At 39.9% G+C, this 144,179-nt stretch overlaps 1 pseudogene; it reads right to left on the minus strand.

Moving 5' to 3' along the window:
• Positions 1-19,815: 19,815 nt before the first annotated feature.
• Positions 19,816-97,891, minus strand: LOC132226561 (CREB-binding protein-like; annotated as a pseudogene).
• Positions 97,892-144,179: the final 46,288 nt, after the last annotated feature.

Raw genomic sequence — 144,179 nt, forward strand, 5'->3', positions numbered from 1 at the left:
TGGATTTGTTTAGAGTTTACCTTATATTTCTTTGACAAACGAAACTATTGGCCTCAATCACATAACCTGCAGCTCTTCCCATCTTAACAAATGGCAGCCAGAGCGGAAGATGATTATGATGTGTACTAGTATGTTTGTTTTTCTTTCCCTCCATGCCCTTCCCACTGAAATGGCTACATAGTTTTCAAAGAGAAGCATAATTTTCAAGGGAAGGTGAGTTTCCTTCTCACTAGAAAACATGTAGTTTTGTTTTTTTTTACAGAATTGAAAAAAGATGAATAATAGGGTTGTTCAGAATTAAAAATAACTGCCTTTGAAAAGAGAAAAAAAGAAGTCCATCGTAGGAAAGGGAGTTTTGACATGACAGTGCTGTCCAGGCTGCCCATGGAATTAAGGGAGCTAGAAGTATAATTACAGTTTTGATTCTCCTGGGAATAATTATGGGATTAGAGGTTCCAGGGAGGACAAAGAGACAGTGTCAATAGAGTAATAAAACTCTTTCTTTAATGCCAAGACATTGACAAATAGCTCCTACAAAAGACAAGATTTTGTTCTAAACCTTAGCATCCCTGGCCCCAGTGCCTCCTCTCTACTCACCTTCAGGTATGGCTGAGGTTCCTGCTTTCTTCCCTTTCAGACCCCTCCTTCTAAAGTGTGACCACCCTCAAGAGAACACATACTGATAATCTTAACTATCCCATAATATGATCCCCACCTTGCTTTCTGCCACCTTCATGTAATCTTTCTTCCCTTCCCTCCTCACTTTCAAATTCATAAGAGAAACTGCAGAACTGTTATACTCTGGAGCATTGGAGATCTTGCTCCCCAGCACACATAGCCTGTCTGGTTCAAATAAACTCATAGAAATTCTCTACAGGTTTGGATGTTTCTTACGTTTGCAAAGTGCTTTAGCAATGGGGTTGAGGAGTCCTGGTCAGAGGCATGGAGAAAATGAAAAGCTGTCAGGACAATAGAGCATGATTCTTAGCTTACCCATCTGGTAGGAGTCCCTAGGTAGTGCTGATGGGAGCTATTGGCACAGACCTGAAATTCTGTGTTTAAAACCAGTGGAAAGGTTAGGTCTGTAAAGTCCAAACAACTTGTATTAAACTAATTCTCCTGATGGCAGCCCTTACAGACCGTGTCTCTGTAAGTATATCCAAAAGCTAGCAAGAACTGGAGGGGATTCAATACTTGAAAAAATAAAATGATACTGGGTGAAGTCCACATATACAAGCCTCTTCTCCTGAAGGCACTTCTTCCTGTCCTCATGAGGCTTATGGAAAAATCACAGTCTTATTGACCTGAGAAATTAGAAAGCAAAGTTTGGAATGCTGGGTGGCTGGAAATTGAGACAAAATATCTCTGAAAGGAAAGAGTCAAACAGTCTAGACTTACCCTATTAGATTTCAGAACATTTTATAAAATCACAATACTCAAGATAAGGTAGAATCAGCATAAGGAAGAAATAAAGAACTAGAATAAAATAGAGTCCAGATGTAGACCCACATATATACGGTCAATAGATTTCAACTAAGGAGTAAATTAATTTAATTGGAGAAGATATTTTTCAATAAGTGTGTGGAACAACTGGAAAATAACATCAGCAAATGGAAAAAATGAATCTTGATCTCTATTTCATATTATGCACAAAAATAAATTTGAGACAAATTGTAATCTAAATGTAAATTCTAAAACTCTGAAATTTCTAGAAGAAAATACATGAGAATATATTTGTTACTTAGAAATAGGCAAAGATAGATTATTTATTAGAGACACATGGATCTTTATTTTACTCAGTGATTTATAATTCATTAAGCCAATATTGAGTTTCATGCTCAATGATCAGATTTGGCCAGAGGGAGCCCCTTAAATTGGATCCTATGTCCTTTTGATGTGTCCTCATTATTCTTTGAGCACATCTTCATTTCCTGATGCAGAAAGATGTTCCAGACTAATTTTATTCTTTCCTTCCCCATGCTTAAGAATCAGCTATTTCTCTAAGGAACTCTGGTTTCTTTTAGCTGAGAATGCTATAAATCTAGGCCTTTACTTTGACCAGATAAACAGATGTCATATTTAATTGCATGATTGTTGGGACAATGGATTTCAAAATACATTTATGGATAGCCTCTGTAGGTTGTCCACCATACTCTCAAGTTCATTTAGAATATGACCCTCTCCCTTGAAAAAACTACATTTCATTAGAGAGATAAAACCAACATATCTAAGAGAGAACTAGAATAGAAATATATTTGCTTGCTCAATGTACAGCCTCGAATTGCCATGGGATTCCATAAGAGAGGCACTGATTAACTTTTAGAATGGAGAGCAGGTATGATCAGAGCCTGGAGGGAGCACAGTATCCCCTGGGACAGTGAGTAGATTAGATTAGTGGGTGAATGATGAAGAAGGCTGGACAGGGTGATGAGGATAATTTTATTTTATCAGAAAAATGTGAGAATTACCTGTTAGACAGCCAGCTTGTCTTACCCCATCAGCCTGCCTTCTACCTAGAGTGGTTGGCTGCCCATCCATTTTTAGCAAAATGGGTTGTTTCACTAGAACACTGAGACACACTAATAAGAAAATAGTGAAACTCCCTATTTTGATTCCTTCCAAAGACAGCTTTGTGGCTCTCAGGTTAAGAACTGAGTGCCCAGAATTGGGCATTCATTTTCCTGAGGTCAATAACAGATCCCCAAATTCTCATTTTACAGTCTTTAAACATATACTACAATCAAGTTAGACATAATTTGAAAATCACTTCTCTTTCAGATCTAGGTCTGATAATGTCCCTTCATTTCTGTCATAGCCTTAGAGAATTTTCCCTGGCATCGCCAAGGAGATAGGCCACAGATGTCACAAAATCTTTTAGAGGCTTAGAGTTAAAACCGAGAGACTCAGGCTAAAAGAAGCACTACATTGGAGAGAGGACAGGGGAAATGTGGAAAGTCCTCTTATAGCTCCAGTTTCAGGAGATGTCAAAGGACTTTCTAGATTCCAGTGATTGTGTACTATTGATATGCAAATCAATAATTAATCTGTAAGTGGACCACAGGAGAATGAGCACTTACTTAATTTTGTCTGAACATTATGGTAAATGTTTTACAAGTAGTTTTTCCTTTAATCCGCATAGCAAACCTATAATGCGGGTGTTGTGATGAATTTACAAATGCAGAAACCAAGGCACATGAGATTGTCTTAGGTCAGGTTGCCCTGGAAACAGATTCCGTGATTTGTGCGCAGAAGATTTATGTGTGCCCGTGGAAGAGCGACGGGAGCACAGCCGGGCAGAGACAAAAGCTGGATTGTGATGATGAGACAGAGGCCTCAGCAAATCCTCTGTGGTGCTCTGGCACTGAGATGGCCTTTGAGAGTTGCATCTTATCAAGGGTGAAGGGGCTGGGTTTTTAAAATGTCTCATGGCCCAGTCATTGAATACCAGCTCATCCCAAGGAGGGGCAGCTCCATTTGGCTGAGATCTGTCATCAGCACATTCTCAGAAGGTAGCAGAACCAGTTCCCCAGTCTTAAAGGGGGAATCTAGATGACACATGAAATCACCCACACAGTCTACCCCCAGGATTCACTTGTTTCATATAGTAAGTTCCCCTCCTAGGGAAACAACTCCTCCAAAATTCTGATTGAACCTGTTTTATTAAGAAACTTAGAAAGGAAATGTTAGTGAGTCCAGCCCAGCTCCTTGACACCATAGCTGTCTGAAAGTCACTACTGGTACTCATCTTCTCCTTCCTGTACTACCCATTTTAGATTCCCTTCACCCATGGTTGACACTTCCGCTAGACTATGTGGCTTACCTGGCAGGGTTACCCAGGCTCTCATCCCTGAGGGTTCTGAGCCCCTGGTCATCATGCCTCTCATGCCATGGCTGCTATACTTCTCCATTTACCATCAAAATTGGGTGGGATAGTATCAAGAGAAAGCCCACGGGTTACCTGGTGCCAACCATGCTCTTTCCCACCCCATTGTGTAAAAGCAGTCCTGCTTCTTCCTTATTAATCTTTCCAATCTCATGATACTTTTCTTTACCTTCTTGTCTCTTAGCACAAAGGACTCAAAGAAATTGAGAGGTAGTTTTACTTTAAGTTAAATAAGATTCTAACCAGGTTCCCTAGTAGAAGCATTTTCTTTCTAAGAACCAAGACCTCTGGATGCCAGAACCTAAAGGTGCAGGATTAGGAAGCACAAATTGCCCAGGTAGTCCCTGGGAATGACGATAAGAAGGGCCTCTGCTGCTTCTACCCCCTGCTTCCTGGACTTATTGGAACACCACACACCACACAATGGTTGTTGCTTAAGGATGTATATTGCCTCTTGGATGATGCTCATCATTCTCATGGGATCATCTCCAAGATGTTCCATTGCTCTATCAGGCTGGCAGTTGCTGAAGCAATGTTATTCAGTATCCCATGTCAGTGGAATAAACACTATGTAAGCCCTCAATAATGGTGTTTGACAAAGTCCTGCGGGCAGAAAAGACAAACTCATACTCTGTAATAGCGCACTATGTCTGGGAGCATAAAAGGGGATTTTACCTATGCAGTGAGAGCAGCAGAAGTTGTGATAGGAGGAAAGGTAATAGGGGTGGCAGCAGGCTGAATCCCAGCAGCAGTACTTTTGAGGAGAAATCTCGAGTAGCTGCAGCAGAAGCAGGAACTATCTGGGGACAGCATCACTCAAGCCATTAGGTGGGAGATGGCAAGACCACTGCATCCAGTTGAAGGTGAAGGACTCCACAGAGAACATGTGGTCTGGAGTAGGAATTTGAGTTTCCCTGCCAGAGAAAGAGAAGGGACCCAGTCATTCCCTTCCAGTCAGAGACAAGGCTATTTTTGTTAGCATTGTTATTGTTTTTATTAGTCATGTCCCTTGATTATTCTCATCTGTGTGGGTTTTTTTTTCCAGAAACATGGGTTATACAAGGTCATATTATATTTCAAGTTTAGCCTCGATGGTATTGTTGAGAGAGCTGATGCTTAGTGTGACTTCGGACCTGGGGTGTGAATTCACAGAAACTCTTCCCCTTTTATTTGTACCTCAGTTTCCAGAGTTTGAAAAATCACACTGAAATAAATCAGATGCAATTTGGTGATGCTGAAAGGTCTGATTCTAATGCAAATATTTTCAGAAGGAACATGGGAAATGTCAAAAATTGTCAGTTCAGCAAGTATCTTTTGCTGATAATGCTCTCCACAGTAAATTTCCACTGGTTCTCTCTCTTATTGTCAGTTGAACAAAACACTTGCATGCTTTGCTGGTTTCTAACTAATGAGTTGGCTTTGCTCTTTTAAAACAGTAATATATAATAGAGAGCATCTATTGAGTCAATAAACTTTTACTCAGAACCATCTTAATGACAAACAGCACAACATCACATGAAATAAGGTTAAAGGTTCTTAAACTGAATCTTATCTCTGGTTTTGAATCTTTCCACAGGCATGCAAGAATAATAAAAGGAATCACACTATATTTTCTATGCCTGAGGAAGTACAAAGATATTTTTCTGACACTTTCTTCTTTTTGGAATTTTAAAGTAAAATGGCCAAAACGTAAGTTTTTAAAAATGGCATTTAAATGTGCAATTTCAATACTGGAAATGGAAAGGTCCACCTGCAACTATTTTTTAAAATTTAGTCATTAAATTAATTCCTGAACACTTTTATGATTTCTTTGGTGGTTATTTAAATATTTTTATAACAAACACACTGGCATCTTGTTTTGTTTAGAACATGAATAATTTGCTACCTTCTCAGATATTTGATATTTGTCAAGCAAGGTATCCTGCCTTCTCCAGTCTGCCTTTATTCCATGGGGACATGTAGGATTTTAATATCTTGTTGGATTTAATGTCATTTCACTGTCACAAGCCACCTGCTGGTTTCATATTTTGCACATCCCTTAGCTTAAGCATCAACATCAAAGCTCAGTGTTGTCATCGTCATCCTATTAGCACTCCACTCAGTCTCTTTCAGACAGATGCTCTTCTAATAATGTATACATGTCAAAACCAGCCAAATGCCACATTTTCCTTGACATGTGGGAAAGTTGGCCAAGTCATAGTATCACATCAGTTACATTGAATAGAGGTCTCATGACTGCTTCCTCTTCTCTGGTCTTCCCTTAGTTCACAAAATGTCTTCTAATCTCAAAATGTCCTGTTGACTAGCAGTCTACTTTCTAGTCTCTCTTTCATCCTTTATTCTTGTACTCACTACTACAAGAACTAACTTTCCCAAACATTTCCAACCAGAAATCTTTAATGTCCTTGAGAAAAATGTAATATTGCTGTGTTTTCAAACTATTTTGATATTGTTTGCATGATACTTTTCTGAAAGAAGACTAATTGGAACACCAGAAAAGAACAGAGGATGTTGCCTGAGCATTCCTTAGCTCAGCATATTCTAGTTCTTTCTATTCTTCAAATGAGGCAGAATCCTAGAAATTCAAGGGCATGTTCAACAGTTCATAAGCTTTCAAAAGAAAATTTAAGCCAATCTTTGATAAGGTACTTAGAAAATATCCACATAGTAGGCCCCAAACACAACAACAACAAAAACAATAAAAGAAATTGTTTACGGCCTAGAGGTTAACTCCCCTGGCCTAAGATCAGAGAAATCTCTAGTAGTGATGAAGGTGATATCTGCGAAGTTTGTGTAGGAAAATATGATGGCAAAGAACATGCCTGTCCTTACAGCCAGAATAGAAATGCCTTCCCAAGATGATGAGGGACAGGAGTACTGAGTAAGTCAGGGTCACTTCAGAGCTGAAGTATAGGTTTGATCGTAGGTCTTAGGATAAAGCCTAAAAGAAGTTGAGGGGACTCCTGCAAGGGACTGACATCTCCAAAAATGTGACCTTATTTGGAAATAGGGTCTTTGTAGATGTAATTAACTAAGATGATGTCATATTAGATAAGGTAAGCCCTAAGTCCAATGACTGGTGTTTTAAAGAAGGCCATGTGAACATCCAGAAACATAGACACACAGGAAAGAAGGTCATGTGACAACAAAGGCAGAGATTGGAGTGGTGAATCAACAAGCCAAGCAATCCAAAGATTGCCAGAAATCCCCGGAAGCTAAGAGAAGGCATGGAAGGATTCTTTCAAAGAGCTTTCAAAGAGAGCATGGTCCTGATGACACTTTGTTTTGTGACTTGTGTTTTCTTGAATTATAAAAAAATATATTTCTGTTTAAAAAAATATTTTGAAATGGTGGTAAAAAGAAAATAACATGAGATCTGCCCTCTCAACATTTTTTTAAAATATATATTTTATTGATTTTTTTACAGAGAGGAAGGGTGAGGGACAGAGAGTTCAAAACATCGATGAGAGAGAAACATTTATCAGCTGTCTCTTGCACACCCCCTACTGGGGATGTACCAGCAACCAAAGTACATGCCCTTGACCGGAATCGAACCTGGGACACTTGAGTCCACAGGCTGATGCTCTATCCACTGAGCCAAACCAGTTAGGGCTCAGCATTTTTTTTTTTTTAAAAGTTTAGAGTACAGTATTATAGCTACCAGCACAAAGTTTCCCAGCAGGTCTCTAGAAGTTTTTCATCTTGCATGAACACCAACTTCTCATTTTTGCCTTTTCTCAGCTCCTGGCACCTAACATTCTACCTTATGTTTCAATGAATCTGGATACTTTAGATACCTCATATTAGTGGAAGGATCCAGTGACTGACTTATTTCATTTAGATTTATGTCTCAGATATGGCACCTGCCTGTTGGCTCTGTGTGGGAAGGGCTCAGAAAAGGAACAATGGTCTCTGCCAGCAAAGTTTCTGTCTAGGGGGAAGCTTGACCTTCCAGCTCTCACCCTGGAGAGATGCCACACAGTTCAGTTCTTCCCCATATGCCTGCACACAGCAACCAGCAGTGGCAGGGGGTGGGAGTGGGGGAGGCCGGCCTCGATCAATTGCCTCACTGGCAGGAGGGTGAAGTAGGTGAGGGGGTGGTGCCAGGCCAAGGTGGAGTGCCAGGCGGGGCTGCAGGGCTGCAGGGCTGCAAGGCTTGGGGCGTGAACTGGAGCTGTGAGGCTGGGGTGCAAGCTGGGGTTCGATCCCTGGTGGCCACCCTGAGGGACCCCACCCATGCACAAATTTGTGCACCAGGCCTCTAGTTGATTATATTCCCCATGCTGTACTTTACATCCTCATGACCATTCTGTAACTACCAATTTGTACTTTTTAATACCATCACCTTTTTCACTCATTCCCCCAATTTCTGTCATATCTGGCAACTGTCCAAATGTTTTCTGTATGTATGAGTCTGTTCCTGTTCTGCTTGTTCATTTATTTTGTAATTTTAGATTCAATTGTTGATAGATATGTATTTATTGCCATTTTGTTATTCATTTTTTTGACCTTTTTTTTCTTTTTCTTTTTCTTCTTCTTAAAGAAGATCCTTAAACATTTCATGTTATACTGGCCTAGCAGTGATAAACTCTTTTAGCTTTTTCTTGTCTGGGAAGCTCTTTATATGTTCTTCAATTCTAAATGAGAACCTTGCTGGGTAACGTAATCTTGGTTATAGGTCATTGCTTTTCATTACTTTGAATATTTCCTGCCACTCTCTTCTGGCCTGCAAAGTTTCTGTAGAGAAATCAGCTGACTGTCATATGGGAGCTCCCTTACAGGTAACTAAGTGCTTTTCTCTTGCTGATTTTAAGATTCTCTCTTTGTCTTAACCTTTTGCATTTTCACTATGATGTGTCTTGGTGTGAGCCTTTTTATGTTCATCCTGTTTGGGATCTCTGTGCTTCCTGGACTTGTATGTCTATTTCCTTCACCAGGTTGGGGAAGTTTTCTGTCATTATTTTTTTTCAAATAGGTTTGCAATTCCTTGCTGTCTCTTTTCTCCTTCTGGCATCCCTATGATGTGAATGTTGGTATGCTTGAAGTTGTTCCAGAGATTCCTTACACTATCCCCATTTTTTTTGGATTCTTTTTTGTTGTATTGATTTGGTTTTTTGTTTGTTTGTTTGTTTGTTTCCTTATATTCTAAATCACTGTTTTGATTTTTGGCCTCATCTACTCTTCTGTTTATTCCCTGTAAATTATTCTTCATTTCAGTTAGTTTGTGACTGGTTCTTTTTTATGTTTCCATGTCCTTTTTTATGCTGTTAAAGTTCCCTCTGAGTTCATCTACTCTTCTCCTAAGTTCATTGAGCATCCTTATTGCCAGTATTTTGAACTCTGCATTTAGTAGGTGCTTTTCTCCATTTTGTTCAGTTTTTTTTGTTGTTTTTTTTTTTGGGGGGGGTGGGTGTTTTGTTCTTTTCTTTCATTTCCTTTTCTCATTTTGGCAGCCTCCCTGTGTTTGTTTCTATGTATTAGATTCTATGTCTCCCAGGCTTGGTAGTGTGACCTAATATAGTGGGTGTTCTGTAGGGTCCAGTGGCATGGCATATCCTCCCCAAGCACTCAAGGTGTGTCACTCAAGGTGTGCCCCTATGTGGGCTGTGTATACTCTCCTATTGTAGTTGAGTCTTGATTGCTATTGGCATATCAATTAGAGGAGTTGATTTACCACCAGGCTGATCAGTAGGAAGGACTGGCTGTGACCACAGACCTCCGACCGTCATGGAGGATTAGCTATGTAGGGGCCCATTCCACAGAGCAGGACTTACTTCAATGGGGTGATGCCTGCTGAGTTTGCCCCTTGAATATGTAACTTGTGGAGGTGGTTTGGTGGTACTTTGATGTGATCTGTTGCTATCCACCAGGTTTTCTGGCTCTGGAGCCTCCCAGGAGGTGCAAACCATGGTAGAGGGCAATGTTCTGCCCAGAGCCACTAGGCATGAGTTACAAAGCAATCTGCAGATGGCTGTAGCTAGTTCTGGGTCTGGGGCCACTTAGTGAGAGGTATAGGGTATACTGAGGCCAGATGCTGCTTGTTTGAGAAATTTAGGAAAATCTGAAGAAGAATGAACCAAGAAAGGCCATTTATATGGAAAATAACAGCACTTGAAACATCTTGGGTAGTCTGCAAGTTGTTGGGGCTGGGTCTCATGGAATCACCAGGGTGAGGCAAACAATATAAAGCAGGTTGATGGAGACTCTGATATAATGCCTGCCTAATTGGCTGTGTGTGGGAAGGGCTCAGAAAAGCAACAATGGGCCCTGCCAGCACTTCTATCTAGGGGGAAGCTTGACCCTCCAGCTCTCACCCTAATGCCAGACAGTTCAGTTCTTTCTCATACGCCATTGGTGTCTTTTGAGCTATTGCCCCAATGCTGGAACTCAGAGGGGATGAGTCCAAGTAAGTCTCTGTGTGGGTCCTTTCAAAGAAACTACCTGGGACTCCAGGAGGCCTCTGTCTTATTCAGCCAATATCCCCACTGGTTTTACAGTCAGAATTTATGGGAACTTCTCTTCCTAGCACTGGAACACTGGGCTGTGACACTCACAACTCAGGGGAGAGCTTTGCAATAAAGATATCCCTCCTGATTTTAATATGCCTTTGTGGGATCAGCTTATTCTGTATATCTGCCCCTTCTACGAGTCTTGATGTAACTCCTTCTTCTTTACATTCTTAGTTGTAGGACATCCATTCAGCTAGATTTCAGGTGGTTATAAATGTGGTTGCTCTGTAATTTAGTTGTAATTTTGATGTGGTTGTGGAAGGATGCGAATACCGTGTTTACCTACGCCCCCATCTTGACCAGAAGTACTCTCTTGTCTTTTATTTTTCTTTATTGATTAAGGTATTAAATATGTTTCCTAACCCCCTATTTCCCCCCCATACCCCTACTCATGCCCTCATCCCCCTGGTATCTGTGTCTATTGGTTGGGCTTATATGCATGCATATAAGTCCTATGGTTGCTGTCTCCCCTTTACCCTTGCCATACCCTACCTTTCCTCTGAGGTTTGATGGTCTGATTGATGCTTCTCTGTCTCTGGATTTGTTTTTGTTCATCAGTTTATGTTGTTCATTATATTCCACAAATGAGTGAGATCATGTGATATTTATCTTTCTCTGGCTGGCTTATTTCACTTAGCATAATGGTCGCCAGATCCATCCATGCTCTTGCAAATGGTAAGAATTCCTTCTTTTTTACATCAGTGTAGAATTCCACTGTGTAAATGTACCACAGGTTTTTAATCCACTCATCTGCTGATGGGCACCTAGGCTGTTTCCAAATCTTAGCTATGGTAAATTGTGCTGCTATAAATATAGGGGAGCATATATACTTTCTGATTGGTATTTCTAGTTTTTGGGGGGACATATTCCTAGAAATGGGATCACTGGGTCAAATGGGAGTTCCATTTTTAACTTTTTGAGGAAACTCCATACTCTTCTCCACAGTGGCTGGACAAGTCTGCATTCCCACCAGCAGTGCACGAGGGTTCCTTTTTCTCTGCATCTTTGCCAGCACTTTTCATTTGTTGATTTGTTGATGATAGCCATTCTGACAGGTGTGAGATGGTACCTCATTGCAATTTTGATTTGCATCTCTCAGATGATTAGTGACTTTGAGCATGTTTTCATATGTCTTTTGGCCTTCCCTATGTCCTCTTTCAAAAAGTATCTATTGAGGTCCATTGCCCATTTTTTGATTGGGTTGTTTATCTTCTTTTTGTTAAGTTGTATGAGTTCCCTGTAAATGTTGGAGATTAAACCCTTATTGGTGATAACTTTGGCAAATATGTTCTCCCATGCAGTGGGCTTTCCTGTTGCTTTGTTGATGGTTTCTTTTGCTGTACAGAAGCTTTTTATTTTGATGTAGTTCCATTTGTTTATTTTCTCTTTAGTTTCCACTGCACTAGGAGCTGTATTGGTGAAGATATTGCTTCGGCATATGTCTGAGATTTTGCTGCCTGTGGATTCCTCTAATATTTTTATGGTTTCCCATCTTATGTTTAAGTCCTTCATCCATTTTGAGTTTATTTTTGTGTATGGTGTAAGTTTGTGGTCTAGTTTCACTTTTTTTGCATGTATCTGTCCAATTTTACCAACACCATTTATTGAAGAGACTGTCTTGACTCCATTATTTGTTCTTGCCTCCTTTGTCAAATATTAATTGAGCATGGTGGTTTGGGTTGATTTCTGGGTTCTCTATTCTATTCCATTGGTCTATATGTCTGTTCTTGTGCCAGTACCAGGCAGTTTTGAGAACAGTAGCTTTGTAATTCATCTTGGTATTTGGTATTGAGATCCCTCCTACTTTGTTCTTCTTTCTCAGGATTGCTGCAGCTATTCGGGGTCTTTTTTTATTCCAGATGATTTTTTGGAGAGTTTGTTCTAGGTCTGTGAAATATTCTGATGGTATTTTAATGGAGAATGCATTGAATCTATAGATTTCTTTGGGTAGTATGGACATTTTAATGATGTTGATTCTACGAATCCATGAACATGGTATGTTCTCCTATCTGTTTATGTCTTCCTCTATCTTTTTTCAGTGTCCTGTAGTTTTCTGAGTTCAGGTTTTTTACCTCCTTCGCTAAGTTTATTCCTAGGTATCTTCCTTTTTTTTTTGGTGTGATGGTAAATGGGATTGTTTTTAAATCTCTCTTTCTGTAAGTTCAATATTGGTGTATAAAAATGCCATAGATTTCTTGGTGTTAATTTTGTATCCTGCTACATTGCCGAATTCATTTATTAAGTCTAATAATTTTTTGATGGAGTCTTTAGGGTTTTGTATGTACAATATCATGTCATCTGAGAATAAGGACAGTTTTACTTCTTCTTTTCCAATTTGGATACCTTTTTATTTCTTCTTTTTGTCTAATTGCTATGGCTAGCACTTCTAGTACTATGTTGAACAGGAGTGGTGAAAGTGGGCATCCTTGTCTGGTTCCTGTTCTTAGGTGAAATGGTTTTAGTTTTTGCCCATTGAGTATGATGTTGACTATAGGTTTATCATATAAGGCTTTTATTATGTTGAAGAATGGTCCCTCAATTCCCATTTTATCTGAGGGTTTTTTTTTATCAAGAAAGGGTGTTGGATTTTGTCAAATGCTTTTTCTGCATCAATTAGTATGATTATGTGATTTTTATCTCTCAATTTGTTTATGTGATGTATAGCGTTTATTGATTTGCGGATATTGTACCATCCTTGCATCCCTGGGATAAATCCTACTTGGTCGTGGTGTATGATCTTTCTAATGTACTGCTGGATCTGATTTGCTAGAATTTTGATGAGGATTTTGGCATCTATGTTCATGAGGGATATTGGCCTGTAATTCTCTTTCATTGTGTAGTCTTTATCTGGTTTTGGGATTAGGGTGATGTTGGCTTCATAGAATGAGCTTGGAAGTGTTCCTTCCTGTTGAATTTTTTTGGAATAGTCTGAGGAGGATAGGTTTTAGTTCTTCTTTGATTGTTTGGTAAAACTCCCCTGTGAATCTATCTGGCCCTGGGCTTTTTTTTGCTGGAAGCTTTTTGATGACTGCTTTAATTTCTTCCATAGTTATCAGCCTATTGAGATTTTTAGATTCTTCTTGATTGAGTTTTGGAAGGTTGTATTTTTCTAGGAATATTTCCATTTCCTCCAGGTTGTCTAGTTTGTTGGAATGTAATTGTTCATAGTATTTTTTTAAAACAATCCTTTGTATTTCTGTGGGGTCTGTTGTTATTTTGCCTCTTTAATTTCTGATTTCGTTTATTTGGGTCCTCTCTCTTTGCTTCTTGGTGAGTCTTGCTAGAGGTTCATCAATCTTGCTTACCCCTTCAAAGAACCAACTCTTGGTTTCATTGATCTTTTGTATTTTTTTTTTTTTTTGGTCTCTATAACATTTATTTCTGCTCTGATCTTTATTATCTCTTTCCTTCAGCTCATTTTGGGTTTTTCTTGTTGCTCTCTTTCTAATTCTTAAGTTGTAGAGTTAGAAGATTTATTACCATTTTTTCTTGTTTTTTGAGGTAGGATTGTAGAGCTATAAACTTCCCTCTCAGGACTGCTTTCACTGTGCCTCATAGATTTTGGACTGTTGTATTTTCATTGTCATTAGTTTTTCTGATGTTTTTAATTTTTTCTTTGATCTCTTTGGTAACACAATCATTGTTTAATAGTATGCTATTCAGCTTCCAAGTGTTTGAGTTTTTTGGATTGTTTTTATTGTAGTTTATTTCTAATATTATGCCATTGTGGTCTGAGAAGATGCTTGATATGATTTCAATCATCTTGAATTTGTAGAGAGTTTGCTTGTGACCCAATATGTTGTCTATCTTTGAAAATGTCCCATGTGCACTTGAGAAGAACGTATATTCTGTGGCTTTGGGGTGAAATGTTCTGAAGATGTCAATTAAGTCCATCAGATCTAGTGAGTCATTTAGGATTGCTGTTTTCTTTGTTGATATTTTATCTAGAGGATTTATCCAGTGATGTCAGTTGTGTATTAAAGACCCCTACTATGATTGTATTGTTGTTGATCTCTCCTTTGATATCTTCTAGGAGTTTATGTATTTGGGTACTCCTGCATTGGGCTCATATATGTTTACCAGGGTCATATCCTCTTGTTGTTTTGCTCCCTTTAGTATTATGAAGTGGCCTTTCTTATCTCTTGTTATGGCCTTTACTTTGAGGTCTATATTGTCAGATATAGGTATTGCTACCACAGCTATTTTTTCATTTCCATTTGCCTGAACATTTTTCTGTGCCTTCACTTTCAGTCTGTAAGTCCCTTGTTCTGAGGTGGATCTCTTATAGACAGCATATATATGGGTCATGTTTTCTTTTATCCATTCAGCCACTCAATGTCTTTTGATTGGGAAATTTAGTCCGTTTACATATAAAGTTATTATTGATAGGTACTTGTTTGTAGTCATTTTTATTTTTTGTGCCTGTGTTCCTTCTCCCCTTTTTATTTCTTCTTTTTAGACCAGTCCCTTTAACATTTCTTGCATTGCTGGCTTGGTGGTGATAAACTCCCTTAACTTTTTTTTTTTTTTTTTTTTTTTTTTAATCTGTGAAGCTCTTTATTTCCCCTTTATTTTTTTGTTTTTTTTTAAATTAAATCTTTATTGTTCAGATTATTACATTTGTTCCTCTTTTTCCCCCCCATATCTCCCCTCCTCCTAGTTCCCGCCCCACCCTCCGCCCTCACTCCCCACCCACTGTCCTCATCCATAGGTGCACGATTTTTGTCCAGTCTCTTCCTGAATCTCCCACACCCCTTTCCCCCCCAAGAATAGTCAGTCCATTCCCTTTCTATGTCCCTGATTCTATTATGATCACCAGTTCATTCTGTTCATCAGATTATTTATTCACTTGATTCTTAGATTCACTTGTTGATAGATGCATATTTGTTGTTCATAATTTGTATCTTTACCTTTTTCTTCCTCTTCCTCTTCTTAAAGGATACCTTTCAGCATTTCATATAATCCTGGTTTGGTGGTGATGAACTCCTTTAGCTTTTCCTTATCTGTGAAGCTCTATATCTGACCTTCAATTCTGAATGATAGCTTTGCTGGATAAAGTAATCTTGGTTGTAGGTTCTTGGTATTCATCACTTTGAATATTTCTTGCCACTCCCTTCTGGCCTGCAAAGTTTCTGTTGAGAAATCAGCTGACAGTCGTATGGGTATTCCCTTGTAGGTAACTGAGTTTCTTTCTCTGGCTGTTTTTAAGATTCTCTCTTTGTCTTTTGCTCTTGGCATTTTAATTATGATGTGTCTTGGTGTGGTCCTCTTTGGATTCCTTTTGTTTGGGGTTCTCCGCGCTCTTGGACCTGTAAGTCCATTTCTTTCACCAGGTGGGGGAAGTTTTCTGTCATTATTTCTTCAAATAGGTTTTCAATATCTTGCTCTCTCTCATCTTCTGGCACCCCTATAATTCTGATGTTGGTACGCTTGAAGCTGTCCCAGAGGCTCCTTACACTATCCTCGCATTTTTGGATTCTTTTTTCATTTTGCTTTTCCGGTTGGGTGTTTTTTGCTTCCTCGCATTTCAAATCATTGACTTGATTCTTGCGCTCCTCTGGTCTGCTGTCGGGAGTCTGTATAATATTCGTTATTTCAGTCCGTGTATGCTTAATTTTTAGTTGGTTCCCCAATATAACATCGAGGGTCTCATTAGTTTTCTTGTAGATCTCATTAAGTTTATCGGCGGCTTCTAAACAGTTCTTGAGAGACCTTAAAAGTGTGGTTCTGAACTCTATATCTTCCATTGACAATTTTGTCCTGTTTCTTTGTCTCCGCATTTTGTTATGCTTCCTTGGTGCACCCCCTAGTGGTCTTTGTTCGCAGTCTTATAGTTAAACCTTGATTGTTGTAGCTAATACCAGGGAGGGTTTGACCTCCAGGCCAAGTGGCTATGAGAATCAGCTGTGTCAGCAGTGAGAGAACTTCTGTCCTCTAGGGAGGTGCTAATCTAGCCTTTGCCTGAGGCTATCCGGCAAATGCCTCTGTGCAGGGCTTGGGTAGGGCGGGTCGCACAGGATCAACAGGGTGGGCCGGAGAGAGCAGTTATGGCGGCTCTCAGTCCTGTCCCCAGGGGCTCTGCCTCTCTGAGTCCCAGCACCCGCTGCAAAGCTGGGAGAGAAAGCTGCACTCGCTCTGACCGAAGCCAGACAGTCCCGCTTCTCCCGTTTGAGTCTGGGTCCCTAAAGACTCGCCTGTATCTGGAGCTCAGAGTCTGCGACTCCCTCCCGATTGAAAACGCCAACCGCGCCTTCTGCTGCCAGCCTGCTCCACGCACTCCGCACCTCAGAAGTTGACTTCAGCACTGCGCCTCCTCTGAGTGTCCGTATGTGTTTCTCTTTCCTCCTAGTTGTAGGACTTCCACTCAGCCAGCGTTCCTGTGGTTCTGGGTAATGTCCGTTCCGTCTTTTAGTTTCACTTTTGAAGTAGTTGTTCAAAGCAGCAAACTCCGGCGTTAACCTATGCAGCCATCTTGGTTCTCCTATTTCCCCTTTAATTTCGAATGGTATCCTTGCTGGATAGAGTATTCTTGGATTCATTTTCTTGCTTTGCATCACTTTGTAAATTTCCTTTCATTCCTTTCTGCCCTGATGTTTCTGTTGAAAAATAATTTGACAATCTAATGGGAGATCCCTTATACATAACTTTCTGTCTCTCTTTTGCAGTCTTAAGATTCTCTGTGTCCTGAACATTTTCCATTGTAATTGCAATGTGTCTACATGTGGAGCTTTTTGGGTTCATCTTGTTTGGTACTCTCTGAGCTTGTGTGATTTTTTTCTTCCCCACATCAGGGAAGTTTTCTGACATTATTTCTTCAAATAGGTTTTTTAACCCTTGTTCCTCTTCTTGTCATTCTGACACCCTATTATGCATATGTTGCTTCATTTCATTTTGTCCCAAAGTTCCCTTAGGCTCTCCTGCTATCTTTTAATTTTTTTCTCCAATTGCAGTTCAGTTTGGGTGTGTTTTGCTTCCCTGTCTTCTAATTCACTAATTCGGTCCTCCACTTCTCCTAGTCTACTGTTGAAACATTCCTGTTGTTTTTTATTGCATCTATATCACTCTTTATTTCTCTTCTTACATAAGTTGATTTTTTTCATCCATCCGGTTTATGAACTGTATGACTCTTAGTCTGAATTCTTTTTCTGACATATTGCATGCCTCCATTTCACTTGGCTGCTTTTCTGGTGATTTCTCTTTTTTTTTCCTTTGGGTTTTTTTTTTTGTCTCCCAAATTTTGCTTGATCTAGATCAGGGGTGGACAAACATTTTGACTCGAGGGCCACAGTGGGTTCTTAAACTAGACTCAGAAGAAGGAGCTGCGGCCGTGTTTCCCGACATTGCCATGTTAACACTGCTGCTGGTGAAGGAGCGAAGGGGAGAGCAAGAGAACCCTCTGCTCTTTCGGCTCCACAGGCTGGATAGAACAGCCGAACGGGCCGGATCCGGCCCGTGGGCCGTAGTTTGCCCACGGCTGATCTAGATGTTGAGTCATGCAGGGGCTGCACCTTGGGTGGCAGTGGCTCCTCGGGCAGCAGCTGCTCCTCAGGCGGTCATGGCAGTGGCTACTCCTCAGTTGGTGGTGGCTCCTCTGGTGGGCGCAGCTCGTAGCAGTGGTGGCTCCTCTGGATGTCAGGGGCAAGTTGCTCATGCAGTTGCTGTTCCTCAGACAAGGCAGGCTGCTTACGAGACTACTGTTCCTCGGATGAGGGCAGGCTGTGTGCGGTTGCTGCTTCTTGGACAGGGGTGGCCTGCTCATGTGGCTGCTGCTTCTTGGGTGGGGGTGGACAGTATGGGGCTGCCGCTCCTCAGATGTGGGCAGGCCGCTTGCGGGGCTGCTGCTCCTCAGATGGGGTCAGGCTGCGTGAGGCTGCTGCTCCTTGAACTGTGGCGGGCTGCTTGCGGGGCTACTGCTCCTCAGATGGGGGCAGGCTGCTCACACGGCTGCTGTTTGCATGGTTGTGTTGGGCTGGCCAGTGGGGAGCATGCTTCAGAACTCTCAGGAGCCCGCACCCAGGGTGGCTGGAGTCTAGATGTCCGTGGGACCTCAGCCTAGGCAGCAAGTCCCTGGTGGGGGTGGCTGTAGAGTCCTGAGTGTTATGTGAGGGCACCCTGGGTGGAAATGAGGCTGGGATCCCAGTCACAGCAGCTCTCCCCTTCAAAAAGGTTTGGCCTCTGCAGAAGATCCGGCTGCTCCAGAACTGTTTGCAATGGGAACAATGGCTGCTGGCTAGCCTGCCCCTGAAGGTCCTGCAGGATCTAACTGTGCCTCTCTCTCTCTCTCTCTCTCTCTCTCTCTCTCTCTCTCTCTCTCTCTTTCTCACACACACACACACACACACACACCCCACATGACCACACACTCCACTTTTGCTCCCTCCCTCACTCCCTCACACTCTCTCCCTCACTGCTGCCTTCTTCCTGCCTCTATAGTTGGGTCTGGAGTGTTAATGACCTGTTCATGGATGGAGTCTCCTCTCTGGGTGTCTGGTTATGTGGCTCACTCTCTATCACATTGGCCAAACAGGATAAAATTCACTTCGACAAGACACAACACAAAGGGAACAAAACACAAATGTACTCATGACACTGATAACCCCAATATAAGTGACTACCAAAGAAAATAGAATTATGGGAGAGAAAAGAGAGCATAAATGATATTGAAGAGAGAAAAAATGGTATGAGAGAAAAGGAAAAGAAGGAAAAGGAAAAAAATATATATGGGGGGAGAAAATACCAGAGAACAAACAGATAAACCAAAACATACAAACACCAAATACCTAGTAAAGACCATGGGGACAGAATCTTTTTTTTGAGAGTTTTAGAAATTTTATTTTTAATACACACTAATATATCCATTTCAGCAAGCAAGAATAGGGAGGGAGGGATATTTATGTCTCTGTGTGGGTCAGGTGTAGGTGCAGGAGGTTGTAGGAAGCTGAGTATAGAGCTGCTTTTCTCAGCCGCTTAGTTGTCTCTTGTGACACCTGAAATGGAATAACAGGAAAACAGAAGAAAACAGGAGCCTCAAGCAGGGACAACAAAAATGTACTGAACGCAGGGGAGAAACTAAGGGCAGGAGAAAGGTACAGAACATGCCTAACAGGGTTTGGCTGGCCTGGAACCCAATCTGCTGCTGGACCTGCTGCTGCTGCATGGCTGCGGGTAGCGTCAGCATCCTTGAGGCTGCTGAAACTGGGCGTGTACTGCCAGGCCTGCAGCCATGCCAGCGCTGCCTTTCTGGTGTTGCTGCAGCTGCTGCTGTTGCTCCGCAGCATCCCTCTTTACTGTGGTTCATACTCGCCACGCTGGTGTTGGGCCCCGGGTTCATGATGCTCAAGGCCTGGCCCTGGGGGTTCAGGCCTCCCATTGCTTGCTGCTGCAGAGGGACAGCAGGTCGTGGCCCGCTGGCTTGCATGGCGTTCAGTTTCTGCAGGCTGGGCTGGAGGCTGCGCTGCAGTGAAAGTTAGTGGGCTTCCCCGTAGACACTGTGGTGGCGGGCTAAGTTCTGGCCATGCTGCAGAAGCTGGCTAGTGACATGCTTACAGGCGAGGGCTGGGACTGAGTCGGAGGCTGCGGTGTCTGGGGTGTGTTAGGCTGCTGGGGTGTATGGGTGTCCAGGGTGGTGCTGAAGGAGGGGGAGGGCAGACTGCTGAGGCACTTTATGGGTGTTCATGGCGAATGAGCTACCCTTGCTGCAGGTGGTTCCCGATCAGCGGCTGGCGGAGCCGGAGCCGCAGCCAGAGCCGCTGCTGGCGGAGCCAGAACCGCTCCTGGCGGAGCCGAGCTGCTCCTGCGGAGCTTCTGTTTGATGTGGAGGCAGAAGGGAACGGGGCATGGGTTTTCTTGGCATTGTTTGGCATGGTAGCAGCAAAGGGCGATGAGCTGCTTGCACACTGGGCAGCCTCCATTGTTCTTGCGCTGGCAGCCCTTGCTGTGCCACACAACCCGCTTCATCCTCTGGCAGGCTGCCTGCGAGCAGTTGGCGTTGAGGCACTGGCAGGCGTGCACCAGAGACTGGATGCAGCGCTGGATGCTCTGGCACAGAGACTCCCCGGGGCTCCTGGGCAGCAGCTCACCCTGGTTGCCGCCCTCATCGCCCCCCTTGGCCTCTTCACCCAGGCCCAGCCCCACCTTCACCATCTTGTGGGTGTGGCCCTTCGTGTTGTAGCAGTTGATGCAAAGGTTGTAGTCGTTGCACCCAGGGCAGTGCCAGTGTGCCTCCATCCACTGCTTGCACTCACTGCAGGTGTGGACACAGGGGTCCTGGCCCTGGCTGTGCAACTCCACTGACATGGCTAAGGTAACTCACTTTCTGCCTCGCGCTGTTCCTCTTTCGCTCCTTCAGCGACCCGCGCAAATTCCCTGGAGATACTGTAGGTTCAGTTCCAGACCACCAAGATAAAGCAAACGTCACCACAGCATGAGTTGTAACCTTTTTGCTGGTGTAGGGTCTTGCCTTCAATTTGTGAAAAACCCAACGTTGTGTTGCTTTGAAGAAAGTGATCCTCCCCGGACCACTGAAGTCTTCCGAGACTGCAAAACAGCCAAGAGACGAGACCACGCAAGATGAGAGGGCACACGAAAAGAACAGCTCACGGGATGAGGAGAGTATGACGTGAGATCAGGGTCCGGGAGAGGAAAAGAGATCCCGCGAGAGAAGAGGAGTGCCCAGGAAGAGAAGTGATCACGCGAGAAGAGGTGAGCGAGGAGATCACGCGAGAAAAGATAATGAGGAAGCGCACAAGAGAAAAGAGCATGTGAGAAGAAAATCTCGTGAGAAGAGTTAAAAAGATCTCGCGAGAAGTGTCCAGCGAAAAGGGATCATGCGAGAAGAGAAGCGGGCAGGAGAAAAGAATAGCTCCCGGGCAGAGGAGAGTGTGACGGGAGATGAGGGTCCAGGAGAGGAAATCACGCGAGATAAGAGGAGCGCCCGAGAAGAGAAGCTGCGCCAAATCTTATATACAGAAAGTAAGGTTAAGGAATTGGATGAATATGGGGAGGACCTCAGTTCAGTATAAAGGAAGTAGAAAGAGGATGAGTGGATAAGAAGAAAGAGAAAAAGAAGAAAAAAATTAGTAAAAATATTTAAAAAATTATTTTAAAAAGTAGGATAAAATAAAATAAATGAGAATGATGAAAAAATAATGTGAATAGAAATAGAAAATTAAAAAAACACAAAAAAGAAAATAAAGAAAAAAGAGATAACAAAACAATAATAAAATAAAATAAATAAATAAAAAAGGACTGTCTTTAGGTCAGTCCCTGTGGGCTCTCAGGGACTATTCAGGTTTTGTTTTTGGGGGCTTTTTTGTATCCTTTGTACCACTTGGGGTGTAGTCTGGGTGTGGCTGTATTGGTTGCCTGGAGACTGCAGCAAGTGCAAAGGTCCCAAAACAGAAAGGAGCTGGTTTATCTGAGTGATGGTAACCCATCATTGTGCCTGGAGTGGAGTGATTCACTGTTATCTCCATGTGACAGGCAGGACGATCACATGGAGATACAGGCTGTAGCAGAGATCTCTCTCTGTGGTCAAGATCTGGGCCCACAGTCCTGATAAGAAGTTTGAGCTGTGGTGTGGTGGCAATGGAAAGTCTGTTGTTTATCTTAGCCCGTGTAATAAAGGTGTTTATCCAAAAAAAAAAAGAAAAAAAAAGAAAGTCTGTTGTAAGGTTTTGATTAAGGACGTGTCATGTATTGATGTTTATATAAAAATCACACTCTGGCCATTACATAAAGGATGCACTTCGTTTGTATCTCTGTGTGAGGATGTTAAAAAAATAAAGGTTAGTATTGGCAGTGTAAACAGAAAAGGAATCAATTAAAGAATCCTAGAGAGCTCACAGGAAATGTGAGAGGGACAAAGAATTAGCTTCAGAGGCTGTGCATCTAGACCATTCTTCAATGACATTACTAAACCCTCCGGTTGGAATCTGACTGGATCTCAGTGGACACAGGTCCCACAGCCTGCACTTGGATGTTAGACCCAGGACTCAAGAAAATTTACCTAGCTCTGTGCCTTAAAATAATGAAAAATGCAGATTCTGATCTGAGGCCAACCACTGATACAGTTTGGAATTTCTTTTGCTAACTAAGAAACCCAGGAGTAACATTTTTTCTTCCTTGAAAAAGATTGCTTTAATGAGTTCTTTCCAATTGCTTTCATTCTTTCCCAAAACTATCGTAGAGTCTTAATTTATAATCAATCTTAGTTTTGAAATATTTGCCATTTTTTAGATTGCCTGCTTTTTACCTGAATGACATTTAAGAGGAGAGGAAGTATATCTTTTTTCTTCGGGATTTATTCTCTTTAATGGAAATATTTATGCAAAACATTAATGTTTGATTTTAAGAAGCCTCTAAAGTGGCTATATTTCTAAAAATGCATATCTTTCAACTAATACAACTGTGCATCGTAGAAACAATGGTAAGAAGGTATTGGGTGTGTGCATCCTATACAAAAGTATACTGTACTGACTAGTTCCCCTCTCTCTCTCTCTCTCTCTCTCTCTCTCTCTCTCTCACACACACACACACACACACACACACACACACACACACACACCTAGAATTTCCTGCTTACTGGTGGTGTAGTAGAAAGACTGTAGGACTTAGAGGCTGGTTTTAATGCTCACTCTATTACCTACATACCTATACTTCCAGAATGGTTTTGAGTAGGTCTTTTCACCTTCTTACACCTCTGCTCTTTTAACCATTGCTTTCAATCTCAATAGATTGTTGAAAGGTGTGATAGATCTTGAATTTAAAAGTGCTTTTTAGGTATAATGTATTTTCCTGTTCAACTATACTTTTTGGTAGGCCTTTTCTCCTTAGCATTTCTACTGTCTATCCACAAAGGTAAAAGTCATGCCAGAGCCAGATAACTTCTGTATAGAACCACCTTTCTCACAGGTCCTGGAACTAAGTATTACAGACATTTTAATGCACATTGACTTCTTTCATCACTTAGAGGTGCCCACACTGTATTTGTTCCATAGCCTCTATTGATCATGAAACTGGTTCTTCTTGTCTGGTACGATAACAGGTTACTGATGCTCCACTCCCTTTCCCCCCATTTTTTCACACTGATGGGCTGGTGATATATCACTTATTTTAGAGGCTCAATTAGAAGCAGTCTATCAGGCTACAAAGAAACATTTACTCTATTTTTATTATGGACTGAGAGAGAGAGGGAGAGAGAGAGAGAGAGAGAGAGAGAGAGAGAGAGAGAGAGAGCCATTGATTCCATCAATTTGTTGTTCCATTCATTTATGTATTCATTGGTTGATTCTTGTATGTGCCCTGACCAGGGATTGAACCCACAACCTTGGTGTGTGGGGACAATGGTCTAACCAACTGAGCTATCTGTCCAGGGCAGAAACACTTACTCTTGAATCACATCAGAATGACAGGAGTTCCCAGGGATAACTGGTGGGAAACCAAAAAGAACAAAGCTGGAAGCCATAGCTATTTTTTGCTTTTCACTCTGAAGTTACAAAATTAGCTGGGTGGGTGAATATTTAATGTCACCACATTACCTATGTAATTTGTATTGTCTGCTTTTAATCTTCATAGCAGTTTTATAATTTTAATAACTCTTTGATTAAAAATAAATGAACTGAATACTCCAACAGAACATTCTAAATGCAGACCATTGGGCTGGAAGCCCAAGCTCAGCTGGAGAGACAAACAAAACTAAAATATTCTAAAAATATAGTTGAGATGATATCTCTCCCTTTCTTCTCAGAGATCATAGCATTTCAGTGACTAGACATCTTAAAAATACTACAGGTAGGTCTCACCCCACAAACCAAGTGAGATCCAGACCTCCCTTTATAATTTGGTATTGGGGAATGTTCCTTGAATGTACAGACTAGGATATTCCCATCTTTCTTTGGTCCTTACTCTCCCAGGGCTCATTGGCTTACAGCACTTTTTTTCTTTGCTGTTATAAGCATCCTTTTAAGATAGCTGACTCAGACACATCTCTTCTCCTGGTATCTAGTAAGTGACAAGATTAGATGCCCTTATTTGACCAAATTCATAATACATAAATGAGTATGTATAAATGAATAATGCTCTGTACCTCCTAGACAAGTTTATAAAAAAAGAAATGCTGTTGGTTTCAAACACATGTTTAATGGAATTCAAATTAGAGAGCAAAGTACAAAGTAGGAATTACATCAGATATATCAGGCAGAATTCTGAGTTCAGGCCTCTGATTGCCTCCCATGGCAGAAACACCACTTCTTTATGAAAGTCACTTTCAAGTTTCACATGGCTGACTCTGGGAGACCAGATTTCTAGCAAGTTCAAGATAAGCTGTGTACAATTCCAGTGGTTTAGGGTCATTCATCAGACATGCTTGCATGCTCATATTTGAAGCTTAGCATGGTTGCTTTTGTCTTTTCCTCTTAATAAAAAAGATTATGTTAGAAAAAAAGATTATGCTAAAATAAAAAGTCATTATGGTAGTGAACATTAGAAAATGTAGATCTCCAGCTTTGACTGAAGCAGTATTAGGTTAGTGTGCTCATTTACTGACTAATTTATTTACTTACTTACTCTTTTTTTTCAGAAGTATTTGTCAAGTCCCTACTATGTGCTTGCCATTTCTGGATACTGTGAATAACAAATATAACCTACATGTCACATGAGACTAAATTTCTTATTCTAATGTTTTCTGTAGGGTTTGCATTTGCTGGTGACTCAAACTGAAACCTGTAACTTACTCTCTCCATTACTATAACATTACTATTCACTCTGCACTAACCTGACTTTATTTTTTCAGGAAACTCTTACTGAGAAGGAGTTATGTCTCATGAACTTTCTGAAATCCACTTATTTCAATAGTAGACTATCCAAGTAGCCTTTATTAATCCTACCAGACCTGCGGCCCTGAACCTAACTGTCCCCTATACTTCGGCTCCTGAGCATTAAAGAGAAAAAACCAACATGATATAGAAAAATGTTAGTTACATGCAAACAAGTGGTTGGAATAAAATTGAACTTGGAGACATTGTAGAAAATAGGTCTACCTTTCATCTACCTTTCATCTAGCGCCAATATTCCACCTTTGTGTGGAAATTACCGAAAAATCGGTACAGCGGTCTGGTAGGGTTAAGGTAAATAAATGCTGTCTGAGAACAATAGATTATTCAACTGGGTTTATCAAAAGACTTTTGCCGGAAACCATTCATTGTCTTCACTAGCTGAGTTTAGACAGAGACCCCCCAAAAGCTAGTAACCTTTGAAGTTCTAGCAAAGGTCAGAGCTGTGCACCACCTAGTTAATCTAGATACTGATAGCTGAAGCAACCTCCCTACCTTTAATCATGTAAATTGCCTAAGGGTGATGTTATGACCTAATCTGTGTGTCATTGAAACCTCCTTAACCTAGGGCTACCCAAACAAACCACTTTACCTTCGGGCAACCCCAGACAGACCTTCTTACCCTAAGGCTACCCCGACCTCAATAAAAGATCGGAGCAGCCTGAGCTTAGGTGGAAGTCCTTCGGGACTTGCCGCCTGGTCCCCCAATATTGCAAAATTATCTCGTGTCTTTTTCTCTCATTTGTTGTGCGGCTCCTCTTTCAGATACCGAACCCTACTCCATGCAGAACGTGGAGGGAGTCATACTCGACAGACTTTATTTTTCAAAACCTCTGTTTGCCAATTCTAAAGTAGTATATCATAAACTCTGCTTACTTCTGTGTCCACATTGAAGGACCCATCTTAAACCAGAACCTTATAAATATCTTTCCTTTGTTCTCTCTTTTTCAAGATGGGACTAAGACTCTGTCAAGGTAGCGACCTACTTTATTCCACTGGGCAATAAACTTGGCTTTGCTTAACCTGTACATCATTTAGTGGTCTTGTTGGCAGTCTGCAGAGGTTACATCCTCAAGGTTATTTTGGCTTCAATTTTTTTATTTCATTGAACTTTTATATATACCCATCTATTCCATTCTCTTGTATCTGTGCTGACCAAGACATAAAATTATCTCTCTTCCTTGTTTACCAAACTCCTCAACCACCAATTACAACCTCAAAACCTTCCATTTTCAGAAAACATTTTTGTGTTGACCACAATTAAAAAATTTGGTGACATGATGGGTGCTTATAGATTAGCAATAACAACTTAGAGTTGAATAAGAAGCATTCTTGAGAGTCCTTTAACTACCCTACATCTAGACCAATGTTACTCAAAGTGTGGTCGGTTACCAGTCTACCATGAGTTAAAAGCTGAAATGGAGAGTAGGCATTTACAAACATTGATCTGTGATGATTGAAGATTTATCCCCAACATCATAAAAAGAATTGGTCATTCACCGGAGAGCCATTCTCTAGAACCTCCGGTTTTCAGTTTAGTCCCACCTCTTAAGTGCCCCAGGAAACTAAATTCTCCTCACTACCTTATGTAAGTCAACTTATTTTCCATTTCTCTGCTCTGGGTACACCTTTGACTATGTGGAGATACACTAAAGGCATTTTGCTAAACAGTGGGATTGGGATGTGTGCTCTAGTTCCCACTGTGTAACAGCCCAAAACAATTGAAAGAGGTTTTGCAATTTCAGTCATTTCTCACTTCTGCAAAAGTGCCTGTGAAGTAAAGAAAACACACCAAAAGTCCTTTTCATCTCATAGAACTATGATGGTTTTCCTAATGGGTAGAAGTTGGTACAGTCAGTGTGGTCTTTAAATAGTATTTTTTTGTCTCATTACTTCCTAAGGGATTAGATATTGTCCCTGGCCTTAAAGAGCTCATCATTTTGTGAAGCAGTAGTCATGTAACTATATCATGGCAACACTGCAAGGTAAGTGCAGAGAGAGCTCCTGAGTGTCAGAGGAGAGCTGAGGGCGGAGAACTATGTGTGCCTGGTGATTGAGGAGACCCACCACTGTATATCACTGAATGAATGTTGAGTGAATGAAACAGTGAATGAAATTCAGAGGGCAGATATGTCATAGATGCAAAATGGAATTCATGCTATTTCCTGTCTTTAGATAGTTGTAGTTCACTCTTCAGTAGCATCAATATGCAGTAGAGATAAGACTAAGAATGGAATGATGCAGGAGGTTTGTGGTTATAGAAACTAAGTAGCATTTAACTGAATTTCTAACAGATGGGGAATAATTGAATTCTTTATTATCTTTTCACAATGAGTTAGTTCATAGGTAAATCTGAAATAATCAAATGGTTTTATCTACCCTCCTGCTAAAGATTTAATATTTTCATCTAATTCAACTCTGTTATTTCCTGGCTCAATTTAATGATTAACATGACATAAAAGTAACCATTTCTTGTTTATTAAAATCCTATTTGCTACAGATTACAGATGGAATCTATTTTAAAGCCATTACTAAATAAATAGTCTGTATTAATAAACTAACATTGAACAACCATCTTATAAAACTCTAAAGATAAGTTTATTAGGGAATTTTAATTAAAAACGTTATTACCGAAGTAAACTCAGCTACTAATTTTTTCTCATTAAAAAATCTTTCAATGTTGAATGATACATCAAATAACTCAATTTGCCAGTAACAGCCTATGGCATTTCCTTCTCAATCACATGAGCAAAGAAGTGTACTTGTGACCAGAACAATCAGGAGACCTAACCATGGTGGTTCTGATAGTTCAGTACAACTATCAACATCTTCTCAATGTCCAGCTCCAGAATGACTCTTACCTAGTGTTGCATTCTGAAGCACTCATTTATGAGAGTAAGTGTAAAATGTCTGACCATAACCAGCATCTTCAAACTGTTCCCATGGAATTGGCCCTTCCCATGGGAGAAATACATGGGGGTGATGTCCAATGGCACCAATCATCACTGTTTCACATTAAGATATTAAAATAATAATTTCTAAAATGATCCATTTTACTGTAGAAAGATTAAGAATGCAGTAAGGCAAAAACAAATATATAAATAATATTACCATTCAAGATGGCCACAGTCAATATTTATTATACATCCTTTCTGATCCATCTGTCTATTACATATTGTATATGCAAATATCAAGGATGAAATGCAAATATTTAGGTATACTGTTCTTTAATATGCTTGCTTCCTTTTCTTTTAATTTTATTAAGTTATTAAGCCATTTTGTGGCTTCAAAATGTTGTATACCAGTGGTTCTCAACCTTCCTAATGCTGCGACCCTTTAATACAGTTCCTCATGTTGTGGTGACCCCCAAACATAAAATGATTTTCATTGCTACTTCATAAATGTAATTTTGCTACTGTTATGAATTGTAATATAAATATCTGATATGCAGGATGTATTTTCATTGTTACAAATTGAACATAATTAAAGCATAGTGATTAATCACAAAAACAATATGTAATTATATATGTGTTTTCTGATGGTAAGGCGACCCCTGTGAAAGGGTCGTTCGGCCCCCAAAGGGGTTGTAACCCATAGGTTGAGAACCGCTGTTGTATACTGCTGGTGAGATTAAATCAGGAAACATTGCTTGATCTAATAGTCAAAAGCCTTACTCATATTTTTCTTCCCTAGAATTAAATTGCCCTCAGGGATCAAACCACATATCACATAGAGGAGACAAAATTTATCATCATAACCTATAGTTTAATTAATATGCTTCAGCATCACAATTTTACATCCTTACACTTTATTTTATTCTGGGGTTATTTTAGTGAGAATCCTTTTGGTTTAAAAAAAACCAGAATTTTACTTGAGGATCATCAATAAAAAGATATTTTATTTTAGTAATATATATGATCTGGGACTGGACGTAGAAAACCATTGCAGTCTCAAACAGCCCTAGGATAGCTGCTTCACTCTGTGCACCTATTTCATTCTCTTCTTTTTATAAATAATCTTCCTCTACTTCCTCATAATTCCTGTTTCTGTTATGCCATATCTTTCCCCATTTTTATTAATGCTTCACAGCAGCCCTTAATCTTTCTGGCTCTAGGCTCTTAGTTTCCTGTTGTCCCCTCTCATCATTTGATGCCTGACATATCAAACCTCTGTCCAGAGTCTGTTGATTACTCACTCTTAGAGTGGCTCAGTTCTTGGTCCATTCAACTCTAACAGGATGAGGTCAAGTTTATCCGGTATAAAAGGTTAGTGTTGCTTCTCCAGAAGGACTACAGAAGGGCATTTGGTCAAGGCATGCAATCAGCATTTCTAGTGCAAATATCCTGCCAGTTGTGATAATCCCCAGAAGTAAATTTCCTGACTAAAAAAGTGTACATATTTTAAAAGTTTCTGAGGTATATTGCCAATGAATCGCTAGAAATGTGGTATTAATTTACATTCTTACCAGCAGAATTAGTGATACCTTTTCCTGTACCTTCATCAACATTGTATATTTTGCTGCCACGATTTTAAATTCAGATTTTTAAAAAAATATATAGTTTATTGATTTTTTACAGAGAGGAAGGGAGAGAGATAGAGAGTTAGAAACATCAATGAGAGAGGAACATTGATCAGCTGCCTCCTGCACATCTCCCACTGGGGATATGCCCGCAACCCAGGTACATGCCCCTGACCGGAATTGAACCTGGGACCCTTCAGTCCGCAGGCCGACGCTCTATCTGTTGAGCCAAACCGGTTTCAGCCAGATTTTTAATTTTTGAATATTTAAGAGATAAATTTGTTAGGTAGATAGCTATGAACCATAATCTAAATTTTGTTTTACCGATATCACCTACACCCTTGAAAATGGCAAAGACACATCTTGAACTCACTAAGAAATTCATTTCCCTACTTAGTAGTGTTTATGGACTATTTTATATGTTTATGGACCATCATATTTTTTCTGTGATACCTTTGGTCATATTTTTTCCTAGTAAGTTGTTTGTATTTTTCTCTTTTTTTCTGTATCTATGAGTCTGTTAAGTAATCTAATTATTTGTTAGTTAAATGTAGGCGATACTTTTTCCAATATGTTGCTTGTATTTTCCTTTCTTTATGTTATCTTTGATGAAAAAGTTCTTGATTTTAATTAGTATATTTACTAACCTTTTATCTTATAGTTTATCTGTTTAATCTCTGCATGGTTTATAGCTTGGATTGTAGTTTGATAATTGCTTTGATAGTTATGTTTAAAATGCTCGTCTCTACACAGTAATTCTACTCCTAGGTGTAGACTTCAGATAAATTTTTGGATTTGTATAACTGTTTACATAAATCTACATAAATAAATGTATATAAGTGTTCATAAATGACATTTTGAAAGCAATAAACTGGGAACAATTTAAATATTTAAGAAAAAATGAATGGATTGTTGAAAATTGTGAGTTTATCCAATGAAGGACTAGGCAGCCATGACAAAAAATAAATTGCAATTATGTTTTAGTTTCTTTTTCTTTAAAATTTTTATTGAATTTATTGGGATGACATTGGTTAATAAAGTTATATACATTTCAGGTGTACAATTTTATGATATATCATCTCTATATTGTATTGTGTGTTCACCACCCCAAGTCAAGCTCTTTCCATCACCATTTATTCCCCCTTTATGCTCTTCTACCTGCCTCCCCCTTTCCCTCTGGAAATTATCATACTATAGTCTGTGTCTATGAGGTTTTTTCTTTGCTTAATTCCTTATCCTTTTTCACCTAGCACCTTAATCCTCCTCCCCTCTGAGAGCTGTCAGTCTGTTCTCTGTATTTATGAGTCTATTTATTTTGTTTTTAAGTTTATTTTGTTCATTAGATCCCACATATAAGTGAAATCATATGTTTTTCTCTTTCTGGCTTATTTCACTTAGCATAATACTATCCAGGTCCATCCATGCTGTTGCAAATGGTAAGAGTGCCTTCTTTTTTACAGCAGCATAGTATTCCATTGCATAAATGTACCACAACTGTTTTATCCACTCATCTGCTGATGGGCACTTGGGTTGCTTCCAAATGTTGGCTATTTAAATAATGCTGCAATGAACATAGGGGTGCATATATTCTATCTGGTTCATGTTTTGGGTTTCTTTGGAAATTGAATTGCTGGGTCATAAAGCAGTTCCATTTTTAAAATTTTCAGGTAACTACATACTGTTTTCCACAGTGACTGTACCAATCTGCACAAGGGTTCCCTTTTCTCCACATCCTGACAACACTTGTTTGTTGATTTACTGACTACATCAAACTAAAAAGTTTTTGCAGAGCAGATGAAACCATCAACAAAATGAAAAGACAGCTCACCGAATAGAAGAACATATTCACCAGTGATGCATCTGATAAAGAGTTAATATCCCAAATTTATAAAGAACTTATAAAACATAACACCAAACAACAACAACAACAAACAATCCAATTGGAAATTGGCAAAGAACCTAATTCACACTCCTCCAAAGAGGACATACAGATGACCAATAGACATGAAAAGATACTCAATGTCACTAATCATTAGAAAAATTCAAATTAAAACCACAATGAGATATCACCTCATACCTGTCAGAATGACTATGATGTATTTTTTTTAATAGTTGTACAACATACTACCTCAAAACTTAATGGCTTAAAGCCAAACTTACCCATTTCAAAATAAATCTTTGGTTTGGCTGACTGCTCATCTGCTAATTTTGTCTGACCTTTCTCATGAGGCTACACACAGCTGGCAGGTCAGTATGGACTGGACCCAACTGCCATAGTTGGGACAGCTGGACCTCTCTTTGTACGTGGATTTCTTCACAGAATAGTGGTCTTGGTAGTGTTAAGAGGGTCAAAGAAGGAAATGCAAGTCATGAAAGTTTCACATCAGTTCTATCACATTCTACTGGTCAAAGTGTCACTAGACAACCCCAGATTTAAGGGGTGAAGAAATGGGCTCAGTCTCTGCATGAGAAGCATAACAGAGTGACATGATAAGTGGGAATGAACAAAAGGAGGTATGATTGATCTGAGGACATTACTTAAATTAGGTACTATAATAATCTTTGAGTATTTCTTTTATCATACCCTCCCAACCCTGTCCCAAGTCCATAATTATTAAGTACAGCTAACCCAAAATGCAAGGGATTGTTTATTTTTAATATGGAATCGCTGAGTTTTGGGAGGGTGTTTTCCAATAATTTCCTAGATCCTGACACTCTGTAAAAATCACTATAGTCTGTACTTTGTATGTGCCTAGCTTGTTTTCTAAGATCTCAATAGGCCCTGTGATGGTTAGTCTTAAGTGTTAACTTGGCTGGGCCATGGTCCCCAAGTATTTGGTCAAACATATCAAGATGTTGACGTGGAGGTGGTTTTTGATGAGATGAACATTAAGTCAGCAGGCTTTTGAGTAGATTATCCTTCATTATGTGGGTGGGCCTCATCCAACCCGACCTTCCTGGAAGAAGAGGGAGTTCTGCCAACTGAGAGCCTTTGGGCTGGAGCTGCAGCTCTTCCCTGGCTTCCTATTGGTCCAGTTTCTCTGGAGGACTAATATACGCTCCTTAGAGAAATGGTGTTCTCATTCCAGTTTAATATACTTGTCTTTATGTGTTTTGTTTTCATTCTTTCTCTGCTCCTGTTCTGATAGTTTGAATGATGCATATTTTTCCAACCGCTCCAGTTCTCCCTATTTCTCTTTGCAAATTTGATTCTGAGAGACAGTTTCCAGGCACGGGCCCATTTAATTTCCTTTTTAACCTTTGGGTCTGCAATAATTATATGGAGTTTGGGGTTTTTTTTTCTTTAAAGCATTCCCCCCAAATGTTCTATTCTTTTTATAATAAGGAATCTCCTTCCTTTTTATCTATTTATTAATAAACTGACCATTTTTATCTGCAGGAAGCTATAGTTTATATTTTCAATTCTAAATTCATCTGGAAAGAACTTCTTTTCCTGAATTTTTTTTTATATCATATAACTGTATAGGAGATATTCCTGGAATGTGGATGCAATTCTGGAGATGAAGCAGTGATTGTACGATTATGAAGAAGAAAATCAAACTCTAAGTTTGAAGTGGCAGGAAGATAGAATTAACCCGGGTCCTTAGCATTGTTGAGCCTTGAATTGCCTATCCCCAGGTTTTTAGTTATTTGGAAAAAATAAATGTTTTTGGTTAGACTATTTTACTTATCCTTTTCTCTGGAAGGCATTCTAATAAAATCTCAGTGATATAAAAGGTTCAGAATCTAGGGAAACAAATAAACAAAACAAAATCTAAACCAAACATTTCTGTGGTTTTCTTAACATTTATATTTTTTAAACCCTTTTAATTATTCACAAGGTTTAATGTCTAGTATCTTTTAAGATCTTTGTAACAGTTGTGGGAAGAAAAAAATGGTTTTTATTATCCCCAATAGACAGATGAGGAGTATAAGGGCCAGAAAATCATGTTTTTAAAAAAACACACCAAAAATACATGGTCTGTTATTATGCAGAGATCAATGATTTATTTGACTATAGCCCCTGGCACATGGTAGGTGCTCAATAAATAAATTAATTAATGGTGTATATAAAACATTTAGTTCAGAACCTGGCATATGCTATGTGTTAAATGAATGGAATTTACTAACAACAATAAAAACAACACATTAGCTTCTTGCCTTAGGATGTATAGAAACCTGTGAATTTAATTGTCTTTAGCACAGACCTAAAACCTAGCCTCTCATGTATAAGTGATACCTACAAGGACATCCTTGGCCAAGTAATAACATAAATTAATTTGTTCATTATTCTAAAGAGAGCAGTAAACAAATGCATAAAAATCAGATAAAAATTTCAAAGATTTGATTTAAGGATAGTTATTAATGAAAAATGTTTACTTAATTAATTCCCCCCCCCCCCCACCCAGGATAACTGTTTAAGAAATGATTGTCAGAATATAAAATGGAATGACTATGGCTGGCTACCTAGCCCAGTTGATGGGAGTTTTGTGCTAAAAGACAAAGATGTTGGATATGATTTTCTTGTAATAATGTCTATACTAAATAACTATTATTTATTGTGCAATTTTATGAATATTCCATACTAATTCCACAAGGCTGCTGTTGTTAAACTCTGAGTGTATGGGCTACAGGAACAGTTCCTTCCCTGAGCACGTGACCAGTGGGGTGATAAGAAAGAGGAAATTGGCTCAGTGACAATTTACCCTTGACCTTATAGAAGTAGTTCATGACCAATTCTGCTGATGATTCAGTTTTGGTATCATAGTATAGAAAAAGTAAGGCTTTTGCATTATCGTCTGGAGAAAGTATTGATCATAGAGCAGTAGATCAGGTGCAGACTCTGTCCATACACTAAAAGCATTAAGCAGGCATCACAGCAATTTCAGCCACAGAACTTGCAGTGCAAGCCTTCAGACAGGTTATTTTACTAGTTGACATTAAAAACTGTGATCCTTTTCTAACTTTGATATCAACTTTGGCTATATCTTCAGTGGTGAAGTAGGAAATGATGCACTTACTCAGTAAAACCTAACCAATAAATAGCCTAGGAAATTATAACTGCGTAGCCCTCCTTCCAGACTTTTCATTAATACTAACAACAAAGTCTTACATTTATAATGTGCTTCATGGTAGACCTTGTAACTTTTCACAAGGAGGTGTGTATCATGGGGAAAAGAAATAAATGAAATATTGCGAATGATAAAGAACTAGGCTTAATGTAGCTTTCCTCTTGATTAGCTGAGTTACTTCAAGTTTATCAGTTAAGTTCTAAATATCCTGGTCTATACAATCCTATATAATAAAAGGCTAATATGCAAATAGACCAAACAGCGGAACAACTGAGCAACTGAACAATTGGTCGCTATGATGTGCGCTGACCACCAGGGTGTGTGTGCAGAACATGGTGGTCATTGGCTGTGGCAGGATGGTGGAGCAGGTGAGCAGGGGCACCAGACCAAGGCCAGGTGCTGGTTGCTGTCATTGGGGTGAGTCTCTGGTGGTTACTGAAAATTCTGTGCTCTTGCATGCCGCTCGCACCTGCTGCTTGTGCCTGGCACTGGTCCCGATCACTTGGAGCCATCAGCAGGTACAAGTGGCGGCTGCCAGCCCTGATCACCCCTGAGGACTTCTCCACCTCCCCCTGCTCCTGAGGGGCGATTGGGACTGGGGGCCATGGTGGGAGGGGCCGGGCGGGAACATGGAGGATGGGCCGAGACCCGCCCCTGTTCCTACCACAGCCTTGTGGCCCACAGTTCCTTTCAAGGTGCACGAATTCATGCACTGAGCCCCTAGTAATAATATAAAAGTAATAAAATACTCCATTCAGCTATTAGGATGCCCAAAACAGATGTCATGTGAGCAAGCCCTTTAAAAGTGATATAAATGGGACAAATTGCTCATGCTCATCATGTTATTTTATTCTACAGCCACTTTGTAAGGCAGTTAGGGTAAAAATCATATACAAGCCTAGCGACCCTCAGCCATATAGCTATGATAAAGCCAGTCTCGTGCCCAAGGAAATAAGGACATGAAGAGTGCCACAGACATCCCCATGATACAAAAACTCTCAGTCGTCATAATGTAGACTCAGTCTCATATAATCACAGGACCATGACATGGCCAGTCAGACACAATGACATGGCATATGTTTCTCAAATTTGGCACAGCACCCCATTCACAATATTACAGACAGGACACATATACATACACTTGTCTTACAAGGGAATTGAGGTTAGGTAATTTAAATGATTCGCCTAAGGACTTCATAATCCAGGATATGAGAAAAGGCCTTCTGCTCCGAAGAATTGGGCACTTATTGCATCACCAACCTACTTTCAGAAAAGGGGGCACCATATGTCCCAATAGTAGTCACTGGTCTCATGTGAATCATTATGCCCTTTGTTGACCAGATTTTACAATGTATGGTTCTTGCTAGAGCCACTCTACTCTCACTCTAAAATACTTTGGACAGTAAAGAGTTTAATGATCTAAGAATTTCAGAGCTTAGAGAAAACTTTAAAACTCCCTCATATTAGAAAAGAATTCAGAGAAGTGAATTGACTGTCCCCATGTTGCACAGCTGGCCTATGACAGAGCTAGACAAGATCTAGGTCAGTGATGGCGAACCTTTTGAGCTCGGTGTGTCAGCATTTTGAAAAACCCTAACTTAACTCTGGTGCTGTGTCACATATAGAAATTGTTTGATATTTGCAACCATAGTAAAACAAAGACTTATATTTTTGATATTTATTTTATATATTTAAATGCCATTTAACAAAGAAAAATCAACCAAAAAAAGATTTCACGTGTCACCTCTGACACGCGTGTCATAAGTTCACCATCACTGATCTAGGTCTTGGAAGCATCATCCTGGGCTCCTTTTAGCTACTCCCTCAGTGGTGAAGTATCCTTAGAATCTCAGCTGACGAGCACAGTGAGGTGAGCCATGTCCTAGATGGGCATGACTGGGGAGGCATGCCTCTAGAGTGCCTCTGTAGCATAGGATATACATTGCATGACAGGAGTATTAGTTAGACCCTGAGGACCTGCATAAGTGTCCGTTGTGAAGTATTGGTTTGGCTTTTCTGTAATAATAAGGGAAGGATAAAAAGAGCCAAGAGGAAAAACTTTTTTGTTGCCAAGCCAATAACTCACATGGTTCGACATTTAAAAGATTAATGCAATATTTAAAAGAGAAGTTGGAGCCTTGCACGAAGTGATCTATTGGCTAAATAGGCTCCATGACATTTTGAAAAATCAAAAAGTAGTAATTGTCATAGAAGAGGTTTTTAATGGGAGCCCAGAAGGCAGCAGTCAAAGCAACACAAGAAGACAGCATGAGCAACCTCAATGCTTTTTATTTTCTTCTCCTGTGTCCTAGGACCCAAGTTCAATTTCCTAAACTCATTTCAGATTTGCGGGTTGGACCCTCTAAGAAGTGACTGCAGGTCCAACCCAGCTGAGCTGCTTAGAGCACTCACTCATCTTTACAAGAAAAGCCCGAGTTCCTGGTCAGTCTCTGACATAAAGCTGCATGCACAGTGCTATTTATCTGGGGGGAGTCGAACTGGCTACTTTTCATGCCATTAAAGAGAAAAGACAAAGGCCAGAATTGACCGAAAGGAGAAAGCAATACTTTTTCTTAGGATACAGGGTTGGGCTGGAAGGAGTTGCTTATCCTTAGGTCTGTTGCCGTTTAGTGAAGAGCATATGAGAGAAAGGTGAGCTGCGCCTCTGCCACAGGGCGACTGGGTGTACACAAAAGGCAAGCAGGAAGAACAAATGACCACTTTTGTGGATAAGGTGTTATGTATAGCATTCTAGAACTTTGAAAGGGAGCACAAATCCTGCAGTTCAGAAAATTAAGTCCCAGGGAAGAGAAAGAACTTTCCCAGATTCTGGGTGGTTGGTAGCAAATTATGAAAACAAGGTGCCCTGCCTCCCAGCCTAGGACTTTTCTGTAACTCCACCCCAAAATGTGTAAGCTACTAAGGGAAGGAACCTTGTCTTTCCTTCCTTTTTGCCCCCCCCCACTCCCCCCATTTTCTCCTTATCTTCTATTTATTCAGTATTTATTAAGAACCTACTATGTGCCGAAACCGGTTTGGCTCAGTGGATAGAGCGTCGGCCTGCGGACTGAAAGGTCCCAGGTTCGATTCCGGTCAAGGACATGTACCTGGGTTGCGGGCACATCCCCAGTAGGAGATGTGCAGGAGGCAGCTGATCGATGTTTCTCTCTCATCGATGTTTCTAACTCTCTATCTCTCTCCCTTTCTCTCTGTAAAAAATCAATAAAAAAAAAAAAAAAAAAGAACCTACTATGTGCCAGGCACTGTTCTGAGACCTATAGGCACTGTGTTTGATGCAGAGTTCCCCTTCTCCTCCTCATCTTCACATCCCTAGTGCTTAACATGTGATAACTTCCCATAAATGTTGAATAAAATGATATGGCTTATACACAAGAGTGAAGTCACTTATTCTTTTGAATTAACCAATGTAATGTTGGCCAAGTCAAATTAAATTCTACTAGACAAACAATTGGATTAAATTAAATTGCTATTTAGAATAATACAGGGAGAAACTGTTATTTGTGAAATAATTTTATATTTAGGAAAAAATGATTTACTTTTTAAAAAATTTTTGAAGATGTAATGTCACATCTTGGTAAAGTATTGATGTTTCCAATAAGGCTTAACGGGGGCATTAGCTTGTTGGTCACATTTTAACTAACTAGTGTCACAACAAGAAAGGCAGCTAGTTAACAATTTAGAAATCATCGCCATCCACAGTGACATTTAATGCTTGCTGCATTGATTCTGTAACTCCACAGCACAGAGTCTTTTAACAGGGAAGGTACTGTGTCTGCTTAACATTTCAGGACAAATGACTCATGGAGATCAATTCATAATTTGGATTAGGGAGATATTATCTCTGCCAGCACTAGCAGCCGAGGTGGATACCTTTGGATGGAAATGTCTCACTTGAAGATGTGATGTAAACCCAAGGTGTGACTGCCAGCACTATTTCCATATTTCAGATTAATATGATCTTGGCAGTTTCAGAAAAATAATGATATTTAATTCTCCCAGTTAACTAATCACTTGTATTCTCTTTACTGCCTCCCAATGCCGTCACATTCAGCTCTTTCAATTTCTGTCTTGAGTTAGATTTTTTTCCCTTCTCATCAGAGGCACATTTCTCAGTACTAATTTTAACTTTGATTTTTAAAAAAAGCCTTGTGACAGAATGAATAACTAAATTGAACCAGGTTTGGTTTAAATTATTGAGTTAAAGCAACTTAATTTTAGAAAAATAATTTGGATAACAATTGGCAAAAAGAATAGGTCAAAAAATAAATGCTCAAAGTTCTATATTTATTTCCCCCCAAATATTTATGTATTATAGTTGAGGTTTTGTTCCACTTTGTGTGTTTTTTTTACATTTTTGGATTTTAAAATTGTTTTCAAATTTTGCTAACTCTTCCCAGAAATTATGCCTACTCTGCATTATTTCCTAAAAGGTTAAAACAACCTAAATGCACAGCAATAGGAAATTGATTGAACAAAACCATGGTATATCTATCTAAAGGAATAGTATGCAGCCATGAAAAAGTATGTTTCATAAATCTATATCTTGCCCAGCTGGTGTGGTTCAGTGGTTGAGCATCAATCTATGCACCAGGAAGTCATGGTTTGCTAACCTGTCAGGGCACATGCCTGGATTGCAGGATTGATTCCCAGTATGTGGTATGTAGGAGGCAGCCGATCAATGATTCTCTCTCATCATTGATGTTTCTATCTCTCCCTCTCCCTTCCTCTGTAAAATCAATAAAAATACATTAAAAAATTAAAAATAAAAAGAAATGTATATCTTGACAAAATATTATGATGCATTGTTAGGCTTAAAAAGCAGGTTACAAAGTACTTTTTAACAGCATGATTCTATTGAGAATAACATAAAATGCAAGTATAATATATTGCTGGGGCTGACCAGCAGACCCTGAGCCATGGATGAATAGATTACTCCAACACAATGTTCGCTGTGAAAGAGAGGGCTAAGGGACTGCCTGGCTAAAGGAACCAGACAGCCTCAATCGCTTGCCTCATTAGGATTTTACTTTAACAGCAGTTTGAGATAAAGTTTATCTTAAAGATATAGTCAGCAGGGTAAGTAATCTTGGGAGGACACATGTGTTTGTAGTGTCCTTTAAGCAAGGACACCCAAAGATTAAGCATGAGGATTCCAGTAAACACCCGAGGGTTTGCACACGCACAGACTTGTTTGGAAAGGTCAAGGAATAATTAGGGGCACCACCTTTAGCACTCCCCTAAGACAGAATTCTGCTAAACAAGGTGGGTGGCCTTCAGCACACTTCCCTTTTCTCAGAATTTTCTCCTTACAAACATTCCAACCAAGTCCCATGCTTCCCCACATATTTTATATATATATATATATATATATATATATATATATATATATATATATATAGAGTAGAGAGAGAGAGAGAGAGAGAGACATAACATATAAGTTAGAAAAAGTATCTGTAAGAGATTTACTAGGGAGTTAATAAACAGGTCATCTATGAGTGGAATGATAGATATTTTTTTTTCTGCTTGTCTGTGTCTTTAATTTTTCTATTATGTAAATATAGAAATACATCTTTTATGTCTGTATTTCTGACTTTTTCTATGATTGTAATAACAAAATAAAAAATATTTAAAACATTGAAAGAAAAGTTTATACATTTTTCAACTTGAGTTTTTTTTTTAATTTCTTTTTTTCAAGCAATTTTACCTGTTTTGTTTAATTATTAGTGTTTACAAATGTGGAAATTGGTGGAAAATTATTCTTTTTTCATTAGCAGTTTATATTTTATAATTTATTTGCACTGAATAAATGGCATTAACTGGACCACAGTGACTTTACTAGTGCTGAACATTGAGTTTGCTCCCAAAATTTATTTTTATTACAAATGATTAAAAAGAGATGCAAAATAAGTGAGAATTTTGAAAACATAAAAAAAATGGGGAAATGGAAATTTCATAAGTAACACATAAAAATTTACCAGGACTTCCCCTACAATGAACCAAAAGTACCAGAAGATTCACTTTCAACTAAATAGTTGCTTTGGTCAGTTTGTTTTTGACCAATCTGTTTTTATCTCCTTCCATCTGAACAGTCGAGTTGTCCACTTATTTCATCATCTACTGAGGTTAGACTTTCATCAGGTGTGGGCCTTCTCATCTACTCATTGCACTTCTTGGCTCTATGTGAACTAGTAATTTGGAAGACTATAGCAAGTTGAGGTAGATATATAAATTCTTAGATCTCCTCATAAGCCCAAACACCAAAGAAGCGTTGTTATTGTCCATGACTGCCATAAATATTCAAAGTATGCTGGTAAAGACTGAAAGAGAGTACTTGCGGTGGACTGTAGTTTTATCTAAGAGAGGGATATTTATACTCATACACATTTAGCTATAGAACTGAGAGGAGTAAGCTTGCTACACAGACAGGGCAGAGGTCCAATAGAAAACAAACACAAATGGAACATAGGCAGGGGCAGACACAACAATTTGAGCAAATCTAATCACAGGAACCAACCATGCAGAAATAATAGAATATTTTTAGACTTAGAGCAGGAGGCATGTGAAACTAGGAAGGGTGGGCAACAATAAGGTGAACTGTTGCCCAGGAACAGGGAAAGTTCAGGGTCGTTGCTAGGCAAAAACAATTGAGGGAATCAATCAGGTGGCTTACACAGGTAGATATAGAGTAGGCTTGTAGCAAATATATACCTCTAGACTACAAGGTTTCACCGGCAACCCATTATTTGGGCCCCCTTCCAATGCCGGGAGTCTGAATCTGCCTGTAATACATTTTCCACCTTTTGCTTAAATCTTCCAGTCCTCAAGCTCAGTCTTTGGTGAGACACGGCCTTGGGAGAAGAAAACCTTGGCTCACCATTCCAGTTATCAGAACGATAGTTGTGTGGTGAACTTCACACACAGTAGCTTTGGACACGTAACTCAACATCTCTGAGTCTTTTTCTTATCAGCAATACAAAGGTAATCATAATTCCCACCTTACAGGATTGTTAAGAGAAATAAATGAGTTAGTGTAAGTCTGGTGGGCAGAATAATGACACCTAGAAATCTGTGAATATGCTGTTACATGGCTTAGGGGAATTAATGCTGAGGATAGAATTGATGTTGATAATCAGATGACCTTGAGATATAGAGATTATCCTGGGTTATCAGGATGGGCCTAATGTAATCACAAGGGACCTTAAATGGGGAAGATGAGGCAGAAGAGTCAGAGTCAGAGTCAGAGTGTTACAATATGAGAAAGATATGCCTGACCATGACTAGTTGGAAGGTGGAAGGGGACCATGAGCCAAGTGATGCAGACAGCCTCTAGGAGCTGACAAAGGCAAGAAAATGGGTTTTATCCTAGAGCCTCCAGAAGGGAAGACAGCTGAGCTGACACCTTGATTTTAGTATAGTGAGACCCAATTTAGACTTCTAACTATTAAAACTATAAGATAATAAATTTCTGTTGTTTTAAGCCACTTTGTGCTAATTTGTTACAGTAGCCATAGGAGACAAATATAGGTTTTGGTAACAGTAAGTGTACTGCTGGAACAAATTCTAAAAAAAATGTGAATATGGCGTTGGAATTGGTACATCCATATTTGTTCTGGCATTCCATTCAAGCCCTTGTTCCTGCTCCTGAAAGGAACAAGGGTTAGATGATTTTTGAAATTCTTAGCCTATTCATATTGCAAATAATGCCTAATTGGGAGATTCAATGTCAGTAAAGCAGGCTTTGGAGAGAAGACTTAAGGATGTGTCTGGACAACCTTTTGTTAGTGTCTTAGAAGGTCCAGAAAGAAGGTCAGAATATTCAATCACACAAAAGGCTCTTTGAAGAGGTTAGGATGTGACTTATGAATCCTTCAGTTACTCAGCAGGAAACAAAAATAGAGATAGGCCTATCTAGCAGAGATCTAAGGAGGACCCCCTATTCAAGGGGACACCCTAACAAGTCTTAAGAACTGTTTTATCATTCCTAGCTTTGATTAAAAGGTACAGATGGAATGAAATGATAAAAGGCTACTACACTTTCAACAATCTACAAACAAGAAATAGGCTGAAAAAATTACTACAGGTATCAAATCCAATGTATTGAAAGAATTATTTACATGACCAAGTGAGATTTATCAAAAGGTATAAAAGGTTGGTTCAACATCTAAAAATCAATTAATAGAATCCATCATATCAAGAGGCTAAAAAAAGAAAAATTACATGATTATATCAATAAAAGTAGAAATATCTTTTGGCAAAATCCAACACCCATTCATGATAAAAACGCTAGTAAGCCTATTCATATAGGCTCCCTCAACTAGATAAATAAAATATCTCCAAAAACCCACTTAACATCATACTTAATGATGAGAAACTCAAAGCTTCCCTACTAAGATTAGGTACAAAACAAGGATGTCCCTTCTTATTACTCCTTTTCAACATAATACTAAAAGTCCTTCTTACTGCAATAAGACAAAAAAAAAAGATAAAATGTATACAGGTTGATTGGAAAGAAAGAAATATGACTGCCTTTGTTTATAGATTATATGATTGTTTATGTAGAAAATTCAAAGAATCAACAAAAAACTACTGGAACTGATAAGTGATTATAACAAAGTTGCAGGACACAAGATTAATATACAAAAGTCAATTGCTTTCCTATATACCAGAAATGAATGAGATTAGTTTGAAATTAAAAGCACAATACCATTTACATTAGCACCTCCCAATATGAAATATTTATGTATAAATATAACAAAATATACACAAGATTTATATGAGGAAAAGTGCAAAATTCTGATGAATAAAATAAAAGAACTAAATAAGTGAAGATAGATTCCTATTCATGAATAAGAAGACTAAATATTCTTAAGATATCAGTTCTTCCCATTTTGCTTTATAGATCCAATGCAATTCCATTTCAAATCCTAGCAAGTAAGTTTGTGATATTAACAAACTGATTCCAGAGTCAATGTGGAAAGACAAGAGACCCAAAATAGGCAAAACACTATTAAGGAGAAGAACAAAGTTAGAGGATTGACACTACCTGACTTCAAGATTACTCTAAAGCTAAAGTAGTCAAGATAGTGTGGTATTGAAGAAATAATAAACAAAGAGATCAATGGAACAGAACAGAGAGCCCAGATATGGAGCCACATGAATATAACCAACTGATTTTGACAAAGGATGAAAGACAATACAATTGAGCAAAGATAATCTTTTCAACAAATGGTGCTGGAAAACTGGATATCCACATGTAAAAACATGAATCTAAACATAGATCTCACATTTTCACAAAAACAAACTCAAAATGGATAACAGACCTAAATGTAATATGCAAAACTATAAAACTCCTACAGAGAAAATCTGGATTAACTTGGGTATGGAAATGGCTTTTTAGAGACAATGCCAAAGGCACAATCAGTGAAGGAAATTCTTGATAAACTATACATCATCAAAATTAAAAATTTTATGGGAAAGACAATGTCAAGAGAATGAGAAGACAAGTCACAGACTGGGAGAAAACATTGCAAAAGACACAATTGATACAGGACTGGAATCCAAAATATACAAAGAACTCTTAAAACTCAACAATAAGAAAACAAACAGCTCAATTTAAAAAAATAAGCCAAAGGCCTCATCAGATACCTCAATAAAAAGGATATACAGATGGCAAATAAGCATATTAAAATATGCTCCACATCATGTTACAAAAATGCAAATTACAACAATGAGATGTGAGTACACACCTATTAGAATGATCAAAATCCAGAACACTGTCAACACCAAACATTGGTGAGGATGTAGCAACAGGATCTTTCATTCGTTGCTGGTAGAATGCAGAATGGTACAGCCACTGGAGAAGACAGTTTTGTGTTTTTTTTTCAAAACTAAACACTGTCTTACCAAGTGATCCAGCACTTGTTCACGTTGGTGTTTACCTAACTTATATCCATAAAAAACCAACATGTTTTAGATGTTTATAGCAGTTATATTTGTAATTGTGAAAACTTGGCAGCAATCAAGATGTCCTTTAGTCCGTGAATGAGTAAATAAACTGTGGTACATCCAGAAAATGAAATATTCATCACTAAAAGAGATGAGCTATCAAGCCATGAAAAGACACGGAGAAAACTTAAGTGCATATCATTATGGGAAAGAAACCAATCTGAAAAGGCTACATACTGTAGGATTCCAACTATATGGCATGTTGAACGGCAAAAACTATAGAGTAAGAGTCAGTGGTTGCCAGGAATTAGAGGTACAGAGAGATAAATAGGCAGAGCACAGAGGATTTTTAGGGGAGTAAAAATACTCTGTATGATACCATATTAATAGATACATGTCACTCTACATTTGTCCAAATCCATAGAATGTACACCTAGAGTGAACTATAATGTAGACTATAGACTTGGGTGAATATGTCAATGTAGGTTCATTAATTATAACAAATACACCACTTTGGTGAGGGATGTTAACAATGGGGGAGTCTATGTATGTGTGGGGGTCAGGGCATATATGGAAAATATATGTACCTTCCTCTCAATTTTTCTGTGACCTTAAATTGCTCTAAAAAAAGGAAGTCTTAAAAAAAAATAATTAGCTGCAAACATATGCTACCTTTCATGAAAAAGGAAGGATGACTCCTGAGATGTAGCTCTGATCCCAGGTGGTTGAATCTTGAGCCACAGAGGATTATTTACAGGCCTTGGAACCAAAGGAAGTTTGCTTGGCTGAATTTCAAAATTTGGGGGGCCTGGTGACTCCACCCCGCCCCTCTATTTTTCTTCCCTTTTAACCAGAAAGTCTGAATTGGTATTCTGTGCCTGTCCCTCCAATGTATTATGGGAGAAGATAACTTGTTTTCTTGAGTTTTACAAGATCACAGGTAGAGAGGAATTGTGCCCCTTTGTCAGGTCATGTACACACTTTACCCATACCTGATTTAATAAGTAAACTGCCTAACTCAGTTCCCGGCTCATAGCAAGTGCTCAATAAGCTTACCTGCTATTACTGCTGCTCTTGTTGTGAAATCCCACTGGACTGTAAAAGGCTCTTGGTTCAGGCTCCAATGTTTGCTCTGAGATGGAGTCGTAGAGTCATGCTATGTTCTCCCTTGGCACATCCATTGATAAATAGAACACAGATGCTGCTCTAGGTGAATTGGGCAAAGCCTTCAGCCCTTATATCTGTTTCACCCATGAATTTACCAAGTAGGAGAGGAGAGTGTGTAAGCAGAGTGATAAGCATTCTAACCACAACCTATTGAGGCTTATACCCAAAATATGCCTCAAGTTCCAGGGTAGCACTAACCCAGAGCTGAGTGACGGAGAGTATAATTGAGGACCCAGAAGAGAATTCATATCTATGGTAAGAGAAGCCTGGGCATCTAGACTAGCCTCCATACCTGTGCAAGACACTATGGGCTCTGGATGAAATGCATCGTCCTGATATAGCAGGAGAAAAAGACCTGGTTAAGGCACATCTCTTGAGACAGGCAATGGCAGCAGACAGGGAAATCAAACTAGTGTCTTGGATCATAGCAGTAGTAGCAAGTTTTGGAACAAGTAAAATTTGGCTGAATAGTTGTGAAAGCCTCTGATTTCAAGAAGGTGCACCAGATTTGAGCTTTATTAATAACGGGGAAGTCACTGAAATCAAGCCTTTGCATATGAATCAGTACCTCTTGTTGTTGTGGGATATTACGGGTGATTGGGAAGCCCAGGGAAAGCTCAGAATTCTCTGCCACTTTGGATAGAGATGTACTCTGGGGTTGTCATCTGAGATGACATTGTTTATTCTCCAAACTATAGTATAGTAAACATTACATTTCCTATATTATCATCATTCCTTAACCATTATCATCATTGTTATCCTCATTGCTTTGTGAAAAGAGCAAATTTGCATTATTTTACTGAGATGTTATTTAGTATTAATATTTAAAAATTTTTAAATACTAGTAATGATAAAATAATGTAATAGCTAGCTATATTAAATTAGACTGTTATTTATATTGCTTCATTAGGTTCCCAAGTAATATTTGATATTCCATTTTTAAAGCTATTTCTTCAAGTCTTTTCAGAAGGTCTGAGAACTCTACTATCATAATTCCTTTAATTCCCTTTTGGGTCAGAGCTTCCTAGGAGGCTATTCTTTGTTTTACACCAAATGACAGAAGGCATCAGCCACATACAGTCTATAGCACTAGAGCCTACTCCAGCTGCTTGGTACTCAAAATTACATTTCTCTCCCTTCCATCACATCAGAAAGCTTTGATATTCCCAGCAATCATTTACTTCTGGCTGCAATTCAAATGTGCCCAATGATAAAATAATGAGCTTTTCTGCCTATCTTAGCTTTTCCAACATTTTATGCCTATTTGTTTTATTGCACTATGATCTTGGGTTGGGACTAATTTTCCCAGTTTTTTTTCTCTGGCATCTATGGCATGTGTTGGAGATTCTATTTGCACAAAGAGGCCTTTGTGGGAGATTTTGTTGGCTGACTATCCATTCTCCTGCACTTGCATTGACACCCTCTCCTCCTCATATTGCTTTGAAATAGACTGATGGTGCATTGTAGACAATTAAAGGGGGCACCTTGGAGAATTAGAGGAATAAACCCAAGGCACCAGGGTGCCAGTAGATACATGCTTTGCTTCAGACAAGAGAGATGATAATAAGGGCTGGAAAATTATAACAACAGTAAAAATAAAACAACTACTCTAATATTTATTAAGTGACTCCCAAGTAGTTTATGTACATTATCTTATTTCATCCACACATTATATTGTAAATGCGTATTAGTCCAAATTCCATTCTGAAATCGAGGGGATCAGAGCCCAGGGAAGTTATGGATCTTTCCACAGTTGTCCCGTGAGCATGTTGGAGGCAGGATTCAAATCCCACCAGGCTGATCTGCAGCTTGCTCTCTTAACCGTCACACACGTGCCTCCTCCTGCTTGATAGGACTGCGTCACACCTGTTGATGATAATTCATTTTATTCATGAAGCATTTGGAGTTGCAAAAGATCAGCTGCTTTTTAGCTTCATAATTTCCAAGGAGTCCATAGGTTCAAACCAGAAGAGAGGCCTTGAGGTCTGCAGGAGTACAAAGGACTGGGGACACCAGTGCCAAGTAGTAGTGACTCCACATCAAGCAACCTGAGCCAGACCTGAGCTGGGCTTACCAAGAGTGCTAGCAAGTGGTTGTTTCTCATACTCATGGAGAGAGAAGAAATCTTGTGTTTTCCTAACTGCTCATGTTCCCTATATGGGAGAGTGACAAGCAGCTTCCAACAAGACTAAAATGGTTGCTGACTGTATTCTGGTAAGAGGATCATGATTAGATGGAAGATCCCAAACCCTTTTATAATCTGATTAAATTTATGGACACCCCCCCCCCCCAGAAATATGTATGTGTGGGTCATAGCAAGTTCACATCTGAGTCCAGGCGGTTTAGGCTACAGGGACTAAAATATAACAATCTGAGTTAGGAGTTGGGCTCACATTGAATAATAATCTAGCTGGGTCTTTGAATCTTCAGTGTTGGGTGGCAGCATTTCTTTTTTAAAAAAATATTTTAATTGATTTTTAGAGAGAAGAAGGAGAAAAAAACATTGATGTGAGAGGAAAACATCTATCCACTGCACAGCATGCCCCCCACCCAGGATTGAGCCTGCAACCTGGGTATGTGCCGTGACTGGGAATCGAACCAACAACCCTCTTGGTGCATGGGACAATGCCCAAAACACTGAGCAATACCAGCCAGGGCAGTGGCAGTATTTCTTAAGGAAGAAAGGAAGCATCATTCTTGACTTTGGACAGGTAGCACCATGACATCTGGAGTAGGAAGAATTCCAATGGTCCACCAAGATTCCTGGCACCTGATATACACACACCATTTTCCAGTTATTCCACCAAACATGAATGTAAGGACTGCTGAGGAGGGAATTTTCAGATGTAATTAAGGTCACAAAACAATGGCTGTTAAGTAGGGAGATTCTCTGGGTGGGCCTGACTTAACCACATTAGCCCTTTAAATATCTTTGAGAAGAGGAAGTCAGACTGAGGTGTGAGAAGGATTTGAGGCATCATTGCTGCTTTGGCAATAGAGGAGGCCACATGGCAAGACATGTGGGTGGTCTCTAGGAGGCAAAAACAGCCTCTGGCTGATAGGCAGCAAGGAAACAGGACCTCAGTCCTATAGCTGCAAGATGAATTCTACCAACAAGAATGAGCTTGGAGCTTTGACCGGTTTGGCTCAGTGGAAAGAGCGTAGGTCCGTGGATCATAGGGTTCCAGGTTTGATTCTGGTCAAGCGCACGTACCTTGGTTGCAGGCTCCTCCCCAGCTCCGGCCCTGGTCAGGGCTCTTGCAGAAGGCAACCAATCAATGTATTTCTCTTAAGTTGATATTTCTCTCTGTCTTTCCCTCTCTTTTCTCCCGAAAAAAAAAAAAATCAATGGAAAAAAATCCTTGGGTGAGGCTTAACAACAAAACAAAGATGAGATTTTGCCCAGCTGGCGTGGCTCAGTGATTGAGCGTCGATCTATGAACCAGGACAGGCTCGGTGATTGAGCGTAGGAGCACATGTCCAGGTTGCGGGCTTGATTCCCAGTAGGGGTCCTACAGGAAGCAGCCAATCAATGCTTATCTCTCATCATTGATGTTTCTATCTCTCCCTCTCTCTTTCTCTCTGAAATCAATAAATATATATTATAAAAAAACAAACACAAAAAGAATGAGCTCAGAAGCAGATTTTTTCCTTGGAGTCTCCATATGAGAGCTCAGCCCCAACAGCACTTTTATTTCAGCCTTGTGATACCCTGAGCAGGGGCCCTGCCATGCCCTGTAAGACTTCTTACCTGTAGAATTCTGAGCTAATAAATGGGCATTGTTTGAAGCTGCCAAGTTTGTAGTAATTTGTTACAAAGCAATAAAACATGAATACACTGTCTCCCTAGGCTGTTCATGGGAGCTCCAGAGAGAACAACGTTTTCCCACTTCAACAAGTGCCTAAAGAGGCACAACTGATCTCTCTCTGCCTTGTGTACATGCATGCACGGTAGGCACTTTAGTCGTTTTTTTCTTCCCTAAGCTTGGAGAGCTAAATTTAAAACAGCTGGTGTGAACTGACCAAGTATATAGAAAAAATCTTACTGTAGGAATCTTTGAATTTAAAAATGTAATTATATAAACATTGATTTATGCATTCCCCTTTTCTTATCAAATATGGTGAAGCCAAATTTTTATTTTAAACATGTACTCTAGCCTCCATCTTGCCTCTTTTACTGAAATTCTCAAAATGAGCCTTATGGCACTCCTGACATCAACTTTAGTATGACCAACCAGTTACTAGAGAAATTACAGTCATACCCACAGGACTGAACGTTAGTCACAGAGCCTTGGTTATAGTTCTATCTCTGCTTCAACTTATCATGGTTAAGTCACTAAATTCTCTCAGCTTCATGTACTCATCTGGCAAGTGAGGGATTTAGTTTAATTATTTCATCACTGGTGTCCCGTCTACAGATAACACCTTGAGTTTATAGACTTCCATGATAGGTAAACCTATAGTTTCTTAAAAACCAGTGATGTTCAATAAATATTTGACTTCTGATTTTTAGGAAGCTCATGCACATCTTGAACTATCTCTTCTTTTTTTTGTTATTTTAAATTTTATTTTTATTTTAAATTTTATTTTTTCCATCACTTTTTATCCCCTCTATGACCTCTTCCACCTCCACCCAGCCCCCTCCCATCCTGCAATCAACGCACTGCTGTCCATGTTCATGAATTCTCTCTTTTTTTCTTCTTTATTGCTCAATTCCCAACTGCCCCCAACATCTTCTGAGCTGTCTGCCTTCTCTACCTATGAGTCTGTCTCTATTTTGCTATCTCACTCTTCTAACTTGTCCACTCAGGGGCTTTCAATCTGATGGGATGCATCCTCCCCTACCTCTCCTTAGGCCCTTTAGTAAAGGAACCAGTGAACTTTCCTTCCACCTTGTCGTATTTCACAGATTTTATAATAGAAGCCGACAGCTGGCATGACCATGGTCCATGAATCCATTCAGAGAGTGTGTGGGACACTTTTTGTAACAGGTGAAAAAGCTGTTGTCTCTTGGTGGAGAAATCTGTGAGAGACTCTATCTTCCATCCTGAACCCTTTTCATATCAAACATTTTTTAAAATGAGAATCAATACATAACTAAATTAAACTAACACATTTGTCAGGTTATCTTGAGATGGCAACACCTTTATTCCTACAAGGTGCCTGAAATGCAAGCAGGTATTTTGCACAGAAATGCTAAGTCCTTAATCAGTACATCAAAGTGTCTCCAGGTTCCGAGCCTGATAAAATCAAATAATCAGTTGCTCTATAATATTGATCTGGATACAAGCAGGATGAAAAATATTATCTAAAAAATTCTGCCTCCTGATTAACTATTGTTGGGAGTTTTCAGAATTAATTCTTTTCACTTCACTCTCAAAGTTGGAAACCAAATACCCCAACTGTTGAATCTGCCGATCACATCCCACCAGGGTATGAAAGCTCCTAAGAGCAAACAGGAAAAAGATCTGCCACCTGCAAAGAATAATAAAATAAAGCTGCACTTCTCACTAACTCCACTCCTAACAGTCCCCAGCTGCTGCTCACATAGAAAATCATGTTGTTCTAAAACAATAATGAATTTGAAAACATCTCATGCTTCAGAAATCTGCTTTCAGAATTATTATAAAATTCTGTATTCTACAAACAAAGCCCCATTAATCCCCCTATCGACTTGCTTCTTGCTGTACTTCTTAGGAGCTGTTTTATGTGCACAACAAAGCATTGAAATATTTTGTATAAACAAATAAAGGAGGCCTGGATACTGAGTAGTGTCAAAGAGCTTTACTTTTGGGCAGTGTTAAATGCCAATGGCAGTTAGGTTAGCCGCTGAAAAATCACTTTAATCATGTAAGTTGCTAGAAATGTCTCCAGTTACCTTACCAAAAAAAAAAAGAAGAAAAAAAAAGAAGAAAAAAAGAAAGAAAGATACAGCTAGAAAAAAAAACTCAATGCCCTGCCTTGTCATGAAAGGAGATAGAATCTTCAGCCAAAAGATGCTTGTAAGACTATGTGAGACATCTGCAGAAAAGGTTCAGAGGTGAGGAAAATGTCCTGAGCGGAGGGGAAAATTCAGATAGAGAAACCCAAAGACCAAAGGCACTGCTTCAGGGAGGAAGCAGAAATATGAATCCTTATTTACCTCCCTCACTCAACAAACCTGTCAGCTACTTACTATTTACCAGGCACGGCACTAAGCTAAAGGTAACAAGATGAATAAGACACAGCCCTCAGAACTTTTGGTTTAAAATGTTAGAGAAAATCCCAGATTGGGGTGGATAAGAGAAATAAAATAGAAATGAACATAAACCAGTATTTGGGTCCTGCCAAGGGAACACCGGTATGGGTGCCATTTTTGCACGGGTCTCAGTGTGGAACAAGACATCTTTAAAGTTGTACAGCATATAGAAAAATGAAACATAAAACACCAGGTCTGGTATCATTTAAGTGGGACCTGTGTGCAAGGAGTTCATTGGACGAAGCTTAATGGTGAGAAAAGTCCATGCGGGGTTGTTGGCAGGAAGGATAGTGAAGAGGGTGAATTGGGTGATGAGCTTTCCTTCAGTTTCTAGAGCTCCATGGAGGTAAAAAGTTTTGTCAAGATTTGATAGTTTGGGCCGAAACCGGTTTGGCTCAGTGGATAGAGCGTCAGCTTGCGGACTGAAAGGTCCCAGGTTCAATTCTGGTCAAGGGCATGTACCTGGGTTGTGGGCACATCCCCAGTAGGAGATGTGCAGGAGGCAGCTGATCGATGTTCCTCTCTCATTGATGTTTCTAACTCTCTATCTCTCTCCCTTCCTCTCTGTAAAAAATCAATAAAATATATTTAAAAAAAAAAGATTTGATAGTTTGGTCTTGTACAGTGGGCTCTGACTCCTCGGTCTTAATGGCTACTACTTAGCTAAGTCCCTTCAAGCATCCACTGAAAATACTTATGCAATCAGGTTGAGTCTCCTAATGAAGAGAAAAAGGCTGTGAACTGCACTGACAACTCTTGAACCCCGATGGCACACTTCTCGCAGAGATCCCCAGAAGGTATATTGGAGCAACTCTGCATTTGCCATTTGGTTAAGTAAAGGTAAACTGCAGAGACTTCTCCCTCCTGGGTTGCTTGATTTAAGAGCGACTGGCTAATTGGGGTGGATTCTTTACTTGAAGAGGGAAGAGGAAAGGAAAGAGAGGTGATGAAAGTAAAAGTGTGGAGAGCAAAGCAAGAACATTTGGTAGCAGATTTATTTCTTGCTTAATATGTAATTTACTAAGCCTTCAAGCTTAAAATTACAGTCAGCCCTCCGTATCCAAGGGGGATTGGTTCCAGGATCCCCCATGGATACCAAAATCTGTGGATGCTCGGTTCCTTATATAAAGTGGCATAGTATTTGCATATAACCTACACACATCCTCCTCTACATATACCTTAAATGATCTCTAGATTACTTGTAATTCCTACTATAGTTTAAATGCTATGTAAATGGTTGTCATACTGTATCATTTAGGGAATAATGACAAGAAGAGAATCTCTAAATGTTCAGTACACATACAAAAATTAGCAACAATATAACTTTTCCCCCCAAATATTTATAATGAATAGTTGGGCAAATCCACAGATATGGAACCTTTGGATATAGAAGGCCAACTCCTTTCTTATCCCATCTTCACTCCAAGCAAGAGATTTTATTCAATAGTTGATGGGATATTTTTGTTTTCTTAAAATCTGGTTTCTCTGATAAACTCTGGGCAAATCTCAACAGGCTATCTCATATGCATAATATTAGATGTGGTTTGGTTTAATGACATGACTTCAAGGAGCCCTGGAACTTTCATCTAATATTAGCACTAATAAAATAATTGTGATACCTTGGTGGGGCAAGCTCCTTTACCTATTTGAGCCTCAGTTTCCCTCAGATGCCTGGCTTTGATGGTTTCCAGAATTGTATGATATTCATTTTGAGGCAACTGAGCATCACTGATATCCTTTGTCTTTCATATCAATGGTGAGCCTTTGTTTTGGTTACAGTAATTCTTGCAGGTCCCAACAACACATTTTGTTGCCATAATACAATACTGAAAAAAAGCACATAATTTGGGGGTAGATTTAGAGTATTTATTTATCAAGAAGCTACTTTTGAATTATTATCTGATTTAGGCCTGTAAGTTTTACTTGGCCTAAATGAATTTAGAAGGTGGTGGGAAAATATTTCCCTACTATTTGCATAGGTATGTTTTGCTATGATCCATCAGTCTCCCCTGAGCTGAGGTCTGCTTTGTTCAAAACTTGCACCCGTTGTTGTCTAATATTCTAAGCCCCCAAACAAAAGCAAGGAAGGAAAGCATGCTCAGGCAAAGGACTTGAGACTGTGTGAGCAGGAATGTGAGAAGCAGCATGCCAAGGACAAATTCAAATGTAAGCATTTGGAGGATTAGTGTCCTAGGGAAAAGCTTTTTCATATTCTCCATTTTTGACTAATCAAAATAAATCTTAAAAATTACACTGCTGAGAATTGTTATTTTTTTTCTTTAGAGAAAAACTGAAACAATAGTCAAAAGCATAAGTGGCAGGTCTATAGCTACGATGACAGTTATGAATAAGTAGCACATAAGATCCTTCAGGGTGGATTCTGGGAACTGACTACACAGTTCACGAAGATCCTGGACTTGCAATTAATTATTCAGAAAATTCTCTCTTTGCTGCTAAGTAAACACATAATGTTTGCTGGCAAGGGGATTTGTTTGAATTCTCAGCCCTGAAGCTGAGCAGTCAGGCAGAGCTGCTGCACACATTTCTAATTACAAAATGAGGAGGTTCCTAAGAGAGGTGTCCCTGGCTTTGCAGCATGACCCTGCTCTAAGAATCTTAGCCTGAGGAACAGGAAGATGGTTAGACCTTTGGGGTTGATGGGAAAAGTGGTGTTAAAGAGAATTGATTAGCAACCTTAAGTGAAAGGAAAATGGGAGATGTAAACATGACACATTAACAAATGTCTTGCCTTTTCTCAAGGGAGTCATTATTAGGATGGGCAGTACTGGGGATGCTCTCCCTAAGAGGATCTGAGGTTGCAAAAGGCAGCAAGGCCTGTAGCCAGAATCCAGGGAAGGAAGGCCCCAGCTAGCAGCAGGAAAGCCCTGATCATCCCTGATGGCTGACCACGCCTAGGGACCCTACCTGTGCATGAATTTTGTGCACCAGGCCTCTAGTACTATAAATATAGACCTAGAAAACCATCCTGGAGATATGACCTTGAGACAGAATTAGAGACATCCCTCATTAAGATGCTAATTGTCATGATTAAAATAATGACAGGATAACCAAGGGAGAAGGGAAGATGAATGGGGACTGCATTCTGGGAATGACAGCATGTAGAGAACAGAGAGAGAGGAAGGCAATTCCTGCAGAAAGACAGGGAAGGATGAGTAGGAATGCATAAAGCACTGAAGGCCCAAACTTCTGAAAGCCAAGGGAGGGGACAATTTCAAGGAGGATGGATGATGTTCATCAAGGCCCAAGGGCTATGGGGATACCAAGGAGGATAGGACAGAATTGAGGTCCTAAAGTAGCCTTAGTAATCTTCAAAATAGTGGTGTCCATTATGGGGGAAAGAGGCTAAAGAGTGGGTGGGGAGTTTAGAAGTAGAAGCATCTTGTGTAGTGATCAAAATATAAACCTATCTTCTTTACTTACAGAGAAAATAGGTTTGGAACTCAAAATATTGGGCATTGAAATGCCATGGTGATAGACAAAGATTTAAAAAAGTAAACATTTATTCAAAATGATACCTTTTCTATTCTTATTTCAAACCTGGAAATCCACTTACTCTCATAAAATCTAAAGTAAATGGAACCAATAAACAAAGCATGTCTCATTCTGCATGCAGTGCAAAACCAGAGGTACAGCATTTCCATGACTAATATTTGTTGAACTTTATGGGCTACCTTTTGAAATTTATGAGTAGCAAGTAGAATTAATATTATACAAATATTACCTGAGTAGTTGCTATCTTTCTGGGTGACAGTGGACCAAGCAGTCTATATCTGCCTTTGTAGACCTCACACATTCCCCCTACCCCCACCCTCTATTTACTAGTTATGGTAAGGCTGCCATTACATTAAATACTTGGAACCACTCTTCAAACACAATACTGAATGGCTCAGGAGTGAAGGATCAGACACCTCCTCTGATGTCTGATACTCTGGTTTAGGTTCCATCTGCTATTGACCTACTACTGACTCAGTTATTTCTTCAGTCTTCAATGTTCTTTTTGCTTTCTCTACTAATCCAGCCTTTTAGTGCCTGCCTGGCACCTTCCAAAGACTCTACAAAATTTCACTTAACTTTCCCAACAAACTTGGAGAGAAAGGCAAACAATCCTTGTTTATAAATGGAAAATTAATTAATTGAATCTAAATCCAAATAAGATATATGGGGTTATATTTTCTCTGGTTCCCTATCTAAAACCACAACCCCTTCCCAATACTTCTGATATCTTCTTCCTGCAATATTTTTCTATCTAACCCTTATCAGCATATGTTTACTTATCTTGTTTATAGTCTGTCTTCTCTACTAGAATGTAAGCTGTCCACAGAAAAGGAGACTTCGCTGTTTTGTTTATGTTGTAATTTCAGGAATCATCTAATAGGTGCTCAGTAAATATTTGTTTAATGAAAAACTGCATTGAATATAATCATCCTATATAATAAAGAGGTGATATGCAAATTGACCATCACTCCAACACACAAGATGGCTGCCCCCATGTGGTCAAAGATGGCCACCACAAGATGACCGGCAGGGGAGGGCACTTGGGAGGGACCAGGCCTGAAAAGGAGGGCAGTTGGGGGCAATCAGGCGTGCAGAGGAGGGCAGTTGGGGGGGAGGGGTTCAGGCCTGCAGGGGAGGGCAGTTAGGGGTGATCATGCTGATGGGGTGGGGCAGTTAGGGGCAATCAGGCCAGCAGGCAGAGGCAGTTAGGGGAGATCAGGCTGGCAGGGGGACCAGTAGGGGTGATCAGGCAGGCAGGCAGGTGATCAGTTAGGAGCCAGCAGTCCTGGATTGTGAGAGGGATGTCTGACTGCCAGTTTAGGTCCAATCCCCTAAACTGACAGTCGGACATCCCCTGAGGGGTCCCGGATTGGAAAGGTTGCAGGTTGGGCTGAGGGGAGCCCCCCCACCTGCCCCCATGCATAAATTTCATGCATCAGGCCTCTAGTATACTTATATTGATGTGTAACAGATGTGAAAATGTGTGATTGATAGATATGTAGATGTGTGTCTGATCCAGCATTCACATAAAATAAGATTAATTTCCCAAGTTTATTTTGTTTGATTTCCTGCAAAGTCTAGAGTTGAAGATTTAAAGACAAAACCACCAATATTCTAATATTGTCCCATCATTACTCTACTGTGGCTGTACTGCTTTGTCAATAAACTGGCCAATTCCTTCCTTTTTATTTTCCTCCTAAGTCCATGGAAGGTTGACAGTTGAGAAGCTTGGATTTTTCTTCCAGCCCTGTTTGTTCCTGTTAAATCCCTGGCTGCCTTATAGCTGCTTTCTGTCTTTCCCCCTAGACAATCTCTCTATTACACTTCAGGAGTTCAGTGCCTTTTGGCATGAGATCTTTCTATGATCTGAGAGGCCCAAATACTATCACTTGAGTCATTTGTAGGCATTGAAAACCATAAACATTTAAGACTAGATGATATTGTAGAGTATTTAGTGCAAGTGAAAGAGGGAAAAAGAGAAAAGGGGACCAAAGATATTGTATGGAGCAAGAAAGTGAAACCAGAGACTATCTAACTTGTGCAAGGTCACAGCATAAGTGAGTGGTAGAGTAGAGAGTAGCATCCAATCCTTGGACTTACACCCCTCTGTGTATGCTATCAATGGTCCTCAACCTGCTGCATAAGAGCACAGCCTAGGGCAGTGATGGCGAACCTTTTAAGCTCGGCGTGTCAGCATTTTGAAAAACCCTAACTTAACTCTGGTGCCATGTCACATATAGAAATTTTTTGATATTTGCAACCATAGTAAAACAAAGACTTATATTTTTGGTATTTATTTTATAAATTTAAATGCCATTTAACAAAGAAAAATCAACCAAAAAATGAGTTCACGTGTCACCTCTGACACATGTGTCATAGGTTCGCCATCACTGGCCTAGGGGCTTTGACAAACTAAGAGGAGTCTGCATTCACATCTTATTATTTTATTTGTCTGGAGTGGTGCCTGGATATCAGTAGTTTCTAAAAGTCAAGTGATTCTGATGTGGGTCTAGGGGTGAGAGCCACTGAATTATTTCCTGCCCCTTCTCAGTACATTACCTAAATGTAGTCATTTCTGGATCCATTAAAATAGCATATTTAACTTGCTAATCTATCCTGTTCTGAGAAAAGACAACTCCTTAAGTTAACATCTATGGGTTATAGCAGTGTCTTCCAAAGTATGATTGGTTTATGCTGATCACACAGATCAGGAGAAATGTCAGGTCCACTGTCAGTTGGGGAGTGCTTGGTTGTTACTTCCATGGCTACTGGATTTTACTATTTCTTTTCTTGGGGTTCCAGGGGAAATATGAGAGAAGGAAAAAAGTTGGGGAAAAATAACAAGGTCAGGGAGGCAATTGGGTATTTTGGGGAGGCTGTCATGAAGGTGCAGTAATATTTAGAAAAAGAGTTGGAAAAACTCCATTGGGATCTATCATAGCAGTTCTTACCAACTTTCTTTCAAGACAGATAATCTTTTAGAGCTTCCTGAGCATAACTGTGAAATACTCAGGAGGCAACCTTATAGAACAGTAGAAGAGGGGTCTGAAATAGATGTTGATAGGAATGTCAGACAAGCTGGACTCGGAAGGCTTTGGGCCAGTATCAGGAAGTAGCACCCATCACCAAGCTTTCACAGCAAGACCCAGACTGAGCACTCATCCCTTCAGCATATCTTTTAGGCTCAGCTTTTAGGCTTAACTTCCTTTTTTGTCATGCTTTTATCCATTCTCATAGAAAATTTACAGAAAATTTTCAAATTTACTTCATTTCTTGGGACCATGCTCCACTTTTTCATATGCTAAGCTTTTGGGGGAATGTTCCTCAGAGGCAGAACCTGAACAATCTGGCAGTCGTGGATGATATCATTAATTTAAGACAATGTTAATGATGGACCCACTGTAAACTGAATTCAGATCTGATTGTGAAGTATCTTGAGTTACATTCAAGAGCCTTTTTCCTCTTCTGGAGTAAGTAAACAGTCTTTTGAAAGTTGCTTTACTACTTTTAGGTCTCTAGAGTACCAATGGGTACACTAAAGCAGACATGTAGCTATCAAAGCCCTTTACCCTCATCAGAGTTATTCCAAATCTCTTATCTTAGTCCCAAGGATCAGCCCAATCCTAGAGGGCTCTGGGTCAATGTGTCATTCTGCCAACTCAAGGCAGCATAAACATCAGTCATCATTGGAAGGGAAGGACATTTTCTATGAGTCAACATCACCTCTCCCTGTATATTGAGCTTTCAGTATTGACATGTGCTCCCAGAAGAGCCCTTAGAAAAGTCATTTGGATGACACCACTGAAATGCTAGTAACTGGAGGCCTGAGGTGCAAATGCAAATTTGTTAATATAGGCTAAAAAAATTTGCAAAATAATGTCATACTAGAAAAGCTTAAATCTACCTAATTGCTTGTTGCCTTGAGTCTTGAATATAACCTTCATTTGACCTGCTCCTTCTGTTATCAACAATGTCTCCTTCTTTCACTGCCAATTCTCAGAGAATTGACCTGGGTGTGCTCTTTTCCTTTCTTCAGAGCATTATATATTATCTTCAATTAATTTGACTTCTGTTGCCATCATTATTCTTTGAAAATTTCATCTTAGAAAAGAACCATTCTTTATGCTCCTTTTAGCTTAAGTTAGTGCTTTACACATATTAGGAGTTTAATGAATGTTTTAATATAACAAATATGCAGGTTGATTATTATATTATCAGAGTCCACTCCTAACCACCTAATATCTCTATCTCTATCTCTATCTCTATCTCTATCTCTATCTCTATCTCTATCTCTATCTCTATCTCTATCTCTATCTCTATCTCTATCTCTATCTCTCTCTCTATCTCTCTCTCTATCTATCTATATCTATATCTACATACTAGAGGCCCAATGCATGAAAATTCATGCAAGAGTAGGCCCTTCCTTCCCCTGGCTGCTGGCACTTGCCTCTGGTCCCGGGCTCATCAGGAAAGACATCAAGAATGATGTCCAGAAGACGTCCAGTCTAGTTAGCATATTACCCTTTTATTATTATAGATATACTAGGGGCCCGGTGCACGAAATTCGTGCACTGGGTGTGTGTGCAGGGGGGGAGTGTCCCTCAGCCCAGCCTGCCCCCTCTCACATACTGGGAGCCCACAGGCGTAGACCCCCATCACCCTCCGATCGCCTGATCGGCCCCTTGCCCAAGCCTGACGCCTCCGCCAGAGGTGTCAGGCTTGGACAGGGGACCCCCATCTCCCCCCAATCACTGGCTCTGGCCCCCGCCCAGGCCTGAGGCCTCTGGCCCAGGAATCATGCCTGGGCAGGGGACCCCCATCTCCCTCTGATCGCTTGCTCCACCCCCCGCCCAAGCCTGATGCCTCAGCCAGAGGAGTTGACCCTCATCACCCTCCGATCACCAATCACCGGATCGGCCCCTTGACCAGGCCTGAGGCCTCCGGCAGAGGTGTCAGGCCTGGGCAGGGGACCCCCAGCTCCCCGTGGTTGCAGGCTCCGCCCCTGCGCAGGCCTAACGCCTCTGGCCTAGGCGTCCGGCCCGGGCAGCAGGGACCCGCAGCTGCAGCGGCCCCGCGATCGTGGGCTCCGCTTTAGGCCCAGGCAAGGGACCCCTAGCTCCTGGGACTGCCAGCTTCGACCGTGCCCAGCTCCACCCCTACTTCCTGCTCTCACTGGCCAGGGCGGCAAAGGCGCCTGATTCTCCGATCATGGCTGGGGGGCAGGGCAAAGGCGGCCCCAGGGCCGCCTTTGCCCTGCCCCCCAGCTCTTAGCTCCCCCCTGGGTTTCCGATCACTGTCAGTGGCAGGGGGCTTCTTCCTGCTTTCCCTTTCGCCTCCCTGCATTGTGCCTACATATGCAAATTAACCGCCATCTTGTTGGCAGTTAACTGCCAATCTTAGTTGGCAGTTAACTGCCAATCTTAGTTGGCAGTTAATTTGCATATAGCCCTGATTAGCCAATGAAAAGGGTAGCGTCGTACACCAATTACCATTTTTCTCTTTTATTAGTGTAGATGTTGTTGAAAACTCTCTAAGACAGCGGTTCTCAACCTGTGGGTTGCGACCCCTTTGGGGGTTGAACGACCCTTTCACAGGGGTTGCCTAAGACCATCGGAAAACACATATATAATTACATATTATTTTTGTGATTAATCACTATGCTTTAATTATGTTCAATTTGTAACAATGAAAATACATCCTGCATATCAGATATTTACATTACAATTCATAACAGTAGCAAAATTACAGTTATGAAGTAGCAACAAAAATAATTTTATGGTTGGGGGTTACCATAACATGAAGAACAGTATTAAAGGGCCTCAGCATTAGGATGGTTGAGAACCGCTGCTCTAAGAGATGCTATTGCCTTTTCGCACATTCTTTTTTATTTTTAATATGATTTTATTGATTCCAGAGAGGGAGGGAGAGGGAAAAAGAGATAGAAACAATGATGAGAGAGAATCATTGATCAGCTGCCTCCTGCACACCCCCTACTGGGGATCAAGCCTGCAACCCAGGCATATGCCCTGACCAGGAATGGAGCCATGACCTGGTTTATAGGTTGACGCTCAACCACTTATGCAACATTGGCTGGGCTCCTCACTTTCTTGAAACTGTTTTTCCTTCATGGGATAGGGAATATAAACACCACTAGATTTTGAAGCCAAATTACATTAGTTGAATCCTTGATCCAGCACTTACAATCTGTGTGTGACTTTAATAGAACCACATCTTTGTAACCCCATTTTTTCCCCGTCTATAAATCTATTTCCCCTCTATAAATCTATTTCTACCAGGATCAAATGGACTCATGTTTGTAAACTAATCAATGCACATATCTGTAAATACATATATGCATACATACACTTTAACTCTAAATTGACCCTGTCTCACTTTACCTACCTCACTGTGTTGTGGGAGGATAGCGTTACTGCTTTGTATATAAGAAAGTACCTAGCACAGATGAGGCCTGGCTGATGAGAAAGGGTAAGGCATGCATGCATGGGGAGGAACTTTCAAGCAGAGGGCATAACTAGTGCAAGAATGCTAAGGAAGGAAAGAGTTTGCCTGTATACGGAGAAATAAAAAGATTGACTGATGTGCTTGAATATAGGGACCGAGGGCAGGAGTGATATAGGATGAGTCTGGAAAAGTAGGCAGGGGACAGATTGTAAAGAAACTAGTAAAAATTTGGATTTTATTCTAAGTGCAATGGTGTGTCACTCAAAAGCACGGAAGTAGAATTATCCCATTTAAGTTTTTAAAATAGCACATTGGCTACTGTGTGGGGAGTAGACAGCCATGAGGTCAGCATGGAAACAGGGAGATGAGTTAGGAAGTGTTGTAGTCATCAAGAGGCTAACTCATGGGAAGGTAATCATGGAGATAAAAACCGTGGACACAGGGACTTGTTGTGGAGGAAGGGTCAACAATCAAGTACAAATGCTTCTACTGGTATTTAATGCTTCTCATAATTTGGCTACAACTGTCTGTTCTAACCTTAACGTACACTTCACTCCTATATACACCCCTTTGTGCCGCCCAAGCTGGAAAACAATTATGTCCCTTTTTGCATTTCCGCCCTCATGCCTTGTTCCTGTCTCCTCAATAAAACGCTTTCTTTACATAAATAATCTTAAAGCTTTCTGGTTGTGAACATGTTCCCATAATATGTGCATATTGTTTTTTTATAAATTATATGCACATAGGTTATTAATGTGGTAAATATTAGTAAAGACTAATTTTTAAAACACTTAAAAAGTGAATACAAATAAAAGTTCTAACAATTTCACCCTCCACTCGGGGAGATGTCTTGTGAGCCTCTACTCCCACCCCATCCTCCACCACCTTGGAACCACAGGTGAGCGTATCTCTAAGCTATCAATTTCTACAGACACTTTAGTTTTAACTCAAGATACTTTTCCTATGAAATTTTTCTTAATCTCTTTCTTTTGCTCTGAAGTTTCATAAACACTTGAATTCTACCACCGTATTTAAATTTAGCAATTATCATTCACCATTTTTAGTGCTCCACTCTATCATGTGTTTCTTCATCTGGATAATAGGCCCCTTGAGGGCACTGACTAATATCTTATACTTATTTTTAGTAATATTAACATTTGTTGACTGGAGGAAGATTCTTTTTTTTTTTTCCATCTCTATTTTCTTTTCTTTTTTTTTTTATTGCTTAAAGTATAACAAAGGGTATTACATATGTATCCATTTTATCCCCCCGCCCTAGACAGTCCCCTAGCCTCCCCTATCACCCAGTGTCTTATGTCCATTGGTTATGCTTATATGCATGCATACAAGTCCTTTAGTTGATCTCTTACCCCGCTACCTCCTGCCCCCCAACCCTCCCCGGCCTTCCCGCTGCAGTTTGACAATCTGTTTGAGGCAGCTCTGCCTCTGTATCTATTATTGTTCAAAAGTTTATAATGGTCTCTATTGTCCATGAATGAGTGAGATCATGTGGTATTTTTCCTTTATTGACTGGCTTATTTCACTTAGCATAATGCTCTCCAGTTCCATCCATGCCGTTGCAAATGGTAAGAGTTCCTTCCTTTTTACAGCAGCATAGTATTCCATCGTGTAGATGTACCACAGTTTTCTAATCCATTCATCTACTGATGGGCACTTAGGCTGTTTCCAGATCTTAGCTATGGTGAATTGTGCTGCTATGAACATAGGGGTGCATATATCCTTTCTGATTGGTGTTTCTGGTTTCTTGGGATATATTCCTAGAAGTGGGATCACAGGGTCAAATGGGAGTTCCATTTTCAGTTTTTTAAGGAAACTCCATACTGTCTTCCATAGTGGCTGCACCAGTCTGCATTCCCACCAGCAGTGCACAAGTGTTCCTTTTTCTCCACATCCTCTCCAGCACTTGTTGTTTGTTGATTTGTTGATGATAGCCAGTCTGACAGGTGTGAGATGGTACCTCATTGTTGTTTTGATTTGCATCTCTCGGATGATTAGTGACTTTGAGCATGTTTTCATATGTCTCTTGGCTTTCTGAATGTCCTCTTTTGAAAGGTGTCTATTTAGGTCCTTTGCCCATTTTTTGATTGGATTGTTTATCTTCCTTTTGTTAAGTTGTATGAGTTCCCTATAAATTTTGGAGATTAGGCCCTTATCAGATATGTCATTGGCAAATATGTTTTCCCACACAGTGGGTTTTCTCATTGTTTTGTTGATGGTTTCTTTTGCTGTGCAGAAGCTTTTTATTTTGATGTAGTCCCATTTGTTCATTTTTTCTTTAGTTTCAAGTGCCCTAGGAGCTGTATCAGTGAAGAAATTGCTTCGGCATATGTCTGAGATTTTGTTGCCTTTGGATTCTTCTAGAATTTTTATGGTTTCCTGTCGTACATTTAAGTCCTTTATCCATTTTGAGTTTATTTTTGTGTATGGTGTAAGTTGGTGGTCTAGTTTCATTTTCTTGCATATATCTGTCCAATTTTCCCAACACCATTTATTGAAGAGACTATCTTGGCTCCATTGTATGTTCTTGACTCCTTTGTCAAATATTAATTGAGCATATTGGTTCGGGCCGATTTCTGGGCTCTCTATTCTATTCCATTGATCTATATGCCTATTCTTGTGCCAGTACCAAGCAGTTTTGAGAACAGTGGCTTTGTAATACAACTTGATATCTGGTATTGAGATCCCACCTACTTTGTTCTTTTTCAGGATTGCTGCAGCTATTCGGGGTCTTTTTTTATTCCCGATGAATTTTTGGAAAGTTCGTTCTAGATCTCTGAAGTATGCTGTTGGTATTTTAATGGGAAGTGCGTTGAATTTATAGATTGCTTTGGGTAGTATGGACATTTTAATGATGTTGATTCTACCAATCCATGAACACGGTATGTTCTTCCATCTGTTTATGTCTTCCTCTATGTCTTTTTTCAACGTCCTGTAGTTTTCTGAGTAGAGGCCTTTTACCTCTTTAGTTAAGTTTATTCCTAGGTAGCTTAGTTTTTTCGGTGCAATGGTAAACGGGATTGTTTTTATAATCTCTCTTTCTGAAAGTTCACTATTGGTGTATAGAAATGCCTCAGATTTCTTGGGGTTAATTTTGTATCCTGCTACATTGCCAAATTCATGTATTAAGTCTAGTAGCTTTTTGATGGAATCTCTAGGGTTTTGTATGTATAATATCATGTCGTCTGCAAATAAGGACAGTTTTACTTCCTCTTTTCCAATTTGGATGCCTTTTATTTCTTCTTCTTGCCGAATTGCAATGGCTAACACTTCCAGTACTATGTTGAACAGGAGTGGTGAGAGTGGGCATCCCTGTCTTGTTCCTGTTCTTAGGGGAAATGGTGTTAGTTTTTGTCCGTTGAGTATGATGTTGGCTGTGGGCCTGTCATATATGGCTTTTATTATGTTGAGGTATGATCCTTCTACTCCCACCTTGCTGAGAGTTTTTATCAAAAATGGGTGTTGAATTTTGTCAAATGCTTTTTCTGCATCAATTGATATGACCATGTGGTTTTTTTCTTTCAATTTGTTTATGTGATGTATCACGTTTATTGATTTGCGGATATTGTACCATCCTTGCATCCCTGGGATAAATCCTACTTGGTCATGGTGTATGATCTTTCTGATGTACTGCTGGATCCGATTTGCTAAGATTTTGTTGAGGATTTTGGCATCTATGTTCATGAGGGATATTGGCCTGTAATTCTCTTTCATTGTGTTGTCTTTACCTGGTTTTGGTATCAGGGTGATGCTGGCTTCATAGAATGAGCTTGGAAGTGTTCCTTCCTCTTGAATTTTTTGTAGTAGTCTGAGGAGGATAGGGTTTAGTTCTTCCTTGAATGTTTGGTAAAACTCCCCTGTGAAGCCGTCTGGTCCTGGGCTTTTGTTTGATGGAAGCTTTTTGATGACTGCTTCAATTTCTTCCATAGTTATTGGCCTGTTGAGATTTTTAGATTCTTCCTGATTGAGTTTTGGAATGTTGTATTTTTCTAGGAATTTGTCCATTTCCTCCAGGTTGTCTAGTTTGTTGGAGTAAAGCTGTCCATAGTATTTTTTAACAATCATTTGTATTTCTGTGGGGTCTGTTGTTATTTTGCCTCTATCGTTTCTGATTTTATTTATTTGGGTCCTCTCTCTCTGCTTCTTGGTGAGTCTGGCTAGAGGTTTATCAATCTTGTTTATCCTTTCAAAGAACCAGCTCTTGGTTTCATTGATTTTCTGTATTGTTTTTTTGGTCTCTATGTCATTTATTTCTGCTCTAATCTTTATTATCTCCTTCCTTCTGCTCACTCTGGAGTTTTCTTGTTGCTCTCTTTCTAATTCTTTGAGTTGTAGAGTTAGATGATTTACTACCATTTTTTCTTGTTTTTTGAGATAGGCCTGTAGAGCTATAAACTTCCCTCTCAGGACTGCTTTCAATGTGTCCCATAGGTTTTGGATTGTTGTGTTTTCATTGTCATTAGTTTCCAGGATGTTTTTAATTTCTTCTTTGATCTCATTGGTAACCCAATCAATATTTAATAGCATGCTATTCAGCTTCCAGGTGTTTGAGTATTTTGGGTTGTTTTTATTGTAGTTTATTTCTAATATTATGCCATCGTGGTCTGCGAAGACGCTTTTTATGATTTCAATCTTCTTGAATTTGGGGATACTTTGCTTGTGACCCAATATGTGGTCTATTTTTGAATATGTCCCATGAGCACCTGAGAAGAACGTATATTCTCTGGCTTTGGGGTGAAGTGTTCTGAAGATGTCTATTAAGTCCATCTGATCTAGTGAGTCATTTAGGATTGCTGTATCTTTGCTGGTTGTTTGTCTATAGGACTTATCCAGTGCTGTCAATGGTGTATTAAAGTCCCCTACTATGATTGTATTGTTGTCGATCTCTCCTTTGATATTTTCCAGGAGTTTTTTTATGAATTTGGGTGCTCCTACATTGGGTGCATATATGTTTACCAGGGTTATATCTTCTTGTTGTATTGATCCCTTTAGTATTATGAAGTGGCCTTCCTTATCTCTTGTTAAGGCCTTCACTTTGAGGTCTATTTTGTCCGATATAAGTATTGCTACCCCAGCTTTCTTTTACTTTCCATTTGCCTGAAAGATATTTTTCCATCCTTTCACTTTCAGTCTGTGTGAGTCCCTTCTAATGAGGTGGGTTTCTTGTAGACAGCAGATGTATGGGTCATGTTTTTTTATCCATTCAGCCACTCGATGTCTTTTGGTTGGAGCATTTAGTCCGTTTACGTTTAAAGTTATTATTGAAAGGTACTTGTTTGTAGCCATTTCTTTTTTTGTGTGGCTGTTTTCTTTCTGAGCTTTTTATTTCTTATTTTTATACCAGTCCCTTTAGCATTCCTTGCATTGCTGGCTTGGTGGTGACAAACTCCCTTAGCCTTTTTTTGTCTGTGAAGCTTCTTATTTCCCCTTCAAGTTTGAATGATAGCCTTGCTGGATAGAGTATTCTTGGATTCAGTCCTTTGCTTTGCATCACTTTGTAAATTTCAGTCCATTCTTTTCTGGCCTGATGTGTTTCTGTTGAGAAGTCATTTGACAATCTAATGGGAGATCCCTTGTATGTAACTTTCCGTCTCTCTCTTGCAGCCTGTAAGATTCTCTCTTTGTCCTGAACATTTGCCATGGTGATTATGATGTGTCTTGGTGTGGGTCTTTTCGGGTTCACCTTGTTTGGGACTCTCTGGGCTTGTGTGACTTTTTTCTTCCCCACCTCAGGAAAGTTTTCTGATATTATTTCTTCGAGTAGGTTTTTTAATCCTTGTTCATCCTTCTGTTGTTCTGGTACTCCTATTATTCGTATGTTGTTTCGTTTCATGTTGTCCCAAAGCTCCCTTAGGCTCTCCTCCTATCTTTTAATTTTTTTCTCCAATTGCAGTACATTTTGGGTGTGTTTTGCTTCCTTGTCTTCTAATTCACTAATTCGGTCCTCCGCAGGAGGAAGATTCTAATGGTAATAAAAAGATCTTTTTAGTCATAGACATCAAGGCCATTCAATCATTCAACAGAAATTGTCCATGGAGTGTCTAAAATAGATCAAGTGTTTAAGTTTCTGTATATCAAGAAATAACAGGGCCAGAAAGGCTTCTTCTTTCACAGAGCTGACATTCATGAGGGAGGGTTGTAGAAAATAAATAAATAACAGTCCAGGATAATTTACAAGAATGAGTGATTAGTTCTATGGAGAAAACCATGTAGTGAGGATGCTGGTTGGGGTTAATGGGATGAATGATGGTCTCTGAAGAGGTATCATTGTGTCTCTCTGCCCTATATAATGAGAAGATTCAGAAGAGTTAAGCTTAACTGAGGTGAGTTATAGAAGCTTGCCATTCCAGGTATATGGTTTACCTTTCACCATCTATTTAGCTATGTGCCTACTTCTATGATCATTAACTTTATTCAGAATTCCTTTAGCAATTCTAATTTTGAAAGGCTAGTCAGTAACTTGTAAGTAAGTATAATAAGTAAGGCTAATGCTAGCTGCTATAACAAGCAAATCCTCAAATCTCAGTGGCTAAACACTATAGAAACGTAATCTTACTAAGCAACAGTTCAGTGTTAGTTCATGACCTTTGGAAATCCAGACTCCTTTCACCTTCTGTCTCCATTCTCCTCTAGTCCCTCAGATGGTGGGAGAAAGAAAGGGAACGATCACACATGGGAGAATTTTGTGAACATGTAATGAAAGTGGTGATGTGCACATTCTAATATGAGGCTATGGCTCCTTGCAGAAGTGCCTGGGAAGTGTAGCCTTGGTGTGCTTCTGAAAGAAGAAGAAATGGGTTTATGAAAGCCTGCCCAGTTTCTGCCACAGTTTGCTTCTCCAGAATTCCTTTTGCTAAGGTCTGAAAAATATCTACATTTAGATCACCATAAAGCCAGAAAAAACTGCATATGGTTTGATTGAGTGAATTTATCTCCAGTGATTATTTTCACTCACTTATTTTAACTTGCTACTGTTAATATCATGCATCCTACTTATCCCCACAAACTGGCCCCTTTTCACAAATATAAGCAATAAATCATATTCAGTCTTGAATTACAAATGCAATACTTCACTGCAGAATTTCTTGCTATGTGGGGAAATCCACAGAAGATATTTTCCATCTCATTACTCTCAACGCCTCAAAATGACCCAGAGCAACACCTCTTCTTCAGATGAGGAAATGGTTGGCTACACTAGCTGCTAGAATGACTAACAATAAAGTGTGTAAATTTATTCAATCATAAGCTCTTTGCCTTACAGTGCTACAATAATTTTTGTTGCTCTCTTTACTTGTTACATGTAATCTAAAAAATTCAGCCTTAATTATTTTGACTTGTTAATGTACATAAATATTTATCACTTCTTTTAATTTGTGTGGAAGGTGATGGGGCAGTGTTTTGACTCTGCTTTGCTTATTGTCACCATGGCTTTTGCATATTAGGCACTATTTATGCTTTTTGGAGACTCTGAAAATAAATGGTGATGCAGTAAGCTTACCACTATCCCTAGGCTGAGGATAATTATTTTACTAATATTATTGGAGTTAAATATGTAACTGAGAAAAGTTAGGCAAAAATATATATAAATGTGTCCAGTTCTTATGTATTCAGCTGGGACAAGTGTTGCTATACAGCTTGGAAGGGCAGCATCAAGGAACACAGACTCAGGATTGCATTTAGCTAGAGGGGGAGAGTCAATTAAGAAAACCTAAATCAGGGAAGTTGAGGTAGGAAACCAGATTGTAGTCAGATAAATGAAGTCAAGCAAGAAATTCACAGAAGAGAAGAGATGATCAATGTAGAAGGTGTAGAAGGTGCAAGATGGGGAAGGAATCTCCTGTAAGGAAAGGTTGAGGAGAGCAGTTGAGATTTAATTCTCCCTCTGCTTCTCATCTTGTCTCCTCCCTGACCATTCTCAGCACCCTGGCTGGAGCGCCCATAAAAATTTGCCTTCTTTATAAAGCTCCCCTCTCTGCACAACACAATGGAGGTGCAATGGACATCATAAAGATTTCCTTCCCTGTCTTTTTGTGGCAAGTTGAAGAGATGATTATTCTCTATGACTTACTCATGTACATTTAATGTAATAATTTATCTGTTTATAACCACTCTACCTAATTTAAGCAATTATTTATTACGTAAACTCTAGGAACATATTTGTGGGACTTCTAAACAAAAGTAAAGAGAAAATTCTATAAGTTAAGGGACAGAAAAACTTGTTTACAAAAAGCAAGAGTCAGATTAACAGCAGAATGCTCAGTTGCCACGCAGAATGCTAACATAGAATGATACAATGTCTACAAGGTTCTGAAGAAAAAGTGTTTTGAACTGAGAACCCTAAATTTACCAACTTACCACACAAGTACTAAGGCAAAAGGAAAGCCTTCGAAGTGTGTCACCCATGTCTCCTTCCTTTCATCTTTCCTTCCTTCCTTCAAGCTTTCCTTCCTCCTCTCTTCTCTCTCCATCCCTCTTTGTCTCTCATCCATCCATTCATCCATCTCAAAGAATATATCAAAAATATGAGTGTTTTTCTCTGTGTGGCAGTATTATAGGGCATTTTAAACTTTCTTTTACTTTTCATATTTTCTTTTCTTTCTCCCTCTTCCCCCTGCCCGCCCCCCCCCCCTTACAACTCATTACTGTTGTTGCTACTTCTATTACCAGCACAGCTACTAATTATCAAATATATTTTATTTCCCAGGTTCTGGTCTATGATATAAATGTTCTTTACAGAGACTTTTTGAGAAAAATGAAACTCAAGTGTATTATTTATAAAATTAAAGTAGTGATATTTATAATTTAACCCTCTACCCAACCAAATAACCATTCTTTAGTACCCCTCTTTACTGCATCAGTCTTTTAATGGATGGGGAAACACATCGCTTCACCAGGCAACTCATCCCTTTGATGGAATTTCTAGGATCCTCTTTGTTATTCCGTGCTGTATTTTGTTCTGGAGGCTGCCCTGCACTAAATCACAGACCATATCAACTCCTTGTTAACATGTACTATTTGAAGATGACAATAATCATGTGGATGTTGATTTTAAGATTTATAATGGAGTTTGATGAAATGAATATAATAGAAGTCTACAAAAAAAGATGTTTTAACATTTTGAGAAATGAAAGTAAATGGATAGTTCAGGCAAAGCTATTTCATACAAAAAGACTAATAAACATAAAATGAATTATCAAGGAAAGGAATTGGAGAAAGATTGTAAGTGGCTTTGAGTCACTTAGATTTATTTTTCAAGGATTTATTTTTCAAAGAGTGTAAGATTAGTGAAAACTGAGAACAATAAAATTAAAGTCAAAGGGCAAGATGGGGCCAGCGAGATGATACCTCTGCTTTTTTTTTCAGGTCCCAGTTAAGGCTAGGCCAGACTGTGCCTCAGCAAACCTTAAAAACACCCATGGCAAAGGGAGTGATGGGGGAAATCAGTGGGTTTGGGGAAATGTCTGCATTTCAGCTCAGCCAGAAATGTCAATGGCAAGTGGCAAAAAATTAGCACTTATGAATAAAGAAAGAATAAATAATCCTTTTTGCCAAAGGAGGTGGTTTGTTTTTGTTTTTCATTTTTCCATTCAGGTAAGTTTGTCAGTAAGTGCTCCCCAGATAAGGTACTCTGTGAATCTATGACAATTTATACCAGGACAAAATCACATTTGAGAATTTGAAAATCTATACCACAGTTTTAAGGAGATAGGAGAAACTGTCATAGCATATTTTTGTGTGTGTGTTCTTTCAAGAAAAATAGACCCAAACCTGTCCTATCTGATGTCTACCCATCTGAGTGAAGTGCAGCTCAGTCCTTCCAGGTGCTCAGGCCAAAACTTTAGGAGTCACCTGACATCTTTACTCTTATACCTCACCTTCAACCCAAGGGCAAAGTCTATTAGAGCTGCTTTTAAAATTAATGCTGACAATAATAAAAAAAAAATTAATCCTAAATCTGACCTCTGAATTCTACTTCAACCACCACAGCCAGACCTCTAGCATCTCTTGCCTGACCTATTGCCATGGCCTCCAAACCAGTTTCTGTGTCCACCCTTATCACCCCACCAAGTATCCTCAATACAGCAACCTCAATACAGAGAAAGGAGAGCATATACTGCCTCTACTTGAAACCATTCAAAGGCTTCTGTCTTAGAGTAAGAGCTGGATGGTCTTCTATGGTGTGTAGAGTCCCACATAATCTGGCCTTAATTACCTTCACTCTAGCTACTGACCTTCTTTGAACTCCTTGAAAGTTCCAGGACAGCTCAAGGCCTTTCTATTAAGTGTTTCCTCTGCCTGGAGCACTTCTGCAGATAAACACATGGCTTGTTCTCTGTTTTCCTTCAAATGTTTGCTTAAGGACCATCTTCTCATAATCCTGTTTAAAATAGCAACACCATGCTAGCATTCTCTACTCTTTAAGCTGCTTTATTTTTCCTGAAAGTTCTTATCATTTCCTGATACACTGTATTATTTATTTCATTTACTTATTCATTTTTCTCCTCCCAAGTAAAATACTATGAACCTTGTTGTTTTATTGTCTTAAGTCTTTTTTTGCTTATTTGTTTAGGACAGTTCCTGGCAAGTAGTAGGTGCTCAACAAATCTTTTTGGAATAAATGTTATTGTTTATGAAAAGCATATGTTCCATTTTGTAAAGCCAAGTGTTTCTTTGGTTTCATTTTGGCAGAAAAATGGGTGCATCATAAGATAGGGTGGTAAGATTTGTCACACTGTTCAGGATGACAAATAATGACTAGCTTTTTCATTAATGAAGTCCTGGAGAAACTTCTTTGAAAATAAAAAAAAATAAATAAAAAATAAAGTTATATTTATTCATTGTCTTTTAAAAATATTCTAACTATGTATTTCATAAATATGTGCTCCTTGAAACAAGGATGTTAACTGAAAGGAACTTTACATATTCTGGAAAAATATTATAATGGCATATGATATTTTTTGGTATATATACTTTTAATTGCTTTGAATTTTGTTTAGCAAATAAGTGCCACAGTTTTAAATAGGTGTGAAATGGAATGTAAGGGCCTAAGGAATCTGGCACAGGGAGAATTTCAAGGGATGTGAACCCTCAGTTCAAAGTTGGAGACGTCTCCTGATTCTACTCTTGGAGTGTTTCTGGGCTGCCTTTTGGCAAGTCCCAAGCTTTGGACTCCAAGAGTTTAAACCAGCCGTGGGCAAACTACGGCCCGCAGGCCGGATCTGGCCATTTGAAATGAATAAAACTAAAAAAAAAAAAGACCGTACCCTTTTATGTAATGATCTTTACTTTGAATTTATATTAGTTCACACAAACACTCCATCCATGCTTTTGTTCTGGCCCTCCGGTCCAGTTTAAGAACCCATTGTGGCCTTCAAGTCAAAAAGTTTGCCCACCCCTGGCTTAAACGGTTCTGATCATGGAACCCCCTGGTCAGCAGATGCAGAGTTGGGTTTCTCTTCTTAGCAGTGTTAGATGGAGCAAGCAAATAGAGCATCCCACCCAGTCACGTGGCGAGAATTAGGGAGGGCCTTCTCCTAGAGAAAGTCACCGAGACTTTGCCTATACAAGAAGAGTTTCCAGAGTTATTTGTAAAATACTTAATTTCTAACTCGTATTTAAAGTACACAGATAGAAAATGACTAAGTAGTTGTTCCTTCTCCATAGAGCCCATTATTTATCCTTCCCACACTCCATCTGCTGTGCGCCTGTTGGTTTTTCAAGTCTTGTGATAGTTCTCTTCTTGGGGGAAACATTTTCCATTTTCGTCAAATCTGAGTTAAATGCTTTCCCTCTGGGCTTCCATAGTACCCTATACCTCCCAAATCAGAGCGCATGCATTACAGCTGTCCTTTTGTTCACTCTGTTCCCCAAGAGTGCATGCAGCTGGCTATGAAGGCAGGGGTAGAGTGGGTGTTGCTTCTGGGTGGATCCTCAGTACCTGGAGCACTGTCCTGTGGGGTTGGTTGGTCTGTCAGTAGAATATGCTAATGTCTTCCAAACTGGATCAGCTTATACAAATAATAAATAGAAATGAGGAAAGGAGATCATAAAATATTAAGCAACAAACTATTTAAAATTCTAAAAGTGATATTTAAAAAAATTGCTTTTTCTGTCAATAGGACTAAATCCCCAAAGCAATACTTATTTTTCCTTCTCTTTGCCCCCAACACTCAGAACCAATCTCAGAAACAATTTATTTTAGGAAGAAAAATCTTTGACATGTAAGCCAGTGGCTTTGTATTATAAGATACAAAATGAAATTAAACTTATTTGTTTTGGTGTTCCTTAGTCATCACTGCCACCTATTGCTGATAAGAGATACCTATCAGATATTGTTGAGAGTTTGATTTCACCTACAGATATCCTTTTCTGAACGCATTCAGGCTGTTCTCTTCCCCTTTTGCTTTGTGCTTTTAGCTTTCACCGGCTTAAATGAAGTCTTATGCAGAAGCAGAAAAAAAGAGCAAGAATTCCAAGAAATGTGTCTCTAGTGTGCAATTGATTCTCAGCAGTTTGTTATTAAATCTTTAAATAATTAAATATAAGAGAAAACATTAAAGCAACATTCAAAAGCCAACCATATGTTGAAAATATAAATGGAGAGGAGGGGTGTGGAGATGGCCATAGAATTAAAAGTGCTCTTCATTAACCTTGCTACACTGATCATTTCTACGCATGGCCCGCATGCAGGATCCTCTGCCAGGGTGGGCTGAGCTTAGGGAGCAGGAAATCTCTTTGTCTGAAGGAGTTTGCCAAGAGGAAAGATCGGCAAGTAAGGAGACATAAACCAAGATGGCACGGGTGTAGGAATGATGAGTGTGCCATCAAATGATCCTTCAAACAAGTTGTTCTGTTTTTGTTGTTGTTGTTGTTTTTTATTATCTTGAATATTTCCAAGATAGGGAACTTGCTTCTTTTGCAGAGCACAAGGCCTGAAATGCAAGGTGGCGAGTCAGCAGTGCTCAGAATACAAAGTGCTGCCATAGCTGTGGCATGGGTGTGGGGTTGTTAAACTCGAGGTAGAAAGCTACACTGTATAATGAAAGGAAGAGGGAAGCGGGACAAAGCCGGGGTCCTGGACACAGAAAGCATACAGAGTGGCTTGCAGCACAACCGCGTCAGGCTGTGCTGAAGTCCTCACCCCTAGGGCCGCAGAATGTGACCTTATTTGGAAATAGGGCTGTTGTAGATGTGATTACTTAAGATGAGATCATGCTGGAATAGGGTGAGCCCCGGGTCCAGTAGGGACTGGCGTCCTTATAAAAATGGGAAATGTGGACACAGGTACATACAGGGAGAGTGCCACGTGCAGATGAAAGCAGATTGGGGTGATGCTTTTATAGGCCAAGGAAAGCCTCAGGTTGCCAGAAAGCCACCAGGAATGAGGAGCGAGGCAGGGGACACAGTCTTCTCCACAGTCCTCGGAAGGAACATTTTGGACTTCCAGCCTCCAGCACTGAGACCATAAATGTCTGTTGGTTTAGCCACTCAGTTTGCGATACTTTGTTTTTTTTTTTTTTTTTTTTTTTTAAATTTTTTTTTAAATATATTTTATTGATTTTTTACAGAGAGGAAGGGAGAGAGATAGAGAGTTAGAAACATCGATGAGAGAGAAACATCGGTCAGCCGCCTCCTGCACATCTCCCACCGGGGATGTGCCTGCAACCCAGGTACATGCCCTTGACCGGAATCGAACCTGGGACCCTTGAGTCCGCAGGGTGACGCTCTATCCACTGAGCCAAACCGGTTTCGGCGGTTTGCGATACTTTGTGATGGAAGCTGTTCCAGACTCATACGCTGAGAAGTTCGCGTCCTTTTTCACACTCGTACAATTTAGGTAGCATTTCTCCTCATACAATGCTGCTCACGCAGCAAAAGCCCCCAGGCGGTACTGCTGCACGCCCATTAGCAAACACCCTCATACTACACTGCTTCGTGTCAAGTAGCAAACACATGGCCCACTTCTTCCAGCTCTCGGCAAAGTGCCATCCTTGCTCCACCTACATGTAATATCGTACTCTTCCACCCAAGCCAGGTCCTATTCCCAACACTGCTTCAGCTTATTTCTAAGCACTTATCTTATTGTTTGTCTCTCTCCACTGGCATTTGAGTTTCATGAGGGCAAAGGCTTCATTTTATTTACTTCTATGTCCCCAACACCTAGAACACTAGCTGGGCACCTTGTTGCTCAAAACGTATTTGTTGGTGGATTGAATGAGTGAAAGAAGGAAGACAGTTCAGTAGTGACAGGACTGCTGCTTCATCTCTGAATATCACAGGAGAGCCCCTACCTCATATATGGGCAGCGTTTCAAAGCAGTTTCATTAACACATAACGAATAGTCTGAGAGTTTGTAGGACACATTCACTCTGAAGAAGAAGAGTTATAAGTTAACATAGTTAACAAGTGACTTGTAAGGTTTGTAAACAAGGTCTGCTCTTTCCTTTAATCCAAGTGTCTTTTAACAAAGCCACACTGCCCTTATAAGTCCTGCCAAATCTGGTGAGCTCCTTTACTGTCTTGGCGTGTGATGCTAGTGTGGAAGTTGAGGCACTGAGCATGGGTTGAAAAAAATAGCCCACTTTGAAGATTTGACTTGGGACACCAGTTTCAAATGGAGTGTCCTTCAGGCTTGTTGAAGGCTTTTCACTCTTGCTGACAATGCCAATCAAATGTCCTTTGGACTACTCTGAAAGAGACACATGTTTTCAGAAAGGCTTATGTGCCTTTGAATGTCTTTAAGCATGCAACCCTGAGAGCATCAGACTGAGACTTCTCTGTGACTGAGACATTAGGTCTTTGAGGGGAGAAAAAAGACAAAACAAACAAACAAACAAACAAAACCCCCAACATTTCCCTATTCGTTATTCCAAAGAGTATAAGATATTAATAAAGGGGCAGAAAGTGGCCTGGCCTGCTGTACTTTCAAGCAACTTCTATAGAGCCAGCCAATAGGCTTATTATTCCAGAAGAGATCCGGCAAGTGGAAGAAAAGACTGGGAAAGGATACTAATGTATGTTCAGTTTCTGTTTTCCACCAGGCACTCTTCCAGTTCCCTGGCAGTGCAAAGAAGAGGTGTGAATCAATAAGAGGAAGCTGGACAGACAGAAGCAGATGTGTCTCAAGGCCCAACCGGAAGCCCAAGCCATATTATTTTCTTGGGACTTGTGAGTTTGCTATCTGCATTGACATCAAAAGATCTTCTTGCCTGTTTTCTTCCCACTCTTGATTAGTTAATAAGCATGAATCAAGCGTGCTCAGAGGTATGTAGGAGCTATGGAGGAAACGCAACATGTATGAGCTACATAGGCCGGAGCAAAAGTAGGTTTGGAGCTGGGAGTACGTGAAACACAGAGTTTACTCTTATAGTATTACTTATTAATTATTTAATTATTTTCTAGATGAACAACTGGAAACCTACTTTTGCCCTCCCCTGTATATCCTTCCTCAAGAATCTTATAACTGCTAATGGCCCGGTGCTTGAAATTTGTGCACAGGGGAGGGTGTGTGCCTCAGCCTGGCCTGCACCTTCTCCAATTTGGGACCCCTCGAAGGATATCCTGCTGCCAGTATACAGGGATAGGGCCTAAACCAGAAGTCAGACATCCCTCTCACGATCTGGGACTGCTGGCTCCTAACCGCTCACCTGCCTGCCTGCCTGCCTGATTGCCTCTAACCACTCTGCCTGCCGGCCTGCTTGCCCCAACTGCCCCCTGCCCCCCTGCTGGCCTGCTCGCCCCTACTTTCCCTCCTCACTGGCCTGCTCATCCCCAACTGTCCCCCTGCTGGCCTGCTCACTCCAAACTGCCCCCCCCCCCGCTGTCCTGATCACCTCCAACTGACCCCCACTGATGGCCTGCTTGCTCCCAACTGGCCCCCCTGCTGGTCTGCTTACCCCCAATGGCCCCGCCCCCCACCAGCCTGATCACCCACAACTGCCCTCCCCTCTTGGCCTCTAACCACCTCTACCTCAGCCCCCCCAACATGGCTTTGTCCAGAAGAACATCTGGAAGGTCTCCTGGAAGGTCTCCCAGTCTACTTAGTATATTACTCTTTTATTAGTATAGATATATTTGTCTGTAAATATGATTATGATTGCAGATATGAGTAGGACCAGGTAAAATTTTATAGAATGGGCCTTTTATTACAGATGGTTGGCCATGTATGCATTTTTTCTAAAGAAGTAAAAATTACTTTAAAAAATGTTTCAGGAAGACTTTGAGAAATTTACAGTATCTGCTTTTCTTCCAAGAAAGTTGTCACTTTTATGCCAGAGTGAGAATTATTTGTATGCTTTGTATGTCAGCATTGGGCCACTGTGACTGGGGGGCACTTAGCTTGACTTGAGAGTAATTATCTTGCTCACTGGCTGGGAGGGAGGGTGTGTGGCAGAGGAGATAAATACTCAGTTCTGGATTATTCATAGATTGCTGACTTTCTGGGTTGATTGTGCAAGCCCCTCCTTTTATTGATGTCCACCTTCTATTGACAGACATCTAACCTGGGAGAGAAATGAGATGAAACTCTCTTTCTTTTCATTGTAAAAAGCATTTGAATTCCTAAGGTGTGATAAGGCCACCCAGCCATCCACAGTCAAGGTACACATTTTCATGGAGGATGTTCTCACTCTTGAATAAGTTAAAACAATTTTTTTCTTTTAATTTAAACTTTCTTCTATAACTGTTTTCTTGTTACTTAAAAGCTAGTTTTTTTGAAACTACTTCTAAAGCTTTTCAAGCTGTATATGTCCTTGGAATGAATCTATAAATAAGAATTGAGCCCGGCCGGTGTGACTCAGTGGTTTAGCATTGATCTATGAACCAGGAAGTCACAGTTTGATTCCAGGTCAGGCCACATGCCCAGGTTGTGGGCTTGATCCCCAGTACTGGGCGTGTAGGAGGCAGCCGATCAATGATTCTCTCTCATCATTGATGTTTCTCTCTCCCTCTCCCTTCCTCTCTGAATCAGTAAGAATATATTTTAAAGAGAGAGATAGAGAGAGAAAGACAGAGAGAGAGAGAGAGAGAGAGAGAGAGAGAGAGAGAGAGAGAAGAGTATATATGTTTGTAAATAAGAAAACATGTATTTGATGCTCTTAGAAAGTCTTATTTTCTTTTATTAAAACTTGTGCAGTATAGGGAACTCCATAGACTCTCTTAATTTGAAGAAAGTTAGAGGGATAGGTACTAATTCAGAGTTCCTTGGGAAAATGTGTCACTTATATATTTTTTATGCTTATTTTTTTAAAATCAAAAACAAATATTTTCTATTCAGAAAATATATTTGAATCTAAATATCTTCTATAATTTTAACCCTAAAATTTTAATTTAAATATTTTAAAAATAGTTGGGATGTTTGTTTTTTTTAAATAAGTTAGGTTACTGGAGTTCTACATGTTATTGGATCACCTGGGACAATTTTCTGATTGGAAAATTAAGAATTATAGTCAGAGGGGAAGACATGAGAATTTTTAAAGAACATATTCAATTTACTTTAGAAGCCTAACCTCTCTTATCATGTGACTTGTTTTGTATGTTTGTTAAACTATATTATCACATAAGCATTGCTGCTATTGGGACAAACAGTGACAGTTGATTCTGGTCATTTGAATGTCCACTGTCTGTTTTAATTTGTATGTTTGTTTTGACACTGTCATATGCTCAAACTTCAGTGGAAGTCATGAGAACCTATTATTTTTGTCTGCTCCTTCCTTTACATTGGAAATATTCTTTTTTACTCAGAGGGACCTTAACGTTGATGTAAGGGATTGTTTCCATTGCCAACTGTTTTCTTCCTTGCCAAGTAAGAGAGATGTTGTGAACTCTTCAGTGATGCCTTCCCCAGGATATTTGCAGATGTGGTTGGGAAAGGTCATTTTATCCCAGACCTTTGCATGTCAGGCGCTGGGGTGCCCAGGTGCCGCCTTGCCTGCGGCCAGGCTCTCCGATCGCGATGGCAGATCATGGGGCCGCAGGCAAGGTGGCACCTCCGATTGCGATCAACGGTTGGGGGGTGGGCAAAGGCGGCTCCAGTTCTCCGATCCAGGGCTGGGGGGCAGGACAAAGGCGGCCCTGCCACCCGGCTCTTGCCTGCCACCTGGGTTTCTGATCACCATTCTTCCGTCCTTCCCCTTTCGCCTCTCATCATTGCGCCTATGTATGCAAGTTAGCTGCCATCTTTTTTGGTGGTTAACTGCCATCTTTCTTGGCAGTTAATTTGCATATCGCCCTGATTAGCCAATGGGAAGTGCAGGGAAGGTACGGTCAATTACCCTTTTTGTCTTTTATTATATAGGATATTTCTAAAAAGATTGGAGAAGAGAGGTTGGTAATATATGTTGAACTGTGTTTCTCTGGACTTCTTCTGAAGCCCCATCACTTGAATTCCCCATGAAAGAGCTCCATAGATTGATAAAGTGTCTTTCTAGCATCTGAACCATTCTCTGTACATTCCAGCAGTAAGAAGCTAAGAATCATTCAGCATTCACCTGTCAGCAAGTACTGAGTGTCTGTCATTTGCCCAACATAATGATGGGCACAGAAGCACAGTGTAGGCAGACCCTTCTTCTGAGCAGAGAGGTTTCCCAGGTTTTCCCTTCATTGATTCCCTGCCTTTCATGGGAACTCTGCCTCTGAATCTTTTAGTAAACACAAGAGACCAATCACTGGATAACCACAGGACACCACTTCTTGTTCCTCAGGGATATGACCACTTGACAACTCGCCTGGGAGCCAGAAAACAGATCTGTCCAGCAGCCTGCATATAGCAGAGAAATTTATTACTATTTCCTATTTTCTCCACAGAAAAAAAAGAGCTATGTAGCCTGTATTTTGACATCTTAAGAAGACTTACAAGAGTTATGCCACATCAAATGAGCTGACGTTGTGACATGCTGACACTAATGTTCAACAAAGCACATTTATTGTAGAATTTAGAGGCTAGTCACATACCTCCAAGGCTTTTTTATTACTATTATTTCTTCTTGAACCTACCTCGCTTGAGGTCTTCAAGGAAGGAAACTTCAGCGTTATTCCTGAGAATTAAGCTGACATGGGCACCTTGTGCATATTCTCTTATCTTGGTTCAGCAATGTGGCTGATAAATCATACATGGGTTTGTAATTATTTCAGTGCCTTCCTCTGAAGGGTAATTCAAAGCATTCTACCTTCAGAGTCTAATAGTAAGGACATTTTGGGAAAAGCATTTATCCATAGAAGTTTAACAACAATTTAGTTGTTTTGCTCCACTTTGGTATCCATAAGCATATGTTATCTATTACAGGGAACAATCCTCAGTAGTTGAAGTGCCTAATGTCAATCAATATTGAGCATCTACTTTGTGCTCATTCTTGTGGAAGAATTTAATTCAGTCCAATAACACTCCGATGAGCACCATTAATGTGTATAGCCCTACGGCAGATGCTGCAGGGCACAGTAGATGAATTTACAGTTTAAAGGAGGACATGGGACATGCACACAAATAACTTATACAAGGTCAGTGTCATAAGAAAAGTATGAACCAAGAGCTATACGGGTTCAAAGGCGTAAGTCTGCTAGGCTGTAAGCTCCAAGAAGGCTCTATTTTATGAGGCACTGTATTACCAGTGCCTTCCTCACCACCAGGCACTTGGTTGCTTCTCAGTAAATGCTTGTTGATTAAATGAATGAAGATTCCATCTGGGGTGAAGGTGGAGGATGAATATTAGGCAAAACTCTGATGTAGAGATTGATTTGACTATTAAAAGATAGGAAGGATTTCAACGGTTGATAAAGATAGGAGGATGGCATTCCAAATGGTGGGCAAGGCATTTGTCAAATGATAGAGGCTGGAAAAACTGGGTCATATCTTAGGAAGAGTTTGGCTAGAGTAAATGATACATTCATGGGAGTAATGAAAAGAAAAGTTAATGATTTGGGGGGACCGATTATGGTGTTCTTAGATATCAGGTTGGGGATTTTGAACTTAATTTGCAGGCACTGGAGGAACATTAAAAATATTTTGAGTAGGAACTTGTCATGATTGGAACCATGATTTAGGAAACTGATGTGGCAGTGATGTAAAACATAAGTCCCAAACTGAGAGGTGCATCAGGATTAACTGGGAAGCTTTTTGGTCATATAGACTTCTATACCCCACCCAAGACTGAATGAACGGGGAAATCCATTATATATATTTATGCCAAATTTCCAAGGTAATAGCCAACCAAGTAGTTCATAGAATTCTATGGTCTGAGGTCAGTCCTTCTGGGAGCCAGGCTTGGGAAGAAGGATGTAAAGAGAGAGGTGGGACAAGTTTATAGCTCACATGGGTCAGCCTGCAAGAAAAGGTTGAAAGAAAGAGTGAGTTCTGAGATTAGGAGAATCTAAAGAGCCCTGTAGCAGAAAGATGGGGGCCAAGCTTGAGTGAGAAGCCAAGGAAATCTTAAGAGGAGAATCAGAATCAAAGAGTATCTGTAGACAGGAGTCTAGCAACATGAACAAGTGTCCCGATGAGCAAGCAGAGGTGTGATGCATGGCTGCCAGGAGCACAGGCACACTATTCTCCTCATCCTCATCTGCTAGGCAAGCCCCAGGGAAGAACTCCCAGCATGCAACTGAGTCCATCAATCATTATTTCCCCATATCGAAACTTTCATTTGTATCTGGCATCTTAGTTGAGATGTTTTGTGATAACTCATAACTGCTCACTCAGAGTATCGGGAAGAGGTGGTGGTAAGGGTCCTTAAATACACTGATAACAATGTAACAATAATAACAATGTAAAAAGAGTCTTATTTCAAAGGCAACTGAAGCCTGAAGAATTAACAGCAGTACTGGTTTAAAGGCATAGCATGATTTTCTGCATATAATAAAAGAAAATTGAAACACAACTAGGAAAATAAATGGCAGGCTTCAAAGACTTATTCAGTCTTTAAAGTGGTATACTTAAACAGTATTATTCAACAGTCTAATGTAGGGAATGGTATAAAAATTGGGTGGGGGGGAATACACCTTAAATTTTTTATTTTATTTTCTTTAAAAGAACACAGATTTATTTAAGCACTGACGGCCAAGTAGTTGGTTTTGAAGAGAGACCTGGATAATATAAAATAATGGCAAGAGCAATGCATTAGGAATAAAAAGTACTGAAAATGGTCATGAATAACAATAACAGTGCTACACCTGATTTAGTGACATCTGTGTATTAGCTACTGTGCTGGTGCTTTACATGAATCCTCTCGTGTAGCTCTCGTAATGACCCTGTGAAGTTGGTCTGATTATAGCGGGGAAATTTGGGTTCAGAGATGATTGATGGCTTGCTTATGCTCAACTGACTCCAAAGTGGTGAGTGGTAGCAAAACCTGAATCTAAATGCACTGCCCCCAACCAGCACTTCCTGGCTTTAACCACCAATCAGCTGCCATATCTTGCTCTACATCAAGCACTTGTTTAATTCTCATAAAAACCATAGGAACCAGGTATTATTATTATTTTATTCCCATTGTATATTATTTCCATTTTATAAATGAGATTATTGGGGCACAGGGAACTTGATTAACTTCCCCAAAATCATGCCATTAACAAGTAGAGAAGCTGCAATTGGAACCAGACATTCAAAGTCAGAGTTGGCCTCTCAGTCTGGTGACACATATTACCTGCCTTCTCACTCCCCCCACCCCAAAGGGCTCTCCAGTTCTCTCATTCCTGTCCTGTACAGTATTTTTGCTAACACTGTATTAAAATGTTAATATCACAAATCTGTAGAGTTGTAGCAAGTGCATTGGATGATTGATTTGGGATTCAAGTAAAATCTAAGAGGCAGGGCAGATTGAATCTAACAAAAGGATATGCAAGTCAGATAAATATCTGATCTTACTCTTGGCTCAAGAGGCACAGCTACTTGATGTGATGAAATGATGCCAAGAAAGAGAAGGGGATCTTTGTGTTGGTGATAATAGGGGGGTTTAAGGTGAAACATGGCTGCCAGCAACTTAAGAGTCACACCTTGGTGTCTGTTACTTGACAGCCATTAGAGAGAGTTTCCCTTGCAAACACCACTTGAAAAATCCTGAGAAAGTCTTTTTATTGGCTGGCCTTGAACCCTGTGCTCATCCTTAAAACAATCACTGTGTTTGGGAGCAGGAGGGGAGCGGATTCTATGATGGACTCAAAGGGGATCACATTCCTGGAAACATGGTTAGGGGGCAGGGCCTGTTACATAGGCTGGGAGGAGGAGAGGGCCTCCTGGGCAGAGACAATGGCCATTCCAAACAGCAAACATTATCCTTAACAGTGATCCATTAGGGGCTGTGTAATAAGAGTTAAGAAAAAGGCACAGGTGCTCTCTGGCAGTGCTACTATTCTACATTGTTATGAAAGTTCTATCTAATTGGCTCAGACAAACAACACCAAAGAGAAATATGAGGTGTAAGCATTGAAGGAATACAGAAAATATGATTTTTAAAAGACTAATAAAGGGAGGTATGTCTTAAAAAAATTAAATAATGCCACCAAGGTACACTATTAAAATAGTGTGGTAGCGGTATAAGAATGGGTTCCAGAGCAGGTTCTTCTGTCTGGTAGAAATGATATTTCAAGTTGATAGAAAATCAATAGATTATTCAGTAAATGGTTCGGGGCTAATTAAGTAAATGGGGTTTTCCCAAATTGAGGGGGGGGGGGTGTAAAAATACATCTTACACAAAAATTTTTTAAAAATCTATAGTTTTCACTGAAAAAATATAGAAACTTCTTTAAACTTTAGGGGTGAGGATAGATTAAAAAGGAAAATCTCAAATCTAAAAGCTATAATAGAAAAAAAATTGAAAGCTCAAAACTTTTTTACAGGGAAAGATATTATATGCAAAACATCAAGAAGAGACTGGGATAATATATATATATAACTTCTACTCCTCCAAATAATATTTTTAACACATTATAAATCAATCTGAAAAAACACAAATGACCGAAGTTTTTTAAATCTGCAAAATGTAAGAACAGATAATTCACAGACATAATCATAATTTTAAAATTAATATATTCTGTAGTGGTTAAGGGTGAAGCGTCCATAACCCACTGTGGGTTCTTGGCTTCACACAAGAAAGATTTTAAACACCAGCCAGCATTGAGGTTAAGTGATTTTATTAGTGAAACAGTGAGACAAGAGTCGCCTACTCCACGGACAGAGCAGCCTTCCTTTGGATAAATTTGCTGCCTTTACAGAGGTTCATTTAAGCACGGGGTAAGGCATTCAGTGAAGGGGAGGGATATTCAGCATCTTCCCGGGAAAGGGGTGGAGATTTCTCAGAGGAGCCCCCGGGGCCATGTTGTATCCTAATATGGGCTTTCCATTTCTGATCACTGTGGCATGGGATGTGTATCACTAGCTTACGAGGAGGCTATGTGAAATGAGTTGCCATGTTGGATTGAGCTGTCTCTGCTAGTTTGGGACCATAAATCCAGTAAGGGGATGGTTTTACTATCTTCTTGACAGTTCCTGTAGCTTTTATAGTTTGCAGCTGTTTTGGCACATACCCTATCTCTAAGGGAACTCTCATACTCTTAGGGAAAGTGGCCTTTGATACAATTTTTTGGAGGACAATTTAGTGATATTGCTCAACATTTAAAATGTGCTTACCCTTTAATCTAGCAGTTCCATTTTAGGAATCTATACTTGTATGTGTAAGGGAAAAATTAAAGGTCTTGGGGAAGTGGGGGGGGGGCATTATTTGTTAGAGCAAACATTTAGAGATAATGTAAATATTCATTAATGGAAAATAGATAAAACAGTTATAGTATCTCCATATTATATACTACTGTGAACATTTTAAAAGGAATAAATTAAGTCTTATGAACTGGTATGGAAAGTTATTGATGATATATTGTTCAGTGACAAAACAATGTGCAGAGTATGTGTAGTATGATACAATATTAGGTTAGAAATAGAAAACCTATAGATGTACATATCCATATATTTGTATGCGTGTATTATGAGGTCTTGTTAAACACACAGGAAGCTTTAGTAGTTTTTCCTGCTAGGGAATGAGAATGGATTTTGATTTCATTTTTTTTTTAAATGTGCATGTAAGTAGCTTTTGAAAAAAAAATTTAAAGCTAATAATTTTTCTTACGAGTTTTACAAATAAAATTACTTTCAAGTTTTATTTGGCTGCTTTCTTTGATGTTTATAACAATAGATCCTTTAAATTAATCGAGAACTTTACATGTAATATAGCATTTTGACATGTATGAGAAAGATATGTGCTTTGAGGATATAACAGAAAGAAAAGGTTTGAGGCACTTTATCAGAATGTAGAATTTGTTTTTAAATCTCAGTGAAGCTGGTGGAAATATTTAGCTCCAGGCAAAAAGGAATTCATAGAACTATTATATTCTAACCTGCTCTAACCGCTAGAGACTGTCTTGCAAACGGCTGACAGAGCTATGCCTATGAGAAGTTACACAACATCAGTGTTCATTAAGATGGGTCATTCAGTACAAAGGGAGCTCATTTTACCAATATAAATGTGCAGGGATTGAATGATGGGAAATCAAAGATGAAGAAAATTCTAAAGTATGACCTTGAGCCACCGCCTGTGGCTATAGTCTTGTTTCATTAATATCAAAGAAAGCAAAGATAACTTTTAAGTTATCCTGGAGCTTCAGAGTATGAAAATTATCCTACAGTTCTCTCCTCCAATGAGAAATTAAACACATATCCACCTGCCTCTTTCATACAGAAGCATAACTGCTCACCTCACACTAATGACAGAGCCCAAGTTTGAGCTCAGAAAGCAGGCAAAAGAAAATGACAAGCAAGAGTCAAGCACAACACATGACAGGATTGTGCTAATTGACTCCGACAGAATTTCTTGTTACTTACAGACATTAGGCGTCATAGATGAATCCAAAAGGAGAATAGTGGGGAGAATGTGAAGGAAGTGTAGTGATTTGAACTTACCCCTGTCCCGTCTAAGTACCTACCTCGGCTTCCCTGGATGCTGGGGCTAATAGGTTCATGGTAAAGTTTCCCTAAGTGGCAAGCAAGGTAGGTAAGGAAAATTAAAATAGGTATCAGATGAAACATCTGGCATTTTCTAGATTCTTCAAATTTCATGTGGACCTGTATCGGAGTTCCGTTTAGATCTCCTGCAACCCTTCCCGTTTTACTGTTCCTTTCTTTCTATTTTCTCTCTTCCTCTCTATTGTTTTCCACCTCTTTCACTCCCTCCTTCTCTCTGTCTTTTTTTTACACTCTCCTCCTTTTCTGTCTTTCTTTCTCTTTTGTCTCTCTTTTTTAAAAAATATACTCCATTTTGAATAGTCAGCACCTGTGTCCGGTTAATTTTATATTTACCTGGACGATTGGCTCCCAGATCTCAATGCTGGCAGATTTAGTGAACAGCCCCTTTTGAAACGTTTTCACTAATGTTCAGCTGCATAGATGATATAGCTGCTGTGTGTGTGTGGCTGATTTTGGAACAAGCTGAGCTCTGTGGGGTTGCTATGGCATAAATAGCATTCTTAGAGGGTTGTACCCTCCTCGGTCAGTCTTTACATGTGATGCCTAAGGGTGCAAAGCACTAGTTGTCTGGCTTCAGCTGGACATTTCATCTTCTGGTTTCTATGCCTGAAGCAAGTAGTCCTGAAGGACAGCTTCCAACATATTTAATCATTCTACTACTAATAAAAATTCGTTGTAGTAACCCTTAGGATGAAGCTGACTATACCATTAGGTGGGCAGAATATGGGCTGACTTATCAAATCTCTAATTTTTGATTTTACATTGAAGTGCAATTTAGAAAGGACACCTTGCATTTTATTATAACGTCTAAAATTTACTGGACATGTCAAGGGAAATATGAGAGACATTTTAAAAATTGTAACTTTTACCAATTTATGTCTTTTATCATAGATGTGGGTCTGTCACTCAGAGCAAAGCAATCATTTGGCCTCTGTACAGTAGAGAGAGAGACATTAAGAGTATTGTTTTCAAACACTGCCAATCAACTGAGTCATGGCTTTTTTTTTTCTTTTATCACAACGCAGAGTACTAACCACTATACGATCACGGCTGCTTTTTTTTTTTTTTAATATGAATTGTTGTTAATTAACTGTGTTCTGAAAACTATACCAAATGCTTTACATAGATCATCTCATTTAATCCCCTCTATAACTTTATGAGGCAGGTTCAAATAGAATCTTCATTTTATAGATGAATAAAATCAGCTTGAGTAACCTATCCAAGGCCACATAGCTGGTAAATGGAAGGATGGTATATAAGTCCAGGGAACTTGTTTCTAGGACTTGTGCTCACTATTACCTTGTATTTATTTATGCTTTAGGACCATTCTCAATAGTAACAACTCTAATGATGTAGTTAAAGTGGTACATGTATGTCCTAGTGAAAAGTTTGGTTGGCCCAATTTTTGGCATTCCCAGTACTGGGATACCTGGTGTTTAAAGAGGTATTCCTAACTTTATAGGCTTAGCAACTGATTCCCATCAGCCAAGCTCAAGAGAGCTGAGCTCATCACACAGAATAGGTTCCAGTGGGGTTAATTTCTCTTGAGTGGCAGGAACTAACAGTGGTTAACGGTGGTTAATAGTGTGAGGGTCTATCAGTCTTAGATTTAAATTAATGTCCACCACTTCGTAGTTGTGTAACCTTGCACAATTTACTAAGCCTTGGCGTCTCTACTTGTAAAATAAAGATATTAGTTCCATTTCATCAAATTGTCCTGATTTAAATTATGTAAAGTGCTTTTAATGGGGCTGGAGTCATAATCAACCTTCAATGGGAACATAATCTTTTCTGTCATCCTAGAATCTCACAAACATCATAGGAATAATCAATAGGCAGTTTGCTGAACACATTTGATAAAAGAGAGTACTATTCTCATGGAATATTTTATTCAAGCTTGCAAAAGTGTTCTTCCATTATGATGTTTATAATATTAGGCACTAAAATACTCATGTCTGCCAGAATCAGTTTTTCTCCTTTAAATAGTACTTGAATAAACATGAATACATTCCTAAGCTTTAACTCTACTTTTACAAAATTGCCGTTGGAGAAAACTTCCTGTTAAAAGGAAACTTGTATTTTCTTAATTCTTAGCTGCCATCTCTAGTACAATGGCACCATGGATTAAATAACACTTTTAGGAGAAAAAAAAGAAATAATTTATTGAGTGCACACCATTTAAAAAAAAAACAACTAGCTTACATTGATCTATACTACTACATGTTTTCTTCCTAAATCTTTTAAAATATGTCTTGAAGTTCACATTCAAAATCTAAATTTTTTTCACCCTAGCCAATTTGGCTCAGTGGATAGAGCATCGGTCCAAGGACTGAAGGGTCCTGGGTTTGGTTTCGGTCAAGGGCATGTACCTCAGTTGCCTGCTCGATCTCCAGCCCCAGGTGGGACACGTAGGTGAGGCAACCAATCGATGTGAGCTTCGATGTTTCTGTCTGTCTGTCTGTCTGTCTCTCTCCCTTCCACTCTCTCTAAGTATCAATAGAAAAATACCCCCAAGTGAGGATTAACAACAACAACAAAAAAATGTAAATTTTTTTCTAAATCAGTTTTGCCATCAGCAGTCAGGCATAATCTCCTGGTGACACACTTCTCTTTTAAATAAACTTGTTCTTGATCATTACCTCTTTAGCACTTTGGGGATTTACAGTATGATGCCAAGCCATATTTAAAGCATATACAGTGTAAGTGTTTACTGGTATATCCACATTTGCTACTTGGTTTGACTCAGAGTTTGATATTTTTCATTTGAATTAACTATCCCTAAAGTTAAGTATCTTCTTTTGAAAGTTAACTAAAAAAGTATTTGATCTCTCAGGTTGCATGAATTTTTTACACAAAACTCTCCTAGATTTGGAAATCCTATGATCCAGTCCAGGGAAAGACAAACTACAACACACATGTCAAACCTTACCCATAATATGTTTTTCTAAATAAAGTTTTATTGGAACACAATCATGCACGTTTGTTCATATATTGTCTATAGTTGCTTAACATTACTTTGGCCGAATTGAGTAGCTACCTCAGAGTCCATATGACCTGCAAAACCAACTGGCCCTTCACAGAAAAGCATAATCTTTCAAACAGGTGACTTTGTTTAACTTAAGCCTTTTAGTAGTGGGTGTGTGTGTGTGTGTGTGTGTGTGTGTGTGTGTGTGGTGTCATAATTATTCCTGGATAACATTCTTTGACTCATAGTTCTCCTTAGTGGCCCCATATTCAAATTGCAGGGGCAATTATTGAAGAGCAAATATTGGCTTTAGAGTATTGAAGACAGAAGAGAAGTCTTTTTTAAATTTTTAATGCTTATAGTTACAATGTTAATTTTATGGTTTTTGCACTTTTTTCCTTTTTTATTGAATTTATTGGGGTAACACTGTTTAACAAAATTACACAGGTTTTAGGTGCACAATTCCATAACACATCATCTAAAAAGTCTTGAGATTAGTAATTTAATCCACTAGGTCTAGGAATAGTCCTTGCATCCTTGGTGATGGAGTTAGAAGTAGCAGGTGGCATTGAGATGCTACATCTTCTCTGCAGATCTATTTATTTGACATGAATCAAACCACAAAAATACTAGAGGAATCATCCAAAGGCAACAAAATCTCAGACATATGCTGAAGCAATTTCTTCACCGATACAGCTCCTAGGGAATTGGAAACTAAAGAGAAAGTAAACAAATGGGACTACATCAAAATAAAAAGCTTCTGCACAGCAAAAGACACCATCAACAAAACAACAAGAAAGCCCACTGCGTGGGAGAACATATTTGCCAATGTTATCACGGATAAGGGTTTAATCTCCAACATTTATAGGGAACTCATACAATTAATAAAAGGAAGATAAACAATCCAATCGAAAAAAGGGCAAAGGACCTAAATAGACACCTTTCAAAAGAGGACATTCAGAAAGCCAAGAGACATATGCAAACATGCTCAAAGTCACTAATCATCCGAGAGATGCAAATCAAAACAACAATGAGGTACCATCTCACACCTGTCAGACTGGCTATCATCAACAAATCAACAAATGACAAGTGCTGGAGAGGATTCGGAGAAAAAGGAACACTCGTGCACTGCTGGTGGGAATGCAGACTGGTGCAGCCACTATGGAAGACAGTATGGAGTTTCCTCAAAAAGTTAAAAATGGAACTCCCATTTGACCCAGTGATCCACTTCTAGGAATATATCCCAAGAAAACAGAAACACCAATCAGAAAGGATATATGCACCCCTATGTTCATAGCAGCACAATTCACCATAGCTAAGGTCTGGAAACAGCCTAAGTGCCCATCAGCAGATGAATAGATTAGAAAACTGTGGTACATCTACATGATGGAATACTATGCTGCTATAAAAAAGAAGGAATTCTTACCATTTGCAACAGCATGGATGGAACTGGAGAGCATTATGCTAAGTGAAATAAGCCAGTCAATGAAGGAAAAACACCACATGATCTCACTCATTCATGGATAATTAAGACCATTATAAACTGATGAACAGAAATAGATACAGAGGCAGAGCAACATCAAACAGACTGTCAAACTACAGCGGGAAGGGCGGGGAGGGTGAGGGGGGTGCTGGCAGGTAAGAGATCAACCAAAGGACTTGTATGCATGCATATGAGCACAACCAATGGACACAAGACACTGGGGGTTAGGGGAGGCCAGGGGAAGGTCAAGTGGAGAAAAAAAAAGGAGACATATGTAATACTCTTTGTACTTTAAGCAATACAACAAAATTTTTTTTAAAAAGATAAAAGGATTGTTAAGAATTTTGATTGGGTGGCCCAGGATTTGAACTATTAATCTTGGCACTAAATAATCTTTGCAAGTAAAAGGATAGAATAATCTTTGCTTAAAATCAAAAGGGGCTTTCCATATTAACAGAGAACAATTTATAAAAATCAGTTAAAAATCCTGCCTACAATTTTTTTTTAAGAAAACTGTAAATATTTTAAGCCTCCTACCCCATTTTTTAAGAAAACTGTAAATATTTGCTTCTGGGTGAGTTATTAGGAAATCTAAAGCATTGTCAATAAGAGTTAAAATTTGAAGCTGTTTGCTTCAATAAGGCCAATTATTAAACTTAAAGCCTTGTCTTCATTTTGCATTATAATATAAGCATTAGAAAACAAGCATAACCATAGGTAGTTAAAACATAAATATTTATATTTTCAAAGGGAAAGAAAATAGTTTTTAAAATAAGATATCCAGACTCATACACATTATATAAATAAAATGCTTACTGACTGTGTGTGAAAAGATGAAGCACTTATTTAATAAATCTGAAAATGCATAATGGGTGATATAAAATGCATTTAAAATTAAACCAAACAGGTGCATTAATCACTGCCACCAGGACAAATGGATTTAAGCAGCAAAATTTACTTAAATGACCTGCGGCAGGATGGTGGAGACAGGCAGGAGATAAAAAGCACTGGAAAAAGTTTATAGGTTTTTCACTCACCAAACACCTCAGGGGTCAGGGGAGAAACAATGGGAAATAAGCAGACTTATTTGGCCTCCTTTTTGACAAAGATAGAGAAAAGGGGTGAGCGGGGTGACCATCTTCTTAATGACCTAATTGTAAATCCATTTGTTTTAGATGGCTAATCTGTTTTTATTGTGAGAGTGTAGATGACTTGTGTAATTGCTGGCCCTGTGGCTCTGGAGTGATCAGATGGCACATTATAAATTGGAAGGTAGCCAGGTCTTGCCCAATATAGAGTTGGTTAAAACCTTTGATGACATAAGTGTCTGATAAATGAAATATACCTCATCAGTTAAAACTTAGTTTGGAGAGCAGGTTGTTTCATGTTTGAAATCCTACAAGCTTTGAGATAATCAGAGTTGAATCAAACTCAAGAACAAATTCTAGTAAGTTTGGGTAAAGTCTGGTTTCTTCACACTCAAAGAATTACCTTTTAAAGTGGTTTAACAAAGAGGCCTGTAGTCTGTCTGCTATCTGAGAATTATCTGAAAAATGTGGGTTTGATAAATTAAGTGTAAGTGAGTCATAAATGCATCATAAATTGTAGGATTACTTTTCTCTTGAAAGATAAATAGATTCCAGAACTGAAGATGAAAAAAAAAATTTTTGGCAATTATTATCCCTGCCTTGGGGTTTCTAAAATAGTTTTATGATGCCTGTGTCTACCTCTCAGTCCCTCTCATCTCATGGGACCTGTATACCTAAGAAGAGTGGGGACCTCTAATAGGGCTGTAAAATGGAAGAACACTACTTAAATCAGTATTAAAGAGGAATAGTAAGACATCAGCTTTCACCTTTAAAACAGCATATACACTTTCCATAAACTAACCCCTCTCCCCACTTTTTAAGCTCTTTACACTGTCCCTGAATGGGAGTGGTTAAGGGGAAAGCAACCCCACCCTCAAGTAGTTATCTTCACCCCTAGATCCCCCAACTCCACACACATTCACTATTTGACATTACAGGACCCTCACATAGTTGCTTCAGAGAGGAAGGGAGAGGGAGAGAGAGAGAGAAACATCGATGATGAGAGAGAATCATCGATTGGCTGTCTTCTGCACACTCCACACTGGGGATCGAGCCTGCATTCTGGACATATGCCCTAACCGGAATGAACTGTGATCTCCTGGTTCATAGGTTGATGCTCAACCACTGAGCCATGCTGGGTGGGCTTGTTTTATCCCCCTGCCCCCTTGGCTTTAGTATTCAGACAATCTGCTCTGAAAAATGATAATTTTTTTTTTACCTTTGCACATCCTCATATAATATGAGCCTGACATACTTGAGAGCAAGAAGTATGCTTTACCCATTTTTTTTGTAATATATTTTATTGATTTTTTACAGAGAGGAAGGGAGAGGGATAGGGAGTTAGAAACATCGATGAGAGAGAAACACCGACCAGCTGCCTCCTGCACACCCCCCACTGGGGATGTGCCTGCAACCAAGGTACATGCCCTTGTCCGGAACCGAACCCGGGACCTTTCAGTCCGCAGGCTGACGCTCTATCCACTGAGCCAAACCGATAAATGTTTTACCCATTTTTTTAGTATTACCTTTGCATCTCTAACAGTAGTCCTTAACAAATGCATTGTTACTTTTGATTATGATATATAGAAACCGCTCTTTATTTGGTGAAGGAATTAGAGCTGTGGGAAATGGATTATCCCACTCCTCCTTAACCTGCATAAAGCAGTGGAGTAAAGCATTCTTAATACCAGGCACTTTAGTAAAGGGAAGAGGATACATGGGGTGGGCAAAGGAGAAGACAGTAAACCTCCTACCTGGCAGGCATCTCCTGCCTCTGGTCACCAAACCAAATGCACACCTCAGCAATTCCACCCCTTGTCTGGAGATTTGCTCTGGTATTTGTTTCCTCCCCTAGCCCTGTCTCTCACTAAATTATAACCCTCACTATTATACTAGGACCTGGAACTTAAGTCTTATTGTCTTATTATTTAATCAATTGCTTGATCTGGTTACTGTGATAGACTTTATACCTATTTGGTGCCCCTTCATGCAAAAGGATTACACATCGCCATTCTGTGGAGCTTGAGCAGCCATGTGACTTGTTTTGGCCAATGAACTACGAGCAGCTGTGACCTGTGTCACCTCCAGGCAGACCTTTATGAGCTAGCATGTTTGTCCATTATATTCTCTTTTCCCTGATTTCCAGTCGTAGAAGCTTATGTGAAGACGAAGCCTTCATCAGCCCCAATACCTGAGTGACTACCATGAAAGATCTTTTGTCAAATATGAAGCACATATGAACAAAAATAGACTTTGTTGTTTTTAAACCACTGAGATTTTCAGGTTGTTTGTTCCCACAAGATAACTCAGCCTATTATGCTTGATACAATTATGCAGCAAAAATTAGAAATAATAAAAGCTGAAGAATTTGTGTTCTAGTCCCCATGATTAAGTGTAGAATTACATTTAAATCATATGCTCAGAGCAATACATTTGAAACATAAAAACATATTCAATATAACATTTACTTCTTCTAATAAGATAAGATATTCATGAACCATCATCTTTAGGAGATTCCCATGAGAAAACTCTTCTTGTTCATCTTTCCTTTTTTGAGATGAGATACTTATAAGCACATCTCTAAGAAAACTGTAAAACATTTCTTCACCAGCTTTCCTTGTTGAATGAGTCCACATCAGATTGTATTGCTATTTTCCCAGCACAGCTTCTGACAAATAATAAAAAATTTAAAAATGTACACTTAGTTAATTAATCACTATAGCAGCAATATAAAACTTTACCCATAGCTGGTGTTACATAAACATTTATTGAATTTAGTTGAACGGGGAGAAACCAAGATGGCGGCATAGGTAAACACTGGAAATTGCTGCCTCCCACAACAACTTCAAAAATACAACGAAAAGACAAAACAGACATCATCCAGAACTACAGGAAGGCTGGCTGAGTGGAAATTCTACAACTAGAAGGAAAGAGAAAAGCACACTGAGACCCAGAGGAGCTGCGGAAGTAAAATGCGGAGGTACGGAGGCTCGAGCGTGCGCACGGAAAGAGGCTGGCACCTGAGGACGAGGCTGTCTTTTTGAATCGGGAGGGAGTCACAAGCTCCCAACCACTCTGAACTCCGGTTCTGGGAAGTCTCTGGGGACCCAGGACTAATACGGGGAATTTAGTTGAATGGCATTGGAATATAATTCTACAATATTTTGAAAATTTAAGCATTTTGTACCTTTGTAATCAATCCAACACATATCAGATTATTCTTCCCTCCTCCATCAAAATTTCACTTGATCTTAGCCAAAAGGCCGAGAAGCGATCCTCCATCAAAATTTATAAATGCATCATTTAATGTTTATACATATTTGTATATTATTTATTTAAAACTAGAGGCCCGATGCACAAAATTCATGCACGGGGGGTGGGGTCAGGTATCCCTCACCCCAGCCTGCACCCTCTTGCAATCCGGGACCCCGGGAGACCCTAGGCCTGGTTGGTGATCAGGGCCTATCAGGGCTTTCCTTCCCCCGGCTGCCAGCAGCTGGCCCTGCCTCTGCCGCTGCCACTGCTTGCCATTTGTGTGGTGCTGCCCCTCTACCCCCCATCACCAATCACCTCCCTCTGTGGGCTACAGGCATGGGGTGTGATCGCTGGCTGGCCCTGCACACCTGCCACAGTGTAGCCGGTCCATGGCCAGGCCCTCCCTCTGCGGGGCAATTGATGGCAGGGCCCCCAGATCGATTGCCCCAAGAGGGAGGCCCCGCCCACCTGTTGCAGCACTTCCAGCCAGGTGGCCTGGCTCACTCTGTGGGGAGATTGATGCGGAGGCCCCTCATCGATTGCCCCGCAGAGGGTGGCTTGGGCCTCCCTCTCCGGGAAGGTGGTGGGGCAATGGCGCCCGCCCCCCCTGACCAATTGCATCACACCTGCCTTGGCTGTCCTGGTGCCAGTGTGTGTCATAGCCTGGTGGTCTGGAAGGTCATCCAGACGGTCATTCTGCTGTTTGGTCATTTGGTTGATTTGCATATTATGCGTTTATTATTATAGATTAGCAATTCCATAAATACTTAAACCTACCTTATTTCTAGGTGGTGTGACAAAGGTTTTCAGATGCCATATAGTTTATGCCTCACCTGGGGCTTTATATAACTGCAATTTTCAGGTTGGATGTTCAGAAATTATGATTTCATAGGCCTTGGTTGAATCTGTGTCTTTAGTGCGCCCCCAGGTGATCCAATGCAGGACATCTATGAACTACTTTGAAAATTATTCTACCAGAGCAATGCTGCAAAAACTGTAACATGCATACCAATGGCCCAGGGGCCTTGATAAATGCAGATTCTGATTTAGTGGTTCCAGGAGCAGGCCCGGGAGGCTGCATTTAACAAGCTTCTGCCTGATGCTGGTGCCGTTGTTGGTTCTCAGGTCACACCTGGAGTAAAGAAAAAATGTTTCATATTCTCCAAAGTTTGTGAAGAGAGATTTGTACCTGCTACATAATTATGTTGACTTTTAAAATCAATTCATACATGATGTCAGTTGACTCCCTAACTAGATTTCATGCTGCCTGAGGACAGGAAACAGACTAATTATACTTTTTCTCTCTTCCTGTTGAACTCAAATCTCAGGTTGAGCGCTTTCCTTATAGGCTCTCAATAAGTGTTATGGACAGATGAAACTACTAGAGAAGAGCTGTAGAGAAACATAATTTAATTGTATGCAGTCAGATACCATTTTTACAGAATGAGTTTCAGTCAGTGTCAAAATGGCTTTTCAGAGAAAATGAAGACTTGACCACCTACATTAAAATTTTTGAAAAACATCTTATTTATTTTAGATACTGCAATCAAACATGCCAATAAATCTACCCACCCACCTCTTTAGGAATGAAATGGATAACACAGAAACTCAATTTAAAGTTATAATTAAAAGTACAATAAGACTTTTATGTCACTTGAGGTTGGTATTTTTGTTATAATTGTACTAGAGGCCCAGTGCACAAATTTGTGCATGGGTGGGGTCCCTATGGAGATTGGGCCCCAGCTCATGCCCCCAGCCTCGAAGCTTCACAGCCCTGCAGCCCTGCCTGGCACCCTGTCTTGGCCTGGTGCTGCCCACTCACCTGCTCCACCATCCCGCCACGGTCCTGCTCTCGCAGGGCCGGCAGCACCTCCACTGCCACCTGCTGCCAGTGCCACGTCACCAACTCCCGCCATGTTCTGCGCCGCACCTGGTGGTCAGCGCACATCATAGCAAGCGGTCGAACTCCTGGTCAAATGACCACCCGAGGGGAAAATTTGAATATTAGGCTTTTATTCTATAGGGTTGTATTAAAACTAGAAACCCATGATTGTGTAAAAGTATAGAATAGGAGAAATTCAAGTTGACAGAGAGTCACAAAAGAAAGACAGGAGACATCAGGGAAGGTTCCAGAAGGATGCGACTCATAACTGGAATCTGAAGCATTGGGAGTGAGGCAGGCGCTAGGCCAAGGGAAAGGAGCAGGGGGTGGGATGGGGAGGAAGGAGCATGGGGGAAATTCTTGTCCGCTGAGGAGCAGCGTGTGCTAAGGCCTGGAGGGAACTGACCATTAAGGATCACAAGATGGCAGGTGTGAGGTGAGAGAAGGTAAAGATGGTGCTGGAGGCTAATCAGGAGCCAGATGATAAAGTCTGTTCAAACCCTGTTAAGGGTTATACTTTATCCCAGATACTGTGTTTTACATGGGAATGGCATACTTGGGTATTTATTTTCAGAAGTTCACCCTTGGAAGGCCTTTTTCCCCAGGTGATAATGCTCACGGTGCTGCCCTCACATCCTTCTAGCCTATGCAAGGGCCCATCTCCCCCCCTGGATTGTGACCTCTAAAGCAGGGCTGTGTCTTTTTCAACTTGGTATCAATCAAAATATCTTACTGGTATCTTATGGCATGTAATTATGCACTTAACTTCACTCTCCAGCTCTTTCCTCTAGGCCAGTGGTCGGCAAACGGCGGCTTGCGAGCCACATGCGGCTCTTTGGCCCCTTGAGTGTAGCTCTTCCACAAAATACTGACTTCTGTGCATGGGCCACGAAGTTTCAATCACACTGTACGTGCGCGCCCGCACGTGGTATTTTGTGGAAGACCCACACTGAAGGGGCCAAAGAGACGCATGTGGCTCGTGAGCCGCAGTTTGCCGAGCAGTGGTTCTCAACCTTCTGGCCCTTTAAATACAGTTCCTCATGTTGTGACCCAACCATAAAATTATTTTCGTTGCTACTTCACAACTGTAATTTTGCTACTGTTATGAATCATAATGTAAATATCTGATATGCAGGATGGTCTTAGGCGACCCCTGTGAAAGGGGCCTAGCAGGACCAAAGGGGTCGCAACCCACAGGTTGAGAACCGCTGCTCTGGGGCGTGACACATACTAGGAACACATTGAACAAAGACACCTGTTTAAAAGTGAAGGCTTTTTATTTTGATGTAGTCCCATTTGTTTATTTTCTCTTTTGTTTCCATTGCCTTAGGAGCTGTATCAGTGAAGATATTGCTTCGGCATATGTCTGAGATTTTGCTGCCTGTGGATTCCTCTAGTATTTTTATGGTTTCCTGTCTTATGGTTAAGTCCTTTATCCATTTTTGATTTTATTTTTGTGGATGGTGTAAGTTGGTGGTCTAGTTGCATTTTTTTTGCATGTATTTGTCCAATTTTCCCAACACTGTTTATTGAAGAGACTGTTTTGATTCTATTGTATGTTCTTGCCTCCTTTGTCAAATATTAATTGAGCATAGTGGTTTGGGTCGATTTCTGGGCTCTCTGTTCTATTCCATTGGTCTGTTCTTGTGCCAGAGCCAGCCAGTTTTGAGAACAGAGGCTTTGTAATACAGCGTGATATCTGGTATTGAGATCTCTCCTAATTTGTTTTTCTTTCTCAGGATTGCTGCAGCTATTCAGGGTCTTACATCAGAATAAAAAGCTTCTGTACAGCAAAAGAAACCATCAACAAAGCAACAAGAAAGCCCACTGCATGGCTTTTGCCAATATTATGACCGATAAGGGTTTAATCTCCAACATTTACAGGGAACTCATACGACTTAACAAAACGAAGATAAACAACCCAATCAAAAAATGGGCAATGAACCTAAATAGATACTTTTCGAAAGAGTACATAAGGAAGGCCAAGAGACATATGAAAACATGCTCAAAGTTACTAATCATCTGAGAGATGCAAATCAAAATTGCAATGAGGTACCGTCTCACACCCGTCAGAATGGCTATCATCAACAAATCAACAAATGACAAGTGCTGGCGAGGATGCAGAGAAAAAGGAACCCTCGTGCACTGCTGGTGGGAATGCAGACTTGTCCAGCCACTGTGAAGAACAGTATGGAGTTTCCTCAAAAAAACTAAAAATGGAACTCCCATTTGACCCAGTGATCCCACTTCTAGGAATATATCCCAAGAAAACAGAAACACCAATCAGAAAGGATATATGCACCCCTATGTTCATAGCAGCACAATTAACCATAGCTAAGATCTGGAAACAGCCTAGGTGCCCTTCAGCAGATGAGTTGATTAAAAAATGGTGGTACATCTACACAATGGAATTCTACACTGCTGTAAAAAGGAAGGAATTCTTACCATTTGCAACAGCATGGATGGAACTGGAGAGCATTATGCTAAGCGAAACAAGCCAGTCAGAGAAAAATAAATATCACATGATCTCACTCGTTCGTGGAATATAATGAACCACATAAACTGATAAACAAAAACAGATCCAGAGACAGAGAAGTATCGATCAGACCGTCAAACCTCAGAGGGAATGTAGGGGAGAGTGGGGGTAAGGGGAAGAGATCAACCAAAGGACTTGTATGCATGCATATAAGCCTAATCAATGAACACAGACACCAGGGAGGTGGGGGCATGAGTGGGGGGTTGGGGAAGCAATGATGGGATAAGGACACATATGTAATACCTTAATCAATAAAGAAAAAATATTAAAAATCATTAAGGAAGAGAAAAATATTAAAAAATAAAATAAAAAAATAAAAAGTAAAGGCTTTTTGGTCTTTCTCATTACACATACTCAGTATGTGGGTACTGAATAAATTCCCACTGACTATAAAAAGGAGGATGGTGTTAAATAAAATTTAGGAATAGGAAATAGTATCAGATCTTTCCCATAGCCACAGGAGGAAAGAATGTCATTTAACTTAAACCCTCCTGTCTTGAGGTGGGGGAGTCATACTTCAAAGTTGCTGTAAATAATATAAAGTAATCATGGTGTGCCCAACTCAAAACACTGTCACACCCATCTTACAAACCCAGTTCAATTTTTCCTTTTGTCTGGCCTGGCAGGAAATTAACCAGACAAGCCATTAGGATTTGTTACATTAATACTTCTTCGCATTTATATGGTCCTTTCTGGTTGCAATGAACTTTACACACATTAATTGCTTAATTACAAAGGCCATTGTGAGGTGGAGAAACAAATAGAGTTATCCCCATTTCCCGGGTAAGGAAATTGAAAATGCAAAGGGGTAGCTGGCTGCAGATTGGTCTGCCAGTCCGCAGTAAACTCAAGATCAACTCCCAGAGGGCCATTTCACAGTCCATTAGTCCAAATTATCTCAAGATGAAAACTATTCCTGGATTCCTGGAAGAGAAAGGGCTCTGCACTACCATAAGGGAAAGCACATATTGTAGCCCAAATTGTTCCCTGGTTTCTCCTTTTCCAAACCTCGAGCACAGAAACAATTTCACAGATCCTTGAGACAATATGTTAACCTTGGGGCTGGCTTCCATGCATGAGTAACCTGTTCCCCAAGTATCAATAAACATTTTTTTTTTGCAGGTGTGCCTTCATTCCATGAGGATACCAGGGTACAATTTAGCATGTTCTGTTTCTGAGTTCTAAATGGTACCTTGTGGCTTGGAAACTTGGCCTTTGACAGGATCTTGCCCCAGGGATTATTTCTCAAACCCAGCGGGACTTCTGAATAGTAGAAATTGAAAGTTGCCATTCTCCCCTTTTATGTCACCTGTGACTGCATCATGTGGTCGTGTTTATTTCATAGAGGGCTTTGGAAGAAAATCTCACTTGGAAGAAAAGCTCAGTGTACCGGAAAGCTTGGAGAGACTAGTTAGATAAATTAGTATATATATCACATGTACAGCCACAACTTCCAAGTGTCTGGAAAACAACCAGGAGTTAAAAAGGCAGTCCCAAATGACGACTTCTAGCAAGATGCATTTATTATAGACGTGTGCTAGGCAAGCTGGGATAGTAGCTGCATGCCCTCTGCTTTAAGCCTTGGAACATGGTCTAATTAAGCATAGAGAAAAGAACCCAGAGAGTTGTAGCAGGCACCTCTCTTGGTGTCCTTGGGCACTGCTAATTGAATATTTTACATTTTCTGTCCCTTGGGTGATTGGAAGTTATCAGGAAATCCCCAGAAATTCATTTGACCTCTTTAATTAATTTGAGTAGTGAACTATTAAAATATTTCTCTTTAAGTATTTTCTTTCTTTTTTTTTTTTATCATGAGATTTCTCTCATTAGGGACACCTCAGAATCTCCCTGACCCACCCCTTTAGAGCTCCCTGGCTTCCTTTCTCCAAGCCTCTCCTGACTCTGATTTGCACGTGTGGTTTGGAGAGAGGAAAATGCTAGGAGCACAACCAGGCTGCAAGGTGAGCCCAAGTCCTGAAGGAATGAGCGTGGGAGACATTTTGGCAAAGGATAAAAATATTCCTGCTTCCCTGCAGGAAGTGAGGATATTAAAGAGCTACGATGAACTGAGCATGAGGCATTTTTAGGTTTTCATACACATTCTCATTTAGTAATTACATCAATCATCAAAAAAGGATTAGAAGATAAAATATAGCATGTTGCACTTTTAAAAATAAAATTGTCTTCTATAAATTAAAAACATGCAACTTTCTGCCTGGAACACATAGACTTTCACTATTAGAAAGGACCTTAAAGTCACGCACGCCAGGCCTGGCTAGTGTGGCTCAGTGCTTGAGCATTGGACTATGAACCAGGAGGTCACGATTCGATTCCTGGGCACATGCCCAGGTTGCAGGCTTCATCCCCAGTGGGGTGCATGCAGGAGGCAGCCGATCAATGATTTTCTCTCATCATTGATGTTTCTATCTCTCCAGTCCTCTCTGAAATAAATAAAAATCTCTCTATATAAAAGCCTAAGTGACCATTATGACCGGTTGACTGAACAAACTGGTCCCTATGGCATGCACTGACCACCAGGGGGCAGATGCTCAATGCAGGAGCTGCCCCCTGGTGGTCAGTGCGATCCCACAGCCAACCTCCCACAGCCGGCCAACCTCTGGTGGTCCCTCCCCCCAGCTGGCCAGCCAACCTCCCGGCCCCAATTGGGACTGGGTGAGACAGGCCTTATTGGCCCTGATGGCTGGCCAGGCCGAGGGATCCCACCCATGCATGAATTCATGCACCGGGCCTCTAGAATATTAAAAAAAAAAAAGTCATCCTGTCTAACGGCCCTCATCTCATAGAGAAACTAAAGCCTATAAAGGTCATGCTGTGTTGGAATGCTAATCACACTTTCTGCCACCCTATCCAGGTAGTGGAGTGGAGAGGACAGCAGGCATGAATTCAGAACCTGGGTCCCAGTTCGCCCCATTTGCTGGAAATTGTTCAACCTTGCAAGGCTGCCCCTGTGCATGAAGGAATATATCTCCATGCTGTCTGAGGCCACTTGCAGCCTGGAAGACTTTATGTCATCTCTCTACTGGACTACACTGCCTCTTATAATTGCAATAATGGTTTTAAAATTACGCTTAAAATTAACCCCCCTCATTTCACTATATGCAATATATTATGCACTTACCTGAACAAATTTTTACTCCCCTACCAAGACTTTCAAATTCTTATTAGAAATGAAAAAGACTATTTAAAAAAAATCTGCACAAAACATATTATCCCAGAAGCTAAAACTGCAGGATCTTATAAAATGAAAACCACCTAGTCATGTGCTTTTGATGTGCAGCTTGTGCAAAATAAAAAGTTTTAGAGTATGGGAAACTTCTGATTTTTGGCTTTGAGAATAAATACCAAGAATTCTTGCTGAAATAGGAAACTCTGGTTCTGAAGTATACAGAGAAGGAAACTGTATTCCCAAGCAGCACAATCAGGTCTTTTTGAGAAACTCCCAGGGCTGTTTTGGAAAGAGGAGGATCAGCAGGAGAAGCTTGGGCACGAACCAGCAGGGCTGGCTGGTTGCTGTCCCAGGTTGACCGCAGTTCCCCCCACTTGCTCTGCAGGGGCTAGGTGGCGTCTCCCTCCAGCAGTTAGTAGGATGAGAGTGAGTCTGAAAACAGTGGCAAAGCCTGAGTTTCAACAAAGCACTGGCTGCTACAGACAACCCCGTCTACAGAATTTTAGTAAAAAGACTAAGTTTTTTTTTTTGGTTTCGCTGCCTCTTACCATTTTATACGTTGCCAACGTATGCTCCATCTTCTATTTTGTTACTAGTAATTTTCAAAGTGCAGAATATATACTTGACACTACATTAAATTAGTGATTTACACTCAAACACCACATTGAATAGACCACATAATTAGTGGTTAAACTTCCCTGACATAAAAATGCTAGAATCTTTTTCAAAAGGCATATTTGGTATTAGAGAGACATGAGATAAATATGATCACATCAGAAAATTCGGTTCATTGGTGAACATATACATGTTTATTATGTTGGGAATTTGTGTTCTTTGATAATTTTTACTATGAAATATTTCAGGCGGTTTTACATGGTGGCACTAAAAGTAAAGCAGTGGGCACTGAACAGATGGACTAAATTAAGAACGGGTTTAATGCCAAGTACATTCATGTCTGAATGGTGAAAAGAGGCATTCATTTAAAAGTCTTGTTATTACCTTTTTTTAAAAGTGATTTTCCCCCTTCTTTTTTTTTTCCATTTTGACAACAAAAGCCACTTTTAAAGCTCTGATATATTTATTCTAAAGGATTCTGAGAAATATAAAATAAAATCACTTTATCTAAATAGCACATAAGGAGTTGGAAAAAATTTTAAATGGAGCCTAAGTTTACTTTAGTAAAAATGAGCAATTTCTATTAAGTTTGGAATCTAATAAAATATTATGAAAACTATTTTTGAGGCATACATGATGTTTTAGGGGTGAATTAATTTAATCTTAATGAACTATGATTTCTACTTTTAAGAGAAACTATATTGAAGGCACAATAAAGTATCTAAGCTTCAAATGACTATTGTAATATAAAATGTTGAGTTAATTGTAAATGAATCAGAAACATATGTTTTAATTCTCCTTTAAAATATATATACAACATTGTAAATTAAAATAAAATGTTTTTCATAAATATGATTTATATCAAAGCAAACCTCAGATATTTGAAAAGTAGTTCAAGCTATTTGACAAAGTTAGAACTGAACTAGACAAACCAAAATTTAAATATATATTACAAAGAAAGAGAGGCATGGCAAGTCTGTTTGCATGGGCAGAATTAATGTGATCGACGCATTGCTCTTGAGTCAGAAGCTTGTGGTTCTGATATTAATTACCTAAGCAAATCGCAGTCTCTCTGGGCCTCACATTTGCTCATCTATACATCTGGTGGAGGAGGTGATCTCTGAATCTCTTTCAGCTGAAAATTTCTGAAATACTGCCAAACAATTGAGATAACGTATACAACCCAAATACTCATCAATAGATGAGTGGAATAAAAAAATTTGTGGTACATTCATACAATGGAATATTACTCAACTATAAAAAAGAATGAAATTTGCCTGGTCAATGTGGCTCAGCAGTTGAGCATCAACCTAGGAACCAGGAGGTTGCTAGTTCGATTCCCATTCAGGGCACATGCCTGGGTTGTGGGCTCAATCTCCAGTGGGGGTGCGTGCAGGAGGCAGCCAATCAATGATGTTTCTATCTCTATCCCTTCCTCTCTCTCTCTCTAAATAAATCAATGAAAACATTTTTTTTTTTTTAAAAAAAGAATGAAATCTTACCATTTGCAACAGCATGGCTAGAGGGTATTATGGTAAGTGATATAAGTCAGCCAGAGAAGGACAAATACCATACGATTTCACTAATATATGGAATGTAAAGAACAATATAAATGAACAAACAAAACAGAAACAGACTCATAGATACAGAGAATAGACTGCTGATTGCCAGATGGAAGGGGTATTGGGATGTAAAAGGTGAATGGATTAAGGAGGACGGATTGGCAGTTACAAAACAGTCACAGGGACATAAAGTACAGCATAGGGAATGTGGTCAATGATACCTATGTATGGTGCCAGGTGGTACTGGAAATATCAGTGGAACACTTTGTATAGTATACTAGAGGCCCAGTGCACAAATTTGTGCACTGGTGCAGGGCGGGGGGGGGGCGGTGTCCCTTGGCCTGGCCTGCAGAGATCGGGCCAAAACCAGCTTTCTGACATCCCCTGAAGGGTCCTGGATTGTGAGAGGGTGGTTCTTGGGTGATGCAACCCGGAATCGGGCTTCCTCCTGTCTGGTTCCGGGTGTATCACCCGAGAACCGCAGCTGCCAACTGCCAAGTCACTGCAGCTCAGCAGCTCCTACATTGAGTGTTTGCCCCCTGGTGGTCAGTCCACATCATAGCTACCAGTTGGATGGTTGAACGGTCAAGAGTCACTTAGGCTTTTATATATGTAGACTAGATGCCCGGTGCACAAAATTTGTGCACTGGGTTGGGGTGGGGGGGGTCCCTCAGCCCAGCCTTCCCCCTCTCACAGTCCAGGAGCCCTCAGGCGATGTCCTACTGATGTCCGCAGCCTGGCCTCCCTCTGTGAGAGATGACCGGGCTGATCAGGGGAAGGAGCCACCCCCATCACTCTGCCGCTGCTGCCACTGCCAGCCGTCACAGCCACCAAAGTGTTTTCATCAACACAGACTTCAGTCCCTTCACCACAAAAAAATGACAACTTTCTTTAGGCATTTTCAAGATGTCTCTTTCATAGGGTATGACATTTATTTCCTTCTTTTTTTTTTTTTATCCTCACCTGAGGATATTTTTCCATTGATTTTTAGAGAGTGTGGAAGAGAGGGAAAGACAGAGAGAAACATCAATGTGAAAGGAGTGGGTGCAGGAGGCAACCACTTAGATTGGTTGCTTCCTGCATGAGCCCTGACCTGGGTCCCGGCCAGGGAAGAGCCTGCAACCTAGGTACATGCCCTTGATCAGAATCGAACCCAGACCCTGCGGCCCACAGGCCGAGGCTCTATCCATTGAGCCAAACTAGCTAGGGCAGGATATGACATTTCTTAGCCCCTCTGGCAGCAGACCTTCATTTTTTCCCTCCAGGAGTGAGGTGGAAAAACCCTAGATCACCTTCTTAGATTCTTATTACTCAAGTTACCAAGAACACTGCGAGTGGCATACAGGGAGCTTAGCCAATGAGCAGTCAGAGAAGGTGTTTCCTCTGCAGCTCCCGGGCAGAGGCAGGGCTGCTGGCGTGCCACAGTTGGCAGGCCCCCCTGTCTCTGTCTCCGCTCTGGGCCTGCTCCAGCTAGGCTGCGGCGGTTTGGACAGTCCCCCCTGTCTCTGAGCCTGCACCATCCATGGCTTGCCTCACTGCGCACACAGTCCCCTCCCGCCCATGTGCGCATGCAGCCTCTTCCTGAGCCAGTTTTGACTGTTATGGCGTCCCAGCTAATTTGCATATTACCTCTCTCTCTCTCTCTCTCTCTCTCTATATATATATATATATATATATATATATAATTGTTTGGCTACTATGCTGTACACTTGAAACTAATACAAAGTAGTGTTGAATGTAAACAGTAATTGAAAAACAAAATTTAAAAATAGCATAAGGCAACTGCTGAAAAGTATATATTGTGTGCTACTCAGCAACATTATAATATCCTTACATACGGAAGTCATTCACTTACATATATAGCAGTACTTAGTGCAGTGGAGATCTACTAATAGCTAATTAATGAATGATTACTTAATGAATACATGTACTCTCTTTAAAATAAAAAGATAATTGTTTAACTATGTAGCCATATATGAATATATATATATATATATATATATATATATATATATATATATATGTAGCTTTTGTGTCTTTAAGTGACTTCTAAGGGTATTATTTATATAGATGGAGATGAATAAACCAATGGATTAGGACCATCAACATCCTAAAAGCAAGTGCCTTCTTAATTGTCTTGCTTTTGTTAGAACACCACGGACTGTGTCTGTGCTGCCCTGGAAGCAGCACTATGGCTTGAGCTTGATTCCCTCATTCCCAGCTTCCGAATGGAAGAGAAGCTGATCTTCAAGCTTCTCCTCATATCAGCACACTAGACCCTCCGACTCCACAGGACACCATGTGTTCATAAGCCCAGCAAATCTTAAAGACTTAACCAGACCAACCAACAATGATTTGTAAGCATAATTAATTGCCTATTAAGCTGCCCATCCACAAAGTATTAGTGTCAGAAATGTTCTACTCTGTCTCTGCATCTTCATGTTGTCAAAAACAGGACCTTTTGTTAACCTATAATTTTGAGCTCATAACACACCCTTTGAGAGTAAGATCTGATTTTGGCAGGAAGGAGAGAAAGATTTTTTGCTTTGTACAAAATTGGCCTCAAACACTCCACTTTCTTCCTTGTTGGTTCCTTTCCCTGCCATCAATACACACAAACTGGATTTCAATTCATTATCTTCGGCTTTTGATTACTGCTGCCTGATTCAGTCCCCCATGCCACACCGGTTAATTTGAACTCTTTATTTGAGAATGAATGCAAACTCACTCTAGCTTCCTCTTGAACCCAAGTTCACGACCTGCCTCAATCCGACTGACAATACTCCACATACACTCAGCAATTGTTACACTTTCTGTCAACAGATGCATCACTGCATAAAATTGACCATCATTCAAGAAGTTGGCTCATTCTGCAGCGGGAGGGCAGGAGTGGCAGGGGGGTCAATCGGGGAAAAAGGAGACATATGTAATACGTTAAACAATTAAAAAAAGTTTAATGCAAAAGAAAGAAAGAAAGGAAAGGAAAGAAGAGAAAAGAAAAGAAACTGGCTCATACAGATATAATCCTTCCAAAATTTCACCAAAATGTAAAATCTTAGAACTAGCAAGGTCCTTGGGGACAGTTGGTGTACTGGTTTTCAGTCTTCATTCCAATAAACCATATAACTGCAGAGATTGTTCAAGTACTCTAACTGCTTGAAATAAATTTTCAAACTTTATTTATGAATTTATAAATTATTAAAGATAAAGCTCTCCCCAAATATGTCATACTAGAGGCCTGATGCACAAAATTCATGCAAGACTAGGCTTTCCTTCCCCCAGCTTCCAGCAGCGGCTTCCCTCTGGTATCTGAGACCCAGACTTCCCTCGAAGCCCTGGCTTCATCCAAAGGTTGTCCAGAAGGACGTCTGGTCTAATCAGCATATTATTCTTTTATTATTATAGATACCTAAGTTTTAAACATATTAGGAACCATCAGTTTTAAAATTTTCTCATTGTGTGACTTCACAATAAGTAAGTCTTAAAAGTGTAGATGAGTTATATTTAGACTAATAAAATGCTGTCCTTATTTATATAGGATTCATATAAATTTGCAGGAAAGTTTCCACTTTAAAAACAAAAAAATTTTTTTGAAAAAGTCTAATTTAATCTATTTCCTAACCAGAAAAAGAATCCCTCTAAAGATAATTCACAGATGTCTTCCCAGCCCCTGCTTGGATCCCAGGGACCTGAACTCATCACTCTACAGGTCAGCCTATTTCATTGCTTCAAAGTCACCTGTTGAATGGCTATTGCTCCCTCGTAACTGTAACTCTCACCATTGGTTCTGCCCTTGAAAACATAGAACCATTATAAATCCTCTTCTATGTGACAGCTCTTTGAATATTTTCTGTCATTTCCATAAAGGAACACCACCGGTAAAGCTCCAGAGAAAGAAAAACGAGATGCTTGGCAGGTAGGTGGGTGCCTGGTTAGTTCATTTACTCTGGAGGAAATGGCAGGAAGGCTGCTTGGGAATATTAAAAGTGAAATCAATTTCAAGATATATGTCTCTTCTTAATGTTCATTACAGCATTGCTTGTAGCAACAAAGCAGGTGGACATAACATAAATGTCCAGTAGAATGAGACTGTTCAAGTAAATTACAATTTAGGGTTGTAATTATACTGGATTATACTGGAACATCGTGTGCCATTACAAATGAAGCAGGAGAGAAGCAATGTTGTGGAAAAATGATCACAGTGTTTTGGGTGAGGAAAAATAAAATCAGGTTGTATCTTTTTATATAGGTACTTTGTCTTATGTATATTTTAAATTAATCATATATACATACATTGAAAAGAGACTAGAAGGATGTTAATCAATTGAACTACGACAGGGTTTTTCTGAGATGGTGAGGATGGCAAGTGATTTTTATATCTGTTTTTTTGTATTTTTGCTTTTTAATTTCTTTAATCTTTTCCTGAGGACATGTTCATTGATTTTTAGAGAGAGAGGAGGGAGAGAGAGAAAAAGAAAGAGAGAGGAAAGTTAATGTGAGAGAAGAACATCGATCAATTGGCTCCCATATGCAACTTGACCAGGGATCAAACCCCCAATGTGCCCTGACTGGGAATTGAACCCTTGACCTTTAGGTGAGTGGGAGGCTGCTCCAACCAACTGAGCCACCCCAGCCAAGGCATGTGTTTTAAATTTTTTAACATAACTGTGTCTCCTTTATAATAATAAAAAAGGAATAAAGGAACATTTTCCTCTTCTGAGGCTGATAAGAAAAGCGCAATTCCCTTCATAGTCATAAAATACTTGTCTTCACAATCCTGCCGTGATTATTCAACAGCTAGTCAAATAAAGAAGTACTTGGCTCCATAGATAGCTCTGAAAGTCTTTGGATTTGGAGCGAACTGCGGATGCCAGTTTCATATTAAACTGGCTGTGCCTCGTAGAGATAAAATCCCTTCCCCTGACACGCATGGGCACACTCCAATTCCGCCTCAGATACCTGGCTGTGTTTTTCCTGCTGAGGATTGCACATGGTTAGCACACATAATCCATAAACCATTCTTGGCTTCCGAATGTGTTGATTCCTTTTTGTAAGCCTCCGCACCCCAGGGAGGTCTCCATTGAGATGGTGTGTGTCGCTGCTTTCTGGTCATTAATCCAACTCCTGTTATTTGCGACGGTGGTGAATTTAGACCAAACTGCAAATGTCAAGTGCATTCATTACCTCGGGTGGCCCACGGTACCTAAAGTACCAGCTGGAAGGACTGCCTTCGGTGCCAGGCTCTGGCTGCAGGAGGGACGACATGAAAGAAAGTCAAAACTGTGGAGCCCTGTTATGTGCTTGGCAGGCACATGCCCTTCTAGGAATAACTTGCAATCACTCTGATATTGGGCCGCGGTGTTGACAGCCTAACAGGGGCTACTTTTGGTGACATATCAGCTTCTGCTACTGATACAAACAAGCACGAAAACACCAGACCGTACAACCCATCCAATTCATGAGCAGCCCTCCATGCTATCTCCTGCCTCTGGACCCCGAGCCCCGATAACCAAAAAGGGCAAATGTTTCCCTTTGTGATGTCCAAGACACTTAGTAAGCTGAAAGAAAGCACAGTGCAGCATCTCAACAGATGAATATAAAATGACCGTACAAACTCTGCAAGGGAAATAATCATGAAGATTGCTGCATCAACAGAACAGCTAAAAGAAATAGGCACGAATCATGAACGCTGTAAACATTTTAAGACCATGTTTAAAGATATGACAAATCTTGATGAGTCTGGAAAGGTTAGTGTGAGCCAACATATTTTTTGTATGCCTTAGTTAAAAATCATGGTCGAAAAATCAGGCACCCTAGAATCTTCAACTATTCAACCTGCAAGCCTATTGAATCAACAGGGTTTTGGTTGTTTTAATCACCCAGTGCTTACCTATCAGAGTTCCCAGGCACTCTGGCTCACTGTGAAGTCTGTACAACAATTAATTTTGATCAAGGTGAAAAATGTACTTTGGCTGCAAGTGAGTATACACACTGCCACAGGGATGCTGTTGGATGACAGGGATTGAGAGGCTTATGTACTCGGCTCTAGAGGAGAGTACACAGCCGTGGGATTGCAAGTAGAGGTTCAGCTTTTGGGGAAGCCAGGGCCAAATCTAGAGGTCTAATTTACTGAGGCATGGGAGAAGCGAACTCAGCCTCTTAAATACGGAAGAGTGAGGTCAAGGCAAGAAACAGTTCTACTCCCACCGACTCAGTGTGGTGCTAATGGCCTAACTCATGGATGCTTGCAGAGAGGATGTGAGTCATTGTTGGACTATAATCCTCATTTTGTCATTGCTGATGAAGTCTTGAGCTTTTAAATTTTTTTTTGAATGAGTTTCCACAAATTCTAGCGTTGAGAGTGTGCCACAAAGACCAATAAGCCTGGATCAGTAGAAGCTGGGCCGTGAGGCTTACCTGCATGTCCCCTGGCTATTGAGTGGGTCACCCTTCATTTTGAGCACTGCCATGCCATTAAGAGGACTCTGGATGGCAGGCACACTGCTGAAACAGAGGCCTTTTCCCCAGATAAAGATATGAACAAAAAGACTTTCCAGTATTTATCACAAATTCTTTGCAAAATCATTCCCCCCCCCCCGCAACTCCAAATTAAAGAATCTCAATATCCTCTTTTGAAAAAAGCATTGTAAATTCACTTGTAAAGACTCACTTACTGAACTCTATAAATTACAAAGACAACAGACAAGTTTTAAATTTTATTTCTCTCTTCTTCATTATAAATGGGTTAAACAACAGTGATAAAACTCTTGAAATAGCAACTGAGAAATATAGTCTTCAATATGTCACAGATCAACATAGTCCATCAACATAGTCCATAAACATGTTCTTAAAGAATTCTTTATAACATTTAAGGCTGAATACTTGTGCTTAGGACATTCATTATTTATTCAAGAATGGAATTTGAGGAATGTCTCTCACAAACCAAAATTTAACACTTTTAATCCCGTTCTCTAGAAATGGGCTTAAAATAAAGACTTCTCATAATGTATCAGAAATAGTTTAAAAATTTTATTTTATGTTATTAACATTCAAACACATTATTTTCATTTTTCAAATCATGTCATATTTTCCTTTCTTCATACAAATGAACCACCTTTAATCTTTGCCCCCAAATTTAGTCCTTGGAAGTCTGTCTTTTTTCTTTTCACTTTTATTGAAGTTATTGCATTGACTAAATCTGACATTTAAACTCCTTCAATATATTGTGAAATATATTTTCTCTGCCAGGAGCCTACAGGCTTATATTAAAATATGGCTTGGGGTATAGAAATTATTGCTAAGAAAAGTAAGTAATTTCTTTTGCTTTGCAGGAAACAGTTGGTCTGAGTCTGAAATGGCTATGCCCATGGTCGGCAAACGGCGGCTCACGAGCCACATGCAGCTCTTTGGCCCCTTGAGTGTGGCTCTTCCTAAGCCTTAGGAGTACCCTAATTAAGTTAATAACAATTTACCTACCTATATAGTTTAAGTTTAAAAAGTTTGGCTCTCAAAAAAAAATTTCAATCGTTGTACTGTTGATATTTGGCTCTGTTGACTAATGAGTTTGCCGACCACTGGACTATGCAAACTATTTCGTCTTCTCTACCATTTTGAACTTGTTTGCTATAAAGGCCCCTTGGAGGGGATGCCCAGTAACCCCTTTCCCTAAGACAATGGTCATTTCTTCAGGAGCCCAGACAGCTGAGGGTCTTAACTGTCTGAAGAGGCTATATTTGGGTAAGTTTTAAGTGTCCCTTACAGTCAGTTCAGGGTTATATAGCATCATAAAACTCCTACAGCTATAAGAGTACTTGGAAATTATCTATTGTGCTTGATTTAGGGGCAAGGAGAGGAAAATACAGAAAAGTTAAAAGGATAGCTTAAGGTCATGAAGCAATTTTGAGTAGAGGCAGAACTAAACTCCAGGTGCCTCCCCATTCCATTGTGTGGTATTTCCCAGGGACACAAACAGGAAGCCTCAGTATCCTCAGCTAGTGATGACTATGGAAATGGTATGTGGGCAATTCAAGTAGCAGACCCCTAGGCAACAGTAAGCATCCAGGTAGAGGGAAGCCAGCAGTGCGTGCAATGTGGGACTCCCAGGAACTGCATCGGTAACTTTCACTCCCAAGAGACACTTCCCCTAGAAGGGGCTAGAGTTTGAAAGCTTAGTGTGAGGCCACAGTTTCTGGTTTTGTGTGGCAGGCAGGACAGCTGGAGTTCCATCCCGGACTGCTAGTCCCTGAGATTCCCATTTAAGTGCAGCAGAGATGAAGGTGGAGAGTGGCCAAAAATAGCAGCAATGGGAGCAGTAGCCACAGAGGGCATAATGTAAGCACATAGGAGTTCAGGAGGTGTGCCAAGGCTGGAGAGCAAATGGAATGTGGGCCTCAGCAGTCTGGTTCTGAAGTCTGCGCCCTTACTCTTACGCTGATGAACTCTCCAAAATGAAATGTCAGAAGAGTGGAGAATGGAGAAACAAAAATGGAGGTGGAACTTTCAGAGAGCTAGAAAGGAACAAGCAAGAGTTCCCTGACTTTCTCTGCAAACTACACAGGTCACTGGTTGGCAATTTTTTTTTCTGTAAATTTTCAGATAGTAAATTTGGGCTTTGTGGGTCACATGGTCTCTATTACAATTGCTTTTTTAATACAACAATAGCTATAGACAATATCTAAAGGGATGGCCATGGCTATTTCCCAATAACTTTAGTTATAGAAACAGGCAGCAAACCAGAGTTTACTAACCTCCAAAATAGATCCTTGTAGCTCCAATGGTGAGAGTTGGAAGAAAGAATCAAGAGTCTTGAAAAAATCAAGTTTTCTAATTTCTTATTAAAGAAACTTTTTATTTTTATCAGAGGAGTTTAAAAACAGTCATTTCCTTTATACTATTTTTTAAGTATGTTTTTTGTTTTGTTTTGTTAATCCTCACCCTAAGACATTTTTCCATTGTTTATTTTTTAGAGAGAGTGGAAGGGAGGGGGAGAGATAGAGAGAGAGAAACATCAATAAGACACATTGATTGGTTGAGGGGCTGGAGATCAAGCCTGCAACGAAGGTACGTGTCCTTGACCACAGTCGAATCTGTGACCCTTTAGTCCATGGGCCGATGTTCTATCCACTGAGCCAAATCGGGTAGGACTAAGTATCTTTTTGATTTTATTTATTTCTTTTTTTGTTAATCCTCTCCTAAGGATATTTTTTCCATTGCTTTTCAGAGAGAGTGGAAGGAAGGGAGGGAGGGAGAAGAGAAAGAAAGAAACACCCAATATGAGAAAGACACATCCGACTGGTTGCCTCCTGCATGTGCCTTACTGGGGGTGGGGAGTGAACCCACAACCCACGTATGTTCCCTTGACTAGGAATCGAACCCGACACCCTTCGGTCCAAGGCCAGTGCTTTAGCCACTTAGTAACACCAACCTGGGCTAAAGAATGTTCTTTTAAAAATTGATTTGAGAGAGAGAGGGAGAGAGAAATATCAATTGGAGATGGAGCCTGCAACCCGGGCATGTGCCCTGACAGGGAATCAAACTGGTGACCTCTTGGTGCATGGGATGATTATCAACCAACTGAGCCTCACAGGCCTTGGCTCTTCGTATTATTTTAAAGCTAAAATAGTAACTTTAATCCAAGAACATCTTATTTTATAATCTTAGACTTTTTATCCCAAATGCCCTTTCTCCTTTCCAATTAAAATAGTTTAGTTAAGAGTTCCCTCTGTGTCTTTTAGCTCCACTGAGTCCCCTTTCCTTGTATATGTGACCCTGTTTAAAGTCCTCAGCATCTTAGACTTGAAATTCTAAGTATTCCTTTTTCTTTTCTTTCTTTCTTTCTTTTTTTTTTTTTTTTGCTAAGTCTATAGATTGAAAATGCAAATATAGCAGGTATTATCTGATATTTTTGGTCATTTTAATGATAAATCAAATAAATGATCAGGTTATTTTTAAGTGAGAATGACATATTTTATTAGTGGAATTCATGACATCTAGTTTCTTTAGAGGGAAGTCTGCCAAGCAGATAGCCTGGGTTCAAATCTCAGCTCCACCTTTTATAAGTGTGATCTTGAGCAATTTATTCAGCTCTTGGAATCTCAATTTTCTTATCTGTAAACAGTCATAATACTACCTACTCCATGGATTTGATGTGAAATTGTGCACATATAATACTTTGTTCTCTGTAGGGTGTAAATGATAAATAAATGACAACTTATCATAACAGCAGTATGTAATGTTCCATTTACAAGGCCTAACACAATCTCACCACATTAATGACTCAATGCCAAAATAGATACACCTAATGAACCGGTTCAAGAATGCCAGCATTGCGTTTATGTCTTTCTCTCCATGATTATGGATATTTTCCTTTGAGGTATTATTTTTAAAAATAGTTTAAAGATACCCTTTCATAGGATTAAGAGCAGGATGCTCCCAAAATTTGCAAGAGGCAGAGTTGAAATCTCTTATTAGGTTTACCCTGGAGGCTTTATCTGTTCATGTTGGCATTAATCTCAGAAACTGATCCCCAAATAGCAAGGCTATATAGTAATCCAAATACAAGTTGTATATTTTTTACCTGAAACATCATGTCTTTCAAAACATACTTTGGTTGAGGAGTCAAATTTCCAATTCATGGTGACTCCTTCATCCAATGTTATTGTAAAGAACTGGCAGGGTACATACCATAAATAAGTAAAATTTTACAGCCTACCACATAGAATGAATGTTTAGGCTGCTTCAGTATTAATATAAACACATTAATAAACTTTAGACACTTTCCCAGTGTTTCCATAGAGTTCTAAGACCTTTGTAATAATGGACTGATTTCATAGACAACTGAGACCTGAGTGGTAATCTGGCAGAAAGACAAAGTAGTTCTATTTTTCTCTTCCCTAAATTTCCAGATACATGAGCTAAAAAGCTAAGCCCAATTTTAAGCAGGACTGAAGAAACCACAATTTTATTTTTAAACAAAAGAAATAATACATTTTGGCCTAAAATAATCCTTCTAGAAGTTTAATTAACATGTCTATATTGGCTGAGCATAAAATGTTTGGGGAACTGAGTCAATATTGCAATGGAAGCTGGTTAACCATGCTTTAGAAAATGTCAACATCTATGAAAATAAGTCTGTCATTACCAACACCAACCTAAACCACATTTTAGTTTGTTTGAAAATCCCTACAACTATTTTGCATTGTGGGTGATGAGAACAATTTAGAGATATTTTTTATCTAGAGCAGTGTTGATCTAGAAGATAAGATAAATTTAGGAGCCTGGTCATATGCAACCCTCACTGACATACATTTTGTTTGGCATAGTGTCTTGGACCAACTCCCTCATTTATAGATGAGAAATGAGGCCAGAGGTGGAAGGAAGTAACCTCTTAGAGGCCATTACTGATAGTTAGTAGTCCAGGATGGAATTCTGAACATTTTTATTAATTATTATCACTTTTAATTTATTTATAAAAATATTTTTCATTACCCCCCTCTGAAACACACACACACACACACACACACACACACACATATTCATTTAATATTATTTTGTTATTTTTATCCTTAGATAAACACCTTCAATGCTCAACTTTAAAAAAAAGTGGTAAGAACAATTAATGTGGGATCTAGCCCCTTAACAAATTTTTAAGTATAAAATACAATATTGTTAATTGTAGACACTGTGTTGTACAGCAGATATCTAGAACTTACTTATCTTGTATAACTGAAACTTTATACTGAGTAAACCATAGTTACCCTATTTCTCCCTTTCCTCAACCCCTGCCAACCACCATTCTACAACCTCTTCTATGAGTCTATTTTAGATCTCTCATATAAGTAGAATCATGCAGCATTTATCTTTCTGCAACTGTCTTATTTCACCTATCATAATGCCCTCCAGGTTCATTCATATTGTCACATATGGCAGAATTTCCTTCTTTTTTTTTTTAGACTGAATAATATTTCATTGTATGTATCACATTTTCCTTATCCATTCATCCATTGATGAACACTGCGGTTGTTTCCATACCTTGTCTATTATGAAGAATGCAGCAATGAACATGAGTTCTTTTGGTTATATGCCCAGAAGTGGGATTGCTGAATCATATAGTAGTTCTATTTTTAATTTATTGAGGATCCTCTATGCTGTTTTACATAGTTGTTGTTTTCCATTTTCCATCCCACTAACAGTGTACAAAGGGCTACAATTGCTCCTTGCTAATACTTATCTTTCATTTTTTATAATAGTCATTCTAAAAGGCATGAGGTGACACCTCATTGTGGTTTTGATTTGCATTTCCCTATTAATTGGTGATGTTGAACATCTTTTCATTACCTGTTGCCCATTGGTATATCTTCTATGAATAAATGTTTATATAGGTCCTTTGCCCATTTTTTTTCTATTGAATTGTCTAAGTTTCTTAGCTATTCTGAATAGTAACCTGTTGTCAGATACAAGGTTTGCAAATACTTTCTCTCATTTCATAGCTTTTTCATTTTGTTCATTGTTTCCTTTGCTGTGCAGAATCCAGTGAATAAGATGAAATAGAAAAAACAGAACACTAAATTAGAATTTCCATAAGGTAAAATATTTCATTTTCTTTCTTTATTTCTTTATAAACTGGAATCCTATCTAATAAAAGAGAAACATGGTAATTAGCCGTACCTCCCCTACCCTTCCCATTGGCTAATCAGGGCGATATGCAAATTAACTGCCAGCCAAGATGGTGGCCGGCAGCCAGGCAGCTTGAAGTGAACATGAGGCTTGCTTGCTTCAGTGACGGAGGACTCCAATGTTCCCCGCCTGCCGCTGCTGGCCTCTGAGCTTGCAGTTTGAAAGATTGTTACAAATATAGAAGCTAAACAAAACCCCAGAAACCTGCTTTCAGCCAGCCCGGGATCTCAGAGCTGGAGTTGAAACAGTATTTCCATTATAGAACCCAAACAAACCAGATACCTGCTTTCAGCAGCAGAGGCCTAAGAGCTGGAGCCAAGCCTCAAAGCTAAAGCTGGCCCAGAATAAAAAAGAAAAAAAAGAAAAAAAGGAGCAGTTGGGAGCTTCAGTCACCCGCCAGCCTGAAAACAGCCCTCAGCCCCTCACCCAGGCTGGCCAGGCACCCCAGTGGGGACCCCCACCCTGAAGGGTGTGTGACCAGCTGCAAACAGCCATCAGCCCCTCACCCAGGCTGGCCAGGCACCCAAGCGGGACCCCCACCCTGATCCTGGACACCCTTCAGGGCAAACCAGCTGGCCCTCACCCGTGCACCAGGCCTCCATCCTATATAGTAAAAGGGTAATATGCGTCCCGGCACCGGAATCAGTGTGACAGGGGGTAGCACCCAAACTCCCTGATTGCCCTGCGGCTCTGTGTGTGACAGGGGGCGGGGCCACAACCTCCCTATCCGCCCTGCTCTGTTCGTGACAGGGGAAGGTGCCCCAACCCCCTGATCAGCCCTGCTCTGTGCCTGATAGGGGGGAGCTTCCCAACCCCCTGATCGGCCCTGCTCTGTGTGTGACAGGGTGTGGAGTCCTCCCCCCCCCCACGGGCCCTACTCTGTGTGTGAAGGGGTAGAGCCATAACCTCCCCATCAGCCCTGCCCTGAGTGTGACATTGGCGGCGCCCCAACCCCCTGATCGGCCCTGCTCTGTGGGTGATAGAGGGCGACGCCCCAACCGCCCCCCACGGGCCCTGCTCTGTGTGTAACAGGGGGTGGTGCCCCAACTCCCCTATCGGCCCTACTCTGTGAGTGACAGGGGAGAGCTCCTCAACCCCCTGATCAACCCTGCTCTGTGCGTGACAGGATACGGAGCCCCAACCCCCCTGATGGGCCCTGCTCTGTGAGTGACAGGGGGCAGTGCCCCAACCCCCTGATTGGCCCTGCCCTGTGTGTGACAGAGGTTGGCGCCACAACCTCCCCATCGACCCTGCCTTGAGTGTGACAGGGGGCGGTGCCCCAACCCTCCAATCAGCCCCACCCTGAGCGTGACGGAGGGTGGCATTGCAACCTCCCAATCCGCCCTGCTCTGTGCATGACAGGGGGCGGCACCCCAACTACCCAATCAGCCCTGCTCTGAGCCCCACCAGGGGCTGCACCTAGGGATTGGGCCTGCCCTCTGCCACCCAGGAGCAGGCCTAAGCCAGCAGGTCGTTATCTCCCGAGGGGTCCCAGACTGCAAGAGGGCATAGGCCAGGCTGAGAGAACCCCCCTCCCCCCTGAGTGCACAAATTTTTGTGCACCGGGCCTCTAGTTATAACATAAAAAGCCTGATATACGCATGCCAGGTAGTCAATGCATTATCTCCCTGGATAGCAAATCTGTATGGGAAGATGAGCCACCACCAGCAGGTTGTTTATTAAACATGGACTCGACTTGGAGCATGGAAAGCAAGCTGGGAGGTCCAGGTATTGGGATCAACAAATAATGATAACTTGAGATATCTCTTTGGGTGGGCCAGATGTTAGCATTTTCTCCTCTGAACAATACCAAAGAAGCCTCTGAAAGTAAGATAAGTTGTTTTAACTAACACAACAGATATTAAGTGCTCCTTTCTTTTAGAGTTCTTTGTTGAGTATTGCTGCTATGGTTTACTACCAGTTTGATCACTGCTACTATTACCAGGCTGTTGCTGGTTATCAATTATTCTAAGCAGACAGCATAAATGACACTGCACTTCTATTCTTACATTTTATCCTTACAGTTGTAGGGAAGGATATTGTTTTCCTGAGGTTACCTAACATAGTAGAAATTTGGAGGAAGAGATTTACCCTTAGGAGAGGAGACCAAATTGACTCAAGTACAGAAAACACAAGCCTCAAGGAACTAAGAGTCGTGCACGCAGTTTGAGTGCAAGCACTGAGGGAGGTGGAAAGCATACAATCAATTACCTTGGAAGTTGATTTTTAACAGTATCATATTATCATTAGCAGTAAAGGAGCAATTATCACAGTTAATAAAATCACATTAAAACATATGACAGATAAAGAAAGCACAATGGGAGACATTTAATGAGCTGTATTTCCTGCCAGACTTTATATTGGGTGTTAGATTATTTATAGGACATACGTCCTAGAAAAAAAAGTGTTTTAATTGGAAACAAGCAAATCTGAAGACATTTGCTTCTTTGAAGCATTGTGGTCATACATTGTTCTGGTAATTTATATGCCCCAGGAAAATATGCTAAGTTTCTTTCCTTAAGGTATATGTGACCTTCTAAATAAGCTTTTGTATTGCACTGTTTTATTTTATAAATAGAATTTTCCATTTGAATTTAAAATCAACCATTTTCATAGTATTAGTGATAAGTGTTACATCGTCCCATGACACCTTCTCTCTGCCCACCTCGGCCCCACTCTCTGGCCTCGCTTATTTATCTATCACTTGCCATCAGCCCTCACAGTCTGGTCTATGTCCCTTCCCCACGACACTCTGTTATCTGCTCCCCTATACCACGGTAGCTTTTGCACTTGCTATATTGCTGTTGTTATTATTGACTCAACTTTCCCCATCCTTTGCGTCTACCATTTCCATGCACACTGTATATACACTGTAGTAGAGAATCCAAGTGGTACTATGATTTAAACTGAGTTTTCAAGCTGTGTTTGGCTAGATGAAAGCCCTGCTCAATTACTTATCAATGATACTAAACAGTCAACTTCTCTGGACGTGGGGTTCCTCACATATAAAATGAGATAAATAATAATTGTTTTGCAGGACTACTGTGAGGATATAATTAGAGAAAGTTTACACGTCCCTGGAATCATGCTTCATACAGAACAGGTGCCCCACAAACAGTAGCTAATAAAAGTGCTGAAGAACTAAGTCTTTCTTTCTGGAAGGCAAGAAGGCCCTGCCTCTCACCCAGAGTCCCTGGTGCTCCACACCGGTCTGCACTGGAAGCTTGCCCCATACTCCTTCCTGGGTTATTCTTTATCCACATCACACTTCAGCCCAGGATTTCTCCGACTGTGCATCCCTCACCTGGGAGTGCGAGGAAAAGTGTAGATCCCACTGGTGCTGCAGGGATCCAGAAGCTATATTTTGATCACAAATGTTGCTGTTCCAAGCCAGCATTAAGGACTGCTGTGCTAAAGAGCACCATCCTGGCCGCAGAATCAGCGCTTTCTCCAGTCACGTCACTTTGATCTTGCTGACCACTGGCAGCACGCTGTTCTTCCCACATTGATCTTGAGGCTAAGCCAGGTTGAGCTTTAAGACTAGTGTCTCTCTCCAGTCCTTCTTTCTTTTGCTTCTGGACTTAGCACTCTAGAAGGAACTGTTTATATTGATGTCTTGGTTTGAACTGGGAGAAAAGAATTTCTGTGTAGAATTCCTTCTGCGGGCTTTTCCCTAGAGACAAACATCCCCCTTTGTCGGAGATAGTGGTTCTCCCAAGGTGTGGTGGTTCCCTCCCACTAGCTTTATTGGCATCACGTGGGAACATTTTAGAAATGCAGATTACCAGGCACCACTCTAGACTTACTAAATCAAAACTCTGTCAGTGGAGCCTAGCAATCTTCAGTTTTTAAAATTTTTACTTGGGGATAATTGTAGCTTCATATGCACTTGTAAGAAACAATACAGAGAGATCCCCTGCATGCTTTACTCCAGTTCCCCAGTGTAACATCTTGTACAATTATAGTGCAATATCACAATCGGGATGTTGGCACTCACCTCCTTTACAGCCAAACATACTTCCTTTCTGCCCTCATCACCTCCTTAACTCTTAGCTACCACTAATATGTTATGAATTCTCACTTGTCATTTCAAGAATAGTATATAAATGGAATCATACAGTATATAAACTTTTGCAGGTGTTTTTTTTTTTTTCCACTCAACATGATTCTCTGGAGATTCATCTATCATTGGTTCTCAACCTTCCTAATGCTGCGACACTTTAATACAGTTCCTCATGTTGTGGTGATCCCCAACCATAAAATTATTTTAGTTGCTACTTCATAACTGTAATTTTGCTCCTGTTATGAATCATAATGTAAATATCTGATATGCAGGATGTATTTTCAGGGGTCGTGACCCATAGGTTGAGAACCGCTGAAAATGGTCGCATCAATAGTTCATTTCTTTTCATTGCTGATCACATGAATGGATCACAGTTTATTTAACCATTCATCCATTAAGGACATCTGGATTTTCTTTTTTGACTATCACAAATAAAACTAATATAAACATTTGTGGACAGGTTTTTGTGTGAACATAAATCTTCATTTCTCTGAGATAAATACCCAAAGGTACAGTTGCTGGCTTGTATGATAGTTGCATATTAAATGTTTAAAGGAATTTCCAAACTACTTTCCAGACTGACTGTATCATTTACATTCTTAATATATATATTATATATATTATATATATTATTAAACTTATTAAAGTCTATTGGCATCATTTTAACAATTTGAGTGAAGGATAGAAAACATACTTCCCATTATGTTCTTTTACCTTCCTTATTTATAATTGTTTTAAGTATTTCTTCTACATACATTAAGAACCACATCTACAACACAGATGATGTTATAACTTTTTATTTACTCATCAAAAATAATTTAGAAAATTTGAGATGAAGAGAAAAGACCATTGTGTTTATCCATGATTTCTGCTTATCTTGTTCTTTCTCCCTTTTCAATGTTCCAAGGTTCCTTCTTTTATAGATTTCTTTCTTTTATAGAGATAGATCTTCCTTTAGGCATTCTTTGTAGGTCTGCTCAAAACAAGTTATCTCAATTTTATATCATTTGAGAATATGTTTATTTTCTCTAATTTACTGAAGGATATTTTCTCTGGGTATAGGATTCTGAGTTGATATTTCTTTTTTTTTAACCACTGAAAAATATTGTGTTACTTCTTCCTGACCTTCATGTTTTCTGATAATAAACTTGCAGTCATTTGAATTGTTTTACCCCCATAGATAAGATGTAGTTTTTTTCCTAGTTGCTATCAAAATATTTTCTTTGACTGTAGTTTTCAGAAGTTTAATTATGATGTATTTCAGCATGGATGTCTTTGGGTTTATTTTGTTTGGAATTCTTGCCAAATTTGAGAAATTTTTAGCTATTATTATTATTATTATTAGTAGTAGTAGTAGTAGTACGCTTTTTAGCTTCTTCATGTTTCTCCTCTGGGACACAAAAATTTGATCTTTTTGTTTATTTCCATAGTTCTTGAGGCTCTGTTCATTTATTTCCTTCTCTCTCCCTCCTTCATTCCTTCCTTCATTCCTTCCTTCATTCCTTTCTTTGTTCCTTCCTTCTTCCCTTCCTTCCAGTTCCTCTTTGTTGTTCATATTGGGTAATTGCTATTGCCCTAACTTCCAGTTCATTGATTCTTCCTCTGTCCTCTTCTTTCTACTATTGATTCCTATCCACTGAACTCTTTAATTTCAGCTATTATGATCTCCACTTCTAAAATTTCCATTTGGTTCTTCCTTTATTATTTTGCCAAGACTTTCTGTTTCTTTGTGGAGGCTTTTGTAGAGGCAGTGTGTCACCTTGTTACTGACAGGTGAGAGTAGAAGTTCATGTTCTCTGCTCCGTCTCCATTGACACTCTTTAGAGTGGGGGTGTCTCTCTTTAGTTCTGGGTATGGATGGAATTTAAGCTCCTCACATGGTTTTCTCTGACATTGTGGTGAGAATGATCTCATCACTGTTGTGTAATGGGTCAAAGTCCTGACTCTCTACTAGACCTCCTCTGAAAACATCTCAGTGAAGAGAAGGAACATCTCATTACTGCTAGATGGTGGGGGAAGCCAGGATCTCCACATGGTCTCCACTGACATGGATGGGACCTCATTATTGGCTGGAGGGGAAGGAAGTCTGGTTGACCTTCTTTAATACCACCCAGCAGGGACTTGAGATGGTTCATTATAACCTTGTAGGATGAAGGTCTAGGATTCCCACTCAGCCTTTGCTTGCCTGGGTAGAGGTGTGGCCACAAATTTTTTTCGGTGGTGTTTTGTTGGAATTAAACTGTGGTTTTCTAAAATTTTCTGTCTTTCTAAGTTGCCCCTTTCTGAATCCTTTTGTTGAAGCTTTTCTTTTGTCTGAGACATAGGCATTTCCTGGTTGCTGGTTTCTTTCACTCCATGTCTGGGTTATATGAGGCAAAAAGAAAACTCAGAACTCACTCACCACAGTGTCCTTCCTTGGGTCCCAAGATCTTATTCCTCTACCATTGAGAGAGAGAGAGAGAGAGGTGAGAGAGAATTCCAGTGGGAGGGTGAGAGGAATAGGGAAAAGTATGTCAACTCCATCATCACTGAAGTAGAAGTCACCCAGTATGCATTTTAATAAGCCCCTCCAGGTGACTGAGATGCATACTAACATTCTCAAGACACTCTTTTTGTTTGCATACTTCCCTTTTTTTTCTATCACAGTTGTGGATAAAGAAATGAGCATCTGTGTTTAACATGAAAAGTTTTGGGTCACTGTTACTATCTTAGTAAAAAAAAACTCTTCCCTTATCTGTAAATCCCTTTTAAACTCCCTGTTCCGCATGGGCCTTACATCAGTTTAAACTGAAGAGTTTGACTAGTTTCAGAGGTGACTAGAAGGATTAGTTAGGGTGGGTTTCAGTGTCCCAGGTCAGACAGAGAACACAGTCAAGAGAGGCCTTTGAGTGCAGTGCCCTAGGCCAGAGTTTGTGGTTCATACTGTACATGAAAAAACAGTCAGAAAATGTGGTTCTGATTTGAAAATTATTCAGAAATGTGGCTGAGCCTCCTCAAAAACAAAGGGGGAATGCAGTAGTTATTCCCATCATGGGCATGCTTACCCCATGCTTCTTTCCTTCCCGAGGAGGGTAGATTGGAAATCAGCAGCTACTGGGACTCTCCCAGGGTAGCTGTCTAGTTGGAACAGCATTATAGAAGATAGAAATGACATTTTAATCATTGGCCTTAGACACTGTCATTAGGTCAATACGATTGCCTTAGTAATATTTTTTTCAGGTTACAATGCAATAGTTATCATTGGAATTTTCCAACAACACTTTGTATGAATTAAGTTCCTTTATTTTTTTAAAGTCAAGATTAGTCATTAAGATATTCCTTTGCTGTTAACAGACTGTCATGTTGTCCTCCTTAACAGATGGAGAAGTGAAGGAAGTGAGGTAAAGATATTTAATTATCAACAATTACTTGTTAAAGTTTGTTTAAAATAACTGTGCAGCAAGTGATGTTCATAGGTCTTTCGATATCCTAATTTTTTAAGGTTGTCTCATTTGTACCCATGGGATTTTAATGTATGGAGGTGACTGAGGGATAACACAGACAGGCCAATGCCAATGAAAGAAGAAATTATTTCTTGCATTTCCCAGAGGTGGGAGCATGCCTTGCCACATAGGGATACAGGAGAAGCAACAGGGTTGGTCAGGAAGCAAAAGCAGGAGTGAGAGGAAAGCCTAGGATGGAATATTTATTGGGGTTTCCACAGGAAAGGCAAGGAGGGAAGAATAAAATGTTTAGGATTGGCAAATTTGAATAATTTCAAGAGCTGTGGGTTATAGAGGTGGTCTCTGGCTGTCTGGCTCTGGGACTAGGGCAGGGGAAATATTGGCCTGGTGTGGGAGTTAGATGAAGAGGGTGGTTGGGGGTATAGACTCAGAATAGGTTAGTTTTCATATGAAAGTCAGGCTCCCAAGTAAGTTATTTACTATCTTTAGGAACTAACTAGTCCTGAGAGAAACAGTCTCTCCCCAGGTCTGTAAGGCCCACCAAGATGTCAAAACATGATTAACACAAATGTGGACAGTGAAGCATGGACTGGCCCAAGGTCACACAGCTGGGAAGTGGCAGAGCCTAGACATGAACCGGCTCCTGTACCTCTGAAGATCCCTCACAGCTTCAGCTTGGATGCTCCCTGGTTTTTGTCATTATGTCACACTCCCTTTAATGATCTCAGGCACAATGGCTGTTGGGATATGAAAATAGAGGTGCTTTTAAAGAGTGCAAAGAAAAGAGCAAAACCCTTGAACCTAGATGCTGAAAGACAAAGCTAATAGACTGACATCATTTTGCTTGGTGAAGAGAAGGGGGAGGTGTGGTCATGATTTGTGAAGGAGAGTGATACACTGAACTGTGAGGAATTGGGGTTTATCCCTACCTCCACATGAAGGACTCAGAACAGAAATGAAAAGGTGTCTAGGAATATTGATTATAAAACAGTGGTGGATTGCCAGTTAAGGGCACTAATCTACTCGGGAAACAGTTCTTCACCTTCCCCCTTCTCATCAGTGCTTATCTACTATTCTTTTTTTAAAAAATATATTTTTTATTGATTTCAGAGAGAAAGGAAAAGGGAGAGAGAGGTAAAAACATCAATGACGTGAGAGAATCATTGATTGGCTGCCTCCTGTACTCCCTCTACTGGGTATTGAACCCATAACTCCAGCATGTGCCCTGACAAGGAATTGAACTGTGACCTCCTGGTTCATAGGTCGACGCTCAGCACTAAGCCACACTGGCTGAGCTTATCTACTATTCTTATTTCTCACAATTACTATAATAATTAAAGTGCACAATGATCTTGAATCATATCATCACACCTTTTGTTTTTATAGCCATGGGCTACTTAATGATGGGGACATGTTCTGAGCAATGTGTTTTTTACAATTTCATCATGTATGAACATAAGTGCACTTACATAAACTTAGATGGTATGGCCTCCTATACATGTAGGCTGTATGGTACAGACTATTGCTGCTAGGCTACAAGCCTGTATATCATGTTACTGCACAAAACAAGATTAAATCAAGCACAAGAGAAAATGATGCAATCAAGAGACATCGTAAACGTGAGGTGTATGAGGCATAACACAGCATACTATTTTAAAGCAAAAGTTTTTAATAGAGTATACTCTAAAATAATGATTAAAAAGTATGCTATATAATAAAAAGGTAATATGCAAATTGGTCCATGATGGTGTCCCCATAACGACCTATTTGCATATTGATGTGTGCACATCAGGGGGCCAGCGGCCAGAGTCAAGTTCCCTGGGTTCTGAGGAGAACACCTGACAGGAGTCCAGAATGCAAAGAAGGAAGAGGAAGTGGCCACAGGGGGCCACTGCACAGACACCCTACCCCAGTCCCCTCACCCCTGGTGGGACAGGGAGGCTGATGGAATGGGAAGAAGACCCAGCCTCAGAGGCAACTGAAGCCTCCACCTCCAACTCCCGATCTCTTCCCCCGCCACCCCCGCCAGGGGCACCCACAACAATAGCACTCTGGTGACCACCTATTAGTGCCCCCGAGGCACCCAGGGCCCATGGCCCCCCGCTGCCAGGCTCCCTCCACTGGGGCCGGGCACTCCTCTCCTCCCTACAACTCCAGACATGGGTGGAGGCAGGCCTGAGTGACCACTGAGGGCCAGACCCTTCTCTCCCCCCCTTCCCCCACAGCAGCAGTGCTGTCACCACAGCTGAAGCATGCTGAACCTCGCTGGGGGGGGCAGCTAAAACTGCCCTCCTAGCCCACCTGGCTCCGCCCTGGCCTGGCCCTCACCCTGCTCCAGGAGATTGGAGCCCCGTCCTGAGCAGGTACAGCTGCAAAACAGCCACATACATTTTTTTAAAAATATATATTTTGTTGATTTTTTACAGAGAGGAAGGGAGAGGGATAGAGAGTTAGAAACATCGATAAGAGAGAAACATTGATCAGCTGCCTCCTGCACACTCCCTACTGGGTATGTGCCCGCAACCAAGGTACATGCCCTTGACCGGAATCGAACCTGAGACCCTTCAGTCCATAGGCCTACACTCTATCCACTGAGCCAAACCGGTTAGGGCAGCCACATACAATTTAAAGAATGGTGCCAAGTGGGAAGGTTTGACAGTTACTCCCCCTTCAGCCTCACCGCCCCCCTAACGCCCCCTAACTCCCTGCCAGCACCTCCAGGGATGACCACCGCGACAGGGCTGCTGCCAGAGTCCACCCCTCCAAGGCCTGAAGGACCCTCTACAAAGCTTCCATAACTACAGTCCCAAGAAATAATCATGCCCTCCTCCCCTAATCAGCACCTGCTACCTTCGAGGGTACATGTGGGCAGTTGGGGGGGAGCAGGCTGGCAGGTGGGGGGGGGAGTTGGGGGCAAGCAGGCCAGCAGGGGGGGTAGTTGGGGGCAATCAGGCTGGCAGGCAGAGTGGTTAGGGGCAATCAGGCAGGCAGGCAGGTGAGCGGTTAGTAGCCAGAGGCTCCAGATTAAGAGAGGGATGTCCGACTGCTGGTTTAGGCCGATCCCTGTGGGGCCATCCCCCAAGGGGTCCCAGATTGGTGAGGATGCAGGCCGGGCTGAGGAACACCCCCCCCCCCGCACAAATTTCATGCACTGGGCCACTAGTAGTATAATAAATATACAAACTAGTAACATAGTTGTTTAATATGATTATCAATTATGTACTGCACATAATTGTATTGCTATACTTTCATACAACTGGCATTGCAGTAAGTTTGTTTATGCCAGCATCACCACAAACAATGTTTGCACTATGATAGCTATGAAATCACTAGGTGATAGGAATTTTTCAGCTTTATTACAATCTTATGGGACTATCATGGTAAAATGAGAATCATCATTGACTGAAACCTTATGAGGTGTATGACTGTATATTATTTTACTGTCTTCTCACATTTATGAAGGGTATGGATTTTACTCTACTAAACTCATTCTAAATAATTTTTAACTAGATTCCAAATTTCTAATCATTGAGATAGTGAGAAATGCATTACCAGTTATAGGATATGGGACTGATTGGGTGTGGTCAAAGTCCTGCATTTCCAAGGTCACACAAGAGAATAGTTTTCTGTCTTCAATATGATAATTACAAAGATCATTGCAAAAGCAGAGGATTCTGTTTCTGTATGGCCCCTTTAAATCCGGGTGGCTTTGCTATACCTGCACCAAGCCTAGGCACAGAAGAAGCAGTCTTAGTGCCTAGTGCACAGCCTTTCAAGGAGTCAGGGTAAATCCTACTATTTCATCAGATACTACTTTCTTCTTCCCTAGTTTGCAGAATCTCCCTACCAAAGATATAAAATTGTTCTGCCAACTTTCCAAACCCAAAGGCCTTTCCCTTCTTCCTCCTTTCATTCATTTCCAGAATCAATTCAAATTTTCAAAAACAAGTCAATAAGAGGCATTGTCTTTGAGTAACTTCTACCTTTGGCTTTGGAACTCAAATTCAGTGAACCCCAAAGCCTTCCTTATTTTAATGAGAAAAGAAAAAATTCATTGAGAACAAAAATGTAAATTAGTGTCTCAGTAAATCACTACCATCATTTTCATAAACTCAGAGAAACGTTATATATCCCACATCAACAAGGTGCTGCAAATCTATTCTTGGTGAGACTTAAACCTAAAATTGCCATCTGCCATCAACCTGCTGCCTCCAATAAAGGGCTTTGTAACTGCTAGAGACCAGCTGGTCATCTCTGTCATTATTCAATGCAAATATATTATACAAAGAGAATATAACATGAATTAACATTTCCAAAATACAATGCCACATTAAAAAAAAATCCTAAATACCAGCAGAATGCAGTTTTGGCCATGGGACTAAGCACAGCTTGTTGGAACTCATTTTGTTTGTTATAACTAAGCCAGTGTGGAATGATTTCTTCTTTTCCAATGTGTAATGGTTCATTTCATGCATGGAACAACTGTAATGAAAACAGCTCTTTACTAAGTCTTCGCCTTTTGGCTTTAAATTACAATTAAAATAACATTACTCAGATCTCAGTTGTCCCCCATCTTTACCTCTGATACTTAGGTTATGGTATCTATCTAAAATTCTTTTCCACGTATAGAAATACATGAGAAACTGAGAAAATCAATTTAAATGATGAAAGTGTGGGTGGGAGAGAAACAGATAGTATTTCAAAAACTCAGTGATTACAAAAAGCTTTTAAACAGAAGCAACAACCATCATGAAATGCATCAATAAAGGAATTAAATACCTGGGAGGCAGCCAAAATATATAGTTGCAGGCAAGTGACTAAAGGGTGTTCATAAATTTACATCCCATTATGGGGGACAATCAAGGTTAGGTGTTATGGCCAAACACCTTGTTACGTGTTTGAAAACAAAACAGATGGCTTCCGCACCATTGAAAGTGGGGGTGGTGGGCAGTTCTCTTTTGTGGACCCTCGGGCCATATGGGAGAAGGCAGCAGCAAACTCTTCACTCTCCAAATCCACCCCCATCTGGGGTTTTTCTTCTTCCCCTTCATGAAAGCCAAGCCATGACTGTCCAAAGTATGCAGAAATACAGGTCAGCAATAGCAAACGTGGATGAGCACCCATTCCCTGCTACCATTCTTTCTTTCCCCACCAAAACTTAGGTCAAGATCATCATCAATCATACGAAGGTCACAGTTCTCAATCTCCTCTCCCTCACTTTGATTAAAACACTCCTGCAAGAACCATCTATCTAAAATGCAAATCTGAACCTGTCAATCCATTTTATGACTCCCGATTGCCTACAGAATGAAATCCAAGTTTTTAGAATGTTTTCCTTTTGTTCCCTTTTTTAATCTTATTTGTTTTATATCTACATCTCTCCCCTACTTTATTTTGTGAAACCTACAAGTGAGATGAAATACATAGCCTCTCTCTGATAGTTTTCCAAAATTTTTTATCTTTTTATGTGATCAGGGTCCATTTATGTTGCTTGCAGTACAACTCAGATCTGCAGAAACAACAAATTCCTTCATGATCTGTTGTTTTTTCTCTTCAATAATTTCTTGCCACTCTCGACACTTTGTTTAACCCTGTCCTCCAAATCTACTTGAAGCTCAGTGATGCATTACGCTCTTTCTCCTCCAGGCATTTGTACCTGCTAGTCCATCCTTGGGATTCTTACACATTCTTCAGCTTAAATGTTGGCTCCTTTGGTAAACTTTTGCTGCTATTCAACCAATAGGGTGTCTTCTCTAATAAGGTTGTATCCTTACTCCTCTATCAATATGCAAGCCACCTGCTCACCTTGTCAAGTTGTCCTTTGACTGTAAGTTCCATGAGGATACAGACTTTTTACTTAAAAACATGTATTCATTCATTCATTCTACATTTTTGTTATTATTTCTTTATTATTTCAAAGCGGACATCTGAAAAATAGTAATCCCTCAACAAGTAGGTTGTCAAATTAATTGTAAGTGACCTAAATGTGCATATTTTCTTTTTTTAAAAAAATAGTAATGTAGACCTGAATATTATGTACAGGATGAGGTTTTCTACTTTTCAATTATTCACATATCATCTTTACAACCCTTGTCTACTCTAAATAATGCCTGTACTATTATCTACTTAAGTGTTTTCTTTAAATAAATTCATTTTTATTAAAATAAGTTTATTTAAAAAGGCAACATTATGCCGAAACCGGTTTGGCTCAGTGGATAGAGCGTGGGCCTGCGGACTGAAAGGTCCCAGGTTTGATTCCGGTCAAGGGCATGTACCTGGGTTGCAGGCACATCCCTAGTAGGAGATGTGCAGGAGGCAGCCGATCGATGTTTCTCTCTCATCGATGTTTCTAACTCTCTCTATCTCTCTCCCTTCCTCTCTGTAAAAAATCAATGATATATTTCTTAAAAAGGCAACATTATGTCACTCTGTAAGTAAAAAACAGCATTATTCGCCAGCAATAGAAGATACAGGTTAATGCAAATTAAAAGCAATACAAAAATATTAAAAATTTATGCAAAAATACTAATATTAAAAATGTGTATGAGCTTTGGAATTTGTCTTGTGTTCAATCAGTGGTATACATGCCACACTTTGGAGCCAGTGTGTCATATTGTATAAACCATCTATGGTCTTGTTTTGAGCTAATCTCTGCCTGCATACTTCACAGGGTTGTTAAGGTAAACATGTGAGGTCAAATTAATCTCTTCTTACAAACTGTAAAGTTCTACCCAAGGGTGAATGGTTATTAGTTTTCTTTCATTTCTATTGAGAAAGGTAAGCAGACGAAGAAACAAGATGAGGAAGAAGTCTGTGGGGAGAGTCGTATTTCATTCCTACAGTTGCTTGTAAAGAACTAACTCAGGTTTTACTTAGACTTTCAAAGCTATTCCAGGAAGTTGTTCATGTCACTTATTCATTATCAAAGTGATTTTTAAGATTATAAAGTTGAAAATGGTTCATTATAAACTAAGTCATAATTTTAGTCTCAGGGAGTGTGTTAGTGTGATACAAAAGTTATTAGTACATTAACTCTATCACCAATATAAATCTTTATTTAAAGATAGAGAAAATATGCACACAAAGTAAAGTCTCACAAAAATATACATTATACTTAAAAAAAAATAAGCCCTAAATGATTCTATTACAAAGACGTTTCAGTCCCATCTATGATATTCATATGTCTAGTTTTGAATGCGCTTATTAAAAATATGATGGGAGTTAGGTTTCCTTGGTCTCTCCCATGTATACATGTTGTTAAACATTTGTATATTCACTCCTGTTAAAAGTAAAAATAAAAGCAGAGGGAAGGTGGGGGTGGAGGGTAGGTGGGAGTGATTAAAGGGGGCACTTACATATATATGTGCATAACCCATGGACACAGACAATAGAGTGGTGAAGGTCTGGGAGTGGTGGGTGCAGGATGGAAGGGGTTAATGGGAAAAGCAAACAAACAAACAGGACATCTGTAATACTTTCAACAATAAAGATAAATTTAGAAAAATAAATAAAAAATATAAATAAAAAACTCGATGAACACCCACAAACCCAGTATCCTTAACAATTTTTTACATCTACCTGCTTTCCCTTATTTTGCTTCTTGAATTTATCCTTATCATTCCCTTTATCAGTAGCTTCCTCCTCCTTATCCTTTTTTAAAAAAACATTTAAAATTTTTAAGATTTGTTTATTTTTTAAATTGAATTTATTGGGGTGACATTGGTTCACAAAACCATACAGGTTTCAAGTGTACAACTCAATAAAACATCACCTGCACGCTGCATCATGTGCCCATCGCCAAAAGCAAAGTTGCCTCTGTCCCCATCTATCTATCCCCCCATTCCTTTGCCCACCTCTACCTAACCCCCACCCTCCTTTCCCTTTGGCTTTCACCCCACTGTTGCCTAAGTCACTCTATAATCCAATTAAATCAGACTGTGGGGTTTCGGGGAAGTGAGGAGCAGGCATCAGTGTTATTTTGAAATCTCCCTGTATTAGGGCCAAAAATAGAATATTGGGACTAGCTATAGTTATAAGAAATATTAATCATGCTCTGTTAACTGATGATTGCCTTGTTCTGATTAAAGAAAGGACATTCTGCCGAAACCGGTTTGGCTCAGTGGATAGAGCGTCGGCCTGCGGACTGAAAGGTCCCAGGTTCGATTCCGGTCAAGGGCATGTACCTGAGTTGCAGGCACATCCCCAGCAGGAGATGTGCAGGAGGCAGCTGATCGATGTTTCTCTCTCATCGATGTTTCTAACTCTCTATCTCTCTCCCTTCCTCTCTGTAAAAAATCAATAAAATATATTAAAAAAAAAAAAAGGACATTCTAACCTGGCTTCAAGTTGTACACTCCAGGGACCCAGGAGTCAACCTTGGACCTGGTGTCAACCTTAAAATGCAGTCCATTCTCATTCAAGAACTGCCTATTATTATGGAAAGATTAACAACCGTGTTGCCCAAACAATAGAGTCCAGCCCCAGCCCGCATTGCCTGCTTCCCATGCTAGTAATCCCTACTTCCCCATGTAATCTTTGTCCTACCCAATACAAGCAGCTGGTTTACAAGGGGTTACAGAGCAGATTTTGGTGGGTGATCTGCTGCTCTCCCATTCCTCTTGCATTGTTGGAATAAACGCTCATATATGATTCAACCCCATCTCTGCTTAATTGGCTCAAGTAGTGACAGGCAGCCCGGACCCATGGGGGGGACCCATGGACCCCAATACACATGGGGATTACAATATAGAGCCAAGATTGAAAACCACTGCTCCAAGCCATGTGATCTAACCTGTATGTTAATTATTCATTCTGAAAATGAGCATAACATGTGGGCTGACTACGTTCAATGCAGGAGAGGGAAGTCATTCAGAAAACAATATCAAACAAACATTTAAAACAGGCATGAAGTAAAAAATTAAAATCCACAACCATTTCAAAAACAGGAGTCCGCTAAGCAAAACAGTTTACCAGAAACCACACAACCCCCAAATTGCCTTATTAAGAGGTAGATACAGCTCTTTCTACTTGAAACTGTTGTCTTGCTTTTTCATCTCTCTCTTCAAAGTAACATTTTGAAGGCTCTTCCTCACTCCACCCACCCCAACCTTGACCGCTAAGCTCTAGAAAGAATTAGAAAATGAATGACAACTAGAACTAAGATTTTTGTAAGGAAATCCATTTTCTTATCTTCTAAGGCACTTTTCTACTGTTCCTTCCAGTCCTTTCCACAGCATACCACTCCCTCGCATTGCATAAAGAACTCTATTTGAAAACTATAGTAGGGTGTTTGCCCTTCTTTTAAGAAAGTTTAATCTACAGCAGTTTATTATTCAGTGTTTATCTAGTAAATATTTGTTGAGCAGGTGCTATGTGTTGTGCACTTGGCTAGGTAATGGATTGTGGAAACAAATAAGGCATAATCTGCAATCTGTTGGAAAGATGGATTTCCAAACAAATACTTTCTTTTACGAAATTAATTTAATTTTTAAAATCATGCTACAGCTATATGTTTTAAAATCCAAAAAGTATAAAAGTAAAAAGTCTTCCTTCCACCATTGTCCAGTTCACAAACACCCTGTCAGAGACACCTAGAGCACAGCACAGCTCTGCCAGAGCACTGCTGCTCTGAGTCCATTTATCTTCTGAATTCTGCTTGACTATGCCAACTATCAAAGCAGGTTCCTTCTTAAACCCTGCCCATTGTGCAACTGTTGGGGCTGAGACCTTCTGCCAGGGGCTGGACCTTCTTGGATGCTGGGTGGTAGATGGAGAAGCCCTGAGAAATGGTGGGTATATAGAAATGAGTCTTTATTGTAGAAGCCAGTGGCCATATAGCCATCAGACAAAACAGCCCTTTAAGTGCACACTGGCTGATAAAGCAAATACACCTTTCTCACAAAGCATCATTAGTCTCTGTACCCACAGTCATTACCTGAGCAACCACACACTGCCCCTACACTCACCGCCTCACATAGTAGCAGCACCTACCTGAGCTCTCTGCCTCAAAACTTCTCCAACCTCTCCAGCCTTTCCTGCATACATAGTTCCACATGGTAGCTAATCCTCTGTGCCTACCTCAGCTTCTCCAGCACACTCAGTACCTTGTATTATACCACTTAGACAAAAGAAGCTTCCTGCCAATAGTGACATCAATCATTTGGGTTATAGAAGGGCACATGTGCACAGTATACCATGAGATCCCTGTGGCCTAGCACCTGCTTATAATATGTTAGCTTTAAACATTCTGATTAAGATTCCCACATTCAGAGTGGCCTTGGCCATTCCGGTGTACTAACAAAAAGGCCTTGACTATCCAGGGTCTCTGGCATGGTTCCCACACACCCTTTATTAAGTAAATAGTGTTATTAATTTCTTGTGTATTCTTCTAGAGATTTTTGCACATATGCAAATGTAAATGTGAATATATATTAATCACTTCCCCCTTTTTTCACAAGTGGTATATTATTTCACACACTACTTTGTACTTTAACATTTTTCATGTTACAATAAATTTGATCTTTCTATATCAATACCTAAAGATCTTATTAATTATTTTCTATAGTACATAATTTTCATTGTATTGGTATTCTATAATTCATTTTACTAACCTCCTAGAGACAAACATTCACATTTTTTTCCAAGCGTTTCTACAATGAAGAGCTTTGTGAGTATGCCATTTTATCATTTCATATGTGTAAAATCTAGGACAAATTCCTAGTGGTGGGATTGTTTAGTCGATGACCTTGTACTTTTCTTAGACGTTAACAAATTGTCATGCACTGAAATTATGCGAGTTTGCACACTTGCCAGTAATATGTGGAGGTGCCTCACATCATTGCCAACACAATATATTTGTCAAAATTGAATTTTTCCTGATTTAGTGGGTGGAGAATGGTGTGGTGTTAATTTGTATAACTCTTATTATGATTGAAATTAAACATCTTTTTATTATGCCAGTGTCAATGTAAAAGGAGTAAAGGATATACTTGAACTAAAATACAATAGAAACAACAGAGGGAACAACTTATCATCTCTGCTGGGAAGGGAGGGGGCACTCAACTTAGGCACAGTCCCCAGCAGTTTGTATTGGATCCTTTCTCAAAATGCCTTACCAATTGAGTCACAATGAAAGCATGACAACTACATACTTTCCCTTTTTTCTCCTTTGTGTCTCACTCTATTTGATCTTTTAAAATATACCCCAGCCTCAGTTTCTGAATTGCTATTTTCTCTAAGTTAGACTTTCATTCAGCTTATTTGAGTTCATTCTTGTCACTATTCACATAGTTTGGTGACATTTTCACCACTACCTTTTTTTATATGGATTTTAAAAGTTCTAATACTTTATTATATGCTTAATTCTTACAAATATAACTATAAAAATTTTTCTAGCTTGTGTAGCATCTTAGAGTTTACAAAGTGCCTTAGTGTATATTATCTCACTTAAGGCGCTTAACAGCTCTATAATTTACTCTTGAGACATTGCCTCCAAGTTAACAAACACAGGTAAATTAAGTTACTTGCGGTTAGTCTCACAGCTAGCCTAACTGGGGTCATGTTGGAATCTATATGCAAGAATTCAAACTTCAAATCCAGTACATATTCTATCAAGGCTCAAGGTAGTTGACTATGACAAAATAACCTTTGGTTCTCCTTTGCCTCTGTCTGTGTCTGTCTCCTGCATCCTCAGAAAGGTCATTAGCAGCCTGGCTCTCATCCCTGCTTTCCCTCCGCGGACCTCTCTTGCATTGACTTTTCTCTGGGTCTAGCTGTCAGAACACACATTCCAGCGAGAGTGACTTAAGAGACTTACTTCATAGGCAAGTTGCAGAATTGATTGGGAATTTCTTCCAGCCTCCTCCTGACCTGGTCTTTCTACAAGGCTTGTCACTGCAGTCAGAAGCACTGAATCACCTACCTTGTCAATTGGGATGTTTGTTCTTTGGTCTAAAATAAATTAACAGCCCTGAAAGAGAGCTTTTATCCCATTTGGTGTCCCTCATCACCATCCTTTGAAGTGTTTTTGAAAGGAGCCGTTGAGTCAGATCCTTTTGCGAAATTGTCAGTCTGATTCCTTGGAGGTCCGACCTAAACAGCATATGCGAAAGAGCCGGCGCACACTGCTTTCTTCTGCCTCGGAGTCTTTCATCCTCAGCACAGAAAGCTGTGTGTGGTTTCTTCTTTGTACATGGTTTTGGCCTCTATGGCATCAACTGATAACTTTGTAAGAGATTCTGATTCGGTTGAATGAAGAAATGTTGACCTACATCAGGTGCAGAGTGTGGCCTGCTCCCCATTATTATTCTTTTTGGCTTTGTAACTGTTCCTGCTCTGATAATATTAGTGATTTGCAGTGAGCTCTCTTGGCCACACCCCTGTGGAGGTTTAAGAAACAAATCCAGCTGAGTAATGAATCCTGCTTTGCATAAAACCAAGAAGAAAATACATTGGGTTGATTAACTCCTTCAGGGGTTATAATCTGACCTCAGATTCAACAGGCATGGAAGGTGATAAAGACACAGAAATGATTTTGGAGGAAGCTTTCAAACAGAGTACAATGAAGGAGATTAATCTGGGGAAAAATGCTGTTAAATTGAATGCCTCTCAAATTAATGCTCTTTCACTTAATAACAAATTCCAATTTTACCATGTTCACCTTCAGTTTCCCTGTTTTCACCTTTTCCTCCACAAAGCTTATTTACTTTCTCTCACATCCATCTCCCTTTACCTCTTTATTTTCAGAACTGAGTCAATATTCAGTGACTATTTGTTGAGTCAATGACTGAATGGACCTGAGGTCAATACATCTTTACCTGGCTCTGGTTCCTCTCCTACCTCTTTCAATTGAGTATCTTCTCTGTGTTATTCTTTCCAACTTTCTGTTTCTGTTATGTTGGTTCTTCCCTTTTAACATTTAAAATTACTCAGGTCTCTCTCATCTTGAAAAAAAAAGGGGGGGGGAGTAGGAAGATCTTTTGTCAATCTAATGCCCCCTCAACTGTCATTCTTTCATTCTACTCACTTTATAGTCAAACTTCATAAAACGTCTATCTATAATCACTGCCTTCCTTTTTTCACTTCCACATTTTCCAATTCATTGCAATATTGCTTCTGCACCTTACAGAGCTCCAGTGAACCCAACTGACCCCTTTCCAATGCTTTGAACTTATTCCTTCAGTAGCATTTATGACTACTAGTCACTAACTTTTTCTTACTCAAAAAATTTGTATATTTTAATTGCAGTTTACATTCAATATTATTTTGTGTTAGGTTCAGCTGTACAGCACCCGTTCCCAGGGAGCTGCCTGCTGTCCTCAGACCTACTTATGGAACTGAATAGAAATATGACTGAATATCTGCATCAAGATGCCTTTCAGCACTTCACCCTCAAAATGCCCTAAACTTCTGTCATATCTTTCAGAATTCTGTTTCTCTTTCTTATTTCTCAATTTTAATGAATGATGCTGTCATCCTTCCAGTAGTCTAATCTCAACCAGAAACAAAGGTTTTATCCATACCTCTCCTTCCTCCTCCCCCTCTGTCAAATTACAAGTTTTTATTTGAACACTTAAAATGTTTCTTCTTTCAGTCCCACTAGCTCTGCCCTAGTATAGGCCACCATCCCTCTTCACCTTTGTTACTAAGACTTTCTCCCAAGTGTTCCATCCAGCTTTCATTCTCGCAGGCCTTCGGTCCATTTCCACAGTGATCTTCCCATAATGCACATTTGACCATATCCCTCTCTGCGTAAATTCTCCCATTTTCCTTTTTATTAGGTCAAAATGCCATTGCGTATCAGACAAGGTCCTACAGAAGTCTCAAATATTGCCCCTACACATCTTGTACTCTACCCCAGATATATTTTTAGGTCCCGGCTTAGCTCTTCCTGCCTCCAGAAAGTCTTTCCTGACTATTAGAGGCTAAATTGAGTCCTTATTGTGTTTTTCCATAGCACAGTAATATCACATTTTTAGTGTATTGTAATGTTTTTTATTCATAATTCATTTGAAGTAAAAGTTTCTAGAGGGTAAAGATCACTTTTATTTTGCTCATCATTATGTCCCAAGGATATTTCCTGGTGTATACTAGATACTCATTAGAATCTATAAGACCAAGAAAAAAAAAAAAAGACCACATGATTCTGTCTAAATTATTGACATAGGTCCTGCTATTCAATAAAGGGTCATGATACAATAATGTATATAAAATAATCAAGGTAGTCCTCCAATAAATATTATTTATTTTCTCTTTCTTATTTGGTAACTAGGGAACCTTTACTTAGCGTTTTCGAGTGGGTTAACTTAGTCTTACAATGACTTCAATTTTTGTACTAAACTCTATTGCTGTTTAGTGCCAATAGAAGTATAGAGTTTTATGTCTGCAATTGTCTTATCTATAGTTCAATGCCCCATGAAAGTACTGCAATCATATTTCTGGAATAAATTGAAGCCTATTGAGAATGAACAGAATGTACTAGTCATAGGGTAGCTGTTCCGTAACACTTGGATTCGTTCTTGATTTTCTCAGTTGGAAATTCAGTCAATTATCAGATGACTCCACAAAAGGAAATAATAAGGATTGTTATTAGCAATGATAAAACTATGTCATGGATGGATGTATCTAGGCTATTTACTAAACACATAAATGCACATGTAGATCCAATTCAATTAGTATTTACTGAGAATTACAGACCCAGTGTCAGATAATATAGCCATACAAACCACAGTAAAGTGTATAAAAAATGCTATTCTAAACGATACTTTTGTTTTTTTTTCTTACTTTAACATTTTAAAATTGATGATAAAAATGATGCATGCCTCATAAACAAAGGATAACATTTATATAAACTTTTTTGGTGTTATCCTACATAATCCTCACAAAAAGACTCAAAGAACTGAGCTGATATTATCATTTTCATTTTAGATATGCGGAAATTGAGGCAAAATCTCTTTTTTATCTGTTTATTCATCACCTATTCACCTATACCTCCATCCTTCATTTGTTTAGTTTATGTTATAGAGCAGTGTGTAAGCAGGTTGGGGGTGGAGGCGGGAGGGGCGAGGGGGAAAGGAAGAGAAAGAGAAAGCAGAGAAGAGCAAGAAAAAAAGATAGGGATAAAAATGCACAGCTCTTGGGGGAAAAAAAATGATTACCCTAAAGCCATTCACTTAATTTCCCTGTCCCGTTCTAACTTGAATATGCTCACTTGCATCTTCACTTTCTGTCCTTCAAGGCTACAAACTTCATAGAGCCTTATAAGCCCCCTCTCTCAGCACTCTCCAGGCTGAGAGGGAGGGTTAATAGGCATCCGGCTTCTTTCTCACCTCCTTTGATATCTGCTCAAATTTCAGAGGCTGGAAAGACAAATTCTATATTTCTAGACTCTTTTGCAGCTACTTTGGGATACCAGCTAGATATACAGATGCCAGATTTGGAAACAGGTAGATTTGGAAGAGGTGGATGCTAGCATGTTTCTGCTGTTTTTCCTGGCAAATACAATTTAGGACCGTGAGTGTGGAGAGTAGTGTGGTGCTGGGAGTGGAGGTCAGGCTCTCAGTGCCTGCCCAGTCTCCAACTTCATGGGTGTCAAGAGACAGCTAAGGTTTTAGTGGGGTGTTTTGCACCCTTGAATCAAAGCTATGTCTTTAAATTCTTGTACTAAATGGTTCTACTGTCTCCTCATTATAGCTTCCCTCACCCTATTAATGATTTTAGAGACATTTAATTCTCTTTTTTCTGCTTTTTCTTTTCTTTCTTAAATATATTTGTATTGATTTCAGAGAGAAAAGAAGAGGGAGAGAGAGAGAGAGAAACATCAATGATGAGAGAGAATCATTGACTGGCTGCCTCCTGCACGCCCAACACTGGGAATCAAGCTGCAATCGGAGCATGTGCAGCATGTGCCCTGACCAGGAGTGAACTATGACCTCCTGGTTCATAGGCTGACTTTCAACCACTGCACCATGCCGGCTGGCCAGAGACATTTAATTCTTGTACTAAACCCTTTTCTGCTTAAAATATCTATAGAGATTTCTATTTCCTCTATGGAACTCTGAACAATACACAAACTTTTACTCAAATTAGAGAATTTCTGTGTTTTCAACTAAATTTCTACTGGCAGAAATAGGGAATGTTTCAAGAAAATACTATTGCCCTAGCTGATGTGGCTCAGCTTGTTGGAGCACCCTCCTGTGCATCAGAGAGTGGCAGGTTCAATTCTTGGTGGGGTTGCTGTATGGGGAGCAACCAATACATTTTTCTATTCTCTCTCTCTCTCTCTCTCTCTCTCTCTCCCTCAAAAATCTAAAATCAATGAACGTGTCCTTGAGTGAGGATTTTAAAAAAAAGGAAAATACTACTAAAAGTCCTTAGAGAACATATGTTCTAGGACTTGTGGGATCCATGAAGCTTGTAATGAGAAAGCCTAGGTTTGAGTACAGATCTTATAACCCTAGATTCCAGAGTCTTTTACTTATATCACACTATCGATTTCCTAAAGCAGTTAGAGTATTACTTCAGCACCTGGCCACAAGTAGAAAATGAGCATGTGGTTTTCCAATAGAGTTGAATTTTCAACATCTCACAGGATATATTTTATTTTATTTTTAGGATATATTTTAAATATAAGCACAGGAATCACTATGTGAAAACCATTTATTTTTTATTTTTTGGAAACAAGTGAAGAAAATCCTTTATAGTTAGAAATGGAGAAGTGAGAAAAAATATGATAAAAGCATTGCTAATATTTTAAATATTAAAAGTAGGGTAATTTCTCCTATTACAGTAAAAAAAATAAGTTTTGTTTGTGAAACAAAATAATTCAATTTTCAAAGATTTAAAATTCATGGAAATGTGATTCATGAAAATTACTTCTGACTCAGTTTTTATTTAAATCCCTTCTTATACTAGAGTCTATTGAATTGTTCAATTAAATTTCTATTATTTCAGAGCAATATAACTGGACAGCTAACATGAGCTTAATGAATGTTGCCTATGGTCACTGGAATAACCACTGACCTGACAGAATAATGTAGATTGCTTTGTACCTAAGTAACTGTATTTTGTTGATATTTTATTTAATCTGAGAACCCCAAATACAAGTTCTATGATAAATTTTATATAACATTTGTATACAGTGAATTATGAATAATTTAAGTACACATACTGCTATTATATTCATTTTAATATCATTTAACCTCAATCTTAAAAAATACCTTAGACTAGCTAAATCTACCAAATATTGTTGTTCAGCCATTACAGAAGTAAATATTATTTAAGTTCATTGCTCTATTAGAGGATCATAATAAAGCATGTGCCACAACACTTATAATCTATAGTTTTTTAATATTTACCATAATTTAATAGATTTATGTTTGCAAGTTTACCTGAGAAAAATGTTTATTCTTTCCTAGATATATTATAATTACAATTTCAATACCACATAGGATGATTACTGTGAGTGAGTGTTATGCCTGCCTTTGATTGCACTGGGCAGACTATTATCAATAATCTAGCCAGGTATAACTAGGTGAGATGCTGGGTTAACAATGGGGACAAAATGAAAGTTAGCATATTGAGCAGTGAGATCATCCCTAGCTATGTTCCTTAGCAAAATGATTACAACCAGGCTTTTATTCCTCCATCCATTTCCAAGCTCTCACAAAAGATACTATTATCCTCTGAGAAACAACTATCCAAAGAAAAACACTGAAGATTCTTAAATCTAGGGCTTTCTTATAAAAAACTCAGTTGATCATTTGATCAGCCTAGCAGCGGTTCTCAACCTGTGGGTCACGACCATCGGAAAACACATATAGCATATCAGATATTTACATTATGATTCATAACAGTAGCAAAATTACAGTTATGAAGTAGCAACGAAAATAATTTTATGGTTGGGGGTCACCACAACATGAGGAACTGTATTAAAGGGTCATGGCATTTGGAAGGTTGAGAACCACTGGGAGTGAAACCTACAAGTTAAAATAGTTAATAAGCTGTATTCATGCAGATATATTTCTCAATTAGCTTTTCAGAATGTCATCATTAAGAATGAATAAGTAGCCAAAGATCACAAACTCTGACATAAAAAAGGTACATTAAAACAAGTAAAAATGAACTCAGAAAAAGAAGTTTAGCCCTAACCAGTTTGGCTCAGTGGATAGAGCGTCGGCCTGTGGACTGAAGGGTCCCAGATTCGATTCTAGTCAAGGGCATGTACCTTGGTTGCGGGCACATC

This window comes from Myotis daubentonii, chromosome 2, assembly GCF_963259705.1.
Source record: "Myotis daubentonii chromosome 2, mMyoDau2.1, whole genome shotgun sequence".
Taxonomy (NCBI): Eukaryota; Metazoa; Chordata; class Mammalia; order Chiroptera; family Vespertilionidae; genus Myotis; species Myotis daubentonii.